This window comes from Heteronotia binoei, chromosome 2 (assembly GCF_032191835.1).
Source record: "Heteronotia binoei isolate CCM8104 ecotype False Entrance Well chromosome 2, APGP_CSIRO_Hbin_v1, whole genome shotgun sequence".
In the NCBI taxonomy this organism is placed as follows: domain Eukaryota; kingdom Metazoa; phylum Chordata; class Lepidosauria; order Squamata; family Gekkonidae; genus Heteronotia; species Heteronotia binoei.
The window spans coordinates 114,232,583-114,353,037 of record NC_083224.1 but is presented as its reverse complement, the minus strand read 5'-3'; the positions used below and the strand labels follow the sequence as shown (position 1 = coordinate 114,353,037).

General features: G+C 43.7%; 3 protein-coding genes and 1 non-coding gene across 4 annotated transcripts; 3 read left to right on the top strand and 1 right to left on the bottom strand.

Annotated features, from left to right (window-relative positions):
• The first annotated feature begins 33,567 nt into the window (after positions 1-33,567).
• Positions 33,568-53,086, top strand: DHCR24 (24-dehydrocholesterol reductase). The gene is made up of 9 exons (XM_060231878.1): positions 33,568-34,398; positions 34,997-35,152; positions 38,455-38,560; positions 38,794-38,912; positions 39,070-39,333; positions 40,364-40,507; positions 48,691-48,888; positions 49,253-49,431; positions 49,992-53,086. Exons 1-9 carry the CDS (start codon positions 34,168-34,170, stop codon positions 50,143-50,145), a joined length of 1,551 nt encoding a protein of 516 aa, XP_060087861.1. The 5' UTR covers positions 33,568-34,167; the 3' UTR covers positions 50,146-53,086.
• Positions 53,087-55,253: 2,167 nt separating this feature from the next.
• On the bottom strand, positions 55,254-84,443 carry CIMAP2 (ciliary microtubule associated protein 2). The gene is made up of 10 exons (XM_060233325.1): positions 84,353-84,443; positions 80,482-80,569; positions 79,672-79,839; positions 77,629-77,751; positions 72,537-72,665; positions 71,450-71,593; positions 65,024-65,188; positions 63,263-63,391; positions 56,401-56,531; positions 55,254-55,329 (listed from the first exon to the last, which is right to left on the bottom strand). The coding sequence occupies exons 1-10, from the start codon at positions 84,400-84,402 to the stop codon at positions 55,254-55,256; spliced, it is 1,203 nt and encodes a 400-aa protein (XP_060089308.1). The 5' UTR covers positions 84,403-84,443.
• Positions 84,444-98,099: 13,656 nt separating this feature from the next.
• On the top strand, positions 98,100-120,049 carry TTC22 (tetratricopeptide repeat domain 22). The gene is made up of 7 exons (XM_060231877.1): positions 98,100-98,702; positions 102,346-102,401; positions 108,038-108,153; positions 108,694-108,812; positions 110,213-110,374; positions 115,694-115,846; positions 119,386-120,049. The coding sequence occupies exons 1-7, from the start codon at positions 98,145-98,147 to the stop codon at positions 119,914-119,916; spliced, it is 1,695 nt and encodes a 564-aa protein (XP_060087860.1). The 5' UTR covers positions 98,100-98,144; the 3' UTR covers positions 119,917-120,049.
• Positions 99,758-99,829, top strand: TRNAA-UGC (transfer RNA alanine (anticodon UGC)). Its single transcript has one exon. It is a non-coding gene; the product is annotated as a tRNA-Ala (tRNA).
• Positions 120,050-120,455: the final 406 nt, after the last annotated feature.

Below are 120,455 nucleotides of genomic sequence, written 5' to 3'. Positions count from 1 at the left end.
GTTCAATTAATTGTTCTCTAAATTGTTGATTTGACAATAATTTTGCACTTTTACGACCAATGAAAGCCTGTGTTTGGTTTTTCTTCCAACTTTAAAACTGTTGTTACCCACGCATGGTCGCTCCACAATTTATAGCCTATTGCAAAGAAACAAGATGATGTAGTAAGCCAGAAGAGAGTAAAACATAATCAATTCTAGTATGTATTAAGTAGCACATAGACTAGAAGGTGTAGTCCTTCTCAGAAGGGTGAGGTATTCTCCAAGAGTCTATTAGTCCAAATGTTTCGAATAATAACGCCAATTTAGTATTGGGGGGTGGAGCCAGCTATCACCAGTTCAATTTGCACTTGATTATCCCAGATGGTGTGGCCTAATATGCTAATGAGTGTGTGACCTAATATACTAATAGTAGGGGATATGGTCTAATATGCTAATGAGTTTCTGCTGGGCTTTTTCTACAAAAAAAAATCCCTGGACCTAGGCAGGGTGTGTGTGGGTGTGACAAATTAGGCTTTCACCACATGACTTCAAATAGAAAAACCATTATTTGCATTAATTTTGCCGGTCTGAATCATTCTCCCTCGCCAGAGCACTGTTTTTTAAGTTGATAATTTAATTTGGCCCGCAAATGTTGTTATACTTATCCAAATGGTCCTCAGCAGAAAAAAAGGTTCCCCACCCCTGCACTAAATCTATATTCTAATTTTAGTTATTGCTGTCTATTTCTAACAAAACTATAACCTAAGAAATACTATACTACCCTATGGCTCCTAAATACAGGAGAGTGATCTCTAAATCACTATCAGTTCTGGGAAATATTCAAAACGAGGGATTACTTCCAATTTTATAGACTTTAAAGAGAGGTAAAGAAAATAATATTTTTAAAGGAATAAGGTTTCTTTTTCTTCCTTATTACCAACGTTTAAAAAGCTTTCAAAAAATATTAATAGCTACTTATAAATTTTGTTTCTTCTTCAAAGAGGTGCTCTTAGATGTATTGTAGTTCTTCATGTTTCTGTTTGTCTAGGTGAAGCAAAAACAGGAATTCTACTGTTCTTGGTCTTTGGAGGTGTGGGTTGTTGGAATAATTTTTCTGTTGGTGTATTGTTTTTCTTAGCAAAGTCAGCAGGTTCCTTCATTCCCAATTTGTGAAGCAGTTTCAGACCTGAGTATGTCTTTTGCTTGCAATCTGGTACTGTTGTACACAACTTGTAGAGTAGACAGTCCAACCCATTTATATTTCTGTTGTGCTTTTTGCAACTGTTGAGTGATTGGCTTAAGTTCACAACATTTTAAAATAGCCTCTGGAGGAAGATAAGGAAATGCTTCAATTTTAATGCCTTTATATTGAAAATATCCCTTTTTCCTGGCTTCAAAGAGAGTTTTGCTTTTGACCCTGTAGTCAAGAAAGGTTAGTACTACGTCCCTTGGGCCTTTTCTGTTAGGGTTAGTAGGAGATCCAAGTCTGTATGCTTTTGTTATGATAGGAATGACATCTTCTAAATTCATTTGTTTAGCCAGCCATGCTGCCATGAACGATTGGAGATCATTCATTTCAGGTTGGTTCTCTGGAAAGCCTCTCAGTTCTATGTTGTTTTGTCGCAGTTCCATTTCTACAAAAAGCAGTTTTGATGCCATGATTTCAGAGTCCTTCTGCATCATTGGTTTTCATCTTGCACAGTTTCAGCTAGAGTTAATGCAGTCTCCACTGGTTTTTTTACATCAGATAAGGAAGTTTTAATTTCCAGTAGTTGGGATTACATAGGTTCCAGGAGTGATTTTATTTGGGCTAAATAGTTAAATTCGAGCTCATTCAATTTAGCTTTAGATAAAGCAGCTGTGTCTTCAGGGACGTCTATTGCTTCAGTTGCCATTTTAGATTTACTAGTCTTCCCGCCCTCCTCCATTCCCGGTTGATTAGCAGGAAAATAGGAGCTTACTGCTCTCATTTTTGCAGCAGATTGAAGGGAAGTCTTTAGAGTGCTGTTCCTCCGATTTTTCTTTCCGATATTCAGCTATTTTGAGCGTTTCAAGGGTATTTTCTATTGACTTCAAGGAAAGCTCGCTCTTTAGGCATCCATTTTCGATCACGCGAGGCCCCGCCCCCTGAGACTTGCTTTATAAAATGAAAACTGAGAATTCAGGGGCCCTGTTTGCAATGGCTATCAATATAATGCTATTCTAGAACAAGTTTTAAAAAATGAAAATGCTCCCAGTGGCAAGGAGAGAAAACAGCTGCCATGGCAGCCTTTTTGTTATGGCACAGATTATCCCTTCTTAATGCAAAAGAACCCACAGGATCAACAAGTTTGAGAACCCTTCTCCCAGCTCATATTTTATATCACCAACATGGTGGAGGACAAGTAATAAGTTGTTCCTCCGCCAAGCAAAGGCCTGACATAATGATAGGGCTGGCAACCTCTAGGTGAGGCTGAGAGTAGGGATGGGTACAGACCAGGAAAGCCTGGTTTGATTCAGGGTTCACAAACTGGGCGGTCTTGAACTGAACCCCCAAGCAAAGCCTGTCCAAACTGAACCAATTCAGGGTCTCACAGGTGACACACGCCCATCACTTTCTAGGCTGGAAGTGATATGTGCACATGGGGGGTCCGAACACCTGAACCAAACCAAGCAGAAGCTTGGTGAGTGCTTGGGGAAGGCTTCTTCTCTGAACCTCAGTCTGGGGTTCACAAACTGTCCAAAGTTCAGACTGAACGTTGGCTCAGGTTTGAGTCTGTGCCCATCCCTAGCTGAGAGATCTCTTGAATTTACAATTGATCCATAGACTACCTAGATCAGTTCCTCCTGGAGAAAATGGCTGCTTTGGATTGTGGACTGTATGGAACTATACCCTGCTGAAATCCCTGTCCTCCTCTGCCTTCCCTAGGCTCCATCCCAAAATTTCCAGGAATTTCCCAACCCAGAGTTGGCAAACCTACAAAATGTGTCAATCCGTACTGAGTCTACACTGTAGGATTTCAGCTAATCTTTATTTTAAAGAGTGGGAAGGTCTGTTGTGATAATAAATATGATGGTCTCTAGAAAGAGGCTCTGGGTGAGTGACCCAGCCTTGGGAACTCAGCATCAATTTGCTATTGCATCATAGCATGATGACGATCACACAGACACTGAAATAGAGCATTCCTTTCATCTGCAGTGTGTTGTTGCCACCTGTTATGTATGCGAAAGCATGCCTGGACATGTTGGGTATACTGTCCTGAGCTTGAGGCACAACATAATAGAATGAGAGGATCCAAAGATCTGCATCCAGTTTGACTGCATAATTCAAACTGGCCAATTGGGAGGCAGTATCAGAGGATCCTAGGATCTGCCAATGAGGATGCATATTCCAATGAAGGATCCAAAAAAGGCACAATCACAGAAGAATTTCTGCTTCTTGGGGGGGCTGGATTTCTTCTGCCCCAACAGTATATATTGCCACATATTTTGGTGCTTAGCAGCAGTTTGTAGTCACTTAGTAGACATGCTGACTCACTAATAAAGAGCTTTAATCACTGTGCAAGAGCCTCCTTATGCATAAAACCCAGTATTTAACACAACCTTTTCCTGCCCTATTCAGCTTTGTGGCATTTACCATCAGCATGTGCTTGTGCCGTGATCTGTCTTTTTTGGCCTGGTATGGTTGTGTTATGGTATACCATAGAGTACACACCTCAAGGTGGCCATCTTCTGCAGGGGAAGTGATCTGAATTCAGCTTTCCATCTCCTCCCTCCTCCCTGAAGCCTCTACCTAGGAAAAGTGCAGTCTTTTTCCATAGTGAGGACCAAGGCAGGAGGGAAGCAACCTCAGAGTCCACTTCACAAAGCAGTAATTTTATCCAGGAGAACTGACCTCTGCCATCTGGAAAGCAGTTGTAATTCTGACTGATCCCCAGCCCTCACCTGGAGATTGGCAACAATAGTTCCCCAGGAGGAAATGGCTGATTTGGAGGGTGGAATCTATGGCATTGTCCCTGTCTGAGGTTCTACCCGTCTTCAAACCCCACCCTTTCCAGGCTCCACCTCTCAAAACTCCAGGAATTTCCCAACATGAAGATGGAAACCCTTTCTTCTTCCCAGCCACTCATCAACCTATCTCTACCCGCCCCTCTGATTTCAGTTTTCCATCTCCTCCCTCCTCCCTGCAGCCTCTACCTAGGAAAAGAACAGCCTTTCTCCACAGTGGGGACCAAAGCAGCTTACATCATTTTCCTCTTCCCCCTTTTGATCTGCACAGCAACCTTGTGAGGTAGGTTAGGCTGAAATTCTTGGACTGGTCCAAAATCACCCAGTTAGCTTCCACAGAAGAACCTGGGTCTGGCAGACCATGCACTGAAGTGCTAACTGCTACGCCACATTGGCTGTCATTGGGGGTGGGGCTGTTGCTGAACAGGAGCAAGCAGCCAGACCTAGTTAAGTCATGCCAGTCAGGTGTTATCAAGTCACCCAGAGAGTGCTGCCAGGCCTAGGGTAACCAACCTCCAGGTGGAACATGAGTACAAAGGAAAATTAGTTATAATAGCATCTCAATTCTATAATCCAACATAATATGTGCATATTTTTAATCATTTTGTTAATTGGTTCTTGTAGATTTTCTGGGCTGTGTGGCCACAGTCTTGGCATTGTGAGACCTGGCGTTTCGCCAGTATCTGTGACTGGCATCCTCAAAGATGTAACCCAGAAAACTGGAGTTTTTTGACCCAGAGAGAACTCCAGTTTTCTGGGTTACACCTCTGAGGATGCCAGTCACAGTTGCTGGCAAAACGTCAGGTCTCACAATACCAAGAACACAGCCACACAGCTCAGAAAATCAACAACAACCAATGGACTCCAGCCATGAAAGCCTTCGACAACATATTTTGTTAATTATTTTACATAGAATATTCTTTTAGAACAACAGGCATACAACAATACAAAGACAGTTCAGAATACTGCCTCAAGGGCACACCAAATATAACCTACACCAGGGATGTCAAACTTGCAGCCTGGGGGCTGAATCAGGCCCCCAAAGGGCTTTTATCAGGCCCCCAAGCAACTGGCTGTCATCTGCTTCCTTCTCCCTCTCTCATGCTTCCTTCTGCATCCTTTGCCAGGCTTGGTCAATCATACAAGAGCTTGCTCAATTGCTCAATTGTACAGGAGCTACAGAGCAAAGCCTCTATTTTCTCCATTGGCTGAGACTGCTCCCTTGCTTTGCCACGCTCTCTCAATCACACAGCAAAGCTACTAAACCGAGTGTCTCTTCCTTCTATTGGTTGAGGCTCATCCCCCTCCTGGTCCCCTGGGAAGGAAGGGAAGAGTCAGAGCTTCCTTTGGCCAGTTCCCTGGATCGCACAGGAGAGGTACAAAGAAAGTACTGTTAAGACTGATGAGTGCTAATGTTTTAAGCATGTTTTATTTTAAGCTTTTAAAAAAATCTTTGTATTTGTGTCCTTTATATAGTTTATATCTCCACTACCTGGCATTACATTTTGTGACACATATGGCCCGGCCCGACAAGGTCTCATTTATCTCAGATCTGGCCTTCATAACAAATGAGTTTGACACCCCTGACTTACATAGCAGCAATTTTCATACTACACATATGATAGCAGTATCCTACAACATATTCAATTCAACATTCCATATTCAATATCAATCAACATATTCAATGCAGTGCTCAATATTCACTCCAACGTTCATACAAGAATTCTAGATATACATCTCATACATCTTCTTCAGTGAACTATAAGTACAAAACAATACTATGAACCATTTACAGCCACACAAAAAGTTACACTATAATCTCCAGTCGGAGCCTGAAGATCTCCTGGTATCTCAACTGAACTCCAGACAACAGATCTCTCTCCCCCTGGAGAAAATAACTGCTTAGGAGGGTGGACTCTAAAGCATTATATTCAGCTGAGGCCTCTCCCATTTCCAAACTCTGGCTTCCTTAGCCTCCACCACAAAATCTCCAGGAATTTCCCTACCAGGAGCTGGCAACCCTAGCTCAGGACTGGCCCCAATGAGTTCACCTTCAAAGGCCAAAATACGCCTGGAAAGGGCCTCCTCTCCCCACCTTTTACTGACAGAACCAACCATGGAATACTATGGTTGACTAGCAACAGCCACTAAAGGAAAAGTGAGTTGGTGGCAAAGGCAGCTTCCCCAGTGGCCCAGTCCTCATCTGTCCTGAGGCTGGAGTGTAGGATCAGACTGAGCGACACGTGACTCAGTGAATGGAAGGCAAGGTGAGTTGTTGGCAAGATGGCTTGCCTTTTATATATAAAGAGATGGCAAGAAAGGCAGATGTTTTGAAACCATCATCCACACCATGAAAAGCACAGAGATCAGGTGCCTAAAAGTGCAAACTGGAAAGGCCTCAGTTCAAATCTCACCTGGGCCATGACTGTCATTAGGTTTCTTAAGTAGATCTTCCACCTGAAATATGGGTATAACAATACTGCCCTGTGTTATAGATCTGGGGTAGAAATAATAGGATCCTTAAGGAGACTGCTGAGATTGTATTTGGCATAGTGGCCAACCTTTTTAGCAACTATGCCATACATAAAATAAAATTACTTTAGTGTTCCACTCTAATGGCACTGCAACACACAAGCAAACACTGAGTAAGGGATCAGGAAGCCTGCAAAGAATGGGAGGTACAAATGGAGGTTCAGAGCTGCCTGGCTTAGTGCCATGCAATGCAGTCTTAAATAGAGCTATACTGTTGTCTTAAATTGCCTTAGAAAAGTTGAAGGGTGCACAGGACTGCTCTAATAGTCAGGACACTCTCGTTTTCTAATCCAGGGATTAGATACAAGCCAGTGCTGAATTTACCATTGTGATTAGGTGTGCTTAAGCATAGGGCCCCATTGGCCCCATCTTCCTTCCAAAAAAATTTCAAAATCCTGCTGAAATGCATTAAAATATATCTCCATCGATTCAGTATAAGCTTTTGCACATATTAGTAACCTAAAATCAGGTTGATCCACTTAAACTTTTCAGATATAACGAATTTAAAAGCTGCTCCATACGCATAACTTGATAGCAAATGGTGAAAACAATTGCGGTTTTTAGCAGGAAAAGCTCATCATTCAATATCAAAAAAGACATTGAACAATTCAGCATAAAATTTTACACAATATAACATATTAAAAATATTGTTGTATTGGTGAAAAGCTCAAGTTTAGCGGCTAGCAGCATTCAATTCATAAATGCAGTCCGCCATGTGTGATGTTTTCCTGTTGCCCAGTGCAAGCAGCGATATCATTTGGTGGCAGCGGGATACAGAGGGTAAGGGAGAGTATGTGTGCCTGTGAGCACGTGCGCATGTGAACAGCAACAGTTTTCAAGCGGTTTTCTCAAACACGTGTGTGTGCCTCTCTCCTCTATCTTCCTCTCTCTCCCTCTCTCTATTTGTGTGTGTGTGTGTTCTGTTCTGTATGTGTGTGTGCATGTCCACACAGCATTTGTATAAGCACATGGATTTGTCTGTGGTCTACACAAATTCGTTATATCTGAAAAATTCAAGTAGATCACCCCAATTACAATAGCGTACCATGAGTTATGTATGTGTGTTGGAAAGTTGTGTGTACGGTATGTCCTGTCAGTGGGTGAAAACACTGTTCACATGACGTGAATCGAACAGGACCTCCACTTAGATGAGCTATGAATTCCAACAGTATCACAAAACAAAGATGCAAGCATTGCACTTACATATATTGAGTTTGTATATACACACACACACTTATATATAATTATATTTATTTATGGGTTAATTTTTAGTTAGCTTTATTATTACATACTTTAGAACTTTCCATACTTTATTTTTTTTTCCGGTTAATAAATGGTTTATTTGATAAAATTCTTAATACAACTATAACATGAAATAATATAAAATTGCGTATATCTTAATGAGATTGGGCAATTAACAACAACAGAAGAAAAGAAAACAAAAAGGAACATCCAACAGTAAACAGTACATTTTAACCAGCAAAAGTTATATAACCAAAACAAAAAAGAGGAACAAGCCAATGTTAAAATTGCAAAATCATATACAGTGGAATGAGTTATAACCATAAGAAGTCTTTGTATAATTTACTTTTGTTATAGGAATTTATATAAAATGGATCACTGTCAATTCTTTCCAGGATAGGAAGCCAAATTGCGATGTATTTAGAGTAGGCTTGATAGGGGTCGGTAGTGTCTAAAGACGCCTGAATCTTGTCCATTGCTATGTGCTCCCAAATTTTTAGGAGCCAGGTGTCGAGGGATGGGTTGTTAGAGTTTTTCCAGGATTGGGCTACCGTTGTTTTTGCGGCCGTTAAAAGTTTGGTCATAAGGGATCTTTTTGAAGATGACAATTTGGAATCAGGCCAGTGATTGAGAAGTATTATCTTGGGGTCTTCGGGGATTATGATTCCCAGTAAAGATGAAAGATGAGAGCAAATTGAAGACCAAAAAGGTCGTAATTTAGGGCATTCCCACCAACAGTGGATATAGGAAGCTTTAAGACCGCAGTCTCTCCAGCAAACTGGGGAAGTCAAAGTAATCATGTGTGAGAGTTGGATAGGAGTAAGATACCAACGGGCAATTAATTTAAAGTTCTGTTGTGATATATTTATAATGTTGGTGTGCAAAATTTCGCTTTCCCAAATAGCGTCCCATTGGTCTGGAGAGAGAGTGAACCCACAGTCCTTGTGCCATGAGGTTGTGTATGAGGGTAGTGAGGATTCTAGTTTGAATAGGAGAATAGGAGTTTAGAGCTTCCATACCATAGTTTGCCTTGATATTACCCGCTTAGGTGCTGATGAGGCGTTAAACACCAACTCTCTCTCTTTCCAGAATTGAATCCAGACAACTGATATTACTGCTCCAGCTTTTTAATCCTAACAATGAGTAGACAATATGAAAGTGGTGCAAGTAGAAGAAAACGTCAAAAAGAACAAAAAGATATAGTCAAACATTTAAAGCCAGTCACATTATTTGGCTTTGCATACCCGAAACAAACAAGTTCAACTGTAGATGCAGATGATTCAGATGCATTACTTGGCACCCAGGAACATTTGTCAGTAACACTTAATACCAGTGGCACCCAGGAACATTTTTTAGTAACTCCAAGTACCAGTGGCACCCCAGAACCTTCGTCTGTAAATCCAAGTACCAGTGCCACCCAGGAATATTTGTCAGTAACTCCAAGTACCAGTAGATCCACAGACACAGTAGCTTTAGTTTCCCCCACCAAATGTACAGAAGGGATTGTTTGCTCTTCTACTGATTTCATTGTCAAGAATGATGTAGGTTTATGGACCACATTGAGCGATGAAGAAATTTCATACTGGATAGAGAAAGGCCCTTTGGAATGTCAACACTGGGATGGACCTTCCACAACTTCAAAGAGAACCTACAAAAACCAAACTCGTTCTTGCTCAAGAAGTTTATTCTTCTCCACTAAAACAAATGAAGAAACCTACCCTCGGGAATGGCTAGTATATTCTCCAACAAAAGGAAAAGTCTTTTGTTTTGTGTGCAAACTTTTCTCAAAATTCTCTAAGGATGTTTCTTCAACTACAGCTCTAACTTCTTCAGGATTTGATAACTGGTCTCATCCTCGAATTATTAAGACCCATGAAAATTCAAGAAGTCATATGAACTCTATGTTAACCTACTTAACAAGAAAACGTGGTCAGACGCTTACAACAAAGCTTGATGAGCAAATCAAAGCAGAACAGGAATACTGAAAGCATGTACTTCAACGAGTGATGGCAGTGATTTGTCTGTTGGCAGAACGTGGATTGGCTTTTAGAGGAGATGATGATACCATCGGCTCTCCAAAAAATGGAAACTTTCTCAGTTTGCAGGAATTGATTGCCAGATTTGATCCCTTCTTACGTGCCCACATAAACCAGTATGGAAATAAAAGATCTGACCATCCATCATACCTATCCAAGACCATATGTGAAGAAGTTACCCAGCTAATGGCTATAAAAGTTATTGAAGAAATGGTGAAAGGTATCAAAGAAGCAGGGTATTTTAGTGTATCAGTTGATTCAACACCTGTTGTTTCCAATGTTGATCAGCTCACTGTAATTGTTAGATATGTTTCTCCCCTTGATGGAATACAAGTTGAAAAAATTTTTGCATTTATTGAACTAAAGAATCACATGGGTCAAGGAATGGCTGAACTGATACTGAACTTTGAAGAACTTGAAATTGATTTCAGTAAATGCAGGGGTCAATCATATGACAATGCAGCTAACATGACTGGAAAGTATAATGGCGTTCAACAGAAAATTCTAGAAAGGAATACGTTTGCAAAATTTATTCCCTGTGCTGGACATTCCCTAAATCTGGTTGGAAGAGCTGCAGTTGACTCTTGCCTGGATGCAGTGAATTTCTTTGCTGTGGTAAATGAACTTCACTGTTTTTTCTCTGCCTCTACAAGGCAGTGGGCAGTGCTGAAAAACATCTTGCCATCGGAGTCAGAAGTTTTGCAACATTTATCTGACACAAGATGGGAGGCCCATTCCAGAGCTACCAGAGCCATCAGTGAAAGTTATGCACACATTGTTGAAGCACTCAGTCGCATCCATGATGATAACACTGAAAAGGATGATACTAGATGACAAGCTCAAAATCTTTTGCAGAAAATGGAAGAATTTGAATTTGTGTTCACTCTTCATCTATGGACTCTTCATCTTGAGCAGTTTCACAAAGTAAGTAATGCCCTTCAAAGTGCACAGATTTCATTGACCACATGTGCAAACCTATACAGTTCACTTCTGCAATTTGTTTCCAGCACACGGGAAAATTTTGATGAAATTGAGGAGCAAGCAAAAACTACTCTACCTGATGTAGCGTACAAAACTCTCCAAAGAAGGCATAGAGTGCGAAAACGACAATACAATGATGGTAGTGCAACTGAAGCCTTGGATGAAATTCCTCCAAGAGATAAGTTTAGGATACATTCATTTATCCTTGTAATTGATGCTCTTCACTCAAATTTGGAGAAAAGAGCTACTGTGTACAGGAGTGTTGCTGACAATTTTTCGTTTTTAACTGATCTGCAAGCAACGAGGGAACAAATTCTCAATGGTGTCAAGAGACTAGAACAAAAATATCCAAAGGATGTTGATCTCAATCTTGTTGATGAACTCTTGACTTTCCACGTATTTCAAACAGGCTCATGCACAAAAATAAAGTTTCAGCCACCAAGACATGTACCAGATAATAAAACAGGAAAAAAGCCAGACTGCTTTTCCAAATGTTAAAGCAATTTTCAGATTGTTCCTGTGTTTGATGGTAACTAACTGTTCTGGAGAGAGATCATTTTCCAGGCTGAAAAGGATCAAAGGTGACCTTCATTCAACAATGTCACAAGAGCGGCTGTCTGGTCTGAGTATTCTCTGTATAGAGAATGATAAACTGCGACTTATTGATTTTGATGAAATCATTGATGAGTTTGCAATCAGGGAAGCACGAAGGAAGATGTTTTGACATTAAATTACCTACCATAAATGTGTAAATAGCCTTAACAGGGTAATACGAAAACATGGCAATTTGATTATCTGACTGTTTTGTGTAAATAATAAACCTCTTCATCAATCATCACTGTATGATTTAAGATTGTTATTTTCAATAAAGTTTAAGATTAAAAATTTTGTCAATCTTCAAAGGTTAAAATGTTACATAACATTTCGATTTAATTACATAATGTTGACTATAATGACTGTCCTGTCCTCTTTTCATCAAGTTTGACTATTTCATCATGTGACCTGTGTAAGACAGTGTTGGGCGGGTTGGGGCTTTGGTTAATATATAATAGCTTTCAAGTTTGCTGTAATGTACATATCTGACCTACAGCCCATACAGTCTAGACCTGAATTTAGCCATAAAACTCCCAAAAAACATTTCATGAGGCTGAGCCCTGATAATTCAAAGATTTGCCTAAAATTTGTTGAAAATAATGATTGATCAGGTAACATGTAATATTTTAACTACTCCTAAATTTTCTGAGCATGTATGCTGGACTGCCTGTGTAGGCATGCTGGGCCTACCTCCTTCAGGGCCCAAGTAAGGGGCCTCATTTGTCCTAAATCTGGCACTGATACAAGCAGCTTTTCTGCCAATGAGAAAGGACAGAGGAAGCTTTCACCACAAAAGCAAGCTGGCTGGGTCCAACCCAAGGAGAGCCACAAGCCCCTGTTCCCAGTCCATGTTGTGCCACTCATGCTGTAGGCTGGCCACCTATGGTGAATGTGAAGCACTTTGAATGTGCTACATAAATGCTAAATATCATTACCCCATCAATAATGGCAGCTGACATGTTGGGATCCATGATAGAGGCCTATATAACTTTGTCCCTTATTGGTGAAATTTTCATTTCGTAGCTGGGTAAATGCAAGGTCATGAGTGAGGCAAACAGGAATCTGTCCTTGGGAATCTGAGGACTGGAAAAAGTAAACCAAATACAAAGAGTTGGAACCTGAAAATTTTTCTGTAACTCAGTTGAGACCAGTTTGCTATTTTTTAAATTTTTATTTTACTTTGCACTTGAAGCAACACATCAAACACCTTCCAGTTCAGCCTTCTGGAATGATTTTTGTGGGGGAAGTTAACAGCTTAACGCAATTTTTGCCGCTTACAAAATAATGAGAGATTGACAGTTTTGCAGAATACAGTTCTCTCTCTCTCTTTCTCTCTCTCTCTCTCTCTCCCTGCATAAAAGCTGCAGCTGAAACAACATTTCCAGAGTCCCCAACCCACGCTACTAGGAAAAGAAGGGAGCAGAGGGAGGGGAGCAGAGTAGTGGATCTCTCATGGCAATGATTTCCAAATAAAAATTTCAAAACAGAGGGTCTTGTCTAAATTCTTCCACAAAGTGAGGGTCATCTGCAAAGCCCTGCCCCCCCAATTTACCCCATGGCACTTCAGTACTCTCAGCTCTTTCCTTCCAGTCCAAACTTCAATAACTGAAGTCAGACAGGCTATAAAAGAAATACTTAAAAATGCCAAAAGCAACAGAGTGCAGCAAGGAAAAGTACAGGAAGGGGTTAGGTTTCATTTCTATCAGAATTTCTATCCATTGTACCACTCTGTGCATCCCTGTAGTTGGATTCAGGTGGGAAGCCTTATTGGTTTGAAGGAACAGAACAAAATCCAAGACAGTGGCACCTTTAAGATCAACAGAGCTTTATTCAAGGTTTAAGCTTCCGTGTGCATGCACACTTCTTCAGATACATTGAAATGGAACTTACCAGCCCATGCATATAAGCAGAGAGTCAGCAACAATTACCATACAACATAATGAAGATGTTTAACAGATGCAAGGATCAAACAGGAATAACAAGCTTAGTTTATATGGTCACCATTTGTATAGATTTAATTACAGTGTGAAACCTAATGAAGCAAATAAATATATACAAATTGGAGATTGGTGTGTAAATGTATCCTTCTTAATTGTGGAAGGCTGAGACCCTGTAGTTATGCTCCATCCGATGCCTGTCAAACATGGAGATAACTAACAGCATCTTTTCCTTTAAGGTGGGATGACTGGTTGTACAATGTTATGTCTCCTCTGTCTTTAGACCAGAGAAATACATTCTAATTTACCATTCCAAATTACATTGCATTCTACTATTCATTGTATTACATTACAATCACTATTTCAATCTACTATTTCAAATAAGAAATACACTAAAATAAAGATGCATAGCCCTTTGTGGTGGAAATACAGATTAAGGTCTGAATGATATTAGCATATGTAGTGAGATTTTTAAAATCTTGTTAAATCGGGGGGGGGGGTGTTATTCCAAGTGTTGTAAATAATGACTTGTAATTCAGCAGTTTTCCTTTCCATTCTGTTCTTGAAATTCCTTTGCAATAAAACAGCTACTTTGAGGTCACCCACTGAATATCCAGGAAGGCTGAAGTGTTCTCCTACAGGTTTCTCAGTCTTGTGATTCTTTGTGTCCATTTATCCTTTGGTATGGGGCAGGGGTGTCAAACACCCAGCCTGCAGGCCAGATCCGGCCCACCCAAGGCTTTGATCAGGCCCATGGGGCTCTTTTCTCCCCCCCTCCCCCTCCTCTCCAAAGCAGGTATTTTACTGGAAAGGCTTTGCCAGTCTGAGTAGACTGGTGGGGAGAGTTTACAATGCCATTTCATTGTTCCACAGAGTCAGAGCCTTCTGCTTTTTCTTGATGTTTTATTTTAAAAATTGCATTGCCAAATTCCACTAGTCCCCTACCTTTCCAACTTAAACCACTGGAAGACTTTTAAGCATGTTTGTATTTTAAGTTTTAAAAAATATCTTTAATTGGCTTTGTCTGTGTCCATTATAAAGTTTATATCTTCACTACCTGGTATATTTTATGACACTCATGACCAGCCCCACAAAGTCCCATTTGTATCAGATCCGATCCGCCTAGCAAATGAGTTTGACACCCCTGGACTATAGGCTTTGACCTGTTTGCCATACGTACAAAGCAGATGGGCATTGTTGGCATTTAATGGCATATACAATGTTAGAAGATGAGAAAATGAATGAACCTAAGATGGTGTCATTGATGTTGTTAGGTCCGGTGATCGTGTTGTCTAGGTGTATGTAGCAGCAAAGTTGACATCAGGTTTTACTGCAAGCTCTGCTACCAGTGTCCATGTTAAAGTTAAATATTGTATTATTGTGAGGAGTCATTTAAGATTGGGGGGCTGTCTGTGTGCAAGAAAAGGTTTGCCCCCCCCTCGAACTTGTGAAAGAGAACTGTCGTTATTAAGTAGAGGTTTCAAGTCAATAATGATGCGTTGAACTGTTTTGAGTTGAGAGCTGTATGTGACTACTAGTGGTGTTCTGTTGTTGTCTCTTTTGGGCCTATTTTCTAACAGGCTTTCTCTGGGTATCATTCCGGCTCTGTTAATCTATTTCTTGACTTCATCAAGTGGATCTTTTAGTTCTAAAAAGGTTTGTTGTAGATCCCTCAAGTGAGAATCTCTGTCTATAGAATTGGAATAGATGTGGTTGTATTGTAGAGCCTGGCTATACACAATGGATTATTTAGTATGTTTACAACAGGGGTGGGGAACATCTGGTCTGAGGGCTGTATACAGCCCTCAAGATCACTTGGTCTGGCCCTCGGGGATTGCTGAGCTGGTCAGTGAGGATCATGGGGCCCAGCCACACTATGCAGTGGCCTCCCCCAGGGCCCAGCTGGCCGGCAGGGATTGAGGGGCCCAGTCACACTGCGCAGCAGCCTCCCTGAAGCCTGGCCGGCTGGCCAGGATCACTACAGGGCCTGGAAAAGTCACTGTTACAGTTCAGGTAAGTTGCCCCTCATTTCTTTATTTCCCCTCCCCTCCCTTCCTTTCCATTTCCATTTCTTTCCCTTTTTTCCATTTCTTCCCCCTTTATTTCCCTTTCTTTCCATTTCTTCTCCCTTCTTTCCATTTCTTCCTCCCATTTCTTTCTTTCCCTTTCTCCCTCCATTTCTTTATTTCCCTTTCTTTCCATTTCTTCCCCCCATTTATTTATTTCCTTCTTCCCCCTTTCTTCCCCCATATCTGTATTTCCCTTTATTCCCTTTTCTTCCTCCCATTTCATTTCCCTTTCTTTCCCCACTTCTTTATTTCCCTTTATTCCCCCTTTCTTCCTCCCATTTCTTTATTTCCCTTTCTTCCCCCCATTTCTATATTTTCCTTTATTATTTTTTCTTCCCTCCATTTCATTTTCCTTTCTCCCCCCCTCTCCCTCTCTCTCTCTGTGGAGCCTGAGTAGTGGGCATTATGAAGGACTGTTGCTGGGGTATGTGGGTGCCTTTAAAAGTCTGTAAGGAGCAGCTGCAGTTTCCGCATGAAGGGAGGCAGGAAGGTGTGGCAGGGGTGGGAGCCAGCTATCACCAGTTCAATTTGCACTTGATTATTCCAAATGTTGTGACCTAATATGCTAATGAGTGTGTGACCTAATATACTAATAACAGGGGATGTGGTCTAATGTGCTAATGAGTTTCTGCTGGGCTTTTTCTAAAAAACCCCCCAAAACTTGGACCTAGGCATTTGCCTAGGGTGGTGGGCCAGGGTATGTGTGGGTGTGCCAAATTAGGTTCTCTCCACATGACTTCAAAGAGAAAAACAATTATTTGCATTAATTTTGCAGGCCTGAATCATTCTCCCTTGCTGGAGCACTGTTTTTTAAGTCGATAATTTTGTTTGGCCCACAAATGATGTTATACATATCCAAATGGCCCTCAGCAGAAAAAAGGTTCCCCACCCCTGGTTTAAAAGAAGAGGAGTTGAAAATAGATTGGATTTATGCCCTGCTCTTCACTTGGAGTCTCCTTCCCTTCCTCTTCCCACAACAGACACCCTGTGAGGTAGTTGGGCTGAGAGAGCTCTTTCAAGAACTGCTCTTGAGAGAACAACTCTGAGAGAACTTGTGATTCACCCAAGGTTGCACTAGCAACTGCATGTGAAACGGGGAATTAAACCTGGCTCTCCAAGATTAGAGTCCATGCTCTTAACCACTACACCAAACCTGCTCTCTTTAGGATGGTACCTGGATGCATATAGATGTTTGTCAATCAGTAAGTTTCCAGTATAAGGTGGTGTCTATGCGTCCATTTTTTATTTGTGCAGTGGTGTCTAGAAAATGTATTTCTTGCATAGATTGGTTGTCAGGTTGATGGTGGGGTGAAAGTTGTTGAATGCCTGGTGGGATATGCCCATGTGTCAAGACAATAAAAATGTAATTAATGTAGTGCAAGTACAGGAGAGATATGAGTGTGTTGCTCCAAGTCAGCCATGAAGATGTGCAGATGTCAGCATACTGTGGTGAAATGCAGGTGCCCGTGGCTGTATCATTAATCTGAAAGTACAGATTATTACCAAATATGTAGTAGTTATGGGTCTTACTAACAACAGGGTTTCAGTTAATTACTCTCAGCATTCCACAATTAAGAAGGATATGTTTACACACCAATCTCCAATTTTGATATATTTATTTGCTTCACTACATTTCCCCCCATAACTAAATCTCAACAAATGGTGACCATAAACTAAGCTTGTTATCCCTGTTTGGTATAACAGGTATCCTGTTAAACATCATTATATTATATGCTAATTGCTGCTCACCCTCTTCCTATATGTATGGACTGGTAACTTCCATTTCAATGTATCTGAAGAAGTGTGCATGCACATGATGTTCCACCCGGCTTTTGATAGAGACTCTTAATTGAAGCAGCGATATTTGGCACCTCTTCTTTTGTCCACCCCCTTCAGAAGTGTTTCCTCCCCCGCCCCATGCTCTGACATTCTGATAAGACTGAGTATAATTAACAAACCACCGGGGGAGGGGGGGGGTCAGAATTCCTATTGGCATTGTTTTATTGTACTAAATTATTTTTTTTGTATTTTTATCTGATGTACATTGCCCAGATAAATGGAGCAATAATAATAATACCTTATACCTTGAATAAAACTTCATTGGTCTTAAAAGTGCCACTGGACTCAAATATTGTTCTGTCCCTGTAATGTTACTTTTAGGTCAGGGATGTCAGACTCATCCGTTATAAGGGCCGGATCTGACATAAATGAGACCTTGCCGGGCTGGACCATATTGGGCTGGTCCATGTGTGTACCTATTTAAGATTAGGTAGCAGAGATATAAACTTTGTAAAGGACAAAGACAAACACAATTAAAGATTTTTTTAAAAAAACATTAAACATGCTTAAAATATTAGCACTCATTGGTCTTAAAGGTACTTTCTTTGAATCTCTTGCATGGGATCCATGGAACTGGGCTCTTCCCTTCCTTCCCCAGGGGAGCAGGAGGGGGAGGAGCCTCAGCCAATAGAAGGAAGAGAGGCTTGGCTCAGTAGTTCTGCTGTGCAATTGAGAGACCCTGGCAAAGCAAGCTCTGTCTCCCCCCCCTTCCTCCCCAAGGGAGGAGCCTCAACCAATGGATAAAACAGAGGTTTTGCTCTGTAGCTGCTGTGCAATTGAGCAAGCCTTGCAAAGCAAGCTGTTATGCAAAAAGGAAGCAAGAAAGAGGGAAAAGGAAGCAGATGACAGCCAGTTGCTTAGGGGCCTGATAGGAGCCTTCCAGGGGCCTGATTTGGCCCCTGGGCTGCATGTTTGACACCCATGCTTTAAGTATTTTAGAATAAACAAGAAGCATAGTATGTCAGATCTGAAAAGCTAAACAGGGTCAGTACTTGGAAGGGAGACCACTGAAGATTTTGCAGAGGAAGCCAATGGCAAACTGCCCCTACTTCTCACTTGCCTTGAAGGCCCCTTGCTGGGGTTACCATAAGTTGATTGTGACTTGATAGCACTTTAAACACACATATGTTATTTAACTTTATAGTTTTAAAACTCATTTGCAAGACAGCATAGGTTTTTCTTTTCCAGACGTAGCTTTCAGTGCTGAATTTTAAAAATGTTACTTGAAAATGTCCCAATGCTGCATTAAGATTCCATGTATTGTAAACATCCATATGTGAACCTCAGGATTCAAGAGATGAACTCTGCTCCATGAGTCCATCAGCATGACTGCACAACTGCCAACTTTCTTATTGCGGATGAGGTCTAAGCTGTAGGCCAGCTGGCAGGACAGCAGAGGCTCAAGGGATGGCAGCTAGTTTCATTACATGCATGGAGCTCATGGATCGTGGCAGAACATACAGCAGAGGTGGCTGCAAACAACAGCAACCCAGTATACTGGAAACCATCAACACAACCAGGCTGAACCATACCTAAAACTTTAGCATCCACTAGTTACCAATGAGAGCTGCATGCTTATAACAGAGAATTGTTATTTCAGTAGCGCTGTGGGCCTCTTTACTCTGCTGATTTACCTGCACAGTCAGATATGTGGACATATAACTATGAGGACTAAGTAAGGTTAGTATTAACCAAATGGTTTGGGTAGCAAGGCAACAGCCAGCATATCTGCAAGATGTGACCATAAAGATGGCTGCTGTATATGTGTGCATGCTGCCAGTTCATGCTAAACTTCTGCAGTTCACTCCTGTACTTGCTTGCATGGAGAAATTAATTATTCTTCCTCAGTCCACCGATGACAATTTGCATATGGAAAGATGTCACATGTGCAGTTCATGTTGCTTGAGTGCTGCTGACTGTCAACAGAGAGCCACATGACCAGCAGGTTAGCTGTCACAAAATTCATATCCCCCCCACACCCTTCCACCTTCTGAGGGTGCCCAGCACTGACAAAGTTGCCAGTGATGACCACCTGCTCAGCTGGGACACATGCACAGAACACATTCTGAGGCTTATTACTGGTTAGAGAGTCAGAGTAGGATCTGGGACAATTGGGTTCAAATCCCCCGTTTTGCCACTGAAGCCCACTGATTCTAACCTCCCTTAAGAAGGTTGTGGATGTTGTGAGGATTAAGTAGCGAAGGAAACAATATGAAAAGCTGTTCTGGGTCCCCATGCAAGAAGAGAAGCAGGACATATTTTTTAAAAAATAAATAAATAAAATAAATAAGCATTCCCAGCATGCACAACAATGGCTGTAGCCCATTGGAGTCCAGCAGCTCAGTAGCACAGCATCTGCTTTACATGCAGAAGGCCTCACATTCAATTCCTGGCATCTCCAGATTACAATAAAGGATCTGGTAGTATGTGATAAGAAAGACCTCTTCCCTAGACCTTAATGAAGTACTGCCAGTCTCAGTAGACAATACTGCCATCAATAGAGCAATGATCTGATTTAGCAGAGCACAGTTTCACATGTGTATATGTGAAGCTCTGTGAACCTAGGACCATATTTTGAATTGATATATAAATGAGACTAATCCAAATATTGTTTATCATGTGGATACTGGAAGCAAGCATAAGATACATCCGGTAACATCTTGGGAAGCATTGGGGATACGTAACCCTGTCCCCAAAGGTATTAATGCTTCTGACTGATTGCAGCCACCTACTATATACCCTCACCCATTCCAAATGGAGGTAAATTTAAGATTTTCATTGTCAGGATACCCTGGGAGAATCTAATTGGGAGCCCCTAAATATGATCTACAGTCCCCTTGTAATCTTTATTATTTACTCACCAGACTTTGATTATTCACCCCCTCTAAAGCACTTGGTTGATAGTTACTTCAAACACCATTAGTCCTATGGAGTCATTCTGACAGCTTGTCATCTACTTATTCTGCATAATGAGCACAACACCCTGACCTCAAGAAAAGAAAGCTGGTTCCTGAGGAAAGTGGGAGGCAAAAAGATGCTATATATTGTGTGCTGTGTATTCTGTAAAACAGGGCTGAGGACAGCTTTAGATTTTGCCAGATATTTTGCACACAGCATTAAGCAAATCTATCTTGAGTTAAGGATTAGTGCGTCAACATAGCTCAGTGGTGAATCCCACTTTGTCTATTATTATAAATTCATCATCTGAATGAGTTCAAAATCTTCAGCACACACCTGCATAGTACAATGTAACCACTCCAGTCCTCTGTTCTAAAAGTTGCTGTACTATAAGGTGGTGCAGTGGTTAAGTGGCAAAAAAGGCTTGATTCCCCGCTCCTCCACATGCACCTGCTAAATGACCTCGGGTCAGTCACAGTTCTTGAAAGAGCTGCTCTCTTAGCCACACCTACCTCACAGGATGTCTATTGTGGGGAGAGGAAGGGAAAGGAGATTGTACACCACTCTGAGACTCCCAATGAAGGTCGGGATATAAATCCAATCTCTTTTCTTCTTACTATGGGAGTTGATCTGCCAATAACAGCTGGGTCTAACAGATCCAGAATCAGCACCAGGGTGGAGTCACCCGGCAACTTTTTATTTCTACCCTGTGTCAATTTACCAAGAGGTTACTCTGCTTTATGTGAGCAAGTCATCCAAACAATAGAACTGCGTATACAAAATTACGCCAAATGCGACCGAAAGTCTCTCCTAATCTTTATGACTCATCAGCAAACAAACCAAAGTGATTATATTTAAAACCCATTTGGGTCTAAACTGGTTTCAGCCCAAATTCTCCGAATTAACAGTTTTCTGTTTTGCGCACTTTAGTGAACAAAATCCAGACATAAGCAAAGAAAAAGACTTGGGAACTCCGTCCCATACTGCAAACAAACGCAATCTGCCCCCGCCAATCTTTCTGCTTTCTGTGTGTCCGCTCAAGGCTGTTAGCAACCACTGAAATGTATCACGGAGGAGGCAAAGAAAATCGCTTCTAACCCAGCATAGATACAAATGGCATCCCCCACCCGCAGTCAACCGTTTTGCTTCTTCTGAATGCAGTAACTCTAAGGTGAAACTCCTCGGCTAATAATGTTATTATCTCAGCCGGCGTCCTCTGGACGCAAACTTGCAAAATGAATGCATCTCGGTAAAACACTCGCATGCAGCAACATTTGCCAAAGCAGTCAGTGAATCGAAACATTCTGTTTCTTTTGGAGCTATTTTTTTACCTCTTTAATACTTGCAAGCCAATTGGTCCTTAACTTTTAATGATATTTAAACAGTTCATGCAACTTAAAAGAGGTGGAAGAGACAGCATGCAGCCCTGCATCATCACGTCGTACTAATCAAAAGCCTCCCTCAGCATCAGATCAGCATTCAAAATCACCGGCAACTCTGCACATTTCACTCCCTGCCAATACAACCTTAGATATGAAAGATCCAGGAACGGGATACTTACTTGTTCTCCCACAACTTCAACTGTACCCCCATTTACAAGGGGATGCGTGAAAAAGCCAAGAGCGGAACTCCCCCAGGCAAGAGAAACCACCGGGCAAGCACTTTTCCAAATGACTGGCAAGCTCAAGTCTAGCCAGAAGCCAGTCCGCGCAGCTAACTTTGGTGACTACACTACGCCCTCCAGCGGAGAAGAAAAGGCCGCTGCGGGAATCTGTGGAGGGAAGAGGGCTGGGGAACCCGATTAGAGTAACTGGTTCATCATCGGCACAAATCCCTTCCTCCCCCCTTGCAAAGTAGCAAATTGCTCCCACTTGTCAAACAAGGAGGTAAAGGAAAAGTGCAGTGTTGCGGTTGAAGTAAGACTGGTTTAGCTTGAACACCGGCTTTCTCAGGCAGTGGAGTTTAACTATGCAGCGCCCTCTTATGTCCAGTACTTGCACCGTCCTCTATAGAGAAAATTAAAAAGGACAGGAGTAATGTCTCTACTGGGATCTACTTCTAAATAGACAGCCCAGGGCTTTTTTTCTGGAAAAAGAGGTGCCAGAACTCTCAAGAGCAGGGGTGTCTAACTCATTTGTTATGACAAAAATGAGACCTTGTCAGGCCAGGCCATGTGTGTACCTATTTAAGATATGGCAGAGAGATATACACTTTTTAAAGCACACAGACAAACACCACTAAAGATTTTTTTTAAAAAACTTTAAATAAAACATGCTTAAAACATTAGCACTTGTTGGTCTTAAAGGTGCTTTCTTTGTATTTCTCCCTTGGGATCCAGGGAACTGGGCAAAGGAAGCTTTTACTCTTTCCCTCCCTCCGCAGGGGACCAGGAGGGGAAGATGTCTCAACCAATGGAGAAAATTGAGTAAAATGTACTGGGTTCAAAGCATGAGGACACCCAAGAGATAGTGAGTTCAGCTCTTTATTCAGTGATTCAGCATAGTGAGACAGGAACAGAACTCCCTGGCAGGACCAACGGCCCTGCTTATATGCATGCAAACCTCCCCACCCAAAAACCCATTACCATCATCCATTACACACAACTATAGGCTAATAGCTGACCTAACGATCCTTGATGGGCCTCCTTCCTGAATCCAGGTGGCTATTGTTTTAGGGTCTCCAGCTCAGCCAAGTCTCTGCTGGTCCTAAGGCAAAACTCCAGTTCCAATACATAATATTGAGGTTTTGCTCTGTAGCTCCTGTGCAATTGAGCAAGCCTGGCAAAGCAGACTGAGATGGAGAAGGAAATGAGAAAGGGAGAAGGAAGCAGACAAGAACCAGTTGCTTGGGAGGGGTGGACTGGTAGGAGCCCTCTGAAGGCCTGATTCAGCCCCTGGGCCACATGTTTGACACTCCTGTTCAAGAGGGAAATGAAGGAGAAACACACAAGATTCTTTGAAACTATTATTTTCATGCGCTACAGGCTTACCTCTACTTTAAAGCAGTCTCCAAACTTTAGACACGCCACCAACTTCCTCAGTTCTTTTCCCAGTCTTGCTTTTGGTGCCTAACACTGAATGATGACCTTGAAGCGACCACATTTTTAACATACGTTGTTGGATCAAAGACTGTCATGCTCTCCCAATGCCCCTCATGAACTTTTAGATGTTTTTTGAGAAGTTTGTTTCCATAAAGAAGTTCTGGTACTAGGGCTGCCAAGCCTCCGGTCCAGATGGGGAATCTCGCATCGCTGGTGCAATGACATCACCTGGAAGTGACAGCATCAAAATTGATGTGGGGTCGCTCTAGGCATTTCCAGGAAAACTCTGGATGTTCTAGCCATTTGGGAGGTAAAACTCTATGGTACAATAGGTACCATAGAGTTTTAACCTCCCAAATGGCTAGAGTGTCCGGGGAAACATAGAGTTTTCCCGGAAACGCCTAGAACAGCCTGCGTGCACACTGCCATTTTGATTATGTCACTTCCGGGTGACATCATTTTGTGCACGTGCATGAATGTCTCCCGCCAGGGCTTGAAGAGAACTTGGCAACCCTATCTGATACTCTGACATGTTCCCCCAGGTTGGATTATTGTAACTCGCTCTATGTGGGCTTACCCTTGAAGCTAATCCAGAAACTCCAGCTGGTGCAAAACACAGCAGCCCATTTGCTAACTCCATTGCCTGTACGGGCAATCATATGGCCACTACTGTGCCAATTGGCTACCTATTGAGTACAGGATTCGCTTCAAGGTTTTGGTACTGACATTTAAAGCCCTACGCGGCCTGGGACCAACATAGATGAGGGACCACCTCTCCCCATATCTGCCCTGAAGGACTTTATGTTCAGCTCATCACCATCTGCTGGTTGTCCCCAGCCCAAAGGATGTCTGTCTTGCCTTGACTAGAGCCAGGGCTTTTTCTGCCCTGGCTCCAGCCTGGTGGAATATGCTTCTGTTGGCGATTAGGGCCCTACCTGATTTACTACCTTTTCATAGGGCCTATAAAATGGAGCTGTTCTGCCAGGCCTTCAAGTGAGGCAGCGGATGCCCATAGTACATCGTGTCTGGCCTCCCTGTTGCAGCATTCCATCATCTATCGAGCCTACTCATACCCAGGAAGACACCCCTGTACTTATTCCCAAACCATGCACCCCTGGAATGTCTTATTCCCAAGCCATGCAGCCCTGGAATGTGATATTGCAATGTAACCCTAGAATATTAATTGGATACACAAATGCCCATTTGAATTGGAATGGTCTTTCTTGCACATAAGGGAGACAAATCCAGTTCCTTCTTGACCCAAGGCAGGTCTGTAATGTGATTCTGGTTCACAAGCCAGAACAACATGTGGCCAGCTGAAAGGTTGAGAAGCGTCCATCTTTCTGCTCCTGGGAATGAAAAAGTTTCGGGCACAGAGAGTGACAAATGTGGGCACAGCTATAAAAATTCCTTCACTCTTTTGGCAACCTTTAAAGTCCTGTTATCAAAGCATAAGGAAATAAGAATGACCCAAGAAACCTCCAACACAAATAAATGGCTTGTCTGGTATTCTTTAGGGCAAGACGGCAGGAACACAAAGGTTAGAGGCTAAGTATTCATCTTGTTGTGAATGTGTGGTATAACCTGTAAACTGATCTCACAATTTTGACTTTTTACAAAGTTTCTATTTTTCTTTAATTAATTGCTAAAGCCATCAAAGTCAACCAGTCCCCTGACCACTTGATGGATGCCCATCCATGTTTGATACTAAGGGAGAAATCTATCACTTTTGGGGAGCTTCACAGGAACCAGTTTTGGGGAAAACAAGGCCATAAAGTCATTTGGCCAGTGTAATTAAAATTCCTATGTTGGGGTATGGATCTATGATACTAATGGTCTCTGATTGGATATTACACATATGACACCCCGATTTTCCATTGGTGTGACACTCTTCCCCCTCATTGGGTAGGTTAATTGAGTGATGTGACGTAATTTACCCTCGAAAACAGACAACCCAACCTGCCAGGTTTAGGAGCGGGTTCAGAGGGTCCTGAGAGCAGAAGATAAAAAAGAAGGGGAAAAGGGAATTCCTCCATCCTCTCTTTTCCAACCCCTTCCTACCCGCAACCCCCTTCCTCTCAAGAGAAATCTCCCTCCAGAGGCCTTGCGTTTCCTCTGACTGAGTCTACCCAGCAAAGTTCTAGGTATTGTATCACTTTCCCCCACCCATATTGATTCAGCTAACCTCTTTTGTATTCCTCTTGTATGCTTGAAATTGTTTGATTGGGATAGACACAAAACCACATCACAAAATTCATATGCAAGCAGACAATGTAACCACATATTGGAATCAACTGCTGATTTTTAACAAGAAATTGCATGTAGTATCACTAACCGACTATTGCCAAATAACACATTGCAATTAGCATCTGCAATGCAGGGAACAAGTTATATAGTTGAGCAATTCTGGATAAACCCTTGGGGCATCAAAAGTGTTAATTTTGCTATTTCAAGTACTAATCATGCTGTTAGAATGTTATGTTGCTAGAATATGTTGTAAAAATTAGTTCTAAAACCTGTACTAATTGTGACGTAATTGCATATATATATTGTCACATAATTTTGCGTCAATCACTTTTGTGGTGTAGGCACAATATGATTATTGTTCAATGAACACCAACAGGAAACTGAAAAATATTTGAATACATTTTAATATTGCAACACACGTTTTCTAGTTTTTATATGTACTCTGAACACACTGCAATCCTGATATTCTGTACACCACCTGGAAGCTGGCAACCTACCTGATGATGACTAAATGTACTGCAGGAGACATGGAAGGCTGAATAGGAATGGGCATGAACTGGCTCATGAACTAATTTTGGCCAGTTTGTGGTTCACAAAACAAAGTTTGTGGCAGGGCAACAGACACAAAATTTCCATCAACTTTCCATCTGTTCATGGCAGTTTGTGAATTGTACATTTCAGCACATTTATTTATTCCTGATGGTGAACACCTCTCCCTTGCTGGGATTTGGGAGTTAGGTGGAGCAAACCACCCCATTCCTCTGCTTGCACCAAGCGGTGGGGCTTAACTACTGGGTACCTTGGATGAGGACCCACATTTTATACCCTCCTGATGGTGAACTTCTCTCCCATGCTGGAGTTTGGTGTTAGGTGGACTCAGTCCTCTGAGCCACCCAGACTTCTGCTCACACCAAGTGGTGGAGACTTAGCCGCTACATGCCTCAACTGAGGATCTGCATTTTATACCCTCCTGATTGTGAACCCCTCTCTCCTGCTGGGGTTTGGGTATTAGGTGGACTTAGGACTCTGAGTCACCCCATCTCTCTGCTCATGTCAAGCAGTGGAATCTGAGAATGTCTTTGAACACAGGTGGGAGGGCAGGAGAGAGACTCATGGCCATGCAAGAGAGGTCAGGCCAGATGATAGCCTTGCATGACCAGTACTCCAGGGAATCAGCATCGGGGGGCTCAGAGGACTTGGTGGGGTACTCTCTCACCATCACTTTGCTGGATCCTCTGCTGTTGCACACCCAGCATCCCTGTTGCTGCTGCTGACCTCCCAGTTTACCACTGACAACCAGTAGTGGGGCTTCTCCTTGGTTGGGCTCTAGGAGGCAGAAGTGATGGGTTGTGGTTCCTCTTCCTCCTTTCCAGGCCTTTCCTCCTGCTGTTCCCTCTGGCCACATCTGTTGACCTGTAGCCTGAACACTTCTTTGCAGAGCTCATGCTTCTATTGCATAAGCTCTGCATTTGGGAAAGCAATGCTGTTTTTTATCTGGGAGTCACAGATACAGGCCAACCCATGCCCCACTTTTTATTTATTTATATCCCCCCCTTCCTTACAGAGAGGATGTGATCTGGTGGTGATGCCCACCTGCAATCTCTCTGCCAAGACCCTGACTCATGGGAGAATAGGCATCCCTTCAGGGCCTAGCTCCAGTGTAGAGGCCAGTGCCTGGTCCACCCCTCAAATCAAGGGAATTACTTGCCCCCAGGCTGGCCATATGGATGCAGAGCATGTTGGTAGTGTCCTGGAAGGGCTTGAGGACACACATCATTTGGGAGAGGGTCAACCAGTCATTGGAGCTGGTGCTGAGCTCCTCTTTCCCATGCAGAATGGTCGTGGAAGAGATGACATCTTGCACTGCGCTTTTCTGCCCCACCAATCATGCAACCATGGTGTAGGTGGAGTTCCTCATCCTCCTCCCCGCCTCTTGTGCAGCAGATGAGCAGACTTGATACTGCACAATAAGTGGATTGCCAGGTGCCAGCAGATCTCCAATAAGGGCTGTATCACAAGGGAGCACCATCCCAGGTAATCTCACCAGCCTCAAAGCATCTTTCACCACTAGGTGAAGCATGTTCACCAGGCACATCAACTTCATTGGATGCTCTCAAGTTCTAGTATTTTGAGAAACAGAAAATTATATTTGTCAGTTGTCTCCACCCCATGCATAATTTTATAAACCTCAATCATGTCCCCCCTTAGTCCTCTAAACTGAAAAGTCCCTGACTTCAGCCTTTAACCATAGGGAAGGTGCTCCAACCCCCTAATAACCTTGATTGCCTTCCTCTGTACTTTCTCCCAGCTCTGCAATGTTATTTTGGACACACTGCTCACAGTATTCCAAATAAAGCCACACCATAGATCTGTACAGGGGTATTACAATATCAGATATTTTATTTTCATTCCCTTTCCTAATAATCTCTAACACAGAGTCTACCTTTTTCACTTCTGCAGCACAATGGGTTGACACTTAGATTGAGCTGTCCACTACAACCCCAAGATCTTTTCTTCCCTCAGTATCAGCAAGTTCAGATCCCTTTAGCCTATACATGAAATTGGGATTTTTGTCCCAATGAGCATCACCTTACACTTACCAACACTGAATTTCATTTGTCAAGAGAGTCAGTTTGGTGTAGGGGTTAAGTGTGCAGACTCTTATCTGGGATAAACGGGTTTGATTCTCCACTCCTCCACTCGCAGCTGCTGGAATGGTCTTGGGTCAGCCATAGCTTTCACAGGAATTGTCCTTGAAAGGGCAGCTGCTGTAAAAGCTCTCTCAGCCCCACCTACCTCACAGGGTATCTGTTGTGTGGGGAGGGAAGGTAAAGGAGATTGTGATCACTCTGAGACTCTGAGTGTAGGGCAGGATATAAATCCAATATCTTCTTTTGACTCACTCACCTGATTTGTGGAAGTCCTCTTGAAGCTCTTCGCAGTCAGCCTTTGTGTTCACCATCTTGAATAGTTTGATGCCTTTAACCTTATAAGCTACACTGCTGGGTTTAATTGTAGTGACACTGGGGGACCCGTATAACAGCCAAGAGACTCATCAAATATTTCAGGGAACTCATCACAGATGCTTAAGAAGTTTGAGGGCCATGCCTGGTGCACTCCAGTCACTTCAGTTCCCAAGGGCTTAAACCAAGCCAGTCAACACCATGACCTTTATTTTGTTGGGGGTGTCCTGGGGCAGATTTAGTACTTGGAGGTTACCAATGGCGGTGGTATGCAGCTCCACAGACTCCTGGTGAGTGGCTTGGCATCTCTGGGCTCCCTAAGTTCAGCAGGCGCAGGCGATGTGGCCCATCTTGCCACAACTCTGGAACTGGCAGGAGTGACGCTCGTATGAGTCTCCGCAGCCCACTCAGACCCCCTGAGCTGAGGTGTCGGAAGGATGAGCAGCAGCTGCTGGTTGGCTCTCGCGGCAAGGGGAGCACTGAATTTGATGGGCCTCCTCACTGTCGGATGCCTCAGATGAGGAGGATGCGGTGGTCTGATGTGTGGCAGTCGTTGGATGGTCCTGCTGGGACTGCTCAAAGGCAGTGGCCTCCCTGAGCACCTTCATCAGGGTAAGGTCATCTTGGACCTCAAGCTTGCGGCATAGTTTATCTTTGCGGACGCCCATCACAAATTTGTCGAGGAGGGCTTCATCTAGGTTCGTGAACTCACTGTTGAGGGCTAGTCCCCATAGCTCGGTGACGTAATCCGTGGCCAATTCTGAGGGCTTCTGCTGCTGGGAGTAGAGTTCAATGTGGTGCAGCATGCAAGTCAGCTGGGGTGCAAAATAGTTGGTGACCACCCAGATCAGTACCTCGTAAGTGCAGCTTTCGGCGTGGTGGGTGAGATGAGGTGCTTCGCCAACTTCAGGGTCTCAATGCCAGAGGAACTGAGCAGGAGGGATTTCCAACTCTCCTCAACCTTGATCTTGTGGAAGATCACGTAATATTCCAGCCAGTCCACCCAGGTTTCCTACAAGTCTGGGTGAGTGGGGTCAAATTCCAGCAGATGTCCTGGAGCCACAGCCATGATCCCAGCCATGGGCGAGTACTGTGTGGACACTGGAGCTTGGTGCGCTGTACAGTGCGGCACGGCTGAGCAATAGGCTGACTCAGCAGGATCCCATCCTCATCACCAGTTAAATATTGTGTTCGATGCATGAGAAGGCTTGTTGTATAGTGATTAAAGCTCTTTGTGATACAGCATGCTTCTTAAGAGACTACAAACTACAACCAAGTACTCAGAACACCGAGCCCCCAGGAAGCAGAAGACATCCTGTGATTGTACCCTTTTTGGATCCTTCATTAGAATATGCATACTCATTGGCAGATACTTGGATCCTCTGATACTACCTCCTGATTGGCCAGTTTAAATTATGCAGCCAATCGGGATACAGATGTTTGGATCCTCTCAGTATATTGTGTTGCACCTCGAGCTCAGGACACAAGACCCAACATGTCCAGGCATGCCTTCACATACATAACACTCCCCCTCAATCTCTCACTGCAGCTCTCATTCACACACACTTCAGCACTTTGGTTTAGCCACTAGCTAACAAAGGCATAAATCTGGTCTGTGTTGTTCCTCAAGGCCTTGAGGCTGCTACTACAAAAAGATGGGACACTGTTTTGCTTAATCAAGAAATATTAGGGTTGCCAGGTCCAATTCAAGAAATATCTGGGGACTTTGGGGGTGGAGCCATGAGACACTGAGAGTGGAGCCAGGAGCAAGGTTGTGACAAGCACAATTGAACTCCAAAGGGAGTTCTGGCCATCACATTTAAGGGAACCACACACCTTTTAAATGCCTTCCCTCAATTAGAAATAATGAAGGATAGAGGCACCTTCTTTGACCCCCTGGTCCAATAGAATTTGACCCCCTGGTCCAATCCTTTTGAAACCTGGGGGGTGTCTGTAGGAGAGGCACCAGATGCTATGCTGCAAATTTGGTGCTTTTACCTCTGGTGCCCTCCCCCAGAGCCCTAGATACCCGCAGATCAATTCTCCCTTATACCCAATGGGAATAAGTCTCCATAGGGAATAATGGAATGCCCGGCAGACATTTCCCTCCCCTGCCCTCCACTTTCTGATGACCCTGATGTGGGGGAAGGGCCTCCAAACTGGGGGATCCCTTGCCCCCACCTGGGGATTAAAAACAACCCAAAAAAGGATCATGACACGAGAGAGCAAGAAAAAAAAATAGGCTGCTGTTCACACATTTAGCCTCACACAAAAATAGCCTCACACATTTTGCATACTTCAACAATGAAATAAACTTGTATGATACAACATTTAGAAATAGTAACAGAGTGTATTCCAATCTGAAAATAACAGAACCTTTCAGCCACCCAAACAATCCCACAGTCATTATTTAAATGCAAATAATTGCTGCAGTCCTTAAAAGTAGAAAAGTCCAGGTGGTAATAAGAAGACAGTCCACTGAAGTCCAATGCTTCCACAACTCTCTCAAAAATCCGCAGCTGACACAATAATTAGCATGACAGGGTCGTACTTGAAATCCCTGTTTCACTGAAGGCTTCTACGAGCTTTGCAGTCACAGTTTACATCACAAGGCAAGAACACTAACAAATTCCAACTTTTTCCGTTCATTAGCCACAGCTTATTGTTGGAACTCTCTGTCTGGGGCAGTGATGCTCTGTATTTTTGTGCGTGGGGGTAGGGGGAACACAGTGGAAGGGCTTTTAGCCCCACTGGTGGACCTCTTGATGGCACTTGGGGTTTTTTTTGCCACTGTGTGACACAGTGTTGGACTGGATGGGCTGTTGGCCTGATCCAACATGGCTTTTCTTAGGACAACAGTCTCACTCGACTGAAGCAATTATTTGTATTTAAATAATGCCTGTGGGATTGTTTGGGTGGCTGAAACATTATATTATTTTCACACTGAATACACTCTGTTACTATTTCTAAATGTTGTATCTTACAAGTTTATTTAATTGTTGAAATATGCAAAGTGTGGAAGGCTGGATATCATGGCAGCCTATTGGTTTTTTTCTTGCCTACCTGGGGATTGGCAACCCTTAGAAAGATATTTGCAATGATACTTTAAAGAAAGTTGCAACAGATCTCAAAGGCTCTACTTCCTGAAAGTCATACTCTCCCTCTTTAATCTCCTTTGCTGCAGAGAGCTCTATTTTGGGGCTTTTGTATGACAGGAATTATCTGCAGTCTTGCAGTGATAAATGGAGTAGGGACACAAAAACTGTACATTTTTCTCTTTCCTTTCTCAATCATAAGTTATGTTCAGGTTTTTGAACTCCCCCTCACACAGGCACCAAATGTCTTCATATGCATTTAGATTACATAAAGGAGAATGTTCATAGTCGTCCTTGCAAACTTGGCTTCCCAAAAAGAGATACTATCAAGCAGAGTGTGTTTGTATTTATGGATATTGGATTGCTTATGAGTATATGCAATCCAATATCCATATTTCTCTACGATATATGCAACCTTTTAGCCAGTGCCTGTGCAACTCTTGGGTTGCAGCTAGGTGTGCCTTGTCGCAGCCTGGGATGGATAGATGGGTGTGTGGCAGTGTTCCCTCTAAGCTGAGTTAAGTTGTTTAGCTTCCAGCTCACACATTTTTGTCTTAGCTCTGGAAAAATGGCCCCAGAGCAAACTAATTTATGCATTAGCTCACAACTTTAATGTCAGTAGAAATGAATGCTAATGTTTCACAGGCACACAGGTGAACAGCAAATTAACAATCAACTTAATAAAGAAGTTTTGACATATGCAAAGGGAAAAAAAAGGAAAGGTCCCCTGTGAAAGCACCAGTCGTTTCCAACTCCGGGGTGACGTTGCTTTCACAATGTTTTCATGGCAGACTTTTTACGGGGTGAAAGAAGCAAAAGAAGGGGGCAGGTTCTACAGAAAAGAATAAATAGATTTGTACACATGGATCATCCTTATATAAAAAGTAAAGGTAGTCCCCTGTGCAAGCAACAGTCATTTTCGACCTTGGGGTGACGTTGCTTTCACAACGTTTTCACGGCGGACTTTTTTATGGGGTGGTTTGCCATTGCCTTCCCCAGTCATCTACACTTTTCCCCCAGCAAGCTGGGCACTCATTTTACTGACCTTGGAAGGATGGAAGGCTGAGTCAACCTTGAGCCAGGTACCTGAAAACCCAGCTTCCACCGGGGATCGAACTCAGGTCGTGAGCAGAGCTTAGCACTGCAGTTTTAACACTGCGCCATGGGACTAAATAGCAAAAACAAGTTGAGGTTATAGTGTTGCTGGAACTGAGGGGCCTCCTAATATTTTTTGGGATTACCTCTTAAGAAGACTTTGGCTGGCAAGAGGCGGTAACGGGATCTTTACACCAATTCTCTACCAGGATTGTTCCTTAGAGACAGCCCCCGCGCTAGGAGTTCCGAAGCAACCTAGGAAGCTGTGCAGACTGTTTTGTGCATGGTGAATATGGCTGGAACTGTGCTGCTTTGAACTGCTGAGATGGCTCTTTCATAACCACTGGTCCATGTAGGCCAGGACTGAGAGATGGTACTGCAACATGAACAAAATTTGAAGTTTAACCCTGATTCAAATTAAGCCTTGTGGTGGGGGAGAAGGGGGTGGATGCTGTTTTGTTTTGCAGCCATCCCTGAGACGAAAACATCCTGCACATGCTCAGGAGCACTATACTATTAATTATTGCTTCACAAGTACCACAACAGGGTGAGCCAGAGTAGCTTCAGGTATTCGAAATGCCTTTAAGGCAGGGGTGGCCAAACTGTGGCTCGGGAGCCACATGAAGCTCTTTCACACATATTGTGTGGATCTTGAAGGCCCCACCACCCCATCAGCCAGCTTGGAGAAGGCATTTGTCTCTTTAGATCACTTCGCACAGCCTTCCTTTCCTTGCGGCTCTCAAACATCCAACATTTATTCCTTGTGGCTCTTACCTTAAGCAAGTTTGGCCACCAGTGCTTTAACGTAACATACCCCCTGCCTCAGTAAGACGGAAGCCCCAAACCCCCACGTGCACCGAACAAACGGAGCAACCGAGCCACCCACCCTCACTCCCTCCTCGCCAGTGAAGACAGCCTTGGCTCCTCTAGCCAATCGCCCGGCGCGGCGCCTCATCCGATCCCGACGGCGCCTTCCTAGTGGTTGGACATCATACCTCTCCACACACTTAAGGGCGCAGTTCAGCCAATCAGAAGAGAAATGTGCTAGCCTCCGAGTTGCTTGGCGGAGCAGGCAGCGGCGGTTAGAACGGGGGATTTGTGTGTGCTTTGAGGAGTAGAAGGGAGAAAGACCGGCGGGGGGGCAGGGGGGAGGGCAGTCAGTGAGGTTGGTCGTGTCGGTCAGGGAGGCCTGTAGATAGTTGTTATTAACAGGGTTCTGGTCAGGGTGGAGAGTTTGAAAAGGGGCTGCACGCGGATGAGGAAGTTCTGGGGTCTGATGACCGCCGTGTCTGAAAAAGCTTCCTTTTTACCTCCCCGACACCTGAGTGGAGCTCGGCTGAAAGGCGAGTGGGTCTGCAGCTGGCGCGGAGCATTGGATTAGGCAAGGGAGGTGGAAGGAGCCGGGGTTGTCAGACAGAGGAGAGTCGGGTGGAGTCCGTGCAGTTTGCGGCCACCCGGTGTTGGAACAGGAGTCTTGTCTAGTTTCGCTTAAAGGACGCCAGAAGTAAGCCGCCGAGTTTGTAGGAGGTTGATTTTGGTAAGCAGCCAGGAGTTTAGGAGGTGAGCAGATTGATTTTAGAGGTTTAGGAGAGGGGTGACTTCAGTGAAGATTTGAATTGCTGTCCGGTTTAGGATGGTGCCGCTGCTGTCTCTAGGGATTGGGCTCTTGCTACTCTTGCTATGGGCTAGATACAAGGGGATAGAGTATGTGTTGGTCCATCATCGCTGGATTTTTGTGTGTCTCTTCCTGTTGCCTCTGTCTGTCCTTTTTGACATCTACTCTCAGTTCCGTGCTTGGGTTGTGCAGAAGCTTCATAGTGCTCCTTTGCAGCATAGCCAACGCGTTCGCTACATCCAGGCGCAGGTGAGACTGGGAGATGAGGGAACAAGGGTAGACTTTTGATGTAGAATGAGGAGGTGAGTTTTGTTCTGGCAAAATAGCGCATATGTTTAGACTTGTCTCTAACCCTGAGGATGAAGCTGACTTCTGAGGAGCATTGGAAATGAAACCATATCAATTTATTTATAATATGTTGCATTTTGTGCTTAACTCACCCAGCATTATGCTCAGGGTTTTCCTTGTGACTTATACAGAAAAAAGGAGAAAAAATGCACAATCTTGTTGCAGTAGTAATGTTGTAACATCCACTACTTGATGTGTTGATCTTCTAGGTCACTTATCAGTTGGAAGTAAGTAATTTCTAGGTATCTTAAAACGGGAATTATAACAAGAACTATTGATAAATGTAAAAGAGAACCCTCATCCAGTACTTTTTTAAAAAAAATAGTCTAGGGGGGACATAAGGCTGTCCTTAAATAAGGAAACACTGGTTGTGGGTTTTGCTGTGCTGTTTAAAATGTGTCAGTTTTATTCGTAAACAATTTTAAGTCAAGGAAACAATCTGTTGGTAGATATTACTGTTTGATGTATGATGGGAATAACAGACTTTTTTCTGTTGTAGGTGCGAGAATGGAAAAAAGAAGGCCAAAAAACATACATGTGTACCGGCCGTCCTGGCTGGCATACAGTATCTCTTCGTGTTGGAAAATACAAAAAGACTCATAAGAACATATTCATCAATTTGATGGATATTCTAGAGGTTGATATTGAAAGACAGGTAAGACTGCAACTCATCTTTACATTTATATTGGACTTTGGTTTTAAGGAATTTAGGTCTTTGGAACATGTCATTAAAACTACCAATTCTTATAGTCTCCTGTACAGTTTGATTTCCATTATTCTCTAATACCCCTAAGCCATTAGTTTAGGTGGCAGTTATAACTAGAAGACTAGACACTGAAGACTCTAAAGACTATAACTAGAAGACTCTAAAGCAGCAGTAGTTGTTCATTTGTTTCTTTTCATATATTGTGACCCACAAATCATAATTAAGTTTTTTTTAAACACAGGTTTTTCAGTTCATGTGCTTTTTAGATCTCAAGGGAAGAAATATGTAAAGGTGTCCTGCGACCCACTGTTTATTGGACATTATGCAAGTTATATGTAAATCTTTAACATAATGGCTATTGTTATACCACCCTTACATGAGGCCTGATCTAAAACTAATTTCTCATAGTCATTTTTTATATTAGACATTGGATTTATATTCTGCCCTCCACTCAAGAGTCTCAGAGTGGCTCACAATCTCCTTTATCTCCCTCCCCCACAACAGACACCCTGTGAGGTGGGTGGGGCTGAGAGGACTCTCACAGCAGCTGCCCTTTCAAGGACAACCTCTGCCAGAGCTATGGCTGACCCAAGGCCATTCTAGCAGGTGCAAGTGGAGGAGTGAGGAATCAAACCTGGTTCTCTCAGATAAGAGTCCACACACACTTAACCACTACACCAAACTGGCTCGCTCAAGCACACATCTTATTTTGTAGCATTTCCTTTCAACTTTAAAATGGAAACAAGGAAACCTATCACTGGCCATAAAAATTTGAAGCCAGAAGTTTGGAAAAAACAAAAGTGCAAGTTCCATAGGGCTTTTCTGTATTGATAATTTGCTGAAATAATTAAGGTAGCTTCTAGCATGGCTTTGCCCAAAAGAATGTTTTCCACATTGTGTAACTATCTGATTTTTTAAAATAAGAAATATTGATTTGAAAGTTTGGTGTCTTATTTCTTTCACTTATACCCTGATTTTCCCCCACTGGGACCCAAAGTGGTTTACATAGTTCTCTCCTTGATTGTTACCCTCACAACAGCTCTGAGGGGGAGGTTAGGCTGAGAGTGTGTTATTGGCCTAAGGTCACTCAGCAGGCTTCCATGATAGAGTGGTGATTTGAACTTATTCTCCCAGGTCCTAGTCTGACATTCCAAACAGACCATACATACTTAGACAAAACATATATTCTTGGTACTGTTCACATATCTGCACCTCCATATGCTTTGCAGAATAAGCAAAGTAGCAATTATTTGTAAAGATTTGCTTTCCTATTTACATTTCATTGGCACAGTTTGTAAGTAATCTTGCAATTTCTTGGAACGTTACTTAAAATCAGTTTAATGTGAAAGTGATTTCTCTTTATTTATCCTATAAGATCTGGCACCTGAGTGATATAACACTTATACCACTTTAAATCAATATGGAAATTGATGTTTAGAACAGTCATTCATATGTGTGGAGTGCCTCCCCTTTTCTGCAGGGCTGAAACACAGGGAAATGAGGAAGAAATTAAAAACAAATTTAATTCTAGACATTTAAGAATTAAAATTGCAGAATATAAAGGAAAACCATGACCACACTGGAATATGAATCTTTTCAAAGTTTATGTAATTTTGATGTAACTGACTGTCTACACATTGAGCAATGCACATTTCCTTCTATCTACTGCCCCCCATAAGCTCTAAAAATGCGCAAATTAGACATGCTGAAATAGACCATACAGATTTACAGATGCTTTTATATATCCATTCATGCATTCTTCCTTCCCCATGGTCCTTTTCACACAAGCTGCTGTAGTGATAGTACTCCTCCCTCCCTCTTCTATGCCCTTTTTGGCCAACTGTTCCCAAGTCTTATGTGGTGGGGGTTTTTTGCCATCAAGTCACAGCTGACTTATGGCAACCCCATAGGGTTTTTGAGGCAAGAGCCATTCAGAGATGGTTTGCCATTGCCTGCTGCCATGTCAGAACCCTGGTGTTCTTTGATGTTTCCCATGCAAATACTAGCCAGGGCATCACTTCTTAGCTGCCAAGGTCTGACAAAATTGGGCTAGCCTTAGCTATTACGGTCTTGGCAAACCTTATTTACTGTTGTGTACTGTTTATTAATTTTAAACTGCAGCATATTCTTAAACATTGCATAACATCATAGCAGCAGAGCCAGTACCTAGGATATCATACTTCAACCAACTGAAGCCACAACTCTTGCAGCCAGTGCTTAATAAATATTTAAAATATTTCTACACTGACTCATCATTTGAGCTTTTTAACAATCTACAAAACCATCATGAACAACAATTTAAATACAGCTGTAGAAACTAAAATACTATGATCCTAAAAATCAAGGAAAATAAGGTTCCAAAACAGTCCCCAGCAAAATACACACGCACACACAAATTGCCAAATGCCTAGGAGGAAAAAAAAGTCTTTGCACCTGCAGTTCCAAAATAACAGGTATCAGGCAGATAGCAGGAAGTGCAGGTGAGATGCCACCACCAAAAAAGGCCCTGAAGCTGGAGGTAATTACACTCATGTTGCACTCTTTGAAAGAGTATGCTAGGATTGGGTGCAGTTGTGTCCAATTGCGGGGTGGGGGGGGAGGCACAGGGATCCAACTTCAGTTTCACCAAGAAACACTTGTTTGGCAGCAGACCTACAGGCTTACACATAGGCATACCACTTGAAACTGATAATAACTACCTGAAGTCAAGCAGACACTAATCAAAAGAAGATGGATGTAATTGAAGCAAAGGCTTCCTTCCGTGTTTGCAGAATTGAGGATGTGGCGGGGAAGAGCCATGTACTGAAGTAGATTTATCAACCAAGAGTATGGAGGAAGGCAGAGCATTAGTCCAAGGTCCAGAACAGAATCAAAATGTGCACCACCGTACCTTCAGATTAATGTATAAGTGATAGGCAAAATAGAGAGGAACACCTCTGCCTCAGTTTCAAAGCAGAATATGCAGCTTTTATTGATACATTTGCTGTGAAAACTTGTGTTGCTCCATATGAAATACATTCATTTATCAGGGCATTTGATAGTTTTAAGTTGTTCATTTTCCTCGGTTATAATCAAATGTTTTCAATAATACTAAGTGTACACAACATTTATATTTGGTATTTTCTTGTTTTAAAAAGTCTGGGGTAGTTTTTAGTGTGCTTTGCACCTGATGGAATGGTTGCAGAATACAAATGCTTATTTGTATTGATTGACAGTATTCAAACTGGCTTGTCAAATGTATTCTGTTTTAGGTTGTCCATGTGGAACCCTTGGTTACAATGGGTCAGTTAACAGCGCATCTCAACCCTTTGGGATGGACTATTCCAGTAGTACCAGAGCTTGATGATCTTACAGTAGGTGAGATGACTTACAAAGCATGATTGATGCTCAAAGTAACTTGATACAGTTCCACGGGTTTATATCGGAGTAAAATGTTCAGCCAATAAGCACAATTCTTGTTGAATCTTTTCTGTGATGCTTTAGGTCTTTGCTTATTCTTGTTAGAAGGGTTTAGCAGTAAGTTTCTAAATAGCTTTCAGCTCAAAGCCAAAAACAGTTCAACTGATTCCTGCACATGGTCTTTTGCTAAGGTGGCTTGGTCATGGGAACTGGCATTGAGACATCTTCGCACATCTATGGACTCTTTCAGCATACCTGCAAGGCCTATGAAATCATCCTTGCTGATGGAAGCCTCGTGAGATGTACACCAGTAAGAGATTGTTATTTTGTTATGACTTATGTTATGCGTAGGGATGTAAATTTTATTAAACAATCAAATTATTGTTCAAATGTAATAATTTTCATCGCTAGTTAAGCTGTATTAACACAGGACTTAATGTTGCTTATTTTGTTTTGGTTCTTTGCAGGAGGAAAACTCAGACCTGTTTTACGCAGTGCCTTGGTCTTGTGGTACCCTGGGCTTCCTGGTTGCAGCTGAAATAAACATTGTCCCAGTTAAAAAATACATCAAATTGCATTATGAACCTGTGAGAGGACTAAAGGCAATATGCAAAAGATTTACTGAAGAATCAGAAAAGAAAGAAAACCACTTTGTGGAGGGGTTGCTGTACTCGTTGGAAGAAGCTGTCATAATGTCAGGAACTCTGACTGATGAAGCTGATTGGAGCAAGGTAATGTAATTATCCTTATGTTAAGATGAAACAAAGTGGAGAAATTAACACACACACGTGTGCACACATACATATATATTTTAAACCAGTTTAGTTATGGATTTCCCTAAGGATTCTGGGAGAGTGTTGGTGAGTCTTGAGAATGCTGTCAGATAGCTAGAGATGTGGAGGCCTGTGGGGGATGCTTTGGCGGGGGGGGGGGGGTGTCTTTTTCCAAAATGAAAATTTGGGGAAGAATGGGGTGGGGAAATTCCTATGAACAATTTTTTTTATTTGTAATGTGTGAAATGTCTGTTTTAAGACAAGTTTTTACTCACTCAGCATGTCTGAGAGCTTGTTTGAAAAACTTTCATATAGAACAATACTGTAGTTCCCAGAATTGTTCGAAGTGGGGAATGACTGTGAATCTAGCTCAAGTTTGTCTCATAGCTGGCATCAGCAGGAGCCTATCCTTTCTCTGTCCTTGGAAACTTTAGGGGATGCTGTAAGGTTTTTAATAGTAGGTAGATGGTTTGCATTTTATTAGGTTCTAAGGAATTTGGGGTTTTATGGTTTAAATTATGTATTGAAAATTGCCATGAGTCATGGTAAAAGGTCGGACATAAATGTTTTTAACAAATAAGGCAGTGCTTGCATAACTTAAGTCTGTGGCTGAAACATGCAGATTGTGTTCACAAGACAGTTTCTTGGAAACTTGTCAAGAGTCCTGTGGCGCTATCTTTGCCCAGTTGCACATCTTTGCACTGTTATATGGTTTAAGCCTAATTGGAGAAGAATCGAGTATGAATTCATAGTGTAGTCTTTTAGGTTAGATGTATTCATAAAAATCTGCTTACTTTAATCCTTTGTTATCACTGCTTATATGTTAGGGTGCATTCATGAGGAATAATTAATGGTCACACTACTATTTGAGGTTAATGGAATTTGTTCATTACTGATATTGGTAATGACAACCACTATGGAACTGTATTACATCATGAAGGAAAATTAGCATTATTGTCTCACTATATTCCTTTTCCTTTGCATTAAGGTCAACAGTATTGGGAACTACTATAAGCCATGGTTCTACAAACACGTGGAGAAGTATTTGAAGGCTAATAAGACAGGAGTAGAGTGTATTCCAACAAGACATTACTATCACAGGCATACACGGAGCATTTTCTGGGTTCTCAAGGTAGGGTCTTCTATATATAGATTTATTATTATATGCTTATGTAGCACTGGCAATCTAAATCATATCCTTTGTGTTAGTGTTTGTTCTGTCTTCCTCTCCCTCTCCCTAACATGACGGCATCTCTGTTTTATCCCTCTTTCTTGTAATTACAAACCTAGTTGCTGAGAGAGCACAGTGATTTTCTCAGAATAAATGTGATTTTTCTGGAAATTACAGCCAAATAAATTTCTAATTAAACTACGCCTTTTGCTCACTTGGGCAGTACAGCCAGTCCTAAAATACTTAATGCATATGCATCATTCTTCTCTATTGTTGAGGTATACTGGTATACTGTAATGGTCAGCAATTGGTGACAAATCTCATTCCCATACCTCCTGCCCGCTCACAGGCAAGAGCGAATCGCAGTGATACTCTGTCTTACAGAGAGCCATGTTCTCATTAGCCAAAAGAGCCACATGACTATAGCATGCTGGCATACCAGCCTCACACATACACATCTATATGTTGAATAATATTGTATGTTAAGTGCCATCAAGTCATGACGCTATGAATTAATGTTCTCCAAAATGTCCTGTCATTAACATTCTTGCTCATGTCTTGCAAACTGAGGGCTGTGACTTCCTTGATTGAGTCTTATGTTGGGTCTCTTTTCCTGATGCCTTAAGTTTCCTAGCATTATTTTCTTTTTCAGTGGCTCTTATCTTCTCATAATGTGATCAAAGTATAATAGCCTTGGTTTGGTTATTTAAGAACATAAGAGAAGCCATGTTAGATCAGGCCTATGGCCCATTTAGTCCAACACTCTGTGTCACACAGTGGCCAAAAAAAAAGTGCCATCAGGAGGTCCACCAGTGGAGCCAGAACATGGGCAGCCCAATTCAGACGTAAGTGGCGACCGGCCGTGGCATAGCTCCCGCACCGCTAGTTGACTTCTTGAGGACTTCAGCACGCTGGAGCATGGGGAGGGGAGAGGCGTAGCGTGCCGTGAGGGAGACAGTCGCCATGGCAACATCACTGGCACAAGGGAGGCGGAGGCAGCCGGAGGGGAGGGCCAGCCCACCCCCCATTGGCCAGTCCTGGCGCATGCGCCACGGCTCATGACAGTCAGGGATGGGGAGAGGTGGCCCCAGAGAATCTGATAGCCATCCCCAACCCACCCTTAAACAGAGAACGGAGCCAATGATGGGCAGACCATCACAGGCAAAGGAAAGACGTCCCACCAACACAGGGAGGGAACAGGAATGAGGCTGGGCATGCGCTCATGAGAAGCCTGGCTTGGTGGTGGGGTGGGGGAGAGACAGGACCACACAGGACCATGGAGAAGCTGTCAATCCCCTCACACCCTCCCGCTGTCAGACTGCCAATGGCAGACAGACAGGAAGTACCAAGTGCAGGAGTTCGCTGTCATAGACAGCGGCTGGAATGTGTGTCTGGGAGTGAGCAGCCCAGCAGCAGACGCCCCCCACCCAGAGATCCCCCCCCCCGTGTTGCCCTGACGCCCCCTGCCACGTGCACGGAACACCTCCCCCGGGGGCCGCGGAACTCAGAGTGCGAGTACATCAGCCGCAGAACTCAGAGTCCACTTCATCACCCCCCCCCCACTTAGTACCCTGTGCGCAACAGCCCTGTGGGGTCGGGTAGGCTGTCAGCCCGGGCAGGCTGAGGGGGCGGCACTCCCCTCCCCAGCCACTCGGGGGGCAGCGTGGTGGCTCATAGACCGTCTGTCCCCCCCCCCCCCCAACCAAGTCTGCCCACCCTCCCAGGCATTCCCTCAGAGACGCCACTGACAGAGCGGGGGGGGGTGGTTGCTCAGGGAACATGCAGCAGATGCCAAGCAGAGACAACAGAGGGCACAGCTCAGGCTTTATTTTTCCTGAACAGAGTGCAACAGTCTCCCTGGCGCGTGCTGGACAGTCTCGCCATGGGCGGGGCTGCATTCCAAGTGGCGGGCAGAAACAGCTGAGGGAGTGAGGGCGCTGGAGCAACACATGCAGAAGCCTCTGTGTTGGAGTCCCACCTGCAAAATGGAGATAGAGATCAAGAGCACCTGCAGGGGCGGAGGCTGGAAAAACAGGCTGTGTTTCAGCCGGGCGCTCTCTTAAAGGGACAGTCTCTGACCCACCTCCCCACAGTGGGGCAGCTGCCACACACACACACCCCGTGCCCTGCCAGGGGTTGGGAATGTGGCAGAGGGCAGATTAAAGGAAGGGAGCAGGCAGCAGCACAGGGGAGCGGGGTCAGCAAATGCCCCCTGCCGGAGCCCATTGCCTGGTTCAAGTGAAAGAGACGCTCACACACCAAGTGGTCGAGAGCGAGGGGAGGGTGGGGGTAGGGACAGTGGAACTTACCCAGCCATGGGTGACAGTCCTCGTATGCAGAGTCTCCGGGAGTCCGGAGACCTGGAAACAAGCAGTTAGCCCCACGGTGCAAAACCGTCACCAACGTGCCTGCCTGTCCCTCACTCTACGTCTGTATGGCTGGGAGCTTGCTGGCAGAGCTTCCCGCCATGCACTCCTCTCCCTAACAACTGAGTTGTGCGAGGCCAGAGTGGAAGTATTTCTAGGAGGGGGGAGACAGCGATTGGGTGCTGGGGAGGGGGCTTATCAGCCCGAGGGGATTGGTGAGGCAATCACGTCGCTCCCTAAGGGGTTTGCGAGCTTCAGCGGAGGCAACTTTTGTTTTTGGTTTCAATAAGTGCTTATGGGACACGCCGCTGTTTCTGCAGGCGTAAAGTTGCGCCTCGGGGGGGGGGGGGGGCATGGGGGGGCATGTCATGGGCCAAACTGCTCAGGAAGCTGCCTAAGTCTGGCTGCGCCCCCAACTCCACCCCCTCCTCCGCCTGAACGCCTCACTTCCGCCCCATTTCCGACCACACTTGGGCGCAGCCTTCAGGGGCCGCTGCCCTTGGGCAGAGCGGCGCTCGGGTGACCCCCCATGTAACTCCCCCCCCACTGTGGCGGCGCTGGTTGTACGTCGGTGCAAACCCTTCCTGCGCCCACGTAGCAGCTCATCTGCTCCCAAAAGACTTTCCGCCTCCCCCTCTCTGGATGGTGCTATAAAAGCCCTCCCACTGTGCCCCTCCCCAAGCACCAAGAATACAGAGCATCACTGCCCCAGACAGAGTTCCAACAATACGCTGTGGCTAGTTGCCACTGATGGAACTCTGCTCCATATGTTTATCCAATCCCCTCTTGAAGCTGTCTATGCTTGTACCTGCCATCGCCTCCTGTGGCAGTGATTTCCATGTCTTATTCACCCTTCGAGTGAAGAAGCACCGTATTTTTGGACGATTAGACGCACCTTCGTCTACATGCGCAAATGGCCATCTTCGGTGATGCGGGCGCCATTGCAGCCTTCGGGCCGCCTCGGCCAGGGGCCGCACGCAGGCGCAGGAGAAGCATGCCGGCGCCTGCGAAGTGCAGGATTTGCAGTGAGGGCGATCTCGCCGCTTGTCTCCCAGCCAGGCACGCAAGCGCGGGGCAAGCATGCCTGGCTGGGAGACAAGCGGTGAGATCGCTCCCTGCAAAGTGCTGGGTTGGCAATGGGGGCGGAGGGAGCGATCTCGCCGCTTGTCTCCCGGGGGCTGCAGGCCCCTCCCCCCCTCATCTTTTAGTATTCAGACCATAAGACACACGCACTTTCCCCCCCACTTTTTTTGGGGGGGAAGTGCGTCTTATGGTCCGAAAAATAAGGTACTTTTATCAATTCTAACCCGACTGCTCAGCAATTTCATTGAATGTCCATGAGTTCTCGTATTGTGAGAAAGGGAAAAGAGTACGTCTTTCTCTACCTTCTCTGTCCCATGCTTAATCTTGTAAACCTCTGTCATGTCACCCCCTCAGTCGATGTTTCTCCAAGCTAAAGAGCCCCAAGCGTTTTAGCCTTTCTTCATAGGGAAAGTGTTCCAACCCTTGAATCATTCTAGTTGCCCTTTTCTGCACTTTTTCCAATGCTATAATATCTTTTTCGAGGTGCGGTGACCAGAATTGTATACAGTATTCCAAATGAGGCCACACAATTGATTTATACAGGGGCATTATGATACTGGCTGATTTGTTTTCAATTCCCTTCCAAATAATTCCTAGAATGGCGTTGGCCTTTTTTATTGCAATCGCACACTGTCTTGACATTTTCAGTGAGTTATCTACCACGACCCCAAGATCTCTCTCTTGGTTAGTCTCTGCCAGTTCACACCCCATCAACTTGTATTTATAGTTAGGATTTTTGGCCCCAATGTGCATTACTTTGCACTTGGCCACATTGACACCCACTCGCCCAGCCTCGACATCCCTTCGGAGCGCCTCAAAATCCTCTCTGGTTCTCACCACCCTGAACAATTTAGTGTCATCCGCAAACTTAGCCACTTCACTGCTTACTCCCAACTCCAGATCATTAATGAACAAGTTAAAAAGCATTGGGCCCAGTACTGACCCCTGTAGCACCCCACTGCTTATCCTCCACTGAGAAAATTGCCCATTTATACTCACTCTGTTTCCTATTAATTAGCCAGTTTTTGATCCACAAAAGGACTTGTCCTTTTACTTCATGACACTTGAGCTTACTAAGGAGCCTTTGTTGAGGAACTTTATCAAAAGCTTTCTGGAAGTCAAGGTAAACAACATCTATTGGGTCCCCTTTGTCCACGTTTGTTCACCCCCTCAAAGAACTCTTAACAGGTTAGTGAGACAAGATCTTCCCTTATAGAACCTGTGCTGAGTCTTCCTCAATAAATATTGTTCATCAGTGTGCCTACTAATTCTCTTTGATAATGGTTTCTACTGACATTCCTGGTATTGTAGTCAGACTGACTGGCCTGTAATTTCCTGGATCTCCTCTGGAACCCTTTTTAAAGATGAGGGTGACATTTGCTACCTTCCAGTCTTCGGGAACAGAGGCAGATTTCAATGAAAGATTACATATTTTTGTCAGAAGATCCACAAGTTCAACTTTGAGTTCTTTCAGAACTCTTGGATGTATGCCATCTGGGCCTGGTGACTTATCAGGTTTTAATTCATCAATCAGTTGTAGGACCTCCTCTCTCATCACCTCAGTCTGACTCAGGTCTTTCAACACCCTTTCCCAAATTAGCAGTTCTGGAGTGGGCAAACACTTCTCATTTTCCACAGTGAAGACAGAGGTAAAAAATGCATTCAACTTCTCAGCCATTTCCCTATCCTTCTTCAGTAATCCTTTTACCCCTTGGTCATCCAAGGGCCCCACTGCCTTCCTGGCTGGTTTCCTGCTTCTAATGTATTTGAAGAAATTTTTATTATTGGTCTTTATGTTTTTGTAATATGCTCCTCATAGTCCCTTTTTGCCTGCCTGATCACAGTCGTGCATTTTATTTGCCACAGCCTGTGTTCCCTTTTATTAACCTCACTTGGACTAGCTTTCCACCGCTTAACGGAATCCTTACCTTTTACAGCTTCCATTACTTTGTTAAGCATGCAGACTTTTAAAATACCAATTTGTGCCTTTCCTGACTTGTGGTATATATTTTATCTGAGCTTCTAGGATTGTAGTTTTAAATAGCCTCCAAGCTTCCTCAAGGGTTTTGACCCCATTTGCCTTTCCTTTCAGTTTCCTCTTCATATGCCTCCTCATAACAGAGAATTTACCCCTTTTAAAGTTAAACGTGGTTGTGCTGGTCTTTTGGGGCAACTTTCTAGTTATACAAATGGTGAAATTAATAACATTATGGTCACTGCTCCCAAGCGGTGCAGTCACTTTAACATCTCTCACCAGGGTTTGGGCATTATTTAGGACCAAATCCAGGATCACCCCACTCCTGGTAGGTTCTGTGACCATCTGCTCCATAGCATAGTCATTGAGAGTGTCTAGAAACTCAGTCTCTTTCTCCCGACAATGAACACATATTGACCCAATCAATGGGTCAATTTTAGCTTCTAGAGAGCGTTTAGGCTTGATTTGATCTAGAACCCTCTTATTTGTCCTTTTGGCAGTGCATGGTATCTGTAAAATTCTTCTCCAACACCACATTTCAGATGAATAGATGCTAAAAAATATAGATGCTAGTATTAAATACACATCATGGTGATGAGGCTCTGCACAGCAAGAGTGTTACAAAGTTGTTACTAAAGTGTTACAATTATTTATTTATTACTTTAGATTTATAACCCACCCTCCACACAAATGGTTTGAAGTCAGTGCTGCTAATCTTAAAGCTGACAAGAGAAGTGAAAGGCATGCTGGCTTCCTACTGCAGTTTAAGTTGCCAGCTGGCCTGGAGAAAAACATCCTGTCCTTCTAATTGAGGTGTAAGATATGGAAATCGGTGAAGTTTTTCATGGCATATGAAGTTAAATCACATAATCTGTTACCTGTTGCAGATAAAACTGACATTAAGCCCTGTTAAAGGGACAGGGGAATTTTCTGCAATCCAGTTTGCAGGATCTTTAACTGCAGGATCCCACTCTGAGCCAACCAGCAGAAATCTGAGCAGACTCCTACAGCAGGAAGTCTGCATAATCTTTACTGCCCTCTTTGCTTTTTCACTCGGTGTTCAGCATGAGGCAGTGAGCGAGATGGCCCAAGAGCCTGGAGAGCAAGCAGGTTGGTTGTGGAGAAAGGAAAGCAACCCCCTGCGCATACACTGTGCCTAGCATTCTCTTGTGGGGGTGGGGCTGCAATATTGGTGGTGAGGTTTATTCTCTGTTTCTGTTCAGTCGGCTTGCTCATCTCTAGATAGCTGCCTAGATGAGAGAGCGGAGGATGTGGCAAAAGAGATGTTGTAAAGGAAGGAGCTTTGTCCATCAGCATCACAGGGCAAATTAGTCTGCCTTTATCATCATCAGAAAAAATCAGGACGGATCAGAGGCTTCCTCACCTAAGCCCAACTGCCTGGCTAAGGAAGTGAGCAAGCCAGTGAAGACTGCTGCCAGGCTGTCTTGGTACTGAGAAGGCAGGCAGGTACTGATGGGCATAGGCTGCTGGTGCAGTGCCTATTCCCTGCCTGGGCCCGCCTCTGCTTTGTCTGCATAGAATGCCAGTAGGCTAGGATGCTGCTGGTGTGTGGAAAGCTCGCATGCCTGGACTGCTTGCTGCCAGCTCTTCCTTCCTTGCCTGGCCCCAAAGGTGATTGTCCCCCACTTTCCCAGAATGCCACTACAAGTTTTATTTATTGGTCTGTTAGCTAAGGTGTTCTAGGGAGTTCCCTTGGAAAATGGAAGCTGCTTTCCTTTTCTGTGAACCAGCTGGGAGGATTACTGTGAGCCATCTGAGAGAATTACTAAGCCTAATATCAGCCTAGTAGGCAAGAGCATAGTTGTGAAGGCCCGGGAAAAAAATGGAAAAATTGGGGGGGGGGGATGGGTTTTCCCCATTTTTTTTCCTGAAGCCTTGTTTTTTTCCAAAAAATTGAGAAAAGGAAAAAAATGATTATGGAATGTTTTATTTTAACATGATGAATAAAATATTTTAAGACAAGGTGTTCAAATATTTTCCAAATCATTTCTAAAAAATATGTATGTATCAGATTATTCTAATTTCTGTGCCCATTCATTGAAACTTAGTCCCACACTCCCTTCTTTACACTTTCCCCCTCTTCAATTCTTTTTATGAGAATGGTTTTTAAATTTTTATTACTGTGGGGAGGGAGAAATATGAATAATTGTTACTTCTGGATTTTTAAAAATTGTTTTGTTGAGTTGTTTTTGTCTATTCCACAAACTAGTAAACAGTTCAGGAGATTGTTGCTCTATTTGTAATAATTGTTTGGATACATTATATTTTTGATACGCTAGTTGTTATAATTTCATGCCAAATAAAATTGTCCATAGTCATGTTTTATGTTCCTAAAGTAACAATGATTTTCAATCTGGAAAAGAAAAAAGTGCTAATGTAACATTTTTTTCAATTTTTTCCGGAAAACCAGGTTTTTTTCCCAAGCTTCAAAATTTTTGGAAATTTTACATCTCTAGGCAGGAGTTCTGGTAACAAGTGCTCAGTGGACATTTGAGGAAGGAGAATGCCAGGATCATGTATAATTACTTGCATATTTGCCAAGTGCCAGTTTACTGTAACTTCAACTTAACTATGTTTCAGTGAACTGCACAATAGTGGAGATGAATTATTTTTAAAAGGCAGAGTGCAGTTCACTGATTTTTAAAATCCTAATTATATAGTACACAGTTTACTCACTACTTGTTCTTTTTTTTTAATAGGACATCCTTCCTTTTGGAAATAATGCTGTTTTTCGCTATTTATTTGGCTGGATGGTACCTCCTAAAATCTCTCTCTTAAAACTGACTCAAGGAGAAGCAATTCGAAAGCTCTATGAACAGCATCATGTGGTTCAAGACATGATGATCCCCATAAAAAGTCTTGAAAAATGTATTGAAACCTACCACAGTGACATCAAAGTAAGAGCATATGTTGTAAATCTGTGGCTATGCACCTGTTAAACAGTCTTCTGCCAGCCACAGGACTGAAAAGGGATGGAAGTTCCTACCATATAGGAAGCAACAAGCCATTGACATAACTGTTAAGTGTCTGTTGGCTAACCTTAACATGAAATTGGATTATTTAGTGTATACTAATGGAGGCCATATTTCAGGTTCTTTGCATCTTAGCTGTTCTTGTTTCTGTGGATATGGAATTATGTATGTCTAAACTTACCATGGCTGTCTGTAAGTCTGCTACTGACTGTTAGTGAATAAGTAGTATTAGTAATAATAGAATTATGGTGGTGATAATAGGATGGGGTTTTTTTTCCATTACTTGTAGGTTTATCCACTGTGGCTGTGTCCCTTCATATTGCCTAATAACCCTGGCATGGTTCACCCAAAAGGAGATGAAACTGAGCTGTATGTAAATGTTGGATCCTATGGAGAGCCCCAAACAAAACACTTTGAAGCCAGGGCTTCTACCAGACAAATGGAGAAATTTGTAAGGAATATACATGGGTAAGAATTTTTAAGTCCTAAAAAGGGGATTATTAGGAGAAGAGACTAGTACTTAATCCTTAGTTTGACTACATGATGTAGTGGCTGCAAGAATTTTAGCTTGATATTTTATATTTGCCAATTTTAAAAATATAATTTTATTCTAGGAATAGGTAACTAAAGCATTGTTTTTTATGAACAGCTTCTAAGCTTCATTCTTTTTTGGTCTATTAGTAACAAAGACGGAAGTCTTTGGGGTGGGGAACCAAGATCTTTCCCAGTTTGATACTGGAATATATAAGATTGGGCTGAAAGGTTCCTCTGCTGGTATAATATAGCAAGGGTGGCCAACAGTAGCTCTTCAGATGTTTTTTGCCTACAACTCCCATCAGCCCCAGCCATTGGCCATGCTGGCTGGAGCTGATGGAAGTTGTAGGCAAAAAACATCTGGAGAGCTACCGTTGGCCACCCCTGCAATATAGGAACAAGTGGTAGTTATGCTGGGAAAGCAGCCTAATCTTAGAAATGGTCAATAATTTGATATCATTTCCAAATGCAACAACTCTATTTGTTTGCTTCAGTTTTCAGATGTTATATGCAGATTGCTATATGACCCGTGAGGAATTCTGGGAAATGTTTGATGGTTCCCTATACCACAAGCTGAGGAAAGAACTTCAGTGCAGTGATGCTTTTCCAGAGGTGTATGATAAAATCTCCAAAGCTGCAAGACACTAAACCTCTATCCTCAACAAGTAATCAGGGAAATCAGATTTCACAATAACAGTTCTTCCCATACAAAATATTTTTGTCGCTGTCCCAAAGACTCATACATATGTGTGATTTGAAAATACATTCTCCTGTCTTCATGGAGATATTACCAATTTTTTTATCATACAGTGTCCAATTATATTTTAATAATGTCAAGGAATCAAAGTTATAAACTGTAAGGTTTAGTCATAGCTACAGGACTATCCATACTTGGATTTGGTTATATTCTATAGGAGGCAAATGGAAAAGTCAGCATGTTTAAGTAGAACATGATTTAGAGCTGTAGTATCATTTTTGATTATTAGAAAACATCAGTGGAGTTTTATGGGAGTTTTGGCAATCTACAAGGTTACTTCCAAATTGAGATTACCTTTCAAAAGTTGATTGATTGAGGTAGCTTACCCTGTTCAAGATTTCTGCTGGAATACTCAAAAGCAAACATATATTAGATTGGCAATTAATAAGCCTTTCTACATGAACACTTTGGAAGTAGTGACTTGGGATTAGTTTGAGCCAGAATGAGTTGTTTCTGACCTTGTTCCATCAAGGTGTCCATGCTGTCAGGAAAAATGTTGCTTGCATACTTTGAAGAGGGAGGAGATTAATCCCCCCTCCCCCCAGTCTATATTAAACCACTGCTTTTAAAATATTTTTGCTTAGTTCTACGCAGGATGTCTGCTGCCTCTCAGGACAGACTGCTGCATTTTGGGTTTATTTTTTGTTCTATGCTGCTTTTTAGTGTTGTTGCTTTTTGTTACGAGAAACATTCTTGAATGATTCATACCTTGAGTTGCAGAGGCCAGTTTATCAGGTTTCTAACATGCTTGTTGGAAGTATAGGGCTGCTATTACTTTTAAGAGTACAGAAAAAATTAATTTGTAACCGAACAGCAAAATACTTTGTTTCTGTGCTTCCTGTTTTATGCTTTTTATGTAATGTGAAGAAAATGGTGGTGGAGTTGTGTAATAGTTGATAAGCAGTAATCAGGTGGTAACCGTTGCCTGCCTTTAATATTGACAGATTTTGCTGATATCACTCAGGGTTGTTCCACATTGTGATCTTTTTTTGCACTGCTAAAGGATGCCTATTTTGGCAGCAAAGAAAATAGAATGGGGTGTGTGTGTGCACAGAACAATATTAAGTGCTGTGTTCCCCATTTCCACAGAACATGGAGTAAGTCTGTTTCTTGGAAATACAGGCCCTTCACCAAAGGTCCCTCTTTTCCCTGCCTTTTTGTTTTTTAGTTCCTTTGTTTTCAGCCTGCTTGATTGCTTGCTGTTCTTTTCCAGTTGGCCAGCTCTTTGGTGCATGGGCACTAAAGTGTAAATGATTATCAGTTGGGGAGAGGGTTGGACACTGCTTTTGATTTTGTAGCAGTTCCTGCTCATAACATGGTTTCACTCGCAATAGTATGATCATGAAATGATAAACAGCTTAAAAAAAACAAAACAGTGGCTTTTGCTCCCTGGAAAGTGTGAAATAGTACATGAGCCCACCCTCTCTCTAAGAAAAAACTGATAATTTACAGTGTATTCAGAAATGCCATGACATTCCTTCCCTTTGGAGAGATCTAGAAGATGAGTGGTAACATTCTAATGGAAAGCAGCTCTGGGAAGCCTCAGTAACACATTGATTGTTCAGACAGTTTGGTGTGGCGAAAGAGCTTACAGATTCTATCTTTAAAAAAACAACAACCAAAAAATCCCCACAGAAGGTCCTGGAATTGCAGCAGGTTAATTATAATGGCATCTGGATAGTACATAAACACTAAATGAATTGTGATAATTCCAACCACAAATTATTTGCTGTGGATTTCTCCTTCCAGTAAAGGTTTCTTTAGTGCCTTATCAGCTGGAGGAAGCCCAGTCATTTCATACAAATTTATTTTTAAAAAGTTAGACTTCCAAAATGTAGGGTTGCAGTGGAAATGTCCAGATCACTGAATTCTCCAAATGGGCGTTCCAGAGCCAGATAAAAGGAAATTAATGTTACATATTTTAACGATTCAGAAATCAAACTGGGAGACAGGCAAGGAAAGAATACTGTCATTTCTCTTCATCCCATTCCTGCTTTACATAGTGAGGGATAAGCCACCACCATTCCCAATCTGTGCTTCAAGACTTTATAATACTATTATGGTAAGTCCATTTTAGCTGACTGGGACTATGAACCTTCCCATCATGAAAATAAATCAGCTTTATAGACTTCTATGGATTTTCCCTTAATTCTATCACAAGTTTAACCAAAGGCTGACCCAAAGACTAGCTAGGTATAATTTTTAAAAATTGCTTGCAATATTTATTTGAACTTACAGAGAAATGTTGGTTTGAGACATGTTAGCAAGTCTCCATGGTGTTTTAGAATATCCAGCCAGTGATTTTACTAGGGTGCAGGAAGAAGTTTAATCATTTAATGATGTGCAAGTATGCAGGCTTTAAGCAATCCAACTGTTCCATGAGGATGAATGTTCTGTTTACACTTGCATAGTGTAAACCAGACTTTTGAGAATCTAGTTCATTATGCACATGAGGAATATGAAATTACTGAAACAGCAAAAAGCCAGCATGGCTATGCCAGTACATATACTCTGAATCCAGAAGTAGAATGGGATTTAAAGTACTGAGGTTTGCGATGTATCTGTGTATAAATTCATTCCATTTGCCTGAAAAGTTTTTTAAAGAGTCTAATCCATACTATGTCGTTACTTTTGGTTATACACTGTACTTTTCTCAGCACAAGTTGTTTCTGCAAAGTGGTTTTTGTAGCTTATTGCTGCAATTGCTAGCTCAGATATTTAATGTAATGCAAATACAGTGTTGCTGCTGGTGTTGTCACTGTCAGCACTGATACCTTTAGACAGAATGTGTACAGTTACAATAAAAATACTATTTTGGTGTGACTGCATAAAGTAATGCCGAAAAGGTTGTATTTTACATATAATGTGCAGGTGACTTGCTTTGTACAGAGACTTACTTCATTAGAGTACATGCATTATCAGAAAGGTACAAGTGGAGACCTGTAAAGAATTCATAAGGGAGAATATCACCTCCCCACTGATCCTCTGTTGGTCCTATTGCCACCCTCCCCTACTGAAGCCTCCTGCCTGCCAGGGAATGTTGGTGGGGGAAGAGACATGATGCACTTTCTGTTCAGAGTGAGATGACTAATTTCTGCTGGTTTGGCTCAAAGGATGCTATGGCGAATGGAAACAAAAACTTTTGAAAGATCCAGAACAGGGATGTTGAACTTATTTGTTAGGAGGGCCAGATCTGACACAAGTGGGACTTTGTGAGGCTGGGTTATGTGTGTCATAAAATGTAATGCAAGGTAGTAGAAATATACACAAAGGAAACAGACAAAAACAAAGATACTATGTTTTAACTTAAAATACAAACATGCTTAAAACTATTGCAATATTTTTAAAATGGAAAGGTGGGGGAATAGTGGGATTTGGCAATGCAATTTTAAAAATAAAACATCAAGACAAAGGGCAAGGATCAGCAGAAACTAAAAATGGCATGCAAGCTTCCCCCCTCCCTGGGGTCTACTTAAATTGGCAATGGCTCTCCAATATAATCTCCTTTGGCTGTAGGTTTCCAGGTTAGAGTACTCACTAGATCAGGTCCATCGAGCAGAGACAAGGTGGCTCAAAGCATCATTATTTGAAAGGACAAAACTCCAGGATGTCAGAGCCTGAGCTTCACCGAAAACACCCTCCCCGTGTGCAGAGTAGCCTCCTTTATCCTTTTTTTAAAGGCAAATTAGAATCAGAGTGGCAGATATCAATTCCAAGGTGTGACTGTCAGCTCCACAGCCTTTAGTGTCAGAGGTTCCATGGTCTCCTTCCTGTTTCTTTATGTCCTCAGCTTACTGAGTTGAATAAGGAGGCTATTATGGATCGTCATTGAATTTGACTCCAGACACTGCCAGCAGTTTCCTGTCCATGTCTGTTCCATTAGCCATGGTGTCAAGAAGGCCCCCATCTCTAGTTCTGGAGTCAGAAGCTGAGGAAGTGGAAAAGGTGGTCCAAAGGTCTGAGGCCAGATCTGACATGACATTAGAACTGGTGAGAAAGCTGGCATCTGTTTTCCCACAGGGGATTTAAAAATGTTTGGTGCGCAGATGCTTAGAATGTCTCAATCCTTTGATATGGAGGTGTCCACTTTGGATCATTGTCCAAAGGATAAGATTTTAGGCCAACTATATTTTGACTCCAGGAGTGATAGCATTCACAACATTGAAGGTCTTCCTGAAAATATTGTGGCAAAAAAAACCCCCAGCTTCTATCCCAGGTACATCCGACACATATAGGGTTTTATGAGATTAGGCAAGACACTGCTCCTTTCCTCCGCCACTCTCACTTATCACAGACAAGATGCAGCGAAGGTGTCATCAGGCTTATCACACAACCCCAACAGGTAAAGAGGACAGGAAAATCAATGTGCTGGGAAAAAATATCCATTCCTCTGCAGCCTTAGGTTTGTGTGTGTCAGATTACCAGGCAATAATGTCAGGCTAGCAGCTCTTTGGGAGAGGCTTATGCTGTAGTTTGCACTGACTTCTAAAGACAACAGAGCATTGCTAAACTTCAGATTGAAGTGACCCTGCTGTTCAAGCAACAGACCAGTGTGGGCAGGACTGGAGCAGATCTATAGCCACGTCAGTTGTGTGAAACACTTTCACAGCCATCTACTGGCACTTCTTGGAAATGCTTGAGCCTGGCACTAGAGAGACACTAAAAAGGCTTTCACTGCTTTTGGAGGTCAAAATAACAATTCCAGACTTTGACCCCTCTTTTATTACATAACAAAAGTGACAGCATTTTGGATAGCAATAGCTAGCAATTTAATAGTGACATGATTATTTCAGTACGCTGGTTTTGAAAAAGACATGCATTTACCAAATTCACTGCATAAATGGTATGAGTAATCATAAGAGGTTGGTTTTACATGGGCTTATGATAGTTTTGTGCTGCAAATGTGTAGGTGTCTTTTAGCTATTCAATAGCTAAATATCTGCAGTCAAGTTGGCAGAATTTCTCTGAGAGTTAATTATAGCTATGATTAATTCATTGCTTAACTGTAATTGGTTTCAGGAAGTAGCAGTGATTCAGAGAGATGCTGGCCTTTATTAACAGGTGTGATCCGCTCCCTGAAAAAGAGGAGGGGTAAGAAAAGTATGTCATATTTTGCATCCCACCCTTTCAAGAAGCTATGCCAGGGGTGGCCAGTGGTAGCTCTCCAGATGTTTTGCCTACAACTCCCATCAGCCCCAGCCATTGGCCATGCTGGCTGGGGCTGATGGGAGTTGTAGGCAAAAAACATCTGGAGAGCTACTGTTGGCCACCCTGAGCTGTGCTTATCTCACAACAATCCTGTGATAGACTACACTTGGGGTGGGGGAAAGTACCTTTACAGAGGCCTATCCCTGTGATATCCTGGTCCCTACCTGACCAGGTTGGAACTTGGAAGGAGCTTAATATGTGAAGAACTCTCTGGAGGAAAGCCAAGAGCAGACCCTTCACAGCTTGTGAGAAACTAAGATTCAAACTATACTCTTTTGATATTTATCTGTCTCCCTACCCCCCAAGTTGTATGCACTTTAGATTTAAAAGGGAACCCTATAAATATCTGAATTTCCATCACAGTCCTGTATAGGCAACAGTCTGCAATACCAACACAGCAAGCTTTTGCCACCACTAGGAATATAAGGGATAAAATCTTAGTCCAGCTGGATTTCAAGAGTTAAAGGTCAAGCCCTAAAAATCTTGTCAGTCTCTGAGGTGCTACCAGACTTGAATCCAGCTGTTCTGCAAACCAACATAGCTACTCTCTGAAATTAAAATCCCTTAATAGAATTTGTGGGGAAAGTTGATGGGCTGAGAAAAGTATGTGGTCCTGAAGGTTTCATATTATGCCCTTGTAGATTTCCATTTCAGAGTATAGAGGAGGTCTGAATGAGACTGCTCTGGGTAGCTTACTGTCCCTCCCTTTCTCACTGAAAGCCTCATTGTCATTGTTCACTGATAATTCCTAAGTTCCATCCTTGTGGACTACACCTGGTGTCCAGCATAAGGCATGTGGATTTTGCAAGATAAACTGACCAATCCGAATAACTGCAGAATTTCACTCCTTTGATTGCAAAAGTACAAATAATTTGTTGTGGATAAGGTACAGTCAATTGTGGCTTTTCTCCAGTGTACAACTGTTGGACCCCACTTACTGTAGGCACTTGTCTCTTTCCAAGTCACTAAGGTAACGCTGTGCCTCATTCATATAAAGTGATCGGTATCTGATCTTCTTTGGGTATTTATCATGTTTTGTGACATCATAGCGGCCAACACCAACTGGATTCTGTGAATTGAAAAGTAGAGAGGAAGCAGCTTCTGAGGTAAGAATTGCTGACCAGTGCCTCTGCTTTTTTCAAGTAGACATTCAGAACAAGAGGCATTTGGCACTATGCTCAATATATTTAATTTTCAGTGTGGCCAAATCTGTGAGTTACTTAAAGCCAGAGACTGGAGCTATGAACAGACAAGACAGATGTAGGTCATCCCCACTTGTCAATATATCCATTTCCCAACACTGCCAAATCTGTGGATACTTAAATGTGGGGACTGGATCCATTAATACACAAAACAGATTTTTCTACAAACATGATGGGAAACCCCATGTTTGCAGGAAAAGCTGAAATATTTAAAAGGGGGGAGGGGTTTAAAAACACTAAATAATAAAAGCATCTATAGCTTTAGGAACATCTGTGGCTGTTACTAGGCAACCACAACAGTACTGCCAGTTGAATCCTTGGTTTCTGTCAGTAAAAGTCAACTGGAGGGGACAGGCCCCTTTCCAGGGCTGCTTTGACCCCTTGAGAGAGGACTTAAAGCCAAGGCCAGCAGCATGAATTCCATGACTTACTGAGGCCCAGCTCCTAGCTATTTTCTAAAAGCAGCTACCCCACAAAAGCCAATGTGGTGTATTGGTTAAGTTTCAGAGTACAGTCTATGAGAGTCAGTCCCCATAAGCTAGTCACACACTCTCAGCCTAACTTCACTTACAGGTTTTTTGTGAAAATAAAAGATAATGATCTAATCTGATTTTGGTCCACATTGTGAAGAAAGGCAAGGTAAAAATGGAGTGAAAATAAGAAAAATTGCTGAAGATGGGAGAACAGAAAAAAGTAGGAGGGTTGTTGAGTGGGAACAAAAGAAGGAAGCAGATATGGGGACTGCGAGGAGGAAGGAAAGAGGAAATAGTGTGGGAAGGGGGAGGGAAATAGATGGGAAAGTGAGGTGGCCCTTGCAAATCCTTGCTGGTTTCCCACTGCAAAAGGACCTAGTCTGGTGGGTGAGAAGGTCAGGAAAGGGTCCGAGGGTATGGGGGCTCTGCACAGAAGACCACTTGATGAACAATGGTTACAGGTAAGTGCAATCCCATTAAATAGTGGGGAAGGGGAAAATGAGTTGCCTGCCACAACACATTGTAGGCTTTCCATGTAGGTGCGACTATGTCGTCATGTCTGAGATTTCAAGCAATGGAGAATCAAAGAATCAGAGTTGGAAGGGACCTCTAGGGTTATTTAGTTCAACCCCTTGCACAATGCAGGAAACTCACAAACACCTCCCCCTAAATTCACAGGATCTTAATTGCTGTCAGATGGCCATCTAGCCTCTGTTTAAAAAGCTCCAAGGAATGAGAGCCCACCACCTCCTGAGAAAGCCTGTTCCACTGAGGAAACACTAATGGTCAGGAAGTTCTTCCTAATGTTGAGCTGGAAACTTGATTTCATTTCAGCCCATTGGTTCTGGTCCTACCTTCCAGGGCCAAAGAAAACAGTTCCACACCATCCTCTATATGACAGCCCTTCAAGTACTTGAAGATGGTGATCATATCACCTCTCAGCCGCCTCCTCTCCAGGCTAAACATCTCCAGCTCCTTCAACCTTTTCTTATAGGACTTGGTCTTTAGACACCGCACCATCTTCGTCACCCTCCTCTGGACCTGTTCCAGCTTGTCTATATCCTTAAATTGTGGTGCCCAAAACTGAACACAATACTCCAGATGAGGTCTTACTAGATCAGAGTAAAGCGATACCATCACATCACGTGATCTGGACACTACTTCTGTTGATACAGCCCAAAATTGCATTTGCCTTTTTAGTCACCGCATCACACTGCTGACTCACGTTCAGCATATGATCCACTAAGACCCCTAGATCCTTTTCGTACATACTACTGCTAAGACAAGTCCCCCCCCCCATTCTATAACCATGCATTGGATTTTTCCTACCTAAATGCTGAAGTTTACATTTATTCATGTTATTGGTTTTAGCCCAGTTTTCCAGTCTGTCAAGGTCATCCTGTTTCTGTCGTCTTCTGTTTGCAACCCCTCCCAATTTAGTATCATCTGCAAATTTAATAAGCATTCCCTCTATTCCTTCATTCAAATAATTGATAAAGATGTTGAACAAAACAGGTCCCAGGACAGATCCCTGAGGCACTCCACTTGTCCTCTCCAAGAGCATGAGGAACCATTCACAAGCACTCTTTGGGTGCGATCTGTCAACCAGTTACAGATCCACCTAACGGTAACAGGATCCAAACCACATTTTACCAACTTGTCAACAAGGATAGTATGTGGAACCTTATCAAAAGAAGTTTCTTATGAATGTCTAGATGTGTGTATCTTTCTGTTGAAGCCAATGTAAGTTTGACTGCTATAGATACAAATAAAGCAGACATGCACATGCAGTTCTCTCATGTAACTAGTGAATGTCCCTAGCAGGAAGGGTAACACAAAGATACTAGCAGACAGCAATTTGTGTTGACAAAAATAAAACTGAGCACAGGTTGCTTTCCTTATGCCAACGCAGAAGCTGAGTAAGGAACACTGGGGTGGCCATCTAAAGTTGCCAGGCAACAGGACTTCTTTTGGCTGATATTAGAGGAAGCACCAATGAATCTGTGTTAAAGCTCACAATGGATATTTTTCAAAACAGGTAGCTACAAGGTTTCTTTTCTCCACAGGTTGTTCCTCATTTTTCATTTTGTGCAAAATGGTACTTAAAAAATTAAGGATACTTGTGGAAGAACAAGTCATATCTTCTGGCAGTGGAATCAGTTTGTTTTTCTTTGACCTCAGCATTTTTCTGCCAGCACATGTAGCCAACTCTGCATTTAGGCATACAGACACACACCCATACTTGGGACAAACTTTGACATTGTGACTTTGTGTGTGTGCTGCAAGTTTATCCATTTAAGCTTTTAAGCCAATCTGCCTACTGACACACACACATGTGGATAGCCCGGGCAAGCCCGATCTCAGACAATAAGCAGATTTGACTGTGATTAATACTTGGATGAGAGACTTTCTTGAAATACCCAGTCCGGAGGACAGGAGCAGGCTCTATTCAGCCACCTCTCTGAAGATCCTCCAGGCTCCCAGTAGGTCAGTCACCAGAAGTTGATGCGAATTCCAGGTGCACACACACACACACACACACACTAGGTGAAGTGGAAAGAGGCTTCAGCAGTTCTTTGCAGTACTCACTCAGCACTCTGCTTATAAGCAGGAAGAACTTGGTTGTACCATGTGATTTTGCTTAGGAAGTTTGTTATTTGAAAGCCTATGCAGCCAGGGACCATCTCTCCCTGTATGTGCCCAGCAGAGCCTTGTGCTCAACTGATCAGCATCTTCTGGCTGTCCCTGGCCCAAATGACATCCATCTAGCCTCAATTAGGCCCAGGCCCTTTTCAGCCTTGCCCTAAGGCAGCCAGTATCCAATTTCCATTCTTGGCTTCCCCTGTTAACAGTCCTAGCTTGGTGCCCAGTGGCTCAATTTCCATGGCATTCTGAAATGTTTTAAAATCTTAAATTTTAATTATAGGTTTTTTATTGCCTCTTCACTATTTATGTGTCCTTGTAAGCTGCCCTGAGTCTGCTTATGGGGAGGGCAGAATATAAATTGAAGAAATAAAGGAATGACTGCAGAACTACTTCAGGCTCACTATGATGGTGGTGGTGTGGAGCAGGAGGAGGAGTGTGTGTGTGTGCATGCACATGAGAAATCCTGTAGCAAGTTATCAGAGAACATCTTTTTCTTCTGTATCCAGAAAGACTTTGCCAGGCAGCAAGCAGTCAGTCAGCAGTCCACTCATTAGGCCTGAGAATCTCTTCCCCAGGGGGGATCATGCAACCAGGGATGCCCTTTATAAAGCCATCATCCCTCACACTCAGATGGAACAATAACTAGCAGAGCAGTAAGGATGCCATCCCACTTCTTCAGTCAGAAATCCTGCATCTGTGTATATTTGCATCTGGCAGAGTTTTCTAAAAAGTTATTGAGCATCATCCAGGGGCCTTTGCTACTTAGACAACAATAATTCTCATACATCTGGCAACTTTGGTTGTTGGAACCTAGACCCTAGTGAGGCCTTGCCATTCTGCCTATTTAATCTGCCACTGAATTGCTGTGCATCCTAAATTTTTAACTTCAATATCACAACAGAATCTCAGACCAATTCCAAGGAAGTTCACCTCTTTACTCACAGGATCAGTGACAATCCGTGATGCACCCCATCAATTATAAAAGAACCTTCATTCTTGATCTCTTAAGAGCCCTGTTCTCCAGCATCAAAGGGAGAAAAACTGGGAGTCCTTGCCTGTTTCCTTAAGTGGAAGTGAACTCTTTCACATGCAAGCTTCCCCTAACTGCTTGAGTCCATCCAGCTTTGTTCCAGTTCACCACAGGAACCCAGAAAAAGATGAATATAAATGATACAAGAAAGGGCATCAGGTAAAAGGGAGAGCCTCCCTTTGGCACATCATTACTGTAGTAAGTTTAAGCCTGTGAACTGACTATGGAACTGTGTGGAGAAGATTTTGTTCCACAAGCATGGAGTCCAACACAGCGTAAGGTAATATTTGAGCCTGTCGAAATCAAAGAGCTTACTCTAGCACATTTACCCTGACCTTGTGTGTAATTACTTTGTAGTAAGTCCCACTTGTACTACTGAAAAATAAGAGGGCAGCTAAAAGATATATTGGCCTAGACACATTAATTTAAATAAGTTAGCCTGCCTTTCCCTTATGATAGGCTTACAATCCCAAAATTTAAAAACAGCAAAATTCCATTCCTGCCCCAGTGCAACTAAGGGAGTGAAGGGAAGGCCTTTAAAGGGCCCTACAAGCAGAACAAACTGCCAGAAAAAACACTGCAGTTCACAGGCAGTTCACAAACAACACAATTGCCCAAATCATGGCTTATGAACTGATGAATTGGCCCTGTTCATCACAAACTAGTTTGTAAGTCAGTTCGTGCCCATCCCTATTATTAACTGTTTGGGTGCATTTTTATCTTGCTCTCACTTTAGTACTGTTTCTTGCATTGTTTAATATATCACATTTAATACATATGCCAGGTTTCAGATTTCTGAAATCCTAGACCTATTGCAGTATTATATGCCTCCTCATCCTATTAACCATACTGACTTCCACTACATAATCCACCTTGAGTCTCAGTGAGACAGGTAGACTATAAATGATTAAACGATGAAGAAATATGGAGTGAATTCTCAACCAGAGAAATTCACAAAGAGGGAGCATAGGGGTGAATCCTCACTGTAAAGAATTAAAAAAAGACTGTAAAGAATTAAACAAAAAATATTTACACCAACCAGGATAAGAATCATTCATGCATTATAGCCACCCACAAACCCTTGTCAGAAGGCCAGTGGAAACCACGTCTGTATAGCAGTGGTCATCAAGTCATCACATTTGAAAATAGCTTGAAACAGGGATAGATCCAATCAGGGCTCATTTTGTAGCAGGAGCTCCTTTGCATATTAGGCCACACACCCCTGATGTAGCCAATCCTCCAAGAGCTTACAGTAGGCCCTGTAATAAGAACCCTGTAAGCTCTTGGAGGATTGGCTACATCAGGGGTGTGTGGCCTAATATGCAAAGGAACTCCTGCACAAAATGAGCCCTGGATCCAATCACATGGAGAGTCTCTATGACAATGCCAATGGACAACACTTTGGTGAGCAGATTTCAGATGTTTTGGCTCGGATATGCCATTATATGGAGAAGATATTTTGGGAGTGTACTAGGTGGCTGTAACGTCTGAAGTGGCCATGAGTGAGTATTAAAGGCAGAAGCCAAGGGGGTAGGGTTGCCAATCCCCAGGGTGGTTGCAAACCAAGAAAAATTCACTAATCTTATAAAACAATAAAGAATTTAGTATAAGGTAGAAAAGTCCATCACATAAGAGTCCATAAGGATGCACTACTCAAAAGTAGTTTTTTGTTGATAAGCAGACTTCTCCTTACAAAAATAGATAGGATATTCAATAATGCTATGAATGTTCTGTAGAATGGATTCAGATATTGATGATATTGTTTTGTTTATGTAAATATATTTGTTTTGTGAATGACTCTAAGTGCTCTATTGAAAGAGTGGTTTAATTCTCTAAGTAATTTTCATTTTATAAATAAGATTAGTGAATTTGAAAGTCTTTAAGTATTGTGATTAAGTTTCAAAGAACACATTTTTCTTGGTTTGCAACTTCCTGTGTCCTTCCCTTGTGGTTTACAAATCCCCAGGGTAGGGCATGGGATCCTCCCCCCGCTTAAGGGTCATCAGAAAGCAAGGGGGAGATGTCCGCTGGGTACTCCATTATTCCCTATGGAGAACAATTCCCATAGGAAATAATGGAGAATTGATCCACGGGTATCTGGGGCTCAGGAGGGTTGTTTTTTTGAGGCACAGGCACCAAATTTGCAGCAGAGCATCTGATGCCTCTCCTCAAAACATCCTCCAAGTTTCAAAAGAGGGTCCAATTCTATGAGCCCCCAAAGCCCTATCCTTTGTTATTTCCAATGGAGGGAAGACATTTAAAAGGTGTGCTATCCCTTTAAATGTGTTGGCCAGAACTCCCTTTGGCGTTCAGTTATGCTTGCTTTTGGGTCCACCCCAATGTCTCCTGGCCCCACCCCCCAAAGTCCCCAGAAATTTCTTGACTTGGACTTGGCAACCCTAGGAGTGGAATATTTGAGACCTATTTCTATTTTCCTTTTCTTACTCACAGCATTTCCAAAAAAGAGTCGGTATGCTTTCCGGTCAAATCGTTTTGCACCCATCCAGAATGGTGGTTGATTTTCATATTCTGATCGCTTAATAGGCTTAATGTCATATGATCCTGGCCCTGCTGTGAACTGCAGCAAAGTGAAAAGTAAACATTTTTAATTAGCGGTTCTCATGATATAAGTATTAGATCATCATTGTGCTCATTATGTCTAATGAGCAATAATCACTATAGCAAGGTGAATACAAGGAGCTACTTCACACATTATATAGCAATTAGCCACCACTTCTGACAGCACCACCCTCACTCCCTCAGCCATTGTATCTTTTCCCCCATCAGATCTTTTGAGACCTCAGAAGGACAAGGGTTACTGCACTCAATCCAATCTCTCTTCAGGAGAACTTGTGCCTGTTCTACAGGCTGTCTCCTCCACCTCCCTACCATGGTTTTGGAGGGGTGGGGAACATCAGGCCCGAGAGCTGTTTACGGCCCTTGATATCACTTGGTCTGGCCCTTGGGGCTTACTGGGCCAAGGCCCCCCTCCTGAGCATTGTGAAGGACTGCTGCTGGGATATGTGGGTGCTTTTAAAGGTTTGCTGGGAGCAGCTGAAGGGAGGAAAGGGGGGTGGCAGGGGTGGGGGGTGGGAGCCGGCTACCACTAGTTCAATTTGCACGTGATTACCCCAGATGGTGTGGCCTAATATGCTAATGAGTGTGTAACCTAATATGCTAATATTAGGGGATGTGGTCTAATATGCCTGAACCTAGGCATTTGCCTAGGGCAGCGGGTTGGGGTATGTGTGTATGTGTGCTGAATTAGGCTCTTCCCACATTACTTCAGATAGAAAAACAATTATTTGAATTAATTTTGCTGGCCTGAATCATTCTTGCTTTGCAGCACACTGTTTTTTGTTGATAATTTTGTATGACCCATGAATGATGTTATAAATATCCAAATGGCTCTTGGCTGAAAAAAAGGTTCCCCACCCCTGCACTACAGCACCAGACAACTGTTCTGTGCTCTAGACTTTTGCCCCGTGGCGCAGAGTGGTAAAGCTGCTGTACTGCAGTCCTAAGCTCTGCTCACGACCTGAATTCGATCCCGGTGAAAGCTGGGTTCAGGTAGCCAGCTCAAGGTTGACTCAGCCTTCCATCCTTCCGAGGTCGGTCAAATGAGTACCCAGCTTGCTGGGGGGAAAGTGTAGATGACTGGGGAAGGCAATGGCAAACCACCCCGTAAAAAGTCTGCCATGAAAAAGTTGTGAAAGCAACATCACCCCAGAGTCGGAAACAACTGGTGCTTGCACAGGGGACTACCTTTACCTTTTTACTAGGGGTTTTACATCAACAGTGCACTCCCAAGCAGAGTTACATCTTTCAAAGTCTATTGAAGTCCTAGAAGAACATAACTTTGCCAAGGACTGTACTGCAAGAACTAAGTAAACAAACATTGGCATCATCTTGTGCTGTAGAACTAATTCTGTACAAAACTAGCTTGGGATCCTTCAAGATGCCTGATTGCTAAGGTGTCTACTAGATACAATTCTGTCTGTACCTAAAGTCAAGCCTATGAGTCAGACCAGTGTTTGGATGAACTAGGGCTCTTTGTGAGCTATACTAAAGCACATTTTTTTGTGTGCTTTAAAAAAGAAAATGTAACCATTGCTTTATTTGGTCTCATACTACTTCCTAATTTGATTGCTATATTTAGAGGAAATCTAATATTGAACTAGCAATTAAACACTGGAGGAAATTTACTTACTGCTATACGTGGACACTGGCCAACAGTCGCCCAGCAGATACGTTCAGAGGGGCAAGCAGGGTTCCGAACAAGGCTGCTGAACACGCCATGTTTCTTTTTATCCTTTGATTCCAGTTCCTCCAGGAAGCTGTTAGTCCTGCCCTTTCCCAGCTCAGCAGTAGTTTTCTACCAACATTAAATAGAAGAAATACCTCAGGAAGAGAAATGAGCCAAGGGAGCTTGTGCTGTTTCACTAGCAGGCCTCATTTTGGGCAAGAGCTTGCAGAAGCAGAGCTCCGGAACCTCTACATTTTATTGTGCTCTTTCTTTACCTTCCCCCTCTCAAAAAAAAAAAACTTGTTTCTGGGCTCCATTGTTCAAACCCCCTGTGAGAATTTTGCTGAACTCTAAGATTTGACAAACTTTCTAATCTCCCCCCCCCCAAAAAAAAACCCCAGGAAAGTAACCAAAACATATAAAACTGAGTGATCACTCCATTGTGATCACTCCATTGCAGAGACTTCCCCAGGCATCCACTCACTCATCCTTCCATGCAAGCTGAAAGGGCAGAAGGAATCACCTCTGCTGGTCTCTTTGAAGTGCCCTGGCTGCAAATTCAAGCTGCTAGTCCCACAACCTTCCACTACCAGAGAACACAAACAGCAGGCAGCTGGCAGCTTCTTTTTAAAGAATGCAAGAAGCCCTTGGATCCCTTCCCCCATTGGGGATGCCCCACAACCAGGCCCAGCGCTAGGGGTTCTAGCACCTCAAGCCGAAACCCACTCCCTAGCACCCCAAGGGGTGTATTTGTGCGTGTGAAGCCCGATGATGTCACCGGAAGTTACGTTATTGGGGGTGCAAAGTACAAGCACTTGGCCCACTCCTGTGCCCAGCCCTCTCCTGCTTCAAAGGCAGCTGGAAAGACCTCTTCCCAGCTCCCTCTAAAGCAGGAGAGGGCTAGGCACTGGGCAGCATGCGCAGCTTGGCCTGCCCCTTGCCCCCGACTTCACCAAGGCTTCCTGAGCCTCGGCGAGGTCCAGGTGGCAGCGGGCGCAGCGTGTGAGGAGAGGGGGTGCCTCCTGGCACCCCTAGGCCAGGCGGTGCCCCAGACCACCGCCTACTTGGCCATCTCCCACACAATGGCTTGCCCACAACTCCTCCCCAGGCTCAACCTAGCCTTACCTAAGGCAGTCCCTTCGGCAACCCAAGCCAGGAAGCTCCCAGGAACACCAAGGAGTCCCCACCTTTTAAGGCATTCCTTTCACTTTTTTTTCCTTCCCCATTTCCACCTGCACACGATGGAGACTGGCTTCTTCTGACCACTCCCCCATTCCCCATTCTGTTTGCTTGCCTCCATCCTGAGAGTGAGTTGCTCCAAGAGGTTGGGGGTAGCAGATGGAGCTGTGAGTCATGGACCAGGGTTGGCAAGACAGTGTGGGCCCAGAGGAGCTTCCAGTCAGGGGTGGGGCTCAACAGGGCACAGGAGAAGGAAGTAAAGATGAGGCTGAGTGAGCTCGGAACTCTGGCAAACCCGCCCTCTGCTCCCTGCACTCAGCAGCAGCTTGGTAGGGGAAGGGAGGGTCCCGCAGGCCAGAGTAACGCCCTGAGTGGGACGGTTCTGGCCTGCGGGCCATATGTCTGTCCCCCTGCCATAGAGTCCACTCTTCAAAGCAGCCATTTTCTCCAGAAGAGATGATTGTGCCAGCTAGAGATTAGTTGTAAAAGCAGACCCGTAGCTAACCAGGGGCCCACAGAACCTGGTCCCAACAGTTTTTCTGTCCCCTCACCCCATCCCAGGGCCACACCCCTCTGGTGTGATTTAAATTGCACAGGAGGGGCTTGCAGGAGCAGCCACTGGCCCTCTTGTGCCTTTTAAAGGGCTCACCAATCAACTGATAAGCAGGTTCTTTAAATCATGCAGGAGGGAGATGGATGGCCTCCAACCTCTCCAGCTTTTTGCACTCACCCCCCATGGGCACTTCCCCAGTGGCCCCCTCCCCCCCTAGCTAACGGGTTGTGTAAAAGTGGGAGATGTTATATTGTTAGTCAGCTGGCCCTAATAACTAACAATATAATTTTAAAATGGCATAAAACTCGGGGAGGAGGGGGTGTACAATCTTTCTGGTCTACAAGGAGGGGAGGAAAAGGGGGAGAGATGGGAGGCCAAATAAGGATGAAACCCATCGCTGTCCTCAACCATAGGCCTAGTGGAACAACTCTGTTTTACAGGCCCTGCAAAACTGCATTAACTCCTTCAGGATCCAGATCTCAACTGGAAGAGTGTTCCACCAGGCCAGAGTCAGGGCCTTTTTGGCTGTCAAGGACAGCCGGGATGCTCTTTGAGCCAGAGATCACCATCAGGTGTTGATCACTCAAGCATATCACTCTCTGGGGCGCATACCAGGAGAGGCAGTCCTGAAGGTATGCTGGTCCCAGACCATTTATGGTTTTGAAGGTTAACACCAAAACTTTGAATCTGATCCACTCTGCAATCTGGAGCCAGTGCAGCTGGTAGAGCACTCTTAAGAGCATTCCTGTGAGCACCCTTGCAGCTGCATTCTGGACCATTTGCAGCTTCCAGGTCAGCCTCAAGGGTAGCCCTGCATAGAGCAAGCTACAGTAATCCAGTTTGGAGATGACGGTTGCATGGATCACTATGGCTAGGTCAGGGGGGCACAGGAATGGGACCAACTGTTTAACCTGGTGAAGGTGGTAAAAAGCCAGTTTAACTACATTTTTTTACCTAGGCCTCCACTGACAGGGAAGCATCCAGGATCACACCCAGGCTCTTGACGGTTACTCCAAATGTCAACAGAAAACTGTTAAGAGCCAGAAAGCTATTATTTTTAGGCTATCAGAATGGCATGAAAGCATTTGTGGACTCAAAAGACACGATAAGGCTGAGCAGAGCAGCTTCATTTTGTGAGGATGAAAGCTGGAATAGAATTCATGCCAATGAAATGCCTAAGAGTGTTGAGTTACAGCTATCTCTGCAGAGTGAGGAGGGGCACAGTAATGTAAACGGAGAAACTCCCTCACTGAGACAGAGAGAGGAAATTGCTGGCAGTTCAGACAGTATAAAGCAGGAAAGCTCTGAAGATGTAAGGTGCAAAACGCCTGAGGTCAGTCTGCCAGAGAAAATAAAGGAATACCACCTAAACGGTATGGTTATGACACTGATGTTAATCATGTGCTCAGTATAGAGTCCAGATGCTATAATAGTGTGTTAGATTTGGACTATGGAGAAGAATGTCTGACTGAAAACTAATGGAGTGTAACTGCAGAAAATAAACTCAGGTTGCCTAACTAATGTATAAGCACTAAAGAATGATGTGAGTGCTGGTGAGCTCAAAGCTGTAAAAAGAGTGAGCTTCTATACTATAAACTATACAGTATGTGCTCCAATGGAGCGGCCAGAGGAAAAAAGGATGAGCCGGGGGAGGCTATATGAGTAAACTGCCTAACTGATAAGAGTGTAAATGAGCCAAACTGATAAGAGTACAACTACTGGAACAAAAATAAAGTGCAGAACTAAACATGTGTGCTAACACAGAATCACAGAGGCAGTATAAGAAAAGGAATTAATAATGTGAATGGTAATGATTGTATATCTGAAAGCAATGCAAAAATATGAAAGCAATATGTAAATGTAACTGTGTATTAATGTTACTGTGGAACATGTGTAATATGCAATGATAAGATATGTTACAGCTGTGTGCTATACAAAACTGAGGAGGGGTGTCAGTATTGTGGAAGAAAATGACAGTTTCTAAGCACATGCTGGGAGAGTGAAAGTAACTGATCTGCCAGGTAGATCATCTAGGTGACAGGAGGTGGCTGCTTGCCAGATTGCATCAGCCTGGACAATGTCAGCATGACTCAGCAGCAAGCTGATTGGTCACCTGGGGAGATGAATTGTATAAATGTACAGAGACACTTTACTGTGTGTGTGTTATGTATGGTGGTGTTTCAGCGGAGCATTCTGTCGGTTTGGAGAGTGGAGGTGTACATAAATTGTATATAGTAGTTTTACCACTGCTGTGTGCAAGCCTTCATTCTTTGCGTCACTAAAGACCACCCTCACTAAACACTGGCGCATCAACATCCCAATCATGCTTCCCCCCGATCCAGCCACAAGACCTCCATCTTCAATGGATTTCATTTCAGTTTGCTCTGTTTTAACCAACCAACCATGGCCTCCAGACACGTCCAAAATCTCTGGGGTGGCGGCCGGCTGACCAGTCATCAACAGGTAGGGCTGCATATCATCAGCATACTGATGACATCTAAGCCCAAAACAACCAAGCCCAAAACTCCACACCAGCTGGGCGAGGGAGTGCATAAAGATGTTAAATAACATTGGGGAGAGGATTTCCACTTGTAGGACACCACATACCAGATGGTAACCCTCTCCCCTAGTGCCAACCTTTGTCCCTGAGCTTGAAGGAAGGAGGCAAACCACTGCATGGCTGTCCTCCAAACCACTGCATGGCTGTCCTCCAAATCTTCCCATCAGCAAGGCAGTGGGTCAATAGATTATGGTTGACTGTGTCAAACGCTGCTGACAGGTCAAGTTATATCAGCAGTGCTGACCTGCCTAAATCCTGCTGTCTGTTCAGATCATCTCTGAGATCTCGGCACATGAGAGCCAGCTGAATTGGTCCAATAATGGACCAGAAGATGGCCAAGGGGCCTCCAGCTCCCATACTGTATCAATATTAACTGGCAGGTTCTAGAGGAGCAACAAGACTTTATCCGCAAAAAAGAAAAAAAATCCACATTTTAATCATGTATTGTGTAAAGTAGTAATTCCTTTTGTCCATTCTGGATCTATTGCACATTAACTTTATTGGGTGCCCTTTAGTTCCAGTATTTTTAGAGAGAAAGGAAAAGTTCTCTCTATCCACTTTCTTCCCCAGGTGTAATTTTATAAACCCCTATCATGTTGGCCCTCATAAATTCTAATCATTTCAGTCTTTCTCAAAAGGTGCTTCAACTCCGTAATCATCATAGTTGCCTTCTTCTGTACCTCTCCTAGCTCTGCAATGTCCTTTGTGAAGATACAACAACCAAAATTACACATAGTATTGCAAGCAGTGTTCCCTCTAAGGTGAGTTAGTGTGAGCTAGCTCAGTTTTTTAGCCGCTGGCCTACACATTTTTTTCTTAGCTCAGGAAAAATGGCCCCAGAACAAACTAATTTATGCAGTAGCTCACAACTTTAATGCCAGTAGCTCACGAAGTAGAATTTTTGCTTACAAGATTCCACAGCTTAGAAGGAGCATTGATTCCAAGTGAGGCCACACCATAGATCTGTATTCTTATACACCAGTCAAGGACCACCCATCCTCCAAATAATGTGAAGTAAATAGTGACAGAAAAGTGCCAGCTGCTGTAGTCCTCCGCATCATGATTCTACTGGGCCTTCCAGCACTAAATACATGGGCTGTCAGAAACAAATGCACAGCATTTGCATCTGAACCTTTAAAATGATCTTTCACATTTGTTGCTACACAATCACTACACATTTGGGTTTAAAAGAGCTGGTTCCTTGCAGCCATACAGCAGCCGCAGAGAATGGCTTTTCAAAAACAAAAGAAAGTCCAAACAGGCTCAGATTTATTTATTTATTTAAAACATTGATTAGCCTTATGTAGCTCAGGACAGCTTATAGTAAAGATAAAACACATAAAATTGAATATATAAAATACATTAACATTTAAAATCATAATTCTAGGCTGCTAGTGAACTCATCTTATGTGATCCTAAATAAAACCATCTCTGAGAAGGAAGAGAGCCTGCCTTCTCACCAAGCTGTTTTTCCATGCAGAAACATTGCTGAGGTCATGGCCAGCCTACCACTAGGCAAATTAGGCATTTGCCTAGGGTGCTGGCAGGGTGGGGGCACCAAATTCAGCCCTCCCCCTGCCCCCTAGGCAAATCCCTATTTGCCTCCCCAACCTCCTCCTCTCTCCCTTCCTCACTAATTCAATGTCCAGGAAAGGGTGGTAGAGCGCTGCACTTCCCGGGCTCTTTAAAGGCTGCCTCCCCACTGATCAGCTGATCGGTGGGTAAAACTGTGCCGGAGGCTTGCGGCTCCTATCCCAGTCCTCTAGCACAATCCTGATCAGTGCAGGGAGGGAGTAGCAGTGGTGGGAAGGAAAAGTGAGCTGCCAAAAGAGCGGCCACTGCCTCCTCCCCACTTCCTTCCTAGATCGTGGGGAAAGGAAGGGGGAGGAGGCCGCTCTTTCAGTGGCTCACTCATCCTTCCCACCATTGCTGCCCCCTCAACCCACACTGATCATGATCATGCTGGAGGGCCGGCATAGGAGCTGTGAGCCTCCAGCATGGTTTTACCTGCTGATCAGCTGATCGGGGGGGGGGGTGGCATTTAAACAGCCTGGAAAGCATGGCGCTCCACTGCCTCTGAGAAGATGAGCATACATACCTCGGTAGCACGATGTCCACAAATAATAGGCTTTGACCTGTCTCCTGTGAAGGTGTCGTACGGACCTCTTATGCTGACCACACGTTTCAGCATCTCATCCATACTATTTTTGAGATTGTAAGTGCCGGGCCCCAAACCACTTCCCTAAAGTCAACCGAGAGAAAACATTTTTACCAATGCTATACATATTTGACAGATGCAAAGTACAGCAACTATTGAGCCAGTCGGGGATTTTTGAGTCCCAATCTAACTCTATTTTTTTGCACAACAAATACAATGGCCCTACTACATGTGGATGTGCAGCACCATTAACATCAAAAGACAAAGCCATCCAATAAAATAAGGCCCAGATGAGTGCTCCAATACAAATGCATGTTCATTGGAGAATTGCTTTCTTAGATGCATTTCTTGGATCTAATTCAACTTTTCTTCTCCCCCCTCCCCACACTCTCTCTCCATTTGCAGCATTCGACTCATGGTTCCTGCTGTCTGTCTCTAGTAGCTAATGCCACCAGGTTGGTTTGCAACTTCATAGCAGAAGTAAGTTAACAATAAAAATGTAAAAATTGTGGAATATGCTGGAGTGGAAGCTTCAGTGCTTTTTTTCTATTGCTCCACCAACATTGGAAGTGTTTTTCTCAGTAAAGGTAATCAGTATCTCCATGTTTTGCTATCATGAAATAAGTTGGAAACATTCTAAACAATACCCATTACCAAATACAAATTGGGATTGCATAGCAGTCATATTTGTTCTAGAAATATAGGAGGGACTTCAAGACAGAAGGAAGAGATGAGTTTTGCCACCCAAGCTTCAGCATCCAGGAGATCTCATTTGGATGAAGCAAAATGGAGAGAAAGGCAGAAATTATTCTGCATCTAAAAAAGACTAAGAAGGTATGGAGACTTGACTGCCTTCATGTACTATCCAACTATTACTCCAACTACTTTTTCATGCACTATCCAACTACTCCTACCATGTGACAAAACAATGCTGAACTTTTTCCTTCTATAGGGTTCGTAGTTAACCAAACAGGAAGACCATAGAGATAAGAAGCAGCTGAGTGAAGAATTAAGAGCCCAAGCTTGCCATGTTGGGAAAGGTGAAGCATTTTGCAGTTTTGCTGTCCATTATTCCCAGTGCAGTCACAGAGCGTTTTTCCTTCTCCTCTAGGCGAGTATAAGGATTCCCATATGTTCCTGGGCCAGGGTAGCACTCCTAGGAAGGTGACCAATAAGAAAAAGAAGAATGACTGAACAAATCAACACTACCTAATCATAAATGTCCCACAGATGGACCAAGTTGTGCCCTGGTCTCCAAAACCAAGAAGATCACTGATATAGTTTGGATTATTATCAAGTAAGTCTAGGTTTTGTTTTTGCATTTCCCAGCATGCTGATGATACAGTGATGGGGAAATCATCATTTGCCTAATTCTGTTTGTCATAGCAGGCAAAGGCATCCTGCTTGGGGCAGGGGGGCTATTGGCAACTCTAGGACGTCACTGTTTTCACTGGTACTTAATCTGCTTCTTTTCTGCAGGCAGCTTTCTAGCGGTATTCAACAAAATAAATATTTCTGTTTAATGCTTTTTATGTTTAATGCTGTTTAATGCTTTCAGGGAAAGAGCTCTGGATTCTTCTTTTCTGCCAGAACAGATGGGGGGGGGGGGGAGCAGTTGCTGGTCCTGGGCAGTGTTCCCTCTAAGCTGAGCTAGCTCACAGATTTTTAGCCTCCGCTCCAGCTCATACATTTTTGTCTTAGCTCAGGAAAGATGACCCCAGAGATTAGTATATCATCTTATCTACAATCATTTATTGACATGATTACTTAGAAAATGTAGCTAGGCATTCTTTTGCGATGCTTTGTAATGAAGGAAACATTACAATAACCCCATGAAAAATGCTGTGATTGTAGGTGTTTTGGAGCTGTATCGTTCCAGCAGGTACAACTGCAATTTTTTATTTTTCACCTACTATGCTTCATAAATAATATTATCTATCTAGTAGTAAGGATTTTTTTTTTTAAAAAAAACAAGCATTTAACTACAATGGGCAGTCAGCCTACCCATCTCTTAGATTCACAGGACTAAAATGTGTGTTCAATGTTCCGTGACCTGGATAGCCAAGGCTAGCCTGATCTTTTTAGATCTCAGAAGCTAAGGAGGGTTGGCCCTATTTAGTATTTGGTGGGAAGCCATCAAGGAATTCCAGAGTTGCAATGAAAGGAAAGTGATGGCAAACCACCTCTGTTAGTCTGTTGGCTTTGCGATAAGAGAAGCTCAGTCACTGGCCAGTTCAGACTGAGGCTTACTCACAAATTACAATAATCAGATTTGAATATTTGACATATAGTTCATTTGTGTCCCAACAGTCTTAAAACACTTAGGGGTGAATTCAGAGTAAGTTTTTCACTAACGGAAGGAACTGCTATCAGTGGAATATAACTTTCTAGCCTGCCCACCTCCCACAATGATCTCCTCACTATGTTGGTCCTGGGGGACAGGAGACCACTAAGAATGGCATCATCTTTATTTTGCTTAAATATTATGTAAAATGCAAATATAATTGAAAGTACAGAAACCATTCACATCCCTTTGGGACATCTGTATACATGTGAATGCTGCTGGGTAGATTAGTAAGTAGAAGACAAGCCATTTTAAAATTGAGTGCAAGTTTGTACAGTCAGATGACAGATTTATGAAACCCTAACCAATGTAAACATTCATACTCTTAACTCTTAGGAAAATTCCCATACACCTGTAGATTTGCTAAACAGCCACAACTTCACTGGGGGTGTAAATGTACTACAACTGTCCTTATTTACCTCAGGAACTCCTGGTTTTCAAGCCCTCATCCCTACTAACTCATTTTCCCATTTTTCCTTGTGGGGATGTCAGGTCAGATTGTAATTTCCCAAGCTGTCATTCTTTCAGATTCAGTTCCCTGACCAGGGCTCTGCTTCTACTCCATAGTTGTTCTCTTGTGCTAAAAATGGATGCCTCTGGCCTGTAAGTACCTGCACAGGTAAAAACACCAGCACTGGGAGCTATATGGAGTGCAAACAGCTGGCCTATAGCTTCAAGGGTGTATTTGCTGTGGTTAATAAGAGATTGTAGGGGGGAAATACTCCTTTTAACTTTCGTGCCTCTTAAAACAGAACAGCACAAATGGATGTGGGCTGAGGAGAGTTCTTGGCAACTCATCATAGCCAATTCTTGCTGTGGAGCATTACAAGCATCTCCCCAGTTTCATCTGTGAAACAGTAGAGGCTTCTACATTGCAACCACTGCAGACACACAGGCAGATATTCACATGTGTACAGATGTACACATGTGCTTGTGTCTCAGGCCCATTTTCAATGAAGTGAAACTTCACATCTCGGGTGTCACAACAGCCAGTAAGAACTGCCTTTTTCACAGGCACCTGATAGTGTAGCCTCCATGAAAAGCATAACCAAATTCAAAGCCAATTGCACATCCAGCTCCTGACTGCTCAGCTTCTTCCTCTAGCGTAGTTACAATACTAAGCCAAAAGAAAGCCAACCCTGAATTTAAGATGACCCCTGATTTTCAGTACTTGGAAAGAAGCCTCATCTTCTTTTAGAATAAATATACTGAGTTACAAAAGTAGCCCAATCGTCTAGGTGCAAACCGTGTAGCTCATTTACTGCACAGGTCAAAGCTGTTGATAGGGCATTTGCATTAAACTTTAAGTAAAAACATGAGGTAATCCAGTACAGGGAGAATCTACTAGAACACAAACAAGTGGCTCAATCACAGTATTAGACTAGTAATCACTTTCATCATGTCAAGATTCTCAGCATCCCTAGTTGGGATAGGGAGGCATTACTTTTAATACAGGGGTGGGGAATGTCTGGTCTGAGGGCTGTTTACAGCCCTCGAGATTACTTGGTCTGACCCTCAGGAAATGCTGGGCTGAGCCAAGCCATGTGGCGGTCTCCCTGGGGCCCGGCTGGCCGGTGGATATCGTGGGGCCCAGACACGCTATGCAGTGACCTCCCCTGGGGCCCAGGTGGCTGGCAGGGATTGTGAGGCCCAGCCACACTGTGCAGCAGCCTCCCTGAAGTCTGGCTAGCTGGCCAGGATCACTGCAGGACCTGGAAAAGTCACTGTCACAGTTCAGGTAAGTACCCCCTCATTTCTTTATTTCCCTTTCTTTCCATTTCTTCCCCCCATTTCTTTGTTTCCCTTAATTCCCCTTTCTTTATTTTCCTTTATTACTCTTTCTTTCACCATTTCTTTATTCCCTTTCTTTCCACTTCTTCCCTACGTTTTTTATTTCCCTTTCTTCTCCCCTCTATTTCCTTTTTTCCCAATTCTTCCCCCTTTCTTTCCCTTTCTTTCTATTTTTCTCCCTTTCTTTCCCTTTCTTCCTTCCCTTTCTTTCTTTCCTTTTCCCCCCTTTCCTCCCTTTATTTCCCTTTCTCCCCTCATTTATTTCCTTTTCTTTCCATTTATTTATTTCCCTTCCCCTTTTCTTCCCCCTATTTCCCTTTTCCCTTTTCTTTCTCCCATTTCATTTCCTTTTCTTCCCCCCTTTCTTTATTTCCATTTATTTTGCTTTCTTCCCATTTCTATATTTTCCTTTATTATTTTTTCTTCCCTCCATTTCATTTCCATTTCTTCTCCCCATTTATTTAGTTCCTTTTCTCCCCCTCTCCCTCCCTTTAAAGGTCTGCCAGGAGCAGCTGCAGTTTCCACATGAAGGGAGGCAGGGAGGGGTGACAGGGGTGGGGGGTGGGAGTCAGCTATCACCAGTTCAATTTGCACTTGATTATCCCAGATGGTGTGGCCTAATATGCTAATGAGTGTGTGACTGTGACGGAAAGCAATGGGTTAAGCATAAGCTGAAGACGCACAGGGCTGCGTCAGGTGACCTGAGGGTGGGGGCAAAGTGCTCTGAGCTCTCAGGGAGGGAAAAAAAGTTAGTTGAGTGAGAGAAACTGCTGAGGCAGGAGTTCAGTCAGTTGGAGTCTGACAGAGTGGAGGCCTGTCAGAGAAGTCTGTCAGTGGGGACCTGACAGAGACTGAGAGGGTCAGTTAGTGCCGGCCAGAAGGGCTAAGAGGGCAGTTGATCCTGTGAAGAAGCTGGAGACGGAGACGGGGAAGTCTTCCAGAGACTGCCAGCTGGACAAAACCAGCCAAGAGGGCTGTGTGTGTGTGAGTCAGTTAAGACCAGAATGGTCACAGACACCGGGAAACTACTCTAAAGATCTAGTAAGGAGGTTGAGGGAGTGGATGTGGGTCTGAGACACCAAGAAGGGCTGAGAGGAGAGACTCCAGTCGAGGGGTGAGACTAGACACATCGATCCCAAGAGGCCAGGCCTTGGCTAGAGGTGGAGAGTGAGTTAAAGGGAACGGTGAACTGTGTAACTGTGAAAGATCCAAGAAAGTAAAAGTGATTGAAAAGCCTGAAACAGAACAAACGTATAAGCCTGTGTAAATATCTCCCATATCCCCAGTTAAGACTTTTTGTTACAATAAATCTGTGGTTTAAGTTAAAGTTCTCGTGAGCCTATATATTTTGTGGGAAGAATAAACAAAGCTGCTGGGGTCCCATCAACAGAACAAGTAAAAATACCCCGAAGAGACGAAAATATAGAGATCCAGTGAGGCCGTGAGGTGGGCGCTGCTATAGTGACCTAATAGTAATAGTAGGGGATGTGGTCTAATATGCTAATGAGTTTCTGCTGGGCTTTTTCTACAAAAAAAATCCCTGAACCTAGGCATTCGCCTAGGGTGGCTGGCAAGGTGTGTGTGTGTGTGTGTGCCAAATTAGGCTCTCACCACATGACTTCAAATAGAAAAAACAATTATTTGCATTAATTTTGCTGGCCTGAATCATTCTCCCTCGCCAGAGCACTGTTTTTTAAGTTGATAACTTTGTTTGGCCCGCAAATGATGTTATACATTTCCAAATTGCCCTGAGCAGAAAAAAGGTTCCCCACCCCTGTCTTAATAGGATCACAGATTTTCAATATTTCTGCTTGTCACATTAAGGCTTCATTCTGGATCTACTGTCAAGCTACTTATATGAATGTCCAGTAATGCTCCACAATTCAACTATTCCATGTCTAAGGCCAGATATATTTAATCTTCTATTCTTTCCAAAGGCTTTTCAGATAATGCAATTGCTGCTAGGATAGAAGTCAATACATACCCTGATACGATCTTTAAACCTCACTTCTCCTATGTCACAAATCCCTTTAATGCTGCATGGACGATGCTTCTGGAGTTCCAGAAAATCTGTATAGTTGTAAGTACCAGGGCCCAGTTTCTGTTTCTAGGTGAGAGAATGAAGATGACATCATAAGTGTTACATGCCTGCATGTGCGCCTCTTCAAAGTTAGGGATGTCACCTAAATTCACCAAAATGTTAAATGTGAGAGAAATTTGGAAGTTCCTAACTGGGCAAAACATCAGAGAAACTCTAAGGGAAGATAAAAATGACCTTTCAGTAAGGCTGCATACATTTCTCAGATGATTGCTCTCACACATTCCTACACCAATTCCTTTGCCCAGTATCTTCTGCTGCCTACTGTAAAAAGGATCCGAGAAGGAGTGAAGGGAGAACACTAAGTCGTAATTTTCTTTTACTTCTGCAGAGGAGTTGAAGGGAAACATGACCAGGCCCCATTTTGGCCAGGAGCTCACAGGAGTGGAACTCCAGAACCTCTACATTTTATTGTGCTCCCTCTTTCTCCCCCTCCCCCCCACCCCAATACCTGCTTCTGGTCTCCATTGTTCAACCCCTCTGTAAGAATTTTGCTGAACTCTAAGCTTTGACAAACTTTCTAATATTTTTCACTACAAAAATGGGGAAATAACCAAAACATATCAAGCAGACAGATGGAAATCTTCATCATGCCACTGTGGCCACATAGGAGAAAGTAATTTTAAAAGTATGATGGGAGTAAGGTTTTATTATGACAATTTTAATTCAAGAAGTATTTTAAGGTAGATGCTGAACTGTACACCTTCCGATGATGTCAAGGGTGTGTGGCATATGCAAATGAGTTGTGCAAATGAATTGTGCTAATGAGCTCTAGCACTTCTTTTTCTACAAAATGACCCCTGAACATGACCATCAAGTTGCATAATCCTACACATAAACAGCGATCAAATTATGTTTCTAAACATACTTATTTGGAAATAAGTTTCACTGACATTACCTCTCCTCATGGTTCTGAATAACTAGGAAAGGCAAGGTCCGTTTTCTCCTTGTGTGATCCATCAAAAACAATGGGCCTTTCCCTCATATTTAATAATGACAACATTCTTGGCACAGAGTCAAAGTAAAGGAGACCCTGAAGGACTGAAACTTCCATTGTTTAAACCTGAGTAACAGCTGACTAGGCCTTCATTCAGATTAGGGACATGCAAGGAGGAGTGAGATGACTTAACAGTTCCACCTCTGCCTGATTTCACTAAGCAAAACTCTCTCCACATACATACACAAAGTTATAGCTCTTATTTTTAGAATACAGGCAAAAGACAAGGACCTATCTTTTTTATTTAAAAAGCTAACAATAGTACAAGCAGGGCACTCAACTTCAATGAGAGAAACCATGCCAGAACTAAAGGGTTAGATGCCCTTTCTCTTATTCACACAGTTCCAGTCTGAACTGCAGCCCATGTGGTTTTCATTCAGTTTTAAAGATGTTGAGATGCTATCTGCCATGCCTACTTGTGACTTTGAAGCTACAGTTACCTGGAAGTAAGGACTGTTGACCTCACTTGAAGACTTACTTCTGTATCGTTATACATGCTTAAGGTTCCCCGACTCATAATGCGGACAAATCACTGATTGTCTGGGAAATGGTTGAAAGTACATTGCCAGGTCCAAGAGAATGCTTGGGGGCCATCTACAGCAGAATGTACACAACCGACTGGGGGTACAGCTATGTGCAGGATTGGCCCCAACACTAGGCAAACTAGGCGATTGCCTAGGGTGCCAGCCTTCTGGAGGCATTGAATTGGGCGCCCCCATGTGACTCAGTGATGTTATCAGTGCGGGGGGGGGGGGGGGGTGCGCCAGAAGTTAGCCTTGACTAGGCTGCCAGACAGTCTAGGGCTGGCCCTTGCTGTGTGGGGAGGGAAGCTTTGCTCAGAGTACCCAGATTAATTGGTCATGATCTGCTTTATATTTTCAGACCCTTGAACCAGCCAATATGCAATAAACAGACTAAAGCCAAAAGCTTACCAGGAGCTTCCCTTTCTTCCATATTTCCTTGAAATTAAAATGGGGCATTTGAGTGAGCCTTGTCGCTTCCTGTGCTTTTGCCCAGTTAGAGGATGCAAGTTTCCGTGGAGCAATGGAACTGAAGCTTCCATAGTCAATGGTATAAGTGCCAGGTCCTAATCTTCGATTCTGAAGGAAATGTAAAATTAATCTTTTTTGCATTGCTACAGTTTCTTTGAAAATGGAGTAAATTCTAGCGAACAGGGCTAGGGCTGGATTGGCAATTAGACCAAGTATGCTATGGACTAGAGGGGCCCAGTTCAGTGGATACTCAGTATCCTTAACATGTTTTTATGGAGACATCCTATCTACTCTCCTTCAAATTCCACATAGCTCAGGATATAGTAGCTGTTCACTTAGCAGGGAAGTAATGGCCATGTTCACATACTTTTGGGGACTTGAAGCATGTAGAACACATGTGAACAGCAGGAGTAGAATTTTGGCATGCCATTACATTGTTGAATGGAGTTCATGCAGTGGTAGTAGAGTTCTTGTATCTTGGGTGAATGAAGACAGAATGGAGTAAATGGAGCTGTAAAATATGGGAAATGGGACTGTTTAAAACTTCCAGTTCCTTTAACACACTACTGGAGGTGGATGCGAATAGCCCCATTGAGTAAACACCTTTAGTGATGTTGTGATTTCATCTACCATTTCAAAATCCCTCACCTACTTTGCAGTAAGGGGGGGGGGGGCGTGTTTCCCACATTCCTATTAAATATGGATGATTCCATCTGGGTAGAACTTACATACATCTACAGATAGACTCACCAAGTCTGAACAGACAGATTTGCAGTAAGGGGCCTGCAGGAAGGTATTAGGTTTCTTGACGTTTGGATAAATCGCTGATACATCAAATCTAGCCAAAGAAATATAAGCAGTTACAACAAAGCTGGACTGCAAGGAGCCAAAATATCCTTATGTTGCCATAGGAACCAAAGTCATGTGACATAAGTGCCTTTGGAACAGTTATTGGCATTTAGAAACAGAATGACTGATTTAAAAAAACACATGCAGCTCACCCTCTGACAAAGAGATATGCAGGGCTTTTTTTGTAGAAAAAGCCCAGCAGGAACTCATTTGCATATTATGCCACCCCCCCCTGACATCACCATTGTTTCATAAGGGCTTTTTGCAGAAAAAGCCTGGCAGAAACTCATTTGCATATTCGGTTAGTCCCCATAATGGTTAAAGAAAGAGAGCCAAGTGGGAGATACACTCACAGAGCATTGACTTTCAATTGCAAATGTATTTATTTTCATTTACAGTCTACCTTTTCTACTAAAACTCAAGGTGGATTACAAGTATGACAAACTATTCAGTCATTCAGTAAACTGATTACAAAATATTGTAACATTTGAATGTAACAATATTTGGATCTAACTGCAAAGAGTCCTCGTTTTTAAAAAAACCTACTCAATCATCAAACAAATAACAAAATATGATAACATTTGAATCTAACTGCAAAGATTCCTAATAAAGCAACACAATACAGTGAGGCTGGGACTGAAGGGGAGTATCCATAACAGAGATAACCTCCTGAGCCATGGTAGGCATCATCTTGCTTTTAAAATATAAACATTTACATTTAACACATTACAATTCATTCTGGATTTTCCACCTGAAATAACTGATTCTCATGTAGTAAAGACATGTTATCTTACTTTTACTGCCTTTGTAATTCTACTTTCTGCATTGTTTACTGTAAACTTATTCTTAAACAGTTTGCTGTTTGCATTGTTTTCTAATACTGCAATCCTAGTCCTGTTTCATTGTTCTCCAAATGCCTTATGGTGTCTGGTTGCAACATATCCTGTAATTCCCCTTGACTCTCAGGAAGAAAGGCAGACTATAAAGTAAATAAATAAATTCTGGGCAGTGATGTACTTTAATAGAGCATTTTAAAGGTACTTTATGAATGATATTCTTAATTAATCTTCTGAAGAAATTCCAAACTTTACTGGAATGGTCTCTAAAAATAAGATCACTAACCTACACAAATATGTTTCATGCATAAACAAATGTAATTTCTATTTCAGGACCATCAGGTATGCTTTCTATTGTTTATGGGGATATTTTATTTATTTATTTATTTATTTATTTATTTATTTATTTTATTATTTATATCCCGCCCTTCCCAACAAGTGGCTCAGGGCGGCTCACAACATAAGAATTTGACATAAATAGAATTTAAGCATAAAAACAGTTAAAATAATTAATACATTTAAAATTTTAAGACATTTAAACCATTTAAAACATTAGGGACAGCAGACATCTAGTGTAACTACACTCAGTTTCCCTGTACCAGCTAGTCATAGGCCAGCCGGAAGAGGGTTGGCTTACAGGCCCTGCGGAACTGGGCGAGGTCCCGCAGGGCCCTCACCTCTTCTGGCAGCTGGTTCCACCAGGAGGGGGCCGTAACAGAAAAGGCCCGGTCCCTTGTAGATTTTAAGCGGGCTTCTTTTGGCCCGGGGATAACTAGGAGATTTTGAGTTCCCGATCTCAGTACTCTCTGGGGAACATGTGGGGAGAGACGGTCCTTCAGGTAGGCAGGTCCTAGGCCAGTGGCTGCTATCTGAGCCTCCATCGTTAAAGAGGACTCCAATAGTACCCCCAGGCTTTTGACCTTGTCTGCCGCTATCAGCGGCGCACCCTCAAAAGCTGGTAGGGGGATTTCCCTCCCCGGACCCCGATGACCCAAGCAAAGGACCTCTGTCTTTGCCGGATTTAGCTTCAGCCCGCTCAGTCTGAGCCACCCAGCCACTTCCTGTAATGCCCGGTCTAGATTTTCTGGGGCGGAGACCGGTCGGCCGTCCATAAGTAGATAGAGCTGGGTGTCATCAGCAAACTGGTGACAACCCAGCCCATACCTTCGGGCAATCTGGGCAAGGGGACGCATATAGATGTTAAATAACATCGGGGAGAGAACCGCCCCCTGAGGCACTCCGCAATCAAGCGTGCGCCTTTGGGATAGCTCACCCCCAATCACGACCCTTTGTCCCCGACCTTCGAGGAAAGCCACTGTAAAGCCAACCCCTGATTCCCCGTGTCGGCAAGGCGGCAGGTCAGTAACCGATGGTCAACCGTGACGAACGCAGCCGACAGGTCCAACAACATCAGCACCGCCGAGCCGCCCCGATCCAGATGCCGTTGAAGGTCATCCACCAGGGCGACCAACACCGATATAATGTATGCTGGGAAAGACAGAAAGCAAAAGAAGAAGACTGCAGATTTATACCTCACCCTTACAATCTCCTGTATCTTCTCCCCCCACATCCTGTGAGGTGAGTGGGACTGAGAGAGCTCTCACAGAAGTTGTCCTTGAAAGGGCAACTTCTGTGAGAGCTCTCTCAGTCCCACTCACCTCACAGGGTGTGGGGGGAGAAGATACAGGAGATAGCTATGGTTAACCCAAGGCCATTCCAGCAGGTGCAAGTGGAGGAGTGGGGAATCAAACCCAGTTCTCCCAGATAAGAGTCCACACACTTAACCATTACACTACAAGAGGAAAGGAAATGTCCCCTGTGCAAGCACCAGTCGTTTCCAACTCTGGGGTGATGTTGCTTTCACAACGTTTTCACGGCAGACTTTTTATGGGGTAGTTTGCCATTGCCTTCCCCAGTCATCTACACTCCCCCCCCCCCACAAGCTGGGTACTCATTTTACCGACCTCAGTAGGATGGAAGGCTGAGTCAACCTCAAGCCAGCTATCTGAAAACCCAGCTTCTGCCGGGGATCGAACTCAGGTCGTGAGCAGAGCTTAGGACTGCAGTACTGCAGCTTTAACACTCTGCGCCACAGAGCTCTTAATTCACTACAAGGAGGGGACAGCAAAAGATTAGATGGCTGGACAGCGTTACTGATGTAACTAACACAAATTTGAGCAGACTTCGGAGGATGGTGAAAGACAGGAGGGCCTGGCGTGACTTGGTCCATGGAGTCACAAAGAGTCAGACATGACTGAACAACAACAAAAAAATGTATGTAGTAGGGGTCTATGTGAAGGAATACGTTTGTTTGTAGCGTATGACTCCTGGGGATTTTATGACTTTGAAATTTGAACCAATATCAACATACATATCTTTACTTCATTTATACCTTGCCTTTATCCTCAGTGGGGCCCCAAAAGTTACTTACATAATTCTCTTTGTCTTTATTCTGTCCTCACAATAACCTTGTGAGGTAGATTAGGTTGAGCATGCGATTGGTCCAACATCACCCAGCAAGGGTGATCTACCAAAGGCTTGGCTTCCTTTTGCCATCCTGGAAATCAAAACTTCTAAGCCCTTGCACCAAATCTCAGATATCTGGAGGTACTACTGGAATCTCAAATACGATTACAGAAGTATCAGGAAAAGGTATTCTGAACATGCTCAGATGCACTCTCATTTTTCTTGCTTCACACATTCACGTTTGTTAAACCTTGGCATAAATTCTGCCCTATCTATAGAAATAAGTAAATAAATACAATTCAGGCTGTGATCACTCACACTAAATAATGCACTTTCAATTCACTTACAATGCACTTTCCAACTGGATTTTGCCAGTTCACACAGTGAATTGAAAATGCATTGAAAGTGCATTATTTAGTGTGTGTGTGATTGCAGCCTCAGTTTCTGGATCTTGATGATACTTTCCTTACCTGGCTGTTTGAGACCCAAATGGGGCTCCTGTAAAGCCTTTTGGTTCCATGCTGCATCCTCTGGGGTCTGGAATATAGGAAGAACTACTTTCTTGACGTGATGACAGCTAAGAATAGCTCTGGAATTTCACTGCCATGGCAACATCACACGCTTGAGCTTCTGTTGCTGTGGGAGGGGCAAGTGTCCAGGGCAGCCTGCTGTGTTCACAAGGAGGTATCACTGGTCCAACTCAGCATCAGAATCCCCATGGAAAAAATGGGACCTAGATGGGATTTAAGGCTTGTCTAGATAGCAGATTCCTCTCCAATTTGCTTGTGCTGTAGCACTAAACTATGAGTAGATAAAAGGTACCCCAAGAAGTACCACTGGTGAATACAACAAAAGCTCTTTTTAACTGGAACCTGTGTTAGGCTAGAGCCTAATCTACCATTTGGATTAGCATGGTGATTAGAACAGGGATTGGACCAGCCCACCCCATGTGATCTGTAGGTGTGAGGTGCCATGGCACCTGAGAAAGCCCACTCACATCTGTTTGCAAGCAATTTTTTACCATCTTCATAATACTTGGATGCTGATACCCAAGACTGAAAAATGTGCACTTTGTGGTAATAGTGAGTGGGGCCACATTACTCTGACAGTAACTGATGCCTCAGTTCTGATGTCATTGTACTGTATAACTTAGGCTAGTGAAGAGCAAGATTTACAGCCTTGTAGATTACAGATGTATGCTTCTGCCTCAACTCATGAAACCATCCTATCTGCACTTTCTTGTGAGGGGTGGTGGGCAGTGCCTGTGTTTAATGTCTACATGAATGTAAAGAGAGGCAGGAGGATGGTGCTGACCTTGCTGCCTATATGTGAGTACTACTGACAGGTCCTTTCAAAAGACAATAAAAATAATGGCAGCTGTACAGGGGTTTGCAACCAGCAGGGTTCAAGTTCTCAGTTTGTAGTCCACTGACCTGTAAGATGTTGCATCTCTTGCTGGGATAAAGAAGATGAAGAAGATATTGGATTTATATCCTGCCCTCCACTCCGAAGAGTCTCAGAGCGGCTCACAATCTCCTTTACCTTCCTCCCCCACAACAGACACCCTGTGAGGTGGGTGGGGCTGGAGAGGGCTCTCACAGCAGCTGCCCTTTCAAGGACAACCTCTGCCAGAGCTATGGCTGACCCAAGGCCATGCTAGCAGGTGCAAGTGGAGGAGTGGGGAATCAAACACAGTTCTCCCAGATAAGAGTCCACACACTTAACCAATACACCAAACTGGCTCTCCACACCACACCAAACTTGCTCATAAACCTATATGCATTCCATTATACTTGCTTCCCATGCTACTGGCACAGTACATCTTGGTCCTTTTGATCTGTTACATTTGTATCCCACTTTTCCTCTAAGTATTAAGGGTGGCAAACATGAAGTTTCTTCTTCATCCTCACAACAACCATGTGAGGTAGATTAGGTTAAATAAAGTGATATACCCAAGGTCCTGCACTGAACTACATGGCTGACTGGAGTTTTGAATTTGTATCTCCTTGGCCCTAGTCCAAGACTCTAATGGTTAGTGAATTAGGCTAGGGCCAAGGAGCTGCCAAACATAAGGCCCAGGCACCAGAACTGGATTATCCAGGCTCTTATCTGACCCATGAGCAACTGGTGTGAGAGGGGAAAGGCAGGAGGCTGCTCGGGGGGGAAGATGGGTGAGCACATGATGAGGTGAGTGTGGTTGAAGCTTTCAAGAAATAGAAAGGAAATTGCTAGAGGACAGGATTTTGAGGCTGAGGTGAAATAGTGTAAGGAGAATAGCAGCAAAGGTGGAGTAACAGGAGGCATGGTGATTTTTTCCTCCTGCCTACTCCAACCACAGCTCAGCGACAGTTGGCAAAGCCACTACATGAAGAGGTGGAGCCAGGCAGCTGGCTGCTGCCACACCAAATGGTGTGTGGGGCTAGCAAGAGCAAGTGCACAGAGTGATGGTTTGCCAATGAAGGGACAGGGCCAGCAGAGGAGGAGGGTTGGCACTAGGCCCATAGCAAGGGAGTGGCCTGAGGATTACTGGCCCTACCAATCAAATCTCTTTGAAACCATTATGGCCCCTCCTTTCAGTCCCCACACCTTGCAAGAGGTGTTTTGCATGCATTTGATGCTGCTTTGCAAAGACAATAAACTTGTCTATTGTGCAATAAACACATGCTAAAGAGATGCAATCCTTATCTATAAATTTTGAAGGCCAGAGGCTCAATCTTGAGTCAGTGTGAAAAAGGGAGGGGACCTACAGTGTCAGTTGCCAGCCAACTGGAGGAACATTATACAGACCAAACATTTGTATTTGTCTTCATTATATCTAGATGCAGGTGGGCAACCATGTTGGTCTGAAGCAATAGAAAAAAGTAGGAGTCCAGTAGCACCTTTAAGACTAACAAAGCTTTGTTCAGAATGTAAGCTTTAATATGCATGCATACTTCTTCAGACAAAGAATGAGGTACAGTGAGCAGAGCTACATATAGCTGGTGGGCAATTTCTGAAGTATGCATGCACATGAAAGCTTACATTCTGAATAAAACTTAAAGGTGCCACTGGACTCCTACTTCATTATATCTGTAATCATTAGTGTCTTAGTGATACACCAGAAACATTAATAGTAGCATTCATTATATAGGTAATGGTTAGCATTTTTAAAATAAACTTCAAACATCTTTTGACTTGCCTGCATTACTTATTCATTATTTTAGGTATAATATATTTAAACAAAACATGTGCTCCCCTAAATGAAAATCCTGTCTGTGCCCCTCCCCCCAATGAAAAATCCTGGCTACTGGCCTGGCTGGCACAAGGATTAGAAGGCAACTAGACTGTCTTGTACATGCTGCTCTGAGTGGAAAGATGCCCTAGCTTCAAAAGTGAGTGTGAGTGGAGGAGTGAAGAGGAAAAGGAGCACCACTGTCGCCACCATATGTCTGAACAGTTATGGAACTGGGAGGCAGAGGTTAGTGTTGGGGGGGGGAGGGGCGATGGCAACCTCCCTTTTCCCTCATGCCTGTTTTCAGCCCATGAAGGAAAAGGGGTCGCAGGAGAACAAAAAGGATGCCCTGGAGATTTTGGGAACAGCCTTTCCATCAGGCCTTCCTCTCAGCCCCACTGCTTCTGTAGGAAATGCAGGAGGGATGAGAACTGGCAGCAGGGGGATCTGGGAGAACCAGGTTCAACCCAGCCCTCCTGAACCAAGAACCTGTCATCTTGGTCACCCAGGGTCAGTTGTTCATCTTGGACCACCTAACAGGAGTGGGGTGGTAGTGGTAGTGGTGAGGATGGGACAGCAGAGGGGGAAGTCTGGTGTTCCTCCTTGAGATCCTCAGAGGTAGGATGGAGGAAGAGAGGGAAAAAATAGTGAGAGATGGATTGTAGTGGTTCTCGGCTGCTGAGGCTGGGTATTAGGGGGGAGATTGATGAAAAACGACAACTGATTTCACATTAGGGGTTTGCTACAGTTTCTCTGCGGATTTCTTTGTTCCCGATCATTTCTGCGGATTTCACACCATTTCTCTGCTGTGGGGTAACTTCGGGGTGACTTCGCGCGTAGCTCCGCAGCAATTTTTTTGCATTGCAATCAAATTGGCATCAGAAGCCTTTTTCTATTTTTTTTTAAAGCCCATGCTTGGTTGTATTATTGGGTAATAATGTAACAACGTAACCTATGGCCCTTCCCCACTGTTTTTGCGGGCTAACTAAATCACGTGTGGTGTTTCAGCCTCACTATTGGCTCAAGCATACCTTAATATTGGTGGTAGCATCCCCCATAGCCATTTCTACTGTGATATCACCACTCACAATGGAGAATCTTGATACGGAGACTTTGGCGTGCATTTTTTCTATGCTAGAGGTACTTGTTCTGTGTCTACACGCAGCAAGGCAACTCACCAATGCACATGCCAATAGATCCCGGAGGTGAAGGCGCAATTTTAGGTCTCTAGTCTCATCGTCCCATAGCGGCATTGGACTGCCTAGAATGTGCACTTGCCTCAATGTGCTTCGTTGGCACTATCTTGCAGGCTTGCGCTTCTCACCCAGGTATTGGGTATACCCACTTAGCATAGGTTGGTGGGAGAATTACGTGCTTGCTGTTTGGAGTGATGAGCAATGGATAACACACTTCAGGATGAGCAGAGGAACGTTCCTGGAGATCTATTCCGTTGTTAAGGATAAAATGGACAGACAAACAACAAGGATGAGGTCTCCTGTCCACTCCGAGAAACGGCTCGCTGCAGGAATCTGGTACCTTGCTAATGGAATAACCTATCGTCTGGTCAGTGTCCAGTTCGGCATCGGCGTGTCCACTGTTCATGGAATAGTGATGGAGGTTTGTGAAGTCCTCAAGTCCCGCTTGTTTTCCAAGGTCGTACGTCTTGGTGATGAGATTGGAAAGGTATGTGTTTTTTAAAAAATTTTCCTTGCAAGTTTTGCATTACAACGCTATATCAGTTTCCAAGCTACATTTGCATTATTACGTTACAATTAAATGCCGTATAGGAGTTCCCATCGATAATATGTGGTGATTGTATTGCATTATGCTGACAACCGGTACCTGATCCACTCTGTTTCATTATTCAACAGATTATGTATGGCTTCGGGAAGCTTGGGATGCCTCATACCATCGCAGCTGTAGACGGCACGCCCATACCGATACGCGCGCCTGGGAGAAAATTTGATGGATTCGGTAATCGAAAGGAGTACTGCTCGGTGATCCTCCAAGAGACGGTCGATCACACAGGCCGGTTCATTGATGCTGAGGTTGGGTTCAGTGGCAGGACCCATGATGCCTTTGTTTTCGCGAACAGCAACCTGTGCTCTGCCATGGATTCCGGAATATTTGTACCTGGAAATCCACTGGTGACTATGGGCAACGTGAGGGTCCCCCCGCTTGTCTTGGCAGATGGAGTGTACCCACTGAGGCCTTGGCTGATGACTCCATTCAGGACACCTACAGGGGCCATCCAGAAAATTTGAATAAGAGGCAATGCAGGGCACGGAACATCGTAGAGCGGGCTTTTGGAAGACTTAAGGGTCGTTGGCGTGTGCTACTTTCAAGACTCAGTGCTCAGCTTCCTAACGTTTTCTCCATTGTCATGCATGCGTTATCCTTCACAACCTATGTGAAGAAAAGGGGCATGAGGTTGAACTTCACATGGCAGAGGTGGAAACAGCATTATGCCCTGAACCAGACGATGATGACTGCAGGGCTATTAACAGGAGACAATTAGAGAGGGGAAAAATTGTGCGCAATGCTGTGGCTGAGTTTATTTACAGAAGACGTAGGTGAATTCTTAGATGAATCTGTCTCACTTAACATTTTGCATTTGCGCAGTAACGTAATTACGTGATAACGTTGTTTAAAATGTTTTTTAAATTTTCAACTTCTTGAAATAACGTATGCTTCCACATAATAAAGTTGCTGCATCATCTCCTTGCTACTGTATTCCTCAATACCTTTAATAAAGAATGTTGTCTTGCCTAAAACAATACAATAGCATTTTAAAATCATTTCTAGGGGGGCCAAATCTGTAGTCTGGCCCGCTGCATTTCTTCTGCTTCTGTCCATCTGCACATGCGTTGCATTCTGATTGGATAATTCAAAATACAGGGGGGTGGCTGATATCTTGCTTGGTCGAAACTGCATTGTTACGATACTACATAACAAAAATGGCTGTCAGGCGGAGAAGAGGCACGTTCTGGCAGCGGGAGGAGGTCAACGCAACGCTTGATATTGCAGAGAGGAGCGGCCATGTGGGGGAGCTTATGTCAAGCACCCACATGGAGACAAGGGCTATTTATGAGGCCATTGCAAGGAGGCTGGGAAGGAGGGGCTACAACAGGGCCGTGGAGCAGTGCCGGTCCAAGTTTAAGAGGCTTCGCTGTGACTTTATGGCGAGTCTGCAGGCCTGGGGAGGAATACCGAGGGCGTCAGGGAGAACACCCTATCATGACAGGATGGTGTGGTTGTGGGAGCTAGCAGGGAGACCGCGTTGGGAGGATAGGCACCATGATTGTGAGTATGATCCCAACATAGTAACAATCACCCCATTATTACTGCTTTAAGGCATAAGTGCTATGACAGAACCCTCTCCAACCCCACTTCTCTGTTATGATATTGCTCCTATTAAAAAAAAGGGGCCTAAAGTTTGCATAGCAATTCCTGTTCAATAGCCCATGATGGCATGGGCCAAGCTTACACTCACCAATGTAGTGGTGATGACCCTCAAATTATAAGTTAACTTACAGGACTCATTAGATGCATCTTAGATGCTTCAATGCTTATGGGAATGCATTTTGTTAACTAATGGGTAGTCTGCTGTGATGTAAGATGCCTTTGGCTGTGTTCTTGCATTGGTAGGCAGAGGCAGTCATATCAAGTATCGTGGTTGGATTGTAAATCCCTGTTCTTGCATGTATGAGTTTTCTTCGTTCCAATGTCTAACACTGCTTCCATCACATATAACAGTTGACACCTGTCCAAGAGTGCCATTGCTTGGGGAGGATGCAGAGGATCCTCCAATAGAAGACCCTGCAGTGCCAATGGAGGGGCATGCTGGCACGCTGCCTCACCCAGCCTCCACTGCTTCAGGTGATGCACACTCAATTCAATAAATGTGGCCATGTTCAGGCATGGGGCAACATAATATATGTTACAGCAACCAGATGTTGAATCGTGATGGCTAATAATTTCCCATTAATTGTGGCAGTATATGACTGACACCAAGTGCTTAGCATAACTTTCTTTATTGAGCAAGGGAGGGTGGGTGAGGGGTGGAAGAAGGCATTAAGTAAAGCATAAAGGAAGGAGGGAGGGCAAGCATGAAGCGAGGCACTTAGTTAGGTCATGACGGGAATAAGTAAGGCAGAGAGGGTGGGTTGCAGGGAGGGAATAAAAACACTGGACTGCAGTGAAAACTATGGCTGTCTGTTAGTATGCAGGCTATCATCATGTTCAATCTAAGTATGCTCATACAATATTTGCAGAATGCATGTTCCTCAAGTACTAAATATGTTACGTGACACATCTTAGGTGAGACAAGCCCAAGAGGCGAACAGGAGGAGCTGCAGCGGGCACAGGGAGCAGAGGAAGACACTCGCATGGAGGCTCCAGAGGTGCTTGTGGAGGAGATTCCCAGCAGCCAGCAGCGTAAGTTGTCAGCAACTTCTGGTGCTGCAGATGGAAAAGACTGGGCATGGAGGAAGAGGTGGAAAGAGAGTAAATTTAAGTATTACATTATGCCACATATAATGGATAACTTTGATGATTATATTAGTAAATTATTTTCAGTAACATTTAATGATGGTGAATGCCTGCTTCTGTACCAGCACTAAGTGCTCCCTTGCTGAAAGGCAGTGAAGTAAGCCATGCTTAATGAAAACACTTGTTAATAATAATAATAATAGATTTTATTTGTATCCCGCCCTCCCCGCCTAGGCGGCTCAGGGCGGCTAACAACATTTTATGCATTTACATTGATAGATAAAAACTTCAAATTTAACAATTAAAAATTAAACATATAAAAACCAGTTAATAGAATTAAAATACATAATTTAAGTTAAATTAAATATATCTGGCAGCAATAAAGATATTCTGGCGCTGGTTCTGCCTGTTTAAATAGTTCCAAAGTAATATAGATGGCGGTTCCTTTGTTCACAGCATTCAGCAGTCAATGTCAGTATACGCTTGTTTAAAAAGGACGGTCTTGCAGGCCCTGCGGAACTGGTCAAGGTTCCGCAGGGCCCGCACTTCCTCCGGAAGCTGGTTCCACAGTGCAGGGGCCGCAGCTGAAAAGGCCCGTGCTCTGGTGTTTTGGAGCTTGACCTCTCTCTCTGTTAGAGCAATGCATTCCATTGTGACAATTGGCTTAGATGGAGGGTGTTCTTTCATTGCAGGGGCATCTGGAGGAAGTTCATAACAGCGCGTCATAGGCCCCGGGGAGAACTTTATGGCTTCATTAGAGTGCCTAGAGGCCCTGTGCAGGTCTACATGTGAGTGCTCACTAAAGTTATGTCATGGCCTTCATTTGCATGTATTACACTTACTTGGTTTCCTCTTCAATTGCAGTCGCAGCGTTCAGTAGAATAATGGACAGCATTGAGAGGAGGTTGCGCCGCCTTGAGAGGGAGCAAAGGGCGATGCTGTCCAGAAGAGATGCAGTGGAAGGGGGTGGGGTTGTTGGGGAATAATTTGAGTTGTGTTACAAATTTTCACCATCATGCTGAAATAGCACCAGAATGTTAATTTTAGAAAATTTTAAATTAGACTGTTTAAAAGTAGCTACTGTTTTTAAATATTTATTGTATAATTTACTGTATTTGATGTTGTTAGCCGCCCTGAGCCTGCTTCGGCGGGGAGGGCAGGATATAAATAAAATGTTGATTGATTGATTGACAAATAGTTCAATATTTAATATTTTTTACTGTTTTATTAAGAGTTTAATGTTAAAGTTTATAATATATGTTTTTTGAAGTCACTCTACGTCTCTCTGGTATGTTGCCATTGCACTGAATTGGTTTTCAGTCCCACATAGTGTGATGTGAAAAACATAACTTTATTAAATTTTTAAATAACGTTATAACATAGCAATAGTCAGTAAAACGTGAAAATTACAACCAAACAACTGCATTTTAGGAATGGGTCGCCCTTGCTTTCAAGCATAGCAAAACAAATTTTACCTGCGTTAACAACAGTGAAGCATCAAGGAAAGAAGGGCTATAAGTTTTAAATTTGTTTGATGAGCATTCCCTCTGCAAACCAATAAATAACATTGCATGAAAACACAACAAAATAACTTAACATTATAGCAGTACTTACATCAGTAATTGTTCCAGTGCTATTTTTGTGCCACTGTCAAACCAAGCTTCCCTGCAGTTATCCTTATATAGCTGTATGGAATTTTGATTATGGCTCAAAATAGACCCGCTGCTTTCCTGTGCATGATCTTTTTCCCCCCTACGTGAAGCCACAGCGGTGTTACTTGTGGAGGGAGTATTGCCCAGGAGGCTCTGACTCTCAGGCATAGTGTCTTCTGCCAACACTGGGTAAGTTATATCTGATGGCAGTGTTCCCTGATCCTGTTTGCAGTCACAAAAAACGTAGTTGCTGATGTGTGACAGATGGCAATGATGCTCCACTGCCTGCTATATCACTGACCCTTGTATTTGCCCTACTGCCCTTAATAATGTCAACTAAATTGACTAGCAGACCTACGGCTGCCTTCATCACATCTACAGTTTTCTGAGTTGACTCATCTGATGCCTGTCTGTCACGCTCACCCTCCTCTGCTAGGACAGAGAACTTTTTGTTTTCAAGCGTTACCAGGCTGTCAAATCACTCCATGGCATCAGCATGTTCAGAATGACTTTGATTCATCATTTCGGTGGCCACTGCATTCAGCATAGCAACCCTGCATTGCCATTGTGTCTCATTTTCTATTTTCTCATCTTTCTTTTGCGGTCTTGGTGATACCGGCCTCTCATCTCCTGAAGTATCTGAAAGCACAATGAGGCAAAACTTAGCTTGGCGGAAGTGCTGTGTTCCTATAAGTCATGCTTGAAAACATAAAATGTGGAGTAATCACCAAACACATGAGCATACCTCCTTCCCCTCCTTCCTGTTCCGACAGGACAGCTTCACCTTCTTGCCTTTCAGTCACGCAATCCTCTTCCTCATCAACATCATCGGAAAGTGGCACAGTGCTCCATTCTCCACCTGCTTAGGGATCACAAATAGAAGTGTCAGTTAAAGTAATACTTTCTAATGTATCTTGTTCTGAAAAAAAACCAATTCCTTTTTAACCCACTGTGAATACATAAAGCAGTCTCCTCAATGCCAATTATTTCTCCACCACACATTGTTCTGAGTACATAACATTGCCGTATCAGGGTTATACCTGTTAAAAGTTCAGCGTTGCACATTTGGATTTTTGTCATAGTCAATGCTCTTAATGTATAGGAAAGGTATGCATAGGCCACATCCATCATCTATCATTGGTCTGTGGAAGACAGGACTGCGTGCTGCACTTACCCCTCATAGACTGCTCAGTGAAACCTGGATCTTCCGCACGCAGGCTTTGTTCATCAAATGTAGTATGACTAGTCACACAGCTGGACCCTATAGAAATGTTGAGAAATGAATCCTATTTAGGTACTGCAGGGAGGAGAAATAGCAGCAGCACACAGGAACCATCACTGTAGTTTAATGCTTTGAGGGTTTAGGGCTAACAATTAAACAACCATTTCACCAAAGAGAGGGGTGGGCGGTATTGATTTTCCACCTCATCATTACTGTCTGTTTTAACACACACACCCCACTGTATCATAAGGAGCCCTTTTTAAAAAATAATAGGGAGACGTTTCAATGCAATTAGAAGTGGAGAGCAGTCCCGAATGTTGGTTTCATTGGGGGTAAAATAGGGGGGTTTATTCAAATAAATTGATGGTCAAGGAACACCACGTGGTCAAGAAACTCACCTGGAGTGGAGTCAGGGGTGTCAGTGCTGAGATCTGCAGTGTTGATACTCTCAAGGTCCCTGCCAAACATGTCCTCTGATCCTGGATTAGGCATGTTCTCCTTGTTTGCCTTATAGAACTGCATTTTATAGCTTTTCTTGAGTACTGTGGGTCGCACGAACCTATTGTTCTTAAGGATGCGGTCCAGCACGTTATAGTAAGGGCAGAACACTGGGGATCTTCCAGTCCGCGTGTTCTGGGTAACGCATCTTTGATAGTCCCCACGCAAGCCCTTTGTTTTAGTGCGGCACTCAAGAGCAGACCTTTTGTGTCCCTGGGCATGCATTTCCCTAGATATTCTCTCATAAACATCAATGTTTTTGTGGCTAGCAGCGAGCGCCTTCTGTATCTTCTCCTCACTCCAAATGGTCAGCAAAGCTTCTGTTTCCCATGCACACCATGAAACACCACGTGTGCCCATAGGCTTGCTGCTTGAAGCCATTGCTCACCTGTACTGTACTGTACTGTTGTGTGTGCGGTGGAAGAGACTGCAAGCTATGCAATGGCGTCTGCAGCTTCCAACCCCTTCTTCCTCTCAGAGTTCTGTTCCACTCATGGAAATTATGATGACAGCAGGGAATCGCAACCTGATTTGTGGCTTCAACGCAAAGCCTGCCACCATTGGCCAGCTAGCAGTGAAGTGGGCGATTCTCTGATCCTTGTGTAGGAGTCACAGTCCTTGCGAGATTCCTCAAACCCCCCCACCACCAGGTCAGCAAACATACACATGGCGTCAAAGTAAACTTATGAGCATACTGAACCTTACATTCCAAGTGTTATTGGCGTTAAATCTGCAGTTGTATAGCACACTGCCTTAATGTGTTGTAACGCAATAACAATAGTATAAAATAGTAAAAAAGTAAAAATAAAAGCACTGGAGAAAAATAAGGCGAGCACATTTCACTATGTGGATGGGTACTGTAGACCAACAGGACTGCCCACCTTGTGCAACCCTCATGTATGCATATATTACATAATGCATGCGCATTCTGTGGTAACATTGTAACGCAATTACAGAACATAAAAATAATAATATAGAAATGATAGAATAATAAAGGAGGCACATGTCATTAGGTGGATGGTTGCTGTAGACCATCACGACTGCCCACTTGGTTCAACCCTCATGGATGTTAACTGGTATAATGCATTGAATGGCATGAATGCGATCGATTGGATTGCGAAATTGCGGAATTGCGTTGTAACGCAATCAAGTTAAGCTTTAAAAAAATGGCGTATAGAGAGGACATGTCAGAGGTAAACTGCTAGGTTCTACGGCTGATGATTTTGCTTGCACCATCAAAGGGAGAGGGAGTGGGAGGACTAAGGCAATGGTGGGTAACGCCCCCAGGAGCTGTCGCTGCGGAACAGGATTGATTTTCCCACTGAAAGCTCTGCGGATTGAATCCGCAGGTTTTTGGAAAGTCCGCTGAAATGAGCATCCAGATACTGCAGAGTGGAAACCGTAAAGCCGCAGATCAAAACGAGGATGTGGGGCAACATGTGCGAAATCCAACAAATGAACCGGAGAAAAAAGGGATGTCACTGCAGTTTAAACACTAGTGCGAAAATGGTTTACCTTATTTACTTGCAAGGAAGATTACTCCTCTTCTAAAAGAGCTATATACACAAAAAAGTAACTTATTTGTATAGAAATGTAAGATACTTCTCCTTTTATGGTATCCCTTAGCAAAAACCTAGTCTTGCATGTGATTTAATGCATTTACTGGGGCTTTTGTGGGTTCCCCAGTAAATCAGTTGCTTTCACCCCTAAGAATCAATTGCTTTTGTTTGTATTTTGAGTAAAAAAATAATATCATTAATTGGGTTTACCTGTGTCATTTATAAAGTTTATACCTCCAGTACCTAGCAATACATTTTATGGCACACATGGCCAGCCAGACAAAGTAACATTTAAATCAGATCCAGCCCTTGTAACAAATGAGTTTGACACCTAGAGTCTAACCACTGCACCACACCACACTGCACCACACTAACTCTCTGAGCACCTACTAGATATGATGGGCACAGAAGACTGCTGACTGACTGTTCTTTGTTACACTGATCTCTTGCTAATGGCTAAGTGGCTCAGTTTTCCCTGAAACCAACCTTCAGAAGGTGACAGCCATTACAGCTTGAGGGAAAGTATCAGTCCCTGGAACTTATGAAGAGCCTGAGAAACAGTTTGGAGTTGGTTCTAAAAATGGGCATGAACCAGCCGATGAACTAAAGTTCATCATGAATTTTGGCCATTTTGTGGTTCATGAAGCAATGTTCGCAAACTGAAGAACCAGCATGAACTTTCACAAATTTTGATGCGGTTCATGATGGTTTGAGAGGTTCACGAAAAATAGCTGTTTGGTTTAAATGGCTCATAGCTTTAAAAAGTACCAAACAAAAGCCACAGGGAGCAAAAAGTAAGGGTTTAAACTTTAAAGGGCTCACAACCCAATATGAACAGGTTCCACTTACAAACTGGCATATCAGTTTGTGATTCAGTTAGTCCCATCCCTAATTGGATCTGCAGTTCTGAAAAGGATAAAGAGAGAGACTTTATAGGGAGCCACCTCAACTAGAGTTCAGCCTCTGGAAGTTAGTAGCCATGCTACCTGCTGGATGAGCCCGTTTGATTACATATTCACAAATAAAATGAATATTTAAAAAGACAACAGTATTCCCACAATCTAGGGCTACATTCCAAGTGTTCTAAAACACTGGTGGTAATGGAGTGGGAATTATAGAAGTGTGATCTACAATCTCTCAGGCTAGCCTATTTCGAAAGGCATGTTAGGCTTTAATAAACTGAAATACAATTCAAAGAGAACAAAATAACAGAGCTCTTGTAATACTTTGCAGGCTAATGAATGTTTTATGCCATCAAGAGGCTGGTCTTTGTACTGTCTGCACACTATGACATCATGCCAGGTCTTGCTGTCTTGCCCCTTACTGACAAACAAGGGGGATCAACTGAACTAGGGCTTTGTCTGGCCTTTGCTTTCTGTCATTCACTGCACAAATGACAACCCTGAACAGCGGGCTGGCTGGGGAATGACAGGCATTCTGTTGCGCTCCTCCCTTTCAGAACCCTTTCCGGACACCACATGAATCAGTTAAACCAGAAATACAGGTAAAGAAAAAGGTGCAGGAGGTAGAAAGTCAAACATTCTATGAGGAAGCAGCAGAAAAAAAGCAGAGAAGCAAACACATTGGTTAAGAAAAACTGGAGCAGCTGATATTCTTCTTAGTAGGAAAATGGAGGAACCCGACGTGGATATTGATACGCTCATTGATGAGATGGATTATATTCCTGGTCACTTTCACCTAGATATGAATTTGAATTTTGAATCCTCTTCACCTATGAATTTCCAAGGGAGAGACTTGAAGTTAAAACGAGAAAGCTTAACCTATGAATTAGAATTTGAAACTGGCTCCCAGCAGTTTGCCATCAGAAACCTCCTTGGAGTCTTTTCTTTCTACCTGGAGGACATGGAGCATGCCAAGGAGATTTTCCTCCACATCATCCAGGAGGACCTGGAGAATCTGAATGCCTGGGCCAATCTGGCCTATGTGTATGACCAACTAAACAATGAGCAAGAAGTGGCTAAGTGCACCAAGAGACTTTCCCACCTCATGGGCATGGATTCCAGTGACAAGCTTCCAGGGGATCCCCAGCTCAGAGCTGCCCGGTGCTTAGCAGAGCAGGGCTATGCATATACATTTGATATTGGACTGATGAATGAAGAAGAGAAGCTGCGGAAACTGACAGCCGGCCTTGCTCTCTATGGGAAGGCTCTTGCTTATGGGAAGCAGGTAGACAATCATACATTTTATGTTACTATTTTATTAAGGACAGGGTAGAGAGGAAAGGAGTTAAGACAGATAACGAGGGGTTGTAGCTCAGTGGTAGAGTCAAATGTCTTGCAAGCATAAAGAAAACATTTGCATCTGTTTTTTAAAGCCCAAAAGTGGACACATGCAAAGGGGAAATATAGGACAAAAGGTCTAGATATGGACTGCTAGTGGATCAATAAATACCCCAAGATCCCTGCACCAATTTCTAGTAGTTTCAGTGTTCAGAGTAGATGCTTTTTGGTTCCTGTCTGCTATCTAAAAAAGGTGCAACCTTTTGTATGCCTAGTTTATAGTTCTCTTGCAATAATCACTCACAAAAAGGGCAGGTGCCTGAGATGGAACTCTGTTTGCTAAAGCTTAGTGTTTGCACTGAGGCTGGGTAGTATTTATCTTTAAACTGCCAATGGTCAGCATGCAAACTTCTTAAGACATGAAAAGAACCAAAAATAGGCACTTTGAAAAGCAACACTAAAAATTTCTTGTGGTATATTTGCCCCTTTGGCAAGGCCAAATAAAAATATTGCTCTACTTTTTGTAAGCTGAGAAAATTCCATCTTTCAGCCATATCGGCAGGCTTGTTTCAGCGAAGATAATTAATCTTACTTAAAAGTAAATCCTGCCTCTTCAATGGAATTTACTCCCAAGTAAATGTACATAGAACTAACCAGTTGGGTAACCAAGGTAGTTCATTGTTGGAAAACAAAACAGAAGTCTAGTGGCAACCTAAAGACTAACAATGTTGATTTAAGCAAGACCTTTTCAGAGACAGACCTCACTTCTTCAGATACAACAGCAAGAAAGAAACTCCTTTACCACAAGGACTGCAGCCGTTCTGTTGCAGTTTTGCCAAATAATGACAGATTTACTTTCAGATGTGTTCTATATAGTTTGTAGGTTGCACACCATTCACTCGGCATGCCTTTTGCTCATTTTTAAAAGATGTATCTGGGAAACTACACAAAGCAATGTAACCACTGAATACACAGAGAACACTCAAACATAGTTCCTTCAGAGGGGCTGTGGCTCAGTGGAAGAGCCTCTGCTTTGCATGCAGAAGGTCCCAGGTTCAATCCCTGGCATTGCCAGTGAAAGGGATCAAGTGATAGGTGATGTAAAAGACCTCTAGTTGAGACCCTGGAGAGCTGCAGCCTGTCCAAGTAGATAATACTGACCTTGATGGGCCAATGGTCTGATTCAGTATAAGGTAGTTTCAGGTGAAGCAAACAACAACAAACATTCAAACATGTTTTAAATGACTCTGCCTTTTCCATTTACCATGGGAAAACAGCTTTTATTCAGCAACAAAAAAGACTACTGTTATAAAGGTGTTGTACTTCCAAATAAGACCTAAAGGGGGGGAAAGGAGGCAATATGATCTGAGGCTGATTCTTGCTTTGTTGTAAAAAGCATCTGGCAGCTGATGTTCTGACTGTATCTGATGAAACTTCACTGCATATTTCCTACTTGTTTAAAGATTGGCATCCTGCCTCATGTTTACAGCTTGCACTTCAAGAATGATATTACTGCCCTAACCTGGATAGCCTAAGCAAGTCTGATCTTGTCAGATCTTAGAAGCTAAACAGGGATGACTGTGGTTAGTACTTGCAGGGCTGGTGCCAGGTTTTTTGTGCCCTAGGCCAAGGCACCCTGCCACCACTGCCCTTCCTCCCCCACACCCCCAGGCAAAGCCAGGCCAGGGCACCCTGCTGCCGCCCCCCCCCCCCCGGCCTGCCCTGGAGTGCTACAGGCCTTTCAGGAAAAAGAGGAAATTCCACTAGGTGTAGCTTCTTGCAGAGGGCTAGTTTGGCACAGCAGTTCAGTGTTCCCAGAGGAGAGTGTGCCTTTCTTCTCCCGGGATGCCATTGCTCACTGACCCTCCTTCTCTCTCTCTGGTGCAGACCGGGGCAGCAGCACCTTGTCGCTGCTACTTGCCCACCATCTTCCCTTCCTCAATCCACCTCCCAGAACAAGAGAGAAGGGCGGGGGGAGCAACAGCTGTGCCACCGCCTCCTTCTCTCCCCTTCCCTCTGCAGTCAACTTGCCCTGGTGGAGACAGAGTAAAGTGGCAATGGCTGGGGAAGAAAGGAGGATGTAGCTGGCACCACTTCTGGATGACTTGTTGTCTGCCCATTTTCCCCATTGATCCACCAGTGGCTTCTACCATCCACCTTGTTTGGACATGACCCATCCCCCGCCTGCACCTTCCTTCTCTGTTGCAAACCTTAAACCCTCCTTGTCTCTTCGACAATTCAATAGCAAAGACTTTTTCCTCTTTCCTTTCCACCCCCCTTGCCCAGCCTCTCCAGGAAGCAGTTGACTCACTGTAACCCTTTCAGTACTGCAGACAAATGAATGAGAAAAGCTTCTTCCTCCTGTCCTCCCCTCCAGGCTCCGCACCCAGATGCAGACAGACCGGCCAGACTTCATCCAGGCTGCCCTCAGCCGCACCCTCTGATGTAGCTTCATGGGGCTGCTCGCAAGTAACTCTGCATGCAGTGTTGCTACTAGGGGCATCCCCAAATCCCAAACCCCCATCCCCAGTACCCAGCTTCCTATTCACTCTTGTGCCTCCCTTTAGAATCAGGTGTAAATCTATACCGTTTTCGCACACAGCTTACCTCGCAGTCACAATCCTGTTCCCTCCGCAGCATCCAGTCAGATTTCCCACCATCTGCGGCGGAGTTACAGGAAGTGCCGCAGCTTCTGCATAGCAAATGTAAACTGGGTTTTAGCGGTTTACGTTTGCTACGCAAAAGCCGCGGCACTTCCTGTAACTCCGGCACAGATGGTGCGAAATCCGACCGGACGCTGCGGAGGGAACAGGATTGTGACTGTGAGGTTAGCTGTGTGCGAAAACGGTACTACTTGAATCAGTTCTTTAGAGCTGTAAAAACAACCAAGGTGTATGGGGAGGGAGTGAAACACAGGAAACTGGAAGGTTGTTCACTCTAGAAAGAAGCAGAAGCAGGGTGTGTATCGAGATTCAAGCAATTCCGAGCATACCCGCTGCCATGCCACCCCACCACTACTGCCCGCAGCACCCCCTGCTGCCTGCCCACAGCAGAGGCAGGTGGTGGAGAGGTGGGTGGCAGTGAGGGTGAGTGAGGTGGTGGCAGGGAAGGGGCACCAGGGTAGCAGGGTGGTGCAGCAAGGAAGTGCAGGCTCTCCCTCTCAAGGCAGTCTAGCAGGGCTGTGCACACAAGGAGGAGGAGGGGTGCCCACCACCCCTGTGGCCAAGTGGCACCCTACTTGGCCTAGCCTACTGGGTAGCACTGGCCCTGAGTACTTGGATGGAAGACTGTCATTGAAATACCCAGTCAAGAGGTGGGTGCAGTCTTTTTCAGTCACCTCCCTGAATATCCTCCAGGCCCACAATAGTGGTCAGTCCCCAGAGGTTGACATGACTTCCAGATATATACACACATACAAGAAATACAAAAATACTCCCCCTCCCCCACAAAAAATATATATATATTACTGACCATGTTCAGTGAGAACAGTGCCAGTCGCTGGAATCCTTGGTTTCTTGGAACTATTATATCTGCAAAGCTCTTTGCAGGAATGCAGCTATTCCTTTTCTACTTACCTTTCTTTATTGCAGATTCCTTTGGAGGAGAAAAGAAGCTGGTACTTCACGATGGCCACACTGCACATCAGGTAAGTCAGGACTCCCAAAAGAAAGTCAGCCATAAGATTATCTCTTAAAGAATAGCAGTAGGTTGACTAGTAGTAGTTTGAGTGAATGCTGGAATTTATTTTGTTGCTGCTGTTGGTCATGTGGTAGGCTCAGCAGGTCATTGTCACTGCACTATGAATGGGATCCTATCCTTGCTTCCACTCCTGTTGGAGAGCTTCCTGGAAAGAGCCAAAATATACATGAGGACAATGTGTAATGTTCTGCAGAAGCAACAATGAGCAAGCTGGCTCAAGCAGTAGGTGCCACATAGGTATTTTTCAAATCCCTGTATCTCTACACTCCCTTTGGGCTTCCAATATGGTAGAGATGGTGTAGTCACTGAGCCAGTACATACCCATCCCTTTTAGGAAATTGCCCTGGAATGCCATCTGAAGTTTCTGTTTGGGCTGTTCCATGCAGCTGTGGTCCAGCAAGCAAAAGTGATGATGAGTGTTTGGCTAGCAGTAGTAATGGTTGGATTTGCCAGGTGTGCTCTGTTTCCCCCACTAACCCATGGGATTACACTGGCATGACTTCAAGTCAATATCATGGTGATGTTCTGCTAGCATACCCCAAAGGGACCAGCTTTCTACACTGTACATACTTACCCTGTGCCACCTTTATGGTAGATATTACTAGTTCCTGTTAAGAAAGAAAATATTGTTGAGCTAATGCCTAGAAGTAGTGGGAACAGGTAAAAATTAACAGCAATCAAAGTTTGAGACACTGTAGAGTTCAATTGCTATTCTAGGCAGTTTACAGACTACCACTAGGATTGTACTGTAATTTACTTAATTCAAACTACAGGGCAACACAAATTAACTCTGCTTTTTCATGGATATATTAAACCAATGCACATGTAAATTCAAGTATTCATTAGAGGAAATACATATTTCAATTAATTTACAAACTCAAAGTATTGCCTCTGTTTACTGTCAGACAATAAATTAATTGTCTAGGACAGTGCCCTGCAGCTTTGATTCAAAGGGCCACAGTCAAGATCATATTATGTGTAAGTTTAAAGGTAATTTGTTCTTTGCTCAGGAATCATTCAACAGCCCAACCCATTTAGAACATATCAACCATAAATCCAGAAGTTCCACTGCACATAACAAAATATTCATTTGAAATAAGCTCACTGTTGACAATGCAAAGATAAGGATAGGGTTACTTCCCACTGCTGAAGTCCTAAATTAATTATCATATGGCTTGTGTGTAGAATACCCAGGAGATCCAAAGATTGTCTGATAGCCAGAAGTTCAAGTTCCTTTAGTGTTATGCACCACCACGTGGCAAGTTAGACTTGTTTTTCAGGCAAGAGACATTTCAGAAGTGGTGTTCCATTGCCTGCCTCTGTGTCACAGAGATCTGAGATCTGACAGGATCAGGCTAGCCTGGGCTATATTTCATTCATTCATTCATTTTAGCTGATTTATATTCCGCCCTCCCTGCAAGCAGGCTCAGGGCACATTACAACGTATAAATAACATAATTAGGTAAAACATGAGTATATTAAACAGTTAAAATAACATTTAAAATAGCCATCAGTTAGGAAAACACAGTCAGAGATCAGTGCTGCTAAGCACGAACTTCTCAAAGCTGGCCCATACAGAGAAGCCCATGTTAGGGAGACTAAGTGACATGGAAGCTCATTGCCTCAACCATAGGCCTGGCAGAACAGCTGCGTTTTGCAGGGCCTGCAGAATGGTAAAAGGTCTGGCAGAGCCCTGATCTCAAGAGGGAGCATGTTCCACCACGGTAGAAAATGCCCTGGCCCTGGTTGAGGCTAATCGGACGTCTTTCAGGCCAGGGATAAACAGCAGGTGTTGACTGGCTGAGTGTAGGGCTCTTCAGGGGAGAGGTGGTCCTTCAGATACATTGGTCCCAGGCTGTGGAAGGCTTTAAATATTATTAATAGATGTGATTTAAATATAATGAGCGATGGTTTGTTGTCTCATGCACAACTGTGGACATCCTCAGACTCACATGCTCCCTTCTTGTAACTACACACACAGCCTACTAATGAAAGACCACCTTTTTGGGGCAAACTATAATTGTCACTACATCTGAACCACGAACTGTGGTTTGTATTCTTTTTTTGCAGTCTAGGATTCCAAAACATGTTCCTGTTTTGGGTTCTGGTTTGTGTGGAAGAGGGCAAATCAAAATCTGTGATTCACTTGCAGTGACTATGATTTGCCACAAAAGCAGAATTTCATTAGCTGGTTAAGTATGGGTGTGCCAAAAAAAAATCCCAGTATTTTTTGGGTTCAGATATATACTGAATCTAAAAAATTCTGGTATTTCCTAATATTCCCAAACCACAATACTGGTGTGATATTTGAATTCAGCAAATATTTGAGATTCCTGAATTTTTTGGTCCAACAGATCTGAGGAGAAGTAAACCAAGAGGATCAGGTGGAGTGGTAGGAGCTCTGTACTGCTGCAGGTGATCGTGGGCTTGCTTTCAGCTGAGCTGCACAGAGGAGCCAGCTCCAGCCAAGGGAATGCAGAGCTGTCAGCTCCTGCCACCCCCTCCAATCCTGGGCTGGTTCCTCTGGCTTTCCAGCAGTCCCAACAAAGTCCACTTGGTAACCAGCTGAGAAAATATCTGATGAATACTGATAAGGTATTAATTGGGTATTTTTGAGGTTCAGTTTATATTGAGCACAAACTCCTAGTGCAAACAGAAGGAGAGAGGGAGTGCACAAGACCAAGATCCCTCAAGTTTGTTCATGTCATTAGAAGTTTTAGTTTTCTCATTATTTCTGAATGAAGTCATACTGTGTTAATTAGCAGCTGGTTCCACATACAACTGCAAACCAATCAGATCAAAGACATCAAGAGATTTTATACATAGCTTTTTCCAGCTATTTTACACATCAAGCTTCATAAACATTTTTGCATAAAAGTGAAACAATTCTCATGAAAGCACAATGTCACTGGCATAAAACCCCCCTCAAAACCAGTTGCCTGCTAGAAAGCTTGCCAAAAACATCTTTTAGAAGCTGAAACATATTACTGTGCAAATAGTAATATTTGAAATGTTATAAAAATATTTAAAATAAATCTGTTAGGGCTTTTAGTTTGACATGTCGTACAGGGATTCAAGAATATACTATCAATCTAGGATGTCAGTTGTGAACTACAAGTTGGAAGTCACTGGGAGCCAGAAATGAATAATGAACCAATCAAGTCTATGTAGAATCATCAGAAAACAGGGGTTGTCAGAACTTTTGGAGTAGTCTGAATCCTTTCTGTGGATTTTGATGGTGGTGGGCTGAAGAGAAAAGTCCACAAAAGTTTCTCCTCACAGTTCTGTGAGCTTGATCTCTTCTTGCTATTTTTTTTTACATGCAACTTTCCCCCTGGTTGATTTTCTGTCAGTGGGACTCTTGGGAAGAAGGGTACCTTTTATTTAATCATCACTGGATTCCCATGATCCAGTTTTTCCTTAAAAGTGGAATAAAAATGTAACAAGTAAGTTGGTTTCAGAAGTGAAGCATGGTAGGAGAAATGCTCAGCATCCATGTTCACTTAAAATTGCCCCACTCCCCATTTGATACACATTAACCCACCACACTGGCCATGCTGATATTACATGCACATAGTTCCTATCCTAAAGCTATAAGGTTTAAATATCTGGGACATCCATGACCCTTGGCAAATACTTTCCTTACCATGCTGTAGGAACTTTAAGGACTAATTCTTCAGGAAGACACAATTTGGCTTTGACCTGGATATCCCAGGCAAGCCTGATCTCATCAGATCTTGAACCCTAAGCAGGGTCACCCCTGGAAAGTACTTAGAGACCTCCCTGGAATACCAGCAGCCAGGGGCAGGCTTTATTCAGCCACCTCCCTGAATATCTTCCAGGTCTATAAATACAACAAATATCCCCCCCCCGAAAAAACAAAAAAGAGGACACAATTTGATCATACAGACGTTAAAGTTACATTGTTCCAGCAGTTGTCAGAGTATGTCTAGACTGCTAAATACAAATCTGCTCAGGTGCAAAAAAATAAAATAAAAAAACACTTATTGCAAACCAATTTAGGAAAAACAAGGAGGACTCCCAAAGCATATGTAATTGTGTGGAGGATTTACAGAGGGAGAGAGGGGAAGAAAAATATGTTTACGTTTTGAGAGTTGAAATTGAAGGGAACCAGGGCTTTTTTGGTAGAAAAAGCCCAGCAGGAACTCATTTGCATATTAGGCCATACGCCAATGTCACCATTGTTTCACACAGGGTTTTTTGTAGAATAAAAGACCATCTGGAACTCATTTGCATATTAGGCCACAAACCCCTGGTGCCGGAACTGCATTCCTGTGCATTCCTGCTCAAAATAAGCCCTGGGAGGAACCAGGATAAAAACTGTTCACACTTCCTAAAGTGACTTAATACAGGTACAGTTTCAAATATGTTCTTTTGTTTTAAATACAGCAAGCAAATGAGAAACTAGCATTGTTTCCAGCTATTTTCTAAACTGCAAATAATTTTTCTTATTTTTATTTATTTATTATTTATTTATTAAGTAGATTTATATTTCGCCCTTTCCCATGGTGGGAAATTTACAGTGTATATTAAAGCATATTCTAATAAACTTTTAAGTGGTAATCATGATGTTTTTTTAAACCTTTGATCAATCCATTTCATATCACCTAAGCCACATTACATCAATTCTGATTCCAAAAAATGTACTAAGGGCATCCAGGTTTCTTCCCTGTATCTAGTGCTCCTAGAACTTTGTAGCACAATCAGTTTTATAATCTTCAGTATATCCCATACTATTAGCAGCCATCCTCATTTACTACATAATAATTGGACCTTCAGTACCTCTTGAAAACTGTTCTTGCTCCTGTCAATATGATTATTTGCCCTGTTTCTTTGTAATTCAATTTTTAAAAGTTCCTGGACATACTGAAAGTTCAATGAGCCACACATCATAAATTATTCCATGCACCATTTTCCAAAGAATTACCACTCTGCTACACCTCCACCATATAAGACAGAAATCAGCATTCTTCATACCTTCTGTCCCACTGGAGAAAATTACTGCTTCGGAGAGTGGACTTTATGGCATTATTTTTGGCTGAGGTCTCTCCCTTCTCCAGACCCTCCCCTCCTCAGACTCTACCCCAAAGTCTCCAGGAATTTTCCAACCTGTAGCTGGCAACCCTACCAGGCCTGGCCCCAATGCCAAAATAGACCTGGAGAGGACCATGCCCCCTCCCTCTGCTTTTTTACTCACAGAAACTGAAGCCTGGAATACTGTGGTTGCCTAGCAATAGCGACTGAGAGAATCTGTTGCTTAAAGCTCCATGCACTCCTTTTATCATTTTTGAATTTTTTAAAACCACCCAGTGTAATTTTTTTTAGATTTTACAGTTTTCTGCAAACTTGGGGCCCATTTCAGGCTACTAGAAAGATCTGGCTTGCCTGTTAACAACTCCAGTTATTGGATTTAAGTATCCAAAGATATCCTGACTTTGCTATTATAAGCCACTTGTGGGAAGGGCGGGATACAAATCTTAAATAAATAAATAAATAAATAAATAAATAAATAAATGTCTGCACATGTGGAGAAGTAAAATAGCAGTTCTCTCTCTATTGTAGATTGGATGGAATGTGGCTGAACAATGGTAATGATGAGGATAAAAGGTTGCCAGCTTTCAACAGGACACTGATTTTGCTTCAACAAGTCCTTAAATCTTCTAATTTAAATTATAGAGGTAAGAATAATCTTTTCAATACAACAACATAACTCTGTGTAGTTCTGATTTTTGACAGCTTATATGTAAAACTATTACAAGCAAATCAAGAAATTGGGTTATTCCAGGGCTTTTTAAAAGCAGGAATGCACAGGAACACAGTTCCAGCTGGTTTGACATCAGGGGGTGTGGCCTAATATGCAAATGAGTTCCTGCTGGGCTTTTTCTACAAAAAAAAGCCCTGGGCTATTCATCTGCAAGAGTAAGGATTCATGGCCAACGGGCAGAAGAGCTATTTATGCACAAACACGTTCCTATTGTTCATGTTGCTGTAACTCTCAAAGCCAGTGAGTCAAGCTTCTGTTAATTTTCAAAAGTGACTTGTATCTTCATCTGGGAAGGAAGATACTTTTCTTTACATGGATATAAAAGACCCTCAGGAATCTTCCACCATAATTCACTATAATTAATTTGGGGTTTCTTTTGACCATTATACATTATTTCCGAATAATTTTCTTGTGCCTTGATATACTCTGAATGCCATTGTCCTTTTCATTTTAGCTCTATCTTGGTGTTATCTTGGGATATTACTTGAAAGGACAGAAACATTCTCAACTACTCCCATGGGCATTCATGACTGTGGTTACTCTGGGAATGGCTCTCTTGACTGCTTTGGAAAGGTAGATTTATATATCATTGCTGTAATACAGAGAAAATGACCATTACCCAAACCAGCAGCATTCCAAGATTCCTTTACTTTAAAAAAAAAATTAAACCTACACATACTCATTATTCCTCATATTGTTCTAAATACCTAGGTGGAGAGTCCCTTAGATGGAATATCAGTATTTCATGTTTGGATGTGGTCTTGGAGGAACTGAAAAAAAAATAGTATGAAGGACATATGAACATATGAAGCTGCCTTATACTGAATCAGACCCTCGGTCCATCAAAGTCAGTATTGTCTTCTCAGACTGGCAGCGGCTCTCCAGGGTCTCAAGCTGAGGCTTTTCACACCTATTTGCCTGGACCCTTTTTTTGGAGATGCCAGGGATTGAACCTGGGACCTTCTGCTTCCCAAGCAGATGCTCTACCACTGAGCCACCATCCCTTGGCTCTCCAGGGTCTCAAGCTGAGGTTTTTCACACCTACTTGCCTGGACCCTTTTTAGTTGGAGATGCCAGGGATTGAACCTGGGACCTTCTGCTTACCAAGCAGATGCTCTACCACTGAGCCACCGTCCCTCCCCGATGGCTGTGATGACAAAAGTTGCTGTTCCCTTCCTATGTATACAGTCATGCTGCAAAACATGAACTTGCTCATGTGGCTATAGATACTGAACATATATCCACCAGCTGTAATTTTAGCTGACTAAAGGAAACAGTGCATCTAAATACAGTTTAAATCTGTTTATCTAGACATGCCAAAAAAACTCTTCAGCAGCCAAATATACAAGTTCCTAGATTTGTGCAAGCATTCCTGTAACAATTACTCAATTAAAAAAAAAACCTTGTCCAAGTATCCTTGTAGAAATATGTCTATGAAAATGTATTAAACACCTCAAATTGTAAGCCACAATTTGTGTCTTGCCACTGAACTGTTAATATGAGGACTTTTCTTTTATCAGTTGGTTCTTTTTTATCAATTGGTTTTCTATTCCAAAGTAGACATCATGCCAAATCCATTATTAGTCCTTCTAGGAGCCAGTTTGGTATAGTGGTTAAGAGTATGGACTCTAATCTGGGACGACCAGGTTTGATTTCCCACTCCTCCAGATGCAGCTGCTGGTGTGACCTTGAGCCAGTCATAGTTCTCCTTGAGCAGTTTTCTCAGGAGCAGCTCTCTGAGAGTTCTCTCAACCTCACCTACCTCACAGGGTGTCTGTTGTGGGGAGGGGAAGGGAAAGGAGATTGTAAACCACTCTGAGTGAAGGACAGGGTACAAATCCAATCTCTTCATCTGTAGCTGTGTCTAGTATGCGAACATAACCAAGTAAATTTCTCCTACATATAACCAACTAATCTATCCAGCAGGTGAAAATTCACTAATAAAAAGTCTTGTGCATATGTTTGCTTTTAAGGCAATAGAAATAGCGAAAGATAATCCACCTGTTTTAAACCGTCTGGCAAAAATCTTCCACTTTCTTGGTAAGCAAGAAATGGCAATGGCTGTCTGCAACATGGCCTTAGATGAGCTGCCAGACCCAGCACTCAACTGGCAGGCATACTGTATGCGCGCTAAGGTATGTAGCATGCTTTCAAAACAGTGCTTTCCTGGATATTATTGAAAAGACCACCTTTTGATGGTAAAGTCAAAAAGAAGCAGTTTTGTCCTGGTAGCTTTGTGCTTTCTGGAAGGCCCTTATAGTCAGTTCCTGTTTTGTCAGTATCAGCTGTATTGGCTTCTGGCAGCACTTGCCAATCCCCAGGTCCCAGTGGGAGTTCTTCCGCTTTCCCAGGCTCCTTCCTGCCCCCAGTCAGCTGGCCGGTGGGGGGAAGCCCCGCCCCCACAGCCACCATGTGCCTTTCCACCTCCGGAGGCGTCAGACTCCACTTGCAAAGGCTTCCTCTTGGGATGGTGTGTCTGTGTCTTTAAGGCTGAATGGGGGCGGGGGGAGCAGGCAGAACAGTGGCTGTGAAAGCAGCCCAGACCCTCTGTTGGTTGCACAATCTTTTCAAAGGTCTTTTGCTTAGGAAAGGTAAGTAAGTAAGTAAAATTTTTATTTGTATCCCGCCCTCCCCGCCGAGGCAGGCTTAGGGCGGCTAACAACACTTCATACAAATACAATAATAATATAAAACTTTGAATTAACCATAAAACATTTAAATGTAACATTCTTTAAAAACCAGTCAATGTAATTAAAATTATATAATTTAATCTGACAGTAATGATGGCATTTTGACACTAATTTCTGTCAGTTTGCATAATTTTCATGATGCCATAGGTCCTTAGACAGGGCCGTGTTGAGGATCCATTGATTAACAGCATTATTCAGCAGTCTGTATATGCTAATTTGAAGAGGGTGGTCTTGCAGAACTGATCCAGGTTCCGCAGGGCCCTTACCTCCTCAGGGAGCTGATTCCATAGGGCGGGGGCCGCGATTGAAAAGGCCCGTGCTCGGGTGTTCTGGAGCTTGATCTCTTTCGGCCCAGGGATAGTCATCATATTTTTTCCGGCTGACCTCAGTGCCCTCTGGGGTTCATATGGGGAGAGACGGTCCCTCAGGTAGGCCGGTCCTCGGCCATATAAGGCTTTAAAGGTAATGACCAACACTTTGTACTGTATCCGGTATGTAATTGGCAGCCAGTGCAGTCCACGTAGCCCCGGCCGTATGTGCTCCCATCTCGGGAGTCCTAACAATAGCCTGGCCGCCGTGTTCTGCACTAGCTGCAACTTCCGGGTCCGGCACAAAGGTAGCCCCAAGTAAAGGGCATTACAGTAGTCTAATCTTGAGGTGACCGTTGCATGGATCACTGTTGCAAGGTCCCGACGCTCTAGGAAGGGGGCCAACTGCCTTGCCTGCCTCAGATGGAAGAATGCTGACTTGGCAGTGGCTGCTATCTGGGCCTCCATTGATAATGAAGGCTCCAGTAAAACACCCAGGCTCTTTACCTGGCTCACTGCTTTCAATGGCGCGCTGTCGAAGGCCGGGAGAGCTATTTCCCCTCCCAGAGCACCGCGACCCACACAAAGGACCTCTGTCTTCGCTGGATTCAACTTCAGCCCACTCAGCCTAAGCCACGTCGCAACAGCCTGTAGGGCCCGGTTCAGATTCCCTGGGGCGGAGTCAGGCCGGCCATCCATTAGCAGAAAGAGCTGGGTGTCATCTGCATATTGATGGCAACCCAGCCCAAACCTCCGAGCAATCTGGGCAAGGGGGCGCATATAGATGTTAAACAACATCGGGGAAAGAACTGCTCCCTGAGGCACCCCACAGTCCAGTGTGCGCCTCTAGGACCGCTCATCCCCAATAGCCACCCTTTGTCCCCGGCCTAGGAGGAAGGAGGAAAGCCATTGCAAGGCCAACCCCCCAACCCCAATGTCGGCGAGGCGGCGCATCAGTAGCTGGTGGTTGACTGTATCAAATGCCGCCGACAGGTCTAACAGCATCAGCACCGCAACGCCGCCTCGATCCAGTTGCCGCTGGAGGTCATCTATCAAGGCGACCAGCACCATCTCCGTCCCATGGCCCGGCCGGAAACCAGACTGGCACGGGTCCAGGACGGAAGCGTCATCCAGAAACCTCTGTAGCTGCAGCGCCACTGCCTTCTCAATAATTTTACCTAGAAACGGTAAATTAGACACCGGATGATAATTCGCCAATTCAGCCGGGTCTGCTGTACATTTTTTCAAGAGAGGGCGGACCAATGCCTCTTTCAGAGGTGTTGGAAAATGCCCCTCAGCGAGGGATCTATTTATGATGTCCTGTAAAGGACATCTAAGCTCCCTCTGGCAAGATTTAATCAGCCGAGAGGGGCAGGGGTCCAGATCACATGTTCTCAGGCGAGCAGCAGAGAGGACTCTATCGACTTCCTCCAGGCTGAGTGGGTCGAAGTGGTCCAGCACCAAACGCGAAGACAGGCACGGAGCCTCAATTTCACTTACTGTATCTAATGTGGTAGGCAGGTCTTGGCGGAGCAATGAGATTTTATCTGCAAAATATTTCGCAAATGCCTCACAGCCAATCTCTAATTCTCTAACATTTGGTTTGCCTTGTGGCAGTGTTATAAGATCTCCAATTATTCTAAACAATTGTGCTGGGCGCGAATTTGCAGATGCAATCTTGGCTGCAAAGTAATCTTTCTTTGCAGCCTTGACTGCCATCTCATAAGACTTCATAAACGTTCTATAGGATGTTCTCGTTGCTTCATCCCGAGTATGCCTCCACTGCCTCTCTAGTCGTCTGAGCCCTTGTTTCAGCTGGCGCAGTTCCAAGGTGTACCATGGAGCCAGCCTCATACGAGGGCGCAGAGGGCGCCGAGGTGCAATTTCGTCGATGGCCCTGGATAGCTGGCCTTGCCAGGTCTCCACCAGGTCATTGAGGGAACCGCCAGTGGGCCAGGGATCCCTCAGGGCTATTTGGAACCGTTCCGGGTTCATCAGGCCCTGAGGGCGAGCCAAAATAGGCTCTCCGCCCCTACAGGGTTGGGGTGGCATCCCACCCTTTAAGGGCTAGGTGATCCAACCATGGAACCGCTTCTACGGCGATATCGTTCACCAAAATCCCGGATGCAAAGATCAGGTCCAATGTGTGCCCGGCCTGATGCGTGGGAGTCGTGACAAATTGAGAGAGTCCCAGTGTCACCATGGAAGACACTAGGTCCATCGCCTGAGTGGAGGCCGTGTCATCAGCATGGACATTAAAGTCACCCAGGACCATAAGCCCTGGGAACTCCAACGCCCAGCCCGCCACTGCCTCCAATAGTGATGGTAAGGCGTTGGCTGGTGCGTTAGGCGGACGGTACACCAGCCAAACTGCCAACCCCTCTCCAACATCCCATGCCAGACCGGCGCATTCGATACCATCAATCTTTGGGTCCGGGAGAGCCCGAAAGGAGTAACCCTCCCGTATGAGTAGCGCTACCCCTCCGCCCGCTAATCCGTGATTGGTGAAAGACCGAGTACCCCGGGGGGGGACATCTGGGAGAGAGCTACTGTCTCCCAGTCCCTCACCCAGGTCTCGGTCACGCAAGCCAGGTCCACGTCCTGCCGAAGCAGAAACTCCCTAAGGGTCATGGTCTTATTATTTATGGACCTGGCGTTGCATAACACCAATGACAGAGGCGAGCAATTCCTCTTGGCCCCACTACCTGCCACCGTTGGGATGGGAAGTAGACTGGAAGGTGGCCGAGCCCCATTTTGTCTTTGTCTCCTTCCTTTATATTTCTGTCTATTCCCGCCGTCTTATCTTCCCCTCCCCAGGAGCACTGGAATCCCTTGGCCGGACATCTGTACCAGCCCAAGATAAAACTTCACCGGTATCACTTCCCAGTTTATCTCCACCTGCTGTTCCAACTTACCCCCCCACCAACCCCTCCAATTCCCAACCGCCAGACCCACTACTTGTATCTTAAATTAATTAATTTAATTACCCGTCCCTGTCCACTTTCCAACCAATTAGTTAAAAATTTCTATAATTCATTCATTCCTAGCATTATTAAAAGATATAATCCCTCCCACCTGATCCTAATTAATAAGCTAAAAAGATTATAAATATAGATATATATAGTCTAATATATAAATATATTATAATAATTCAGTTACCAATTGATTGATTAAAATGATCCAATAATTAATTAACAGTAATAATAACAAATTCTATTAGTGATCTGGCCATCGGTCAATCAGTGGGGTGTGAGTCCGGATGTTCTCTTGGGTGAGTATTGCACTGTCCATAGGTGTTATTCATAGATCGTTGTTACTAAAGTGCAAGTGCAGGTGATGACAGCTTCGGGTGCAGTTCAATGACTCGAGGCATCTGTGGCCTGGCAATCTGGGGGGGGGGGAAGGGGTGAAATCCCTCCTGTGGTCTCTCGGCTAGTCAGCTGTTCAGCCACCCCTCTTGTCTCCGGGCAAGACGCTCAGCCTCCGTCCACGTCAAAGGTAAACTTGAACCTTTGATTGCTCTGTGTTACTTTGAAGAAGTTGGAAGTTCAGCAACACATGACTAGAGATGCCAATCCCCAGGTGGAAGCAGGCCCTCCCCCACTTCAGAGTCATCAGAAACGGAGTTGGGAGGGAAATGTTTGCTGGGCACTTCATTATTCCCTATGGAGATCGATTTCCATAGAGTATAATGGAGAATTGATCTGGAGGGAATCTGGGGCTCTAAAGGGGCTGTGTTTTGAGATAGAGGCACCATATTTTCAGCATAGCGTCTGATGACTCTCCTCAAAATGCTCTCCAAGTTTCAAAAAGATTGGACCAGGGGGTCCAATTCTATGAGCTTCAAAAGAAGGTACCCCTATCCTTCATTATTTCTAATGTAGGGAAGGCATTTAAAATGCGTGCGGTTCCTTTAAATGTGATGGCCAGAACTCCCTTTGGAGTTCAATTGTGCTTGTCACAACTTTGCTTATGGCTCCACCCCCAATGTCTCCTGACCCCACCCCAAAGTCCCCAGATATTTCTTGAATTGGACTTGGCAACCCTACTTCTGGCTAGCCTCAGATCCACATCCAGTGTTGGTAAGCTTATTAGGAAAAACACAGAAAAAGACATTAAAAACAAAGAAGCTAATGACTTACATCAGTTTGGTGTGGTGGTTAAGTGTGCAGACTCTTATCTGGAAGAACTGGGTTTGATGCCCCAGTTCTCCGCATGCACTTGCTGATGTGACCTTGGGTCACTCATAACTCTCTCAGAGCTTTCTGCTCAAGAGCAGTTCTGGGGAAGCTCTCAGCCCCACCTACCTCACAGGGTGTCTGTTGTGGGGAAGGGAAGGGAAAGGAGATTGTAAGCCACTCAGACTTCTTCAGGTAGTGAAGGACGAGCTGTAAATCCAATCTCTTCTTCTTCATCATCTTCTTTGTCTTCTTCTTCTTAATATCCTTGTTTTCAGATGCTAATTAAATTATATTTGCGTGACCTGGAACGAGTAAAGATGGGCTTGGGAGGAATGCCAGACCATAAAAACCTCTCTGATGCCAAAGCTGATCTTGAGAGTGTCATGGAGGTACATCCATGCCTGAAGACATACCTTAACCTTGGCCAGGTAAGTGATCCACATTCTTCAGACTTTTTCATTGCTTATACTTCCTTGTGTTATTTTTAGAAACAAGGACAATATGTGGAAATTATGTTGTGGTTCCAAGTGACAGTAAAATACTGATGGATTACTTATTGCAAAAATGTAGTCAAAGTGACTAGATGATGAGCATGGCTGTAGACATTTAAAACCACAAATAACACCTAAGAGGCAACTTAGGTATCCTGTACGGGATATCATGAATAGATCCCTGATGGAAGGGCATTTTCCAGCACCTCTTAAAAAGGCGGTGGTCCGCCCCCTCTTGAAAAAACCAACGTTAGATCCGGCCGAATTGGCACACTATCGGGAGGTCTCGAACTTACCCTTTTTGGGTAAACTTATTGAGAGGGCAGTGGCGTTGAAACTACAGAGTTTCCTGGAGGATGCTTCCGTTCTCGATCCCCATCAATCGGGCTTTTGTCGGGGTCATGGGACGGAGACAGTGCTGGTTGCTCTGGTGGATGATCTTCAGCGGCATCTGGATCGAGGCGGCTTGGCGGTACTGATGTTGTTAGACCTATCAGCAGCGGTCAATACGGTCGACCATCAGTTGCTAACCTGCCGTCTCGCCGATGCAGGGATTCAGGGGTTGGCTCTACAATGGCTTTCCTCTTTCCTTGATGGTCGGGGACAAAGGGTGGCGATCGGGAATGAATTGTCCCGGAGGTGCCCACTTGATTGCGGGGTGCCTCAGGGGGCAGTACTTTCCCCGATGTTGTTCAACATCTATTTATTTATTTATTACTTTACATTTATATCCCGCCCTCTCCGCAAGCGGACTCAGGGCGGCTCACAACATCATAAAAACAATCAATTTAATAAAACATATAAAACCATAATTTACTTACCAATTTAAAACTATTAGCGCTGTCTCAGTCCAATCTAGGTGGTATTGACTTCTGTCTATGCTCGCCAGCATTCTGTGGGATGTCCGGTGGCATCTACATGCGCCCCCCTTGCCCAGATTGCCTGGAGGTATGGGCTGGGCTGCCACCAGTACGCTGATGACACCCAGCTCTATCTACTTATGGACGGCCAGCCTGCCTGTGTCCCAGAAAATCTGGACCTGGCATTACAAGCCGTATCTAGATGGCTCAGGCTGAGCGGATTGAAATCCAGTGAAGACAGAGGTCCTTTGCTTGGGTCGCCGTGGACCGGGGGGGGGGGATTCCCTTACCAGCCCTTGATGGTGTGCCTTTGACAGCGACACACAGGGTCAAGAGCTTGGGGGTACTATTGGAGCCTGCCCTAACTATGGAGGCCTAAATAGTAGCCACTGCCAAGTCTGCATTTTTTCACCTTAGCCGGGCAAGGCAATTGGCCCCTTTCCTGGAGAACGACGATCTGGCAACAGTGATCCATGCAACGGTCGCCTCAAGGTTGGATTACTGTAATGCCCTCTACATGGGGCTGCCCCTGTGCCGAACCCGGAAGTTGCAGCTAGTGCAGAACGCCGCCGCCCGGCTGTTATTAGGGCTTTCTAGATGGGAGCACATTCAGCCGGGGCTTTGGTGACTGCACTGGCTGCCGATAATATACCAAGTTCAGTACAAGGTGCTGGTTATTACCTTTAAAGCCCTATATGGCCTAGGACCTGCTTACCTTAGGGACCGTCTCTCCCCATATGTTCCCCAGAGAGTGCTGAGATCGGGTTCTCAGAATCTCCTTGCAATCCCCGGGCCAAAGGAGGCCCGTCTGAAGTCAACTAGGGACAGGGCTTTTTAGATCACAGCCCCTTGCTGGTGGAACCAATTGCCGGAGGAGGTGAGGGCCCTGCGGGACCTTGGGCAGTTCTGCAGGGCCTGTAAGACAGTCCTCTTCCGGTTGGCATACAACTGACCGACATCTGAACATCAGAATATCTGAATGTCGGAATATCTGAATACCTGAATAGCCGAATTTTAAGAAGACTGTAGCATAGCACGCTGACAATTGTGTTTTATTTTACTGTTTAAATTATTAATGTATTTTAATTTTTGATTTATTGTTAGAATTTTATGTTGTGAGCCGCCCTGAGCCCGCTTCGGTGGGGTAGGGCAGGATATAAATCGAATAAAATAAATAAATAAATATAAATAAAAACTAAGAAAGGGCCTGTGCATATGAATCTCATCAAGGATGAGCAATATAAGGTTATCAGACAATATCTAGTCCACCACAGCTTCCCCTCCTGGATATGGCCTCTGCTTTATTACTATGTGATGACTCATGCACACTTTAGATATTAGGGAGCAACTGCAGTAACTAGATAGCGGCTTGGATCTACTTGAGGATGTCCACAAATGGAGAGGGGCATCACCTATTCATCCCTCCTGCTGCAGATCTCTGACTCCCTCCTTATGCTGCTCTGGGGGGCCCTTTGGTCCCACAAAAGTAGCATTTCAGGGGACCTTTGGGGCTACAACAGGTGGGAAAAGGTGAGGAAATCCTGCTGGGCTGTCATAAATGCTTCAGTTGACAAAATTCTCCAGTAGAGGCAAAACCAGGGCTTTTTTGAGCAGGAATGCACAGGAACGCAGTTCCGGCTGACTTGGCCTAATATGCATATGAGTTCCTGCTGGTTTTTTTCTGTTAAAAAAGCCCTGTGTGAAACAATGGTAACATCCGGGGGTGTAACCTAATATGCAAATGAGTTTCTGCTGGGCTTTTTCTACAAAAACATGCCCTGGGCAAATCCATGGCCTATCCTAACAGTCTTTAATAGTTGCTAGTGCTAATTAACATTAAACCTGAATGTTGCATATCAAAGATAACATCTCTCTTTGTATTAATTCACTCATTTTTAAGTATTAAAATAGGGTCTTAGTTCAGATATTTTCTTCAAAAATAGAGATCAGTTATCCTAGAGGAAATGGCAGCCTCAGACAGGAGACTGTATGGTATTGTACCCATGTTGAGCTCCCTCCCAGACTCTGGGTGCTTTCACAAGGCAACTGTTTGCAAGTGGATTTTGCTATTCTTACACAGTAAAAATCCAGTTGCGAAGAAGAAGAAGAAGAAGAAGAAGAAGAAGAAGAAGAAGAAGAAGAAGAAGAAGAAGAAGAAGAAGAAGAAGAAGAAGAAGAAGAAGAAGAAGAAGAAGAAGAAGAAGAAGATGATGATGATATTGGATTTATATCCCGCCCTCCACTCCGAAGAGTCTCAGAGCGGCTCACAATCTCCTTTACCTTCCTCCCCCACAACAGTCACCCTGTGAGATGGGTGGGGCTGGAGAGGGCTCTCACAGCAGCTGCCCTTTCAAGGACAACCTCTGCCAGAGCTATGGCTGACCCAAGGCCATGCTAGCAGGTGCAAGTGGAGGAGTGGGGAATCAAACCTGGTTCTCCCAGATAAGAGTCCGCACATTTAACCACTACACCAAACCGGCTCTCCAAAGCATGTTATTATGTGCAAACTCACCCTCTGTCCTTCCCAGCAAAACCCCAAAATATCCAGAAAGTTACTAAGCCAGAATTCACAAGTTTAGCATACCTTCCAATCCCCTTTTTCTGTTCTTCTTTTAGGTCTATTATTACATGGGAGTTGATGCTATGCAGGAGCTTTTCCTAGTGGATGAAAATGCCCTGAATACTGCCCTTCTGTTCTTTGGCAAAGCTATGGAATTGGACCTGGGGAATGTCCTACCTGAAATCCAGTTACTGAGGGGAAAATGTCTACGGATCAAAAACGAAGAGCTGAATGCCATTAAATGTTTCAAGCAGGCAATAGAACTGGATGATGTGGGTTCTGTGTATACAGAGAGCTTCCGTTGTTTGATGGAAACACTGCTTAACTTGTACAGTCAGAAGAGGATAAACACTGAGATGCTGATGCAGGAGGTAGAGCTTTGGGTAAAGAAGGCTGAGGAGAAATACCCAAAGCAGCATCTACAGCTGGAGCTTAAGCTGGTGTGCCGCCATTACACAGCTGAGGTTCTTGAATTGTCAAAAGCCATGGTGGCCAGAGGGAAAACTGAGCTGGTGAAGCTGCTTTTTGAAACAATGAAATGTGACTTTAACAAAGGCAAACTGAATGAACGCTCACACTCTTTTTGAACAGCTGGTTTCCGTGCCACAATACAAAACAAAGTTTTCACTAAATTTGTTCTTTTAGTACAATAATTCATTAACTTTGGCAGGGAAACTATTTTTATGGAGAGCTATGTAATAAAATTATGTACTCTCTGGAGTGTCTGCCAAGTATTACTCTTCCAGCTATATTTATGGAAAAACTGAGGTATGTGAATGGATACTTATAAATGTCACCTGCCATTTTTAGTTCAGTCAGAAATGTGGATGTTTAATCCTTCTAAAAGATAGTATCACCTCAGAATTGGACTTCCAATTATTTTTGCCTCATATATATTACACACAGCTACAGCAGGAAATAAACCTACTGTACTTAGACAAGGTGACAGGCTGTGCTTTAGAAATACCCTGGGGTAACATTTTATGACATATTTCCTTTCATATTGAAAGTTGACTTTCAGGCATTTCTTTATATGGTCCTTAAAGTGAAATCATAAGCAGGTCTTAAATCTACTTAATGGGACTTACTCCCAGGAAAGTGTTTTTAGGATTCCACTGTCAATCCA

Bases quoted from the DNA above. Each gene is read 5' to 3' on its own strand.
- DHCR24 (XM_060231878.1), top strand. From the start codon at position 34,168: ATGGTGCCGCTGCTGTCTCTAGGGATTGGGCTCTTGCTACTCTTGCTA. The intron at 35,153-38,454 runs GTAAGACTGCAA...ATTCTGTTTTAG, and splicing joins AGGTTGATATTGAAAGACAG to GTTGTCCATGTGGAACCCTT. The intron at 40,508-48,690 runs GTAGGGTCTTCT...TTTTTTTAATAG, and splicing joins GCATTTTCTGGGTTCTCAAG to GACATCCTTCCTTTTGGAAA.
- CIMAP2 (XM_060233325.1), bottom strand. From the start codon at position 84,402: ATGGAACCAAAAGGCTTTACAGGAGCCCCATTTGGGTCTCAAACAGCC. The intron at 79,840-80,481 runs GTGAGTCTATCT...CATTTCCTTCAG, and splicing joins AATCTGTCTGTTCAGACTTG to AATCGAAGATTAGGACCTGG. The intron at 71,594-72,536 runs GCAAGCTTGGGC...GGTTGACTTTAG, and splicing joins GCTTCACCTTTCCCAACATG to GGAAGTGGTTTGGGGCCCGG.
- TTC22 (XM_060231877.1), top strand. From the start codon at position 98,145: ATGGAGGAACCCGACGTGGATATTGATACGCTCATTGATGAGATGGAT. The intron at 102,402-108,037 runs GTAAGTCAGGAC...TCTCTATTGTAG, and splicing joins ATGGCCACACTGCACATCAG to ATTGGATGGAATGTGGCTGA. The intron at 108,813-110,212 runs GTAGATTTATAT...TTTGCTTTTAAG, and splicing joins CTCTTGACTGCTTTGGAAAG to GCAATAGAAATAGCGAAAGA.